This window comes from Ranitomeya variabilis, chromosome 8, assembly GCF_051348905.1.
Source record: "Ranitomeya variabilis isolate aRanVar5 chromosome 8, aRanVar5.hap1, whole genome shotgun sequence".
Lineage (NCBI taxonomy): Eukaryota > Metazoa > Chordata > Amphibia > Anura > Dendrobatidae > Ranitomeya > Ranitomeya variabilis.
This window is the reverse complement of record NC_135239.1, coordinates 902,442-1,046,620: the sequence shown is the minus strand read 5'-3', so window position 1 is coordinate 1,046,620 and position 144,179 is coordinate 902,442. Positions and strand designations below refer to the sequence as shown.

General features: G+C 44.9%; 1 long non-coding RNA gene and 1 pseudogene across 1 annotated transcript; both read right to left on the bottom strand.

Moving 5' to 3' along the window:
* Nucleotides 1-38,694: 38,694 nt before the first annotated feature.
* LOC143787294 (uncharacterized) lies at nt 38,695-139,848 on the bottom strand. The gene is made up of 3 exons (XR_013218317.1): nt 139,523-139,848; nt 100,868-100,946; nt 38,695-41,832 (listed from the first exon to the last, which is right to left on the bottom strand). It is a non-coding gene; the product is annotated as an uncharacterized LOC143787294 (long non-coding RNA).
* LOC143787404 (uncharacterized) lies at nt 50,339-79,491 on the bottom strand (annotated as a pseudogene).
* Nucleotides 139,849-144,179: the final 4,331 nt, after the last annotated feature.

Here is a 144,179-nt window from a genome sequence, read left to right as displayed (position 1 = left end):
GCCGGTACACCGCGATCATGTTTGATCGCGGTGTGCCGGGGGTTAATGTGCCGGGGGCAGTCCGTGACCGCTCCTGGCACATAGTGCCGGATGTCAGCTGCGATATGCAGCCGACACCCGGCCGCGATCGGCCGCGCTCCCCCCGTGAGCGCGGCCGATCGCATATGACGTACTATCCCGTCGGCGGTCATGGGGGCCCACCCCACCTCGACGGGATAGTACGTCAAATGTCGGGAAGGGGTTAATGTCCTATTTACGCTACCAGCCTTACACTATGGCTGGTCCAAATAACTAAAGCAATTGTTACCATCCACCTCTCGTGTCTCCCCTTTTCCTCATAGTTTGTAAGCTTGCGAGCAGGGCCCTCATTCCTCCTGGTTGGTGGTGCAATGCTGCTGAGAATACATTGTGATTAATGTTCTATTTCACTTGGTTTGTTTGTTTACATTGTCATTGAAAGTATGATTTTATAACTGATATTGTGGAGGATTAGATGGATGACTAATTTTACACTGCAATGCCACATGCTTGTTAAATTATTTTGTGGAATCTTTCAATAAAAAGAGTTTTAAAAAAAAGTTGAAAAACTCATCAAAAACGCTGCATGTGAACATAACCCAAGTGGTGGAGGAACATTTTGGTCTGGGGTTAATTTTGCCTTATATACAAGTTATTACCCTGGAAAGGATGTGCCTTCACATATTTCCCAGCAAAATCCATTTTGGTTTCGTTTTTGTATGTTTTTGGTGCACCTGTAAAAATGGCGTGAAACTGACAACATGGCTTACAGCAGTGACCTAGGAGTCAGAAATGGGCAATCCAGGGGCGATCCCCATGATGTCCCTGTGTAATTTGAGCAGTGTTTACATAATTTTCAGACGTTGTTAGACCTTAAAAGGACCCCCAGGGGGGATCGCTGTAAAAATACGCCGGTCTCCCATAGACTTACATTGGGCTCGTTGCTCTGGTCGAGTACCCGAGTAATCCAATTTGCTCGACCCGAGCAGCGAGCACCCGAGCATTTTAGTGCTCGCCCATCACTAACAAACACCCTACATAACTCAGCCCGTGTACAGCAATCATCAGTAACATACAAACACCCTACATAACACTGCCTGGTTACAACAGTCATCAATAACATATGAGCCGCCCACCAGGGCAATGGGGATACTCGGTACCGGGTCCCGTTGCACTTAAAGGGGATGTCACGGTGGCTGCGACCCGGTCCGTGGCCCTGGGACTCAATTAAAGGGGAAAGGTCTTTTAAGGGAATTGTGAAAGTCTATTTTCATGATGCCACCTGTGGTTCTTGGGCTGCTTAAAGGGGTGCTCTGGGGTGATGTTGTGGCAGCAAGATGGTGACGCTTCCCACAGGTGAAGCTGGGTCCCCAGGCTCCCAAGGTGTATGGCAGGGATGATGTGTTGCCGGTAAATAACGGGAGACACAGGGTTGCAGTCTTTACCTGGTTTACTGGTGGTAGCAGGCCACAGTCGAGGGTACTGGCAACAGGTACAGAAGGAGTCCAGGCAGCCCAGAAACAAGCAGAAATTCCCTTGGCAGGTCAGGTTGGGAGCCTTCCACTATGCGCTGCTTTTCTGGTCCCTTGCTCCCTGTAGTTTGCTGGCAGGGTACCCCTTTTCTCTCTCGTCCTGGAACAGTACCTGCATGGTAGGCAGCTTGAGCCGTTTTCTTGTGGTCTCTGACAGGGTGACTCCAAGCTCTAACTGCTGCTGTACCTCAGGTGTTGTACAGGCAGTTTACGTACAGTCCTATGCCCTACAGTTCTGCTGTGGACCTTGCAGTTATCCACAACCTCGGGATCCCGGTTTCTGCGCTCTGGCTCCTAGGGGCTCAATCGCAGCTTCCTTGAGCCCTCAATCACTCCTCTCTCTGTCTCTCTTCACTCTCACTCTCTTAGACTGACTTGACTCCTCCTTCAGACCAGGATCTATATATCTCAGGAAAGCTCCCCTAAAACAGGGTTTTGAGCTCCCCTCCTGGCCTGGAGTTAGGATGTGTTGTGTGTGGGATAACCTGCCAAAGGGATCCCTCTTGTCTCCAGGCATAGCACTACCCTCCCCGAGAAGAAGGCAGCACTACTGTGGTACTCGAACTCCTGGGGTGCCACATCCCCCCCATTAAATCCAGTACTCCTGAACTGGGAAAAGGAAACATAAACAACAGGTTAGATAAGATGCAAAAACATTTTGAACAACATTAAACAGGGTACATAAACTTTTTCTTCCCTAAGGGAAGCACTTTTGGCTTGAACGTTGCAAATAAACATTTTATGAGTACATCTGGCCTTATACCAGAAAGTCCTTGTCTATATACAGCAGTACCGAAGCGAGGGACCCGTCATAAACAACCCCCAACGTAGGCTTGGGCATGCTACAAGGCGTATCCAGACCCAGGGTTCAGGTTTCTGCTTCAGGTCTGCTAAGAAACAAGGCCCTACCCACGCCGACAAAGTGGCTAGAACCCGGGTGCACCTTGAGGGTGCCAACTATGTACAAAGACAGTTTTCGGGCAATTCACGGTCAATTACCCTATTGTCCATTTTTAAACCTGTAATAAATATAAGCAGACATTTCAAACAGGTAACAGCAATCATTGACATTTCTAGTCCTTTCCTTAAAGCCACTGAGGGTACGGACTCCCCAGAATATTGTGGAAGCCAGGCCGCTCCAGGAATATAGGGCATGGACAGCGGCATTATGGGCGCTGTAGCTGTGGCGGGGTCTGGCCGGCTTGTAGGAGCTGCAGGCCCTGTGGGGCCTGGTGGCATTATAGGGCTTGCGGCTGCATCCGCTGCGGGGCCTGGGGGTACCATGGGGACTGAGGCTGCGTCTGCCGCCAATCCTCCAACCTGGGTCAGACATGGATTTTCCCCCTTGCTAACCTTGTAGACGCCGGTGTCTCTCCTCCGGTGCGCGGTCTGCAGCGTTTCCTCTGCATGCGGTCAGGCGCTTCTCCTGATCCTCCATCCAGGGCCCCTGCATGGTGTCTTCACTTTCGACTCTGCTGCATGGCGTCATCACTTGCGGCGTTCCTCTGGTAGCGCGGCACCTGCTTTCTTCTTCGCGCTCTTTTCAGACGGCTCCGCCCACGAAGGTACACCTTCTTCTTCCCCTCGCTCTCCACGTGACGCGGCAATGGCAGTTTGCAAACAAACTGTCACAGTCTCTGGCACACAGTACCTGGCGATGCCAGGGCACGAAATCCTGTTCGTGATACCAAGGTTGAGTCGCCCACCAGGGCAATGGGGATACTTGGTACTGGGTCCGGTTGCACTTAAAGGGGATGTCACAGTGGCTGCAACCCGGTCCGTGGCCCTGGGACTCAATTAAAAGGGAAAGGTCTTTTAAAGGAATTGTGAAAGTCCATTTTCGTGACGCCACCTGTGGTTCTCAGTCAATAAGGACCGACGCTGCTTAAAGGGGTCCTCTGGGGTGATGTTGTGGCAGCAAGATGGTGATGCTTCCCACAGGTGAAGCGGGGTCCCCAGGGCTCCCAAGGTGTATGGCAGGGATGATGTGTTGCCGGTAAATAACGGGAGACACAGGGTTGCAGTCTTTACCTACCACAACCTCGGGATCTCGGTGCCCGGTTTCTGCGCTCTGGCTCCTAGGGGCCCAATCGCAGCCTTCTTGAGCCCTCAATCACTCCTCTGCTCCTTTCCTATCTCTTTTCACTCTCAGACTCTCTTAGACTGACTTGACTCCTCCTCCAGACCAGGATCTATATATCTCAGGGAAGCTCCCCATAAACAGGGTTTTGAGCTCCCCTTCCTGGCCTGGAGTTAGGATGTGTTGTGTGTCTGTGGGATAACCTGCCAAAGGGATCCCTCTTGTCTGCAGGCACTACCCTCCCTGAGAGGAAGGCAGCACTACTGTGGTACCCGAACTCCTGGGGTGCCACATATACATACACCCTACATAACACTGCATGGGTACAACAGTCATCAGTAACATACAAACACCCTACATAACTCTGCCCGGCTACAGCAATCATCAGTAACATACATACACCATACATAACACTGCATGGGTACAGCAATCATCAGTAACATACATACACCCTACATAACACTGCCCGGGTACAACAGCCATCAGTAACATACATACACCCTACATAACACTGTCCTGTAAAACAGTCATCAGTAACATACAAACACCCTACATAACTCTGCCCGGGTACAGCAATCATCAGTAACATACATACACCCTACATAACACTGCCCTGTAAAACAGTCATCAGTAACATACAAACACCCTACATAACTCTGCCCGGGTACAACAGCCATCAGTAACCTACATACACCCTACATAACACTGCCCGTTACAACAGTCATCAGTAACATACATACACCCTACATAACACTGCCCGTTACAACAGTCATCAGTAACATACATACACCCTACATAACACTGCCCGGGTACAACAGTCATCAGTAACATACAAACACCCTACATAACACTGCCCAGGTACAGCAATCATCAGTAACATACATACACCCTACATAACACTGCCCGTTACAACAGTCATCAGTAACATACATACACCCTACATAACACTGCCCTGTACAACAGTCATCAGTAACATACAAACACCCTACACAACTCTGCCCGGGTACAGCAATCATCAGTAACATACATACACCCTACATAACACTGCCCGTTACAACAGTCATCAGTAACATACATACACCCTACATAACACTGCCCTGTACAACAGTCATCAGTAACATACATACACCCTACATAACACTGCCCTGTACAACAGTCATCAGTAACATACAAACACCCTACACAACTCTGCCCGGGTACAGCAATCATCAGTAACATACATACACCATACATAACACTGCATGGGTACAGCAATCATCAGTAACATACATACACCCTACATAACACTGCCCGGGTACAACAGCCATCAGTAACATACATACACCCTACATAACACTGTCCTGTAAAACAGTCATCAGTAACATACAAACACCCTACATAACTCTGCCCGGGTACAGCAATCATCAGTAACATACATACACCCTACATAACACTGCCCTGTAAAACAGTCATCAGTAACATACAAACACCCTACATAACTCTGCCCGGGTACAACAGCCATCAGTAACCTACATACACCCTACATAACACTGCCCGTTACAACAGTCATCAGTAACATACATACACCCTACATAACACTGCCCGTTACAACAGTCATCAGTAACATACATACACCCTACATAACACTGCCCGGGTACAACAGTCATCAGTAACATACAAACACCCTACATAACACTGCCCGGGTACAACAGTCATCAGTAACATACAAACACCCTACATAACACTGCCCGGGTACAGCAATCATCAGTAACATACATACACCCTACATAACACTGCCCGTTACAACAGTCATCAGTAACATACATACACCCTACATAACACTGCCCTGTACAACAGTCATCAGTAACATACAAACACCCTACACAACTCTGCCCGGGTACAGCAATCATCAGTAACATACATACACCATACATAACACTGCATGGGTACAGCAATCATCAGTAACATACATACACCCTACATAACACTGCCCGGGTACAACAGCCATCAGTAACATACATACACCCTACATAACACTGTCCTGTAAAACAGTCATCAGTAACATACAAACACCCTACATAACTCTGCCCGGGTACAGCAATCATCAGTAACATACATACACCCTACATAACACTGCCCTGTAAAACAGTCATCAGTAACATACAAACACCCTACATAACTCTGCCCGGGTACAACAGCCATCAGTAACCTACATACACCCTACATAACACTGCCCGTTACAACAGTCATCAGTAACATACATACACCCTACATAACACTGCCCGTTACAACAGTCATCAGTAACATACATACACCCTACATAACACTGCCCGGGTACAACAGTCATCAGTAACATACAAACACCCTACATAACACTGCCCGGGTACAACAGTCATCAGTAACATACAAACACCCTACATAACACTGCCCGGGTACAGCAATCATCAGTAACATACATACACCCTACATAACACTACTCAATACAACAGTCATCAGTAACATACATACACCCTACATAACACTGCCCTGTACAACAGTCATCAGTAACATACATACACCCTACATAACACTGCCCGTTACAACAGTCATCAGTAACATACATACACCCTACATAACACTGCCCGTTACAACAGTCATCAGTAACATACATACACCCTACATAACACTGCCCGGGTACAACAGTCATCAGTAACATACAAACACCCTACATAACACTGCCCGGGTACAGCAATCATCAGTAACATACATACACCCTACATAACACTGCCCGTTACAACAGTCATCAGTAACATACATACACCCTACATAACACTGCCCTGTACAACAGTCATCAGTAACATACAAACACCCTACACAACTCTGCCCGGGTACAGCAATCATCAGTAACACACAAACACCCTACATAACACTGCCCGTTACAACAGTCATCAGTAACACACAAACACCCTACATAGTGTATATACTCGAGTATACGCTGAGATTTTCAGCCCATTTTTTTAGGCTGAAAGTGAACCTCTCGGCTTATACTAGAGTCATTGTCCCAGGGGGTCGGCGGGGAAGGGGGAGCAGCAGGAGTGGCGGCTGTCACATCATACTTACCCCCTCCTGACGAGGTCTCTGCACGTCCCTGCTTCTCAGATGGGCGCCGGCAGCTCTACCTGTGTTCAGCGGTCACATGGTACCATTCATTAAAGTAATGAATATGAACGAGACTCCACTCCCATAGGCACATATCCCATAAAGCGCATATTCATAATGAGCTGTACCATGTGACCGCTGAACACAGGAAGAGCTGCAGATGCCAAAGACCATCTAAGAAGCAGAGACAACGCCAGAATGGGGTGAGTATGACGGGGGAGGGTGAGCCATGCAATAGTCACCTGTCCCGTTCCACCGCCGAGCTCTGTCTTCCGCGTCCTCTGGCTGTGACATTCAGGCAGAGGGTGCGATGATGTGGAACAGTCACTCCAGAGACCCGGAAGACACAGCGGCGCCCAGCGGTGGAATAGGGACAAGTGAATATAGCAAGTGCCGGGGGCCTGAGCCAGCGGCAACACCGGCACCTGGCCCCTAGCGACAAGAGGTGAGTATGTCATTTTTATTTTTTTTTAATTGCAGCAGCAGCATATGGGGAATATTATTCTATGGAGCATCTTATGGGGCCATCAACCTTTATGGAGCACTATATGGGGAATATTATTCTATGGAGCATCTTATGGGGCCATCAACCTTTATGGAGCACTATATGGGGAATATTATTCTATGGAGCATCTTACAGGGCCATCATTAACCTTTTATGCAGCATTATATGGGGCATATTTTAATACAGAGCATCTTATGGGGCCATCATTAACCTTTGAGGCTGAGCAGCATTATATTATTATTATTATTATTTATTGTTATAGCGCCATTTATTCCATGGCGCTTTACAAGTGAGGAGGGGTATACATAATAAAAACAAGTACAATAATCTTGAACAATACAAGTCATAACTGGTACAGGAGGAGTGAGGACCCTGCCCGCGAGGGCTCACAATCTACAAGGGATGGGTGAGAATACAGTAGGTGAGGATAGAGCTGATCGTGCAGCGGTTGGTTGATCGGTGGTTACTGCAGGTTGTAGGCTTGTCGGAAGAGGTGGGTCTTCAGATTCTTTTTGAAGGTTTCGATGGTGGGCGAGAGTCTGATGTGTTGTGGTAGAGGGTTCCAGAGTAGGGGTGATACGCGAGAGAAATCTTGTATACGATTGTGGGAAGAGGAGATAAGAGGGGAGTAGAGAAGGAGATCTTGTGAGGATCGGAGGTTGCGTGTAGGAAAGTACCGGGAGATGAGGTCACAGATGTAAGGAGGAGACAGGTTGTGGATGGCTTTGTACGTCATGGTTAGGGTTTTGTACTGGAGTCTCTGGGCAATGGGGAGCCAGTGAAGGGATTGACAGAGGGGAGAGGCCGGAGAATAGCGGGGGGACAGGTGGATTAGTCGGGCAGCAGAGTTTAGAATAGATTGGAGGGGTGCGAGAGTGTTTGAGGGGAGGCCACAGAGCAGGAGGTTGCAGTAGTCAAGACGAGAGATGATGAGGGCATGGACTAGGGTTTTTGCAGATTCTTGGTTGAGGAATGAACGGATTCGTGCAATATTTTTGAGTTGAAGTCGGCAGGAAGTGGAAAGGGCTTGGATATGTGGTTTGAAGGAGAGATCAGCATCAAGGATAACCCCGAGGCAGCGAGCTTGTGGGACTGGGGAGAGTGGGCAGCCATTTACTGTAATGGATAGGTTCGTTGGGGGGGTCACGTGAGATGGGGGAAAGATGATGAATTCTGTTTTGTCCATGTTAAGTTTCAGAAATTTAGCGGAGAAGAAGGATGAAATAGTGGACAGACATTGAGGGATTCTGGTTAGTAGGGAGGTGATATCTGGTCCAGAGATGTAGATCTGTGTGTCATCAGCATAGAGGTGATACTGAAAGCCATGAGATTCTATGAGCTGTCCCAGGCCAAAGGTGTAAATGGAGAAGAGCAGGGGCCCAAGGACTGAACCTTGTGGGACTCCGACAGAGAGGGGGCGAGGTGAGGAGGTGGTGTGTGAGTGGGAGACGCTGAATGTCCGGTCTGTTAGGTATGATGAGATCCAGGATAGGGCCAGGTCTGTGATGCCAAGGGATGAGAGGGTCTGTAATAATAGGGAATGGTCCACTGTGTCAAAGGCAGCCGACAGGTCGAGGAGGAGGAGAACAGAGTAGTGTCGCTTGCTCTTGGCGGTTAAAAGGTCAGTGGTGACCTTAGTTAGGGCAGTTTCAGTGGAATGGTGTGGCCGGAAGCCAGATTGTAAGCGGTCAAAGAGGGAGCAAGAAGAGAGATGGGAGGACAGTTCAAGGTAGACGTGTTGTTCCAGTAGTTTTGAGGCATAGGGGAGAAGTGATATAGGGCGATAGCTAGATACAGAGGATGGGTCAAGAGAGGGCTTTTTGAGGATAGGTGTGATGGAGGCATGTTTAAAGCTTGAGGGGAAAACACCATTTGTTAGTGATAGGTTGAAGAGATGGGTTAGGGTTGGGATGAAGATTGTGGTGAGGTTTGGGATGAGGTGGGTTGGGAGCGGGTCAAGTGCACAGGTGGTGAGATGCGATCTTGAGAGTAGAGTGGCGAGTTGATCTTCTGTAATGGTGGAGTAGTTGGTTTTGGAGGTGGAGGGTAGGGAAGTTGGGAGGAAGGGCTCTGGGGCTTGTTGACCAAAACTGTCTCTGATGTTATCAATCTTCTGCTTGAAGAATGAGGCAAAGTCTTCAGCAGAGATAAGTGAGGAGGGAGGAGGTGCTGGGGGATGGAGGAGAGAATTGAAGGTGTTGAATAACTGTTTAGGGTTGTGAGACAGGGAGGATATGAGAGATGAGAAGTAGGTTTGTTTAGCTGTGGCGAGTGCGGTCTTGAAAGTATACGGGGGGAAATTATATGGGGGGTCTTTTGTATGGAGCATCTTATGGGGCCCATCATGAACTTAATGAAGCATTATATGGGGCTCCTGATTCAATATGGATATTCAAAAACACTTAACCTACTGATGTCTCAACTAATTTGACTTTTATTGGTATCTATTTTTATTTTTGAAATGTACCAGTAGCTGCTGCATTTTCCACCCTAGGCTTATACTCGTGTCAATAAGTTTTCCCAGTTTTTTGTGGCAAAATTAGGGGTCTCGGCTTATACTCGGGTCGGCTTATACTCGAGTATATACGGTAACTGTGAGGATGTGAGATTGTGGGTTAAAAAAAATCACCTAGGCAGGTTAATGATGCAACTATTTTTTATTCCATACAGCCATGGTTGTACAACAAATCCAGGTAGATGGCCAACATACAATGCCCTCAGTCCACAAGTTTCCAATCTGACATCGGTAGTTTCACTGGCCCCGTACCAGACGATACCCACTGTCTCCCAACTTTTGGTTGGCCCACAGCTTTTGGTATCTCCAGCTGGAATAGTGTGCAGTCACAGCCTATGTTCCTCCAGACGATGGATATCATGACGTAGCTCATGGATACCCTTACAGCTGGCAACTGATCTCCAAAACTCCATAGATCATCCATCCCAGCTTGGATTCTCTCACTTGGAATTCACTCCAACAACTGCCTGATTCAACCCTTGTGTCTTTCTCCCTCCCCATTAAACATTTTCCATTAGCTCACCGAACAAGGCATATTCCATCACCTGGGACTGTATGTGAGACCCCCTGTGGTGACAGCTCCCCTGGACCTACTATCCCCAACTACACAATGGGCCTAGAGTTGGGAGTACAAAGGAAGCGAGACCTTGATACAGATGAGATTGATAGAGTCTGGCCTTAGGTTTACATAAGATCTAGCCTGCTCATCTTCCTCTGTAGACTGCCACTGAAAAGAAACATTGATTCCTGAGGATGAACTGACAAAGCAAGCAAATCACTAATAAAACATAACAAGCAAATTAATTATTAAATTACAATAATATTGATTTAACCGGTGATCTGTGCTGGAAAAAGTCTGTATCTCTTAGAGCTGTGGACTCCACTCTATGTCCATTGGTTCTATGCTCTTTAGTACGTGGCCATCTCCTCAGAATAACAATGTCTGGTACAACAGTCATCAGTAACATACATACACCCTACATAACACTGCCCGGGTACAACAGTCATCAGTAACATACATACACCCTACATAACACTGCCCGGGTGCAACAGTCATCACTAACATACATACACCTTACATAACACTGACCGGGTACAACAGCCATCAGTAACATACATACACCCTACATAACACTGCCCGGGTACAACAGTCATCAGTAACATACATACACCCTACATAACACTGCCCGGGTACAACAGTCATCAGTTACATACATACACCCTACATAACACTGCTCAATACAACAGTCATCAGTAACATACATACACCCTACATAACACTGACCGGGTACAACAGTCATCAGTAACATACATACACCCTACATAACACTGCCCGGGTACAACAGTCATCAGTTACATACATACACCCTACATAACACTGCTCAATACAACAGTCATCAGTAACATACATACACCCTACATAACACTGCCCGGGTGCAACAGTCATCAGTAACATACATACACCCTACATAACACTGACCGGGTACAACAGTCATCAGTAACATACATACACCCTACATAACACTGCCCGGGTGCAACAGTCATCACTAACATACATACACCCTACATAACACTGCCCGGGTGCAACAGTCATCACTAACATACATACACCCTACATAACACTGCTCAATACAACAGTCATCAGTAACATACATACACCCTACATAACACTGACCGGGTACAACAGCCATCAGTAACATACATACACTCTACATAACACTGACCGGGTACAACAGTCATCAGTTACATACATACACCCTACATAACACTGCCCGGGTACAACAGTCATCAGTAACATACATACACCCTACATAACACTGCCCGGGTACAACAGTCATCAGTAACATACATACACCCTACATAACACTGCCCAGGTACAACAGTCATCAGTTACATACATACACCCTACATAACACTGCCCGGGTACAACAGTCATCAGTAACATACATACACCCTACATAACACTGCCCGGGTACAACAGTCATCAGTTACATACATACACCCTACATAACACTGCCCGGGTACAACAGTCATCAGTAACATACATACACCCTACATAACACTGCCCGGGTACAACAGTCATCAGTAACATACATACACCCTACATAACACTGCTCAATACAACAGTCATCAGTAACATACATACACCCTACATAACACTGACCGAGTACAACAGTCATCAGTAACATACATACACCCTACATAACACTGCCCGGGTACAACAGTCATCAGTAACATACATACACCCTACATAACACTGCCCTATACAACAGTCATCAGTAACATACATACACCCTACATAACACTGCCCGGGTACAACAGTCATCAGTAACATACATACACCCTACATAACACTGCTCAATACAACAGTCATCAGTAACATACATACACCCTACATAACACTGCTCAATACAACAGCCATCAGTAACATACATACACCCTACATAACACTGACCGAGTACAACAGCCATCAGTAACATACATACACCCTACATAACACTGACCGTGTACAACAGTCATCAGTAACATACATACACCCTACATAACACTGCCCGGGTACAACAGTCATCAGTAACATACATACACCCTACATAACACTGCCCTATACAACAGTCATCAGTAACATACATACACCCTACATAACACTGCTCAATACAACAGCCATCAGTAACATACATACACCCTACATAACACTGACCGGGTACAACAATAATCACTAACATACATACACCCTACATAACACTGCTCAATACAACAGCCATCAGTAACATACATACACCCTACATAACACTGACCGGGTACAACAGTCATCACTAACATACATACACCCTACATAACACTGCTCAATACAACAGTCATCAGTAACATACATACACCCTACATAACACTGACCGGGTACAACAGTCATCAGTTACATACATACACCCTACATAACACTGCCCGGGTACAACAGTCATCAGTAACATACATACACCCTACATAACACTGCTCAATACAACAGTCATCAATAACATATATACACCCTACATAACACTGCTCAATACAACAGTCATCACTAACATACATACACCCTACATAACACTGCTCAATACAACAGTCATCAGTAACATACATACACCCTACATAACACTGACCGGGTACAACAGCCATCAGTAACATACATACACCCTACATAACACTGCCCTATACAACAGTCATCAGTAACATACATACACCCTACATAACACTGCTCAATACAACAGCCATCAGTATCATACATACACCCTACATAACACTGCCCGGTACAACAGTCATCACTAACATACATACACCCTACATAACACTGCCCAGTTACAACAGCCATCAGTTACATACATACACCCTACAAAACACTACCAGGGTACAACAGTCATCAGTAACATACATACACCCTACAAAACACTGCCCGGGTACAACAGTCATCACTAACATACATACACCCTACATCAGAGGTGTCAAACTGCATTCCTCGAGGGCCGAAAACAGGTCATGTTTTCAGGATTTCCTTAGCATTCCACAAGGTGCTGGAAGCATTCTGTGCAGGTGATTACTCACCAGTAACATACATACACCATACATAACACTATGTTATTGATGACTGTTGTACAGGGCAGTGTTATGTAGGGTGTATGTATGTTACTGGTGAGTGTTGTACCCGGCAGTGTTATGTAGGGTGTATGTATGTAATTGATGACTGTTGTACAGGGCATACACCCTACATAACACTGCCCGGGTACAACAGCCATCAGTAACATACATACACCCTACATAACACTGCCCGGGTACAACAGTCATCAATAACATACATATACCCTACATAACACTGCCCGGGTACAACAGTCATCAGTAACATACATACACCCTACATAACACTGCCCGGGTACAACAGTCATCAGTAACATACATACACCCTACATAACACTACCAGGGTACAACAGTCATCAATAACATACATACACCCTACAAAACACTGCCCGGGTACAACAGTCATCAGTAACATACATACACCCTACATAAGACAGCTCAATACAACAGTCATCACTAACATACATACAGCCTACATAACACTGCCCTGTACAACAGTCATCAGTAACATACATACACCCTACATAACACAGCTCAATACAACAGTCATCACTAACATACATACACCCTACATAACACTACCAGGGTACAACAGTCATCAATAACATACATACACCCTACAAAACACTGCCCGGGTACAACAGTCATCAGTAACATACATACACCCTACATAAGACAGCTCAATACAACAGTCATCACTAACATACATACAGCCTACATAACACTGCCCGGGTACAACAGTCATCAGTAACATACATACACCCTACATAACACTGCCCTGTACAACAGTTATCAGTAACATACATATACCCTACATAACACTGCCCGGGTACAACAGCCATCAGTAACATACATACACCCTACATAAAACTGCCCGGGTACAACAGTCATCAATAACATACATACACCCTACATAACACTGCCCTGTACAACAGTCATCACTAACATACATACACCCTACAAAACACTGCCCGGGTACAACAGTTATCAGTAACATACATACACCCTACATAAAACTGCCCGGGTACAACAGTCATCAATAACATACATATACCCTACATAACACTGCCCGGGTACAACAGTCATCAGTAACATACATACACCCTACATAACACTGCCCGGGTACAACAGTCATCAAAAACATACATACACCCTACATAACACTGCCCGGGTACAACAGTCATCAGTAACATACATACACCCTACATAACACAGCTCAATACAACAGTCATCACTAACATACATACACCCTACATAACACTGCCCTGTACAACAGTCATCAGTAACATACATACACCCTACATAACACAGCTCAATACAACAGTCATCACTAACATACATACACCCTACATAACACTGCCCTGTACAACAGTTATCAGTAACATACATACACTCTACATAACACTGCCCGGGTACAACAGTCATCAGTAACATACATACACCCTACATAACACTGCCCTGTACAACAGTTATCAGTAACATACATATACCCTACATAACACTGCCCGGGTACAACAGTCATCAGTAACATACATACACCCTACATAACACTGCTCAATACAACAGTCATCAGTAACATACATACACCCTACAAAACACTGCCCTGTACAACAGTCATCAGTAACATACATACACCCTACATAACACAGCTCAATACAACAGTCATCACTAACATACATACACCCTACATAACACTGACCGGGTACAACAGTCATCACTAACATACATACACCCTACATAACGCTGCTCAATACACCAGTCATCACTAACATACATACACCCTACATAACACTGCCCTGTACAACAGTCATCACTAACAAACATACACCCTACATAACACTGCTCAATACAACAGTCATCAGTAACATACATACACCCTACATAACACTGCCCTGTACAACAGTCATCAGTAACATACATACACCCTACATAACGCTGCTCAATACACCAGTCAACACTAACATACATACACCCTACATAACACTGCTCAATACAACAGTCATCAGTAACATACATACACCCTACATAACACTGTCCGGGTACAACAGTCATCACTAACATACATACACTCTACATAACACTGCTCAATACAACAGTCATCAGTAACATACATACACCCTACATAACACTGCTCAATACACCAGTCATCACTAACATACATACACCCTACATAACACTGCTCAATACAACAGTCATCAGTAACATACATACACCCTACATAACACAGCTCAATACAACAGTCATCACTAACATACATACACCCTACATAACGCTGCTCAATACACCAGTCATCACTAACATACATACACCCTACATAGCACTGCTCAATACAACAGTCATCAGTAACATACATACACCCTACATAACACAGCTCAATACAACAGTCATCACTAACATACATACACCCTACATAACGCTGCTCAATACACCAGTCAACACTAACATACATACACCCTACATAACACTGCTCAATACACCAGTCATCACTAACATACATACACCCTACATAACACTGCTCAATACAACAGTCATCAGTAACATACATACACCCTACATAACACTGCTCAATACAACAGTCATCAGTAACATACATACACCCTACATAACACAGCTCAATACAACAGTCATCACTAAGGCTACTTTCACACTAGCGTTAACTGCAATACGTCGCAAATGCGTCGTTTTTGCGAAACGCCGCATCCAGCAAAAGTTTTTGCTGGATACGTTGTTTCGTCATAGAGTAACATTAGCGACGCATTTGCGACGCATTTGCGACGCATTTCCAAACGGTGAATGCGTTTGGCGGCGTTTGGGCGTATGGTAGCGGTCCGTCGGGAAAACAAAACGCTACATGTAACGTTTTTTGCTCCCGACGGTCCGCTTTTTCCGACTGCGCATGCGCAGTCGGAACTCCGCCCCCACCTCCCCGCACATCCCCGCACCTCACAATGGGGCAGCGGATGCGTGGAAAATATGCATCCGCTGCCCCCGTTGTGCGGCGGAGACCACACTAGCGTCGGGAACGTCGGCCCGACGCGCAGCGACGGGTTGTTCCCGACGCTAGTGTGAAAGTAGCCTAACATACATACACCCTACATAACACTGCTCAATACAACAGTCATCAGTAACATACATACACCCTACATAACACTGCCCTGTACAACAGTCATCAGTAACATACATACACCCTACATAACGCTGCTCAATACACCAGTCAACACTAACATACATACACCCTACATAACACTGCTCAATACAACAGTCATCAGTAACATACATACACCCTACATAACACTGTCCGGGTACAACAGTCATCACTAACATACATACACTCTACATAACACTGCTCAATACAACAGTCATCAGTAACATACATACACCCTACATAACACTGCTCAATACACCAGTCATCACTAACATACATACATACACCCTACATAACACTGCCCTGTACAACAGTCATCAGTAACATACATACACCCTACATAACACTGCTCAATACAACAGTCATCACTAACATACATACACCCTTCATAACACAGCTCAATACAACAGTCATCACTAACATACATACACCCTACATAACACTGCTCAATACAACAGTCATCACTAACATACATACACCCTACATAACACTGCCCGGGTACAACAGTCATCAGTAACATACATACACCCTACATAACACTGCCCGGGTACAACAGTCATCAGTAACATACATACACCCTACATAAAACTGCCGAGGTACAACAGTCATCACTAACATACATACACCCTACATAACACTGCCCGGGTACAACAGTCATCAGTAACATACATACACCCTACATAAAACTGCCCAGGTACAACAGTCATCACTAACATACATACACCCTACATAACACTGCCCGGGTACAACACTCATCAGTAACATACATACACCCTACATAACACTGCTCAATACAACAGTCATCAGTAACATACATACACCTTACATAACACTGCCCGGGTACAACAGCCATCAGTAACATACATACACCCTACATAACACTGCCCGGGTACAACAGTCATCAGTAACATACATACACCCTACATAACACTGCTCAATACAACAGTCATCAGTAACATACATACACCCTACATAACACTGCCCTGTACAACAGTCATCAGTAACATACATACACCCTACATAACACTGCTCAATACAACAGTCATCAGTAACATACATACACCCTACATAACACAGCTCAATACAACAGTCATCAGTAACATACATACACCCTACATAACACTGCCCTGTACAACAGTCATCAGTAACATACATACACCCTACATAACACCGCCCGGCTACAACAGTCATCAGTAACATACATACACGCTACATAACACTGCCCGGGTACAACAGCCATCAGTAACATGCATACACCCTACATAACACTGCCCGGGTACAACAGTCATCAGTAACATACATACACCCTACATAACACTGCCCTGTACAACAGTCATCAGTAACATACATACACCCTACATAACACTGCCAGGTACAACAGTCATCAGTAACATACATACACCCTACATAACACTGCCCGGGTACAACAGTCATCAGTAACATACATACACCCTACATAACACTGCCAGGTACAACAGTCATCAGTAACATACATACACCCTACATAACACTGCCCGGGTACAACAGTCATCAGTAACATACATACACCCTACATAACACTACTCAATACAACAGTCATCAGTAACATACATACACCCTACATAACACCGCCCGGCTACAACAGTCATCAGTAACATACATACACGCTACATAACACTGCCCGGGTACAACAGCCATCAGTAACATGCATACACCCTACATAACACTGCCCGGGTACAACAGTCATCAGTAACATACATACACCCTACATAACACTGCCCTGTACAACAGTCATCAGTAACATACATACACCCTACATAACACTGCCCGGGTACAACAGCCATCAGTAACATGCATACACCCTACATAACACTGCCCGGGTACAACAGTCATCAGTAACATACATACACCCTACATAACACTGCCCTGTACAACAGTCATCAGTAACATACATACACCCTACATAACACTGCCCGGGTACAACAGTCATCAGTAACATACATACACCCTACATAACACTGCCAGGTACAACAGTCATCAGTAACATACATACACCCTACATAACACTGCCCGGGTACAACAGTCATCAGTAACATACATACACCCTACATAACACTACTCAATACAACAGTCATCAGTAACATACATACACCCATACATAACACTACACTGACCGCGTACAACAGTCATCGCTAACATACAGTTGTGCTCAAACGTTTATATATCCCGACAGAATTTTTGCTTTCTTGGAATTTTTTTCAGAGAATATGAATGATAACACCAAAACTTTTTCTCCACTCATGGTCAGTGTTGGTTGAAGCCATTTATTGTCAAACTACTGTGTTTTCTCTTATATCACAATGACAACCCAAAACATCTAAATGACCTTGATCAAAAGTTCACATACTCCATTTTTTAATACTGTGCATTGCCCCCTCTAACATCAATGACAGCTTGAAGTCTTTTGTGGTAGTTGTGGATGAAGTTCTTTATTTTCTCAGATGGTAAAGATGTCCACTCTTGTTGGCTTCCTGGCAAAATGCCTCCAGTTCCTGTAAATTCCTGGGCTGTCTAGCATGAACTGCACGCTTGAGATCTCCCCAGAGTTGTTCAATAATATTGAGGTGAGGAGACAGATGGCCACTCCAGAACTTTCACTTTGTTCTGCTGTAGCCAATGACAGGTCAACTTGGCCTTGTGTTTTGGATTGCTGTCATGTTGGAATGTCCAGGTACGTCCCATGCGCAGCTTCCGGGCTGATGAGTGCAAATTTGACTTCAGTATTTGCTGATAACGTGCTGCATTCATCTTTCCTTCAACTTTAACCAAGTTTTTTGTGCCTTTGTAGCTCACACATCCCCAAAACATCAGCGATCCACCTCCGTACTTTACAGTAGTAATGGTGTTCCTTTCATCATAGGCCTTGTTGACCTCTCTCCAAATGTAAGGTTTATGGTTGTGGCCAAAAAGTTAAATTTTGGTCTCATCACTCCAAGTTACCTTGTTCCAGAAGTTTTGAGGCTTGTCTCTGTGCTGTTTTGCGTATTGTAGGATACTTTGTGGCATTTGCACAGTTCAACCACCACAACCCCTTTGTATACCAGAGCAATGTTTAAACCCCATAACCTCCCTATCCAACATCACTGAAGGGGGGCTTAATTGTCTCCTCTCCAAATCGCACCTCACCACCTGTGCGCTCGACCCCATCCCATCCCACCTCCTTCCCAACCTCACCACCACTCTTATCCCATCCCTAACCCACCTCTTCAACCTATCACTAACTTCTGGCACGTTCCCTTCTGCTTTTAACCCCTTCCCGACCTTTGACGCCACGTAGGCATCATGAAAGTCGGTGCCAATCCGACCTGTGACGCCTATGTGGCGTCATGGAATGATCGCGTCCCTGCAGATCGGGTGAAAGGGTTAACTCCAATTTCACCCGATCTGCAGGGGCAGGGGGAGTGGTACTTCAGCCCAGGGGGGGTGGCTTCACCCACCCGTGGCTACGATCGCTCTGATTGGCTGTTGAAAGTGAAACAGCCAATCAGAGCGATTTGTAATATTTCACCTAAAAAACTGGTGAAATATTACAATCCAGCCATGGCCGATGCTGCAATATCATCGGCCATGGCTGGAAACACTTATGTGACCCCCCACCCCACCGATCGCCCCCCCAAGCCACCGATCTGTGCTCCGCTCCCCTCCGTCTTGTGCTCCGCTCCCACGTCCTCCTGTCCGCTCCCCCCGTGCACCTATGCCACCCCCCCGTGCTCCGACGCCCCCCCCGTGCCCCGATCTCCCCCCCTTATACTTACCGAGGCTCCCGGTGTGCATCCGTCTTCTCCATGGGCGCCGCCATCTTCCAAAATGGCGGGCGCATGCGCAGTGCGCCCGCCGAATCTGCCAGCCGGCAGATTCGTTACAAGTACATTTTGATCGCTGTGATAGAACCTATCACAGCGATCAAAATAAAAAAATAATAAATAACCCCCCCCTTTATCACCCCCATAGGTAGGGACAATAATAAAATAAAGAAAATTTTTTTTTTTCTTTTTCCACTAGGGTTAGGGTTAGAACTAGGGTTAGAACTAGGGGTAGGGTTAGGGTTAGGGTTATGGCATGTGCACACAGTGCGGATTTGGCTGCGGATCCGCCGCGGATTGGCCGCGGATCCGCAGCGGATTGGCCGCGGATCCGCAGTGGATTGGCCGCTGCGAATTCGTAGCAGTTTTCCATCAGGTTTACAGTACCATGTACACCTATGGAAAACCAAATCCGCTGTGCCCATGGTGCGGAAAATTCCGTGCAGAAACGCTGCGTTGTATTTTCCGCAGCATGTCAATTCTTTGTGCGGATTCCGCAGCGTTTTACACCTGTTCCTCAATAGGAATCCGCAGGTAAAATCCGCACAAAAAAACACTGGAAATCCGCTGTAAATCCGCAGGTAAAACGCAGTGCCTTTTACCTGCAGATTTTTCAAAAATCGCACGGAAAAATCTCACACGAATCCGCAACGTGGGCACATAGCCTTAGGGTTAGGGTTGGAATTAGAGTTAGGGTTGGAATTAGGGCTAGGGTTGGAAATAGTGTTAAGATTAGGCTTGTGGTTAGGGTTACGGATAGGGTTAGGGGTGTGTTGGGGTTACAGTTGTGGTTAGGGTTGGGATTAGGGTTAGGGTTGGGATTAGGGTTAGGATTAGGGTTGGAATTAGGGTTACGGGTGTGTTGGGGTTAGGGTTGTGGTTAGGGGTGTGTTGGGGTTAGGGTTGTGATTAGGGTTATGGCTACAGTTGGGATTAGGATTAGGGGTGTGTTGGGGTTAGTGTTGAAGTTAGAATTGAGGGGTTTCCACTGTTTAGGCACATCAGGGGTCTCCAAACGCAACATGGCGCCACCATTGATTCCAGCCAATCTTGGGTTCAAAAAGTCAAATGGTGCTCCCTCCCTTCCAAGCCCCGACGTGCGCCCAAACAGTGGTTTACCCCCACATATGGGGTACCAGCGTACTCAGGACAAACTGGGCAACAACTGTTGGGGTCCAATTTCTCCTGTTACCCTTGCAAAAATAAAAAATTACTTGCTAAAACATAATTTTTTGAGGAAAGAACAATTATTTTTTATTTTCACGGCTCTGCGTTATAAACTTCTGTGAAGCACTTGGGGGTTGAAAGTGCTCACCACACATCTAGATAAGTTGCTTGGGGGGTCTAGTTTCCAAAATGGGGTCACTTGTGGGGGGTTTCTACTGTTTAGGCATATCAGGGGCTCTGCAAACGTAACATGATGCCCGCAGACCATTCCATCAAAGTCTGCATTTCAAAACGTCACTACTTCCCTTCCGAGCCCCGGCATGTGCCCAAACAGGGGTTTACCCCCACATATGGGGTATCAGCGTACTCAGGAGAAACTGGACAACAACTTTTGAGGTCAAATTTCTCCTGTTACCCTTGCAAAAATAAAAAATTCTGGGCTAAAAAAAATATGTTTGAGGAAAGGAAACACATTTATTATTTTCACGGCTCTGCGTTATAAACTTCTGTGAAGCACTTGGGGGTTCAAAGTGCTCACCACACATCTAGATTAGTTCCTTGGGAGGTCTAGTTTCCAAAATGGGGTCACTTGTGCGGGAGCTCCAATGTTTAGGCACACAGGGGCTCTTCAAACGCGACATGGTGTCCGCTAATGATTGGAGCTAATTTTCCATTCAAAAAGCCAAATGGCATGCCTTCCCTTAAGAGCCCTGCCGTGCGCCCAAACAGTGGTTTACCCCCACATATGGGGTATCATCGTACTCAGGACAAACTGGACAATAACATTTGGGGTCCAATTTCTCCTATTACCCTTGGGAAAATAAAAAATTCTGGGCTAAAAATCATTTTTGAGGAAAGAAAAATTATTTTTTATTTTCACGGCTCTGCGTTATAAACTTCTGTGAAGCACCTGGGGGTTATAAGTGCTCACTATGCATCTAGATAAGTTCCTTGGGGGGTCTAGTTTCCAAAATGGGGTCACTTGTAGGGGAGCTCCAATGTTTAGGTGCACAGGGGCTCTCCAAACGCGACATGGTGTCCGCTAACGATTGGAGCTAATTTTCCATTCAAAAAGTCAAATGGCACGCCTCCCCTTCCGAGCCTTGCCGTGCACCCAAACAGTGGTTTACCCCCACATGTGAGGTATCGGTGTACTCAGGAGAAATTGTCCAACAAATTTTAGGATCTATTTTATCCTGTTGCCCATGTGAAAATGAAAAAATTGAGGCTAAAATAATTTTTTTGTGAAAAAAAAGTACTGTTTCATTTTTACGGATCAATTTGTGAAGCACCTGGGGGTTTAAAGTGCTCACTATGCTTCTAGATAAGTTCCTTGGGGGGTCTAGTTTCCAAAATGGGGTCACTTGTGGGGGAGCTCCAATGTTTAGGCACACGGGGGCTCTCCAAACGCGACATGGTGTCCGCTAAAGATTGGAGCCAATTTTTCATTCAAAAAGTAAAATGGCGCTCCTTCGCTTCCGAGCCCTGCCGTGCGCCCAAACAGTGGTTTACCCACACATGTGAGGTATCGGTGTACTCAGGAGAAATTGTCCAACAAATTTTAGGATCTATTTTATCCTGTTGCCCATGTGAAAATGAAAAAATTGAGGCTAAAATAATTTTTTTGTGAAAAAAAAGTACTGTTTCATTTTTACGGATCAATTTGTGAAGCACCTGGGGGTTTAAAGTGCTCACTATGCTTCTAGATAAGTTCCTTGGGGGGTCTAGTTTCCAAAATGGGGTCACTTGTGGGGGAGCTCCAATGTTTAAGCACACGGGGGCTCTCCAAACGCGACATGGTGTCCGCTAAAGATTGGAGCCAATTTTTCATTCAAAAAGTCAAATGGCGCTCCTTCGCTTCCGAGCCCTGCCGTGCGCCCAAACAGTAGTTTACCCCCACATATGAGGTATCAGCGTACTCAGGACAAATTGGACAACAACGTTCGTGGTCCAGTTTCTCCTTTTACCCTTGGGAAAATAAAAAAATTGTTGCTAAAAGATCATTTTTGTGACTAAAAAGTTAAATGTTCATTTTTTACTTCCATGTTGCTTCTGCTGCTGTGAAACACCTGAAAGGTTAATAAACTTCTTGAATGTGGTTTTGAGCACCTTGAGGGGTGCAGTTTTTAGAATGGTGTCACTTTTGGGTATTTTCAGCCATATAGAACCCTCAAACTGACTTCAAATGTGAGGTGGTCCCTAAAAAAAATGGTTTTGTAAATTTTGTTGTAAAAATGAGAAATCACTGGTCAAATTTTAACCCTTATAACTTCCTAGCAAAAAAAAAAATTTGTTTCCAAAATTGTGCTGATGTAAAGTAGACATGTGGGAAATGTTATTTATTAACTATTTTGTGTCACATAACTCTCTGGTTTAACAGAATAAAAATTCAAAATGTGAAAATTGCGAAATTTTCAAAATTTTCGCCAAATTTCCGTTTTTTTCACAAATAAACTCAGAAATTATCGACCTAAATTTACCACTAACATGAAGCCCAATATGTCACGAAAAAACAATCTCAGAATCGCTAGGATCCGTTGAAGCGTTCCTGAGTTATTACCTCATAAAGGGACACTGGTCAGAATTGCAAAAAACGGCAAGGTCATTAAGGCCAAAATAGGCTGGGTCATGAAGGGGTTAAACATGCCACTATCATGCCTATGCTTAAAAAGCCAACCCTCGATCCAACTGCTATGTCCAGCTATCGCCCAATATCGATGCTCCCATTCGCTTCCAAACTCCTGGAGCAGCACGTCCACGCTGAACTTTCCTCCCACCTCTCCTCTAACTTGCTCTTTGACAATCTACAATCTGGTTTCTGCCCCCATCACTCCACTGAGACAGCCCTGACCAAAATTACTCACGACCTACTTACAGCCAAAGCTAACGGACAGTACTCTGTACTCCTCCTTCTAGACCTGTCCTCTGCTTTCGACACAGTTGACCACTGCCTCCTACTACAGATCCTCTCCTCCTTTGGCATCAAAGACCTCTACCTATCCTGAATCTCCTCATACCTTTCCAACCGCACATTCAGCGTCTCCCACTTCCACACTACCTCCTCATCCCCCCTCTCTTTGTTTGAGTCCCCCAAGGCTAGGTTCTAGGACCCCTATTCTTCTCAATCTAAACTCTCGGCCTGGGACAACTCAAAGTCTCATGGATTCCAGTACCACCTTTATGCTGATGACACTCAGATCTACCTTACTGGCCCAGACATCACCTCTCTGCTGTCCAGAATCCCGGAGTGTCTATCAGCCATATCCTCCTTCTCCTCTCGCTTCCTCATACTCAATGTGGACAAATCTGAACTCATCATCTTTCCTCCATCTCATAGATCTTCCTTACCTGACCTATCTATCGCAATTAATGACATCACACTTTCCCCCGTACCAGAAGTCCGCACATCCAAGCTCTTTCCACCTCCTGTCGCCTCCAGCTCAAAAATATCTCCAGAATCCGTCCTTTCCTCAACCCTCAATCTACTAAAATGCTTGTGCATGCCCTCATCATCTCCCGCCTTGACTACTGCAACACCCTTTTCTATGGCCTTCCCTGCTAACACCCTTGCACCTCTCCAGTCCATCCTTAACTCTGCTGCCTGACTAATTCATCTCTCTCCTCGCTACTCCTCCTCTTCCCCCCCTCTGCAAATCTCTTCACTGGCTCCCATTCCCTCAGCTTATCCAGTTCAAATTACTAATACTAACCTACAAAGCCATCCATAACCTGTCTCCTCCATATATCTCTGAACTAATCTCCCAATATCTTCCCTCACGTAATCTCCGGTCCTTCCAAGACCTCCTTCTCTCCTCCACACTTATTCGCTCCTCACCCAACTGCCTCCAAGACTTCTCCCGAATATCCCCCATCCTCTGGAATTCTTTGACCCAACACGTCAGATTATCAACCACATTCGGATCCTTCAGACGGAACCTGAAAACCCATCTCTTCAGGAAAGCCTACAGCCTGCACTGACCCCGCTGTCTCCTCATCACCAATACCGAAGCTACCACCTCACCAACTCCAGAGCTCCTGCAACCCTCAGTCTACTGTCTGCTTCCCCACCATCCTGTAAAATGTAAGCCCGCAAGGGCAGGGTCCTCTTCCCTCTGTATAAGTCTGTAATTGTTAGTTTACTGTAAGTGATATCCATAATTTGTATGTAACCCCTTCTCATGTACAGCACCATGGAATCAATGGTGCTATATAAATAAATAATAGTAATGGCTATCTTCTGGCTACTCGACCATGCAGCCCATTTTACTTCAAGTGCCTCCTTATTGTGCATCTTGAAACAGCCACACCGCTAGTTTTCAGAGAGTCTAGTTTTTCAACTGATGACAAGCAAACAGGTCACAGGTGAGGATGTTACCTATAGTAGCCATTCAAACCCATTCGTGTCAACTACTGTGCATGTTATCAAGCTAAAATCACCAGGATATGTGAACTTTTGATCAGGGTCCTTTGAATGATTTGGGTTTTCATTACGATTTAAAATGAGAAAACACAGTAGTTTGATGATAAATGGCTTCACCCAATCACTAACCACGATGTTACGCCAAGGCAGGCGGAGCAAGGTTAGTGAACCCAGTAGACCACAGAAGACTCTGTGGAAGCTGAACCCTAGCAACCAGCCGGACAAGGATGTCAGATGAATCAGCAACGCTTTATTCAGGTTATAAAGCAGGTGAATCCACAAGGGAGAACCCCCTGGGCTGAAACACAGAATACCCACGAGGGAGCTCCAGCGAACGAACTCCTATACTGAAATAAGGAAGCTCACGTGCAACAGTTCCAGAGACCAGAGGGTCAAACCCAAACGGGACAGTGGTACTGGGTGAGGAAGAGCGAGAGGTCCAGGGAGCCGGAGAAAGAGAAACAGCAGTGCCCAAGGATACCGTCAAAGTCTACAGGTAGACGGAAGGTATTCGGGATGACAGCACTAGGGAAAAAACACTGGATATTAGTTTAGGCAAGACAAAGCAAGACGGAGAAAGCAAGCACTGATCTGTGACCTGAGAACAGCAACTAAGAACAAAACACAAAGTTGCCCAGGCACCTCCCAAAGGAAGTGAGGACCTTAAATACACCCAGATCTCTCAGCAATTGGCTGAGAGGACATTCAGAAAAAAAGGTACGCTGGCCCTTTAAATGATTTGACAGCGGCGAACAAGCGCTCTATGCTCGCTCCGCTGTAACCAGGAAGTGAGGGAGCGGAGGAGACACGTCAGATAGACGCTGCAGCCAGAGGGAGTGTTGAGGGAGCGTGGACTGGGTGAGAAGGATTGCGGGGACCAGGAAAATGTCTGAGGGTAGATGGGACCTGATCTCCCTGTACCTTGGAGATGGGACCCGCTGGCCGGAGCGCTACACACGAGTGGAGAAAAAGTTTTGGTGTTATCATTCACATTCTCTGAAAAAAGGCCAAGAAAGCCAAAATTCTGCCAGGGTATGTAAACTTTTGAGCACAAATGTACATACACCTTACATAACAATGCCCTGTACAACAGTCATCAGTAACATACATACACCCTACATAACACTGCCAGGTACAACAGCCATCACTAACATACATACACCCTACATAACACTACTCAATACAACAGTCATCACTAACATACATACACCCTACATAACACTGCCCTGTACAACAGTCATTAGTAACATACATACACCCTACATAACACTGCCCGGGTACAACAGCCATTAGTAACATACATACACCCTACATAACACTGCCCTGTACAACAGTCATCACTAACATACATACACCCTACATAACACTGCCCGGGTACAACAGTCATCAGTAACATACATACACCCTACATAACACTACTCAATAAAACAGTCATCACTAACATACATACACCTAACATAACACTGCCCTGTACAACAGTCATCACTAACATACATACACCCTACATAACACTACTCAATACAACAGTCATCAGTAACATACATACACCCTACATAACACTGCCCTGTACAACAGTCATCACTAACATACATACACCCTACATAACACTGCCAGGTACAACAGCCATCACTAACATACATACACCCTACATAACACTACTCAATACAACAGTCATCACTAACATACATACACCCTACATAACACTGCCCCGTACAACAGTCATCACTAACATACATACACCCTACATAACACTGCCCTGTACAACAGTCATTAGTAACATACATACACCCTACATAACACTGCCCGGGTACAACAGCCATTAGTAACATACATACACCCTACATAACACTGCCCTGTACAACAGTCCTCACTAACATACATACACCCTACATAACACTACTCAATACAACAGTCATCAGTAACATACATACACCCTACATAACACTGCCCTGTACAACAGTCATCACTAACATACATACACCCTACATAACACTGCCAGGTACAACAGCCATCACTAACATACATACACCCTACATAACACTACTCAATACAACAGTCATCACTAACATACATACACCCTACATAACACTGCCCTGTACAACAGTCATCACTAACATACATACACCCTACATAACACTGCCCGGGTACAACAGTCATCAGTAACATACATACACCCTACATAACACTGCCCGGGTACAACAGTCATCACTAACATACATACACCCTACATAACACTGCCCTGTACAACAGTCATCAGTAACATGCATACACCCTACATAACACTGCCCGGGTACAACAGTCATCAGTAACATACATACACCCTACATAACACTGCCCTGTACAACAGTCATCAGTAACATACATACACCCTACATAACACTGCCCGGGTACAACAGTCATCACTAACATACATACACCCTACATAACACTGCCCTGTACAACAGTCATCAGTAACATGCATACACCCTACATAACACTGCCCGGGTACAACAGTCATCAGTAACATACATACACCCTACATAACACTGCCCTGTACAACAGTCATCAGTAACATACATACACCCTACATAACACTGCCCTGTACAACAGTCATCAGTAACATACATACACCCTACATAACACTGCCCTGTACAACAGCCATCAGTAACATACATACACCCTACATAACACTGCCCTGTACAACAGTCATTAGTAACATACATACACCCTACATAACACTGCCCGGGTACAACAGCCATTAGTAACATACATACACCCTACATAACACTGCCCTGTACAACAGCCATCACTAACATACATACACCTTACATAACACTGTCCGGGTACAACAGTAATCACTAACATACATACACCCTACATAACAATGCCCTGTACAACAGTCATCAGTAACATACTGTAGCGTTTCACCCGCTACGGGTCTAGGGGACACTCGCTTAGGTGCAGCGGATGACACTCAGGAGACACGTTTCCTTAAACGTTCACAGGGTTTATTGCTCCATAAACCACATTGCAACCGGAACAACAGGTAAACAGTCTTACATCAGACAGATGATTCCTCAATGTCCATAGTAGAGCTCCGCTCTCTCTCAGACCTGTAGGCACACAGGTCGTGCTATGTCCAGCACGTAGGCTCTCCAGCCTAAATGGTCTCTGTGTGTTGTTCAGAACGTCTGTCCCCACGTGTAACTGTCCAACACACAGGCCACTCTGCAGTGTCCAGCCAGGACACCTGGAAGTGTGTGCGCCCTGACACACACCCACACACTCACCATGTGCAACACACACCTCCTTTACATAGGTGTAACCACACCAAGGTACCTGTCACATGGCTAGTCAGGTGAGCGTGACATCACCACAGGTCCTTACACACAAAACCATCTTACGTGTTCAGACACGCCTCTTTGGATGGGTTTGTAGGTGACTGAACCCACCCTTCTCTCCAATCACCTGGAAGCCTTCCCAACGTAAACAAATCCCTCAGCAGTAGATCTGCTTGAGCAAAACATACCCAGGCTTCCATCACAGGGTCACCCACCTCTGCGATACATACCGTCCATCAATCATATGACCAGTCGCTATGCCACATATTCCCCCCCTCTGCCTAAAGCCGTGGGGCATGGCACTTTCTATTACCCGACCAGAGATCCTTCTCTGTCATCCCTGACAGTCAAACCGTCTGTCAAAGTCAGGGCCTGTTACTGAACCCTTTTGTTGGCATTCGTCAACCAATTCTGTCACACCCTTTGATAAAGACGACCCCTTGTCATCTCGTCTCAGTCGGATTTGGGCAACATGGTCAATCTGGCGTCGCAATCCCCTTGCACCCAAACAACCTGTTTGGACTGACTGTCAACACATCCGCTACCGGGTCTCCGACGCAAGTCACTCAGGGTAGCTACCCTCTTAGCTGTGACATCAGCTGTGGACAGCATCACCGACTGATTAGTCTCTGGGGACCAATTCACCCCACATGCCCCCACAGCCTTCCTGAACTCTTCATGCATAGACTCCCTGGCACAAGCCTCTCTCAGGTCCTCAAGTACGTCTATCATACATCTGAACAAGGAACTCTCCTTCTCTTCAGCTGTCACCAGACACCCATTTTGTTCAGCTTTCAGAGCCAACTTCCTCTGAACATCACCAGCTTCCAGACTTTCTTCTATTAGGCTCTCACACGGCACTCAGCAGCCTATCTCCAAAGCTCCTCTTGCTTTAACCGGGTTTCTACTTCAGGCCCCACTCCATTGGTGGCCTCTTCTTTACTGTACTCCCTTTTCCTTAGAGTCACAGTCACCCGCATAATCTGTGTCACACCTCATAGAATGGCGAACCCCAAAGTCACACACTTTCCGGGAGTCAGCTCCACACATTCTATCCATCACACCACTAACAGTCATATTGTGGCACACATCAGGTGACGTCATGTCCGTAAGTTGGGACCCTCCACCATTTTCCTTGGTCACGCCTGACTTAGGACTGTCAACTATAGGGGGTGCATTCTCTGCATTAACTTTCACACACAATAATTCATTTGCCCGGGACAACAGTCCGACTGAATCACGCTTTTGGGATGCTCCACCCCCTTTTGGGAAACCACCATCCCACGGGACTCCACCCCCTTTTGGGCAACTACTACTTTTTGGGTTACCGCCCCCCTTTTGGGTCTCTGCCCCTTTTTTGGAAACCACCATTCGGCGGAACTCCACCCCTTTTTGGGCAACTACTACCTTTTGGGTTACCGCCTCCCTTTTGGGACTCCACCCCTTTTTTTTGGAAACCACCATTCGGCGGAACTCCACCCCTTTTAGACACTGGCGTTCCCCGGGTTACCGCCCCCTTTAGGGTTACCACCCCTTTTTGGGCAATTTTATCCTTTAGGGCCACCACCCCCTTTAGGGACACCACCCCACTCTGGGGTACACCCCGTGGACTTCCCCACAGTACTCTCAAGCCCCAACAGTTCCACTATATATCTCTTTAGGTCGGCACTGGCCCTTAAAGAGTCTGCACGACCTAGTCCAGCAATGTCTCTTTTTTTTTTTTTCCTTTTCCTCTTTGCTGCAACCACGCTGCACAACTCAACCGCAGACTTCGTGGACCCGCCGATCCACAGCAAGCTGCTTGTCACCTTCGTGGACCCGCCGATCCACAGCAAACTTCGTAACCCCGCCGAGTTACCGGCACACGCCCTCAGTCTTCGTGGCCCCGCCGAGCCACAGCAAGTTGATCAAAGACGAAAAAAAAACAAAACACATGGACTCGCCGGTCCACAGCAAGCAGCCGCACACGTGCTTTATAGAAAAACACAGTCTCTCACTGACCCCGGTCAGTATAATACACGGTTTTCAGACCGTTACACACCCGGCTTTACAGCCCAAACACAATTTCTCACTGATCCCGACCAGCATAATACACGGTTTTCAGACCGTTACACACCCGGCTTTACAGCCCAAACACAATTTCTCACTGATCCCGACCAGCATAATACACGGTTTTCAGACCGTTACCAGTTGGCAACTCTTACGGGTTCCTGGACACCACTCGGCCTCAGAGGTGCCCAGACGCAATGTCTCTCTTTTCCTTCCAATCTGACCCCGGTCAGTACACCACGGATCTCCATACGTCACCTGTCTTTGCCACACAGGTTCCCGGATCCCTCTTCTCCTCAGAGGTATCCCATAAACAGCAGTTCTCACAGACCCCGGTCAGTATTTACTCACGGTTGTCAAGACCGTCCACTCTTCTGGCTCAGACCAGCCAGCGCTGCAACATGTGCTCCTTGGATCTTTGCCCGCATTCGAAACACCAATTGTAGCGTTTCACCCGCTACGGGTCTAGGGGACACTCGATTAGGTGCAGCGGATGACACTCAGGAGACACATTTCCTTAAAAGTTCACAGGGTTTATTGCTCCATAAACCACATTGCAACAGGAACAACAGGTAAACAGTCTTACGTCAGACAGATGATTCCTCAATGTCCATAATAGAGCTCCGCTCTCTCTCAGACCTATAGGCACACAGGTCGTGCTATGTCCAGCACGTAGGCTCTCCAGCCTAAATGGTCTCTGTGTGTTGTTCAGAACGTCTGTCCCCACGTGGAACCATCCAACACACAGGCCACTCTGCAGTGTCCAGCCAGGACACCTGGAAGTGTTTGCGCCCTGACACACACCCACACACTCACCATGTGCTACACACACCTCCTTACATAGGTGTAACCACACCCAGGTACGTGTCACATGGCTAGTCATTTCACAAAATGAGAATGCTTGGTCTGGGGGAAAATGTGTGTAAATGGGTTAGTAACTGGCTTAGTGATAGAAAGCAGAGGGTGGTTATAAATGGTATAGTCTCTAACTGGGTCGCTGTGACCAGTGGGGTACCGCAGGGGTTGGTATTGGGACCTGTTCTCTTCAACATATTCATTAATGATCTGGTAGAAGGTTTACACAGTAAAATATTGATATTTGCAGATGATACAAAACTATGTAAAGCAGTTAATACAAGAGAAGATAGTATTCTGCTACAGATGGATCTGGATAAGTTGGAAACTTGGGCTGAAAGGTGGCCGATGAGGTTTAACAATGATAAATGTAAGGTTATACACATGGGAAGAAGGAATCAATATCACCATTACACACTGAATGGGAAACCACTGGGTAAATCTGACAGGGAGAAGGACTTGGGGATCCTAGTTAATGATAAACTTACCTGGAGCAGCCAGTGCCAGGCAGCAGCTGCCAAGGCAAACAGGATCATGGGGTGCATTAAAAGAGGTCTGGATACACATGATGAGAGCATTATACTGCCTCTGTACAAATCCCTAGTTAGACCGCACATGGAGTACTGTGTCCAGTTTTGGGCACCGGTGCTCAGGAAGGATATAATGGAACTAGAGAGAGTACAAAGGAGGGCAACAAAATTAATAAAGGGGATGGGAGAACTACAATACCCAGATAGATTAGCGAAATTAGGATTATTTAGTCTAGAAAAAAGACTACTGAGGGGCGATCTAATAACCATGTATAAGTATATAAGGGGACAATACAAATATCTCGCTGAGGATCTGTTTATACCAAGGAAGGTGACGGGCACAAGGGGGCATTCTTTGCGTCTGGAGGAGAGAAGGTTTTTCCACCAACATAGAAGAGGATTCTTTACTGTTAGGGCAGTGAGAATCTGGAATTGCTTGCCTGAGGAGGTGGTGATGGCGAACTCAGTCGAGGGGTTCAAGAGAGGCCTGGATGTCTTCCTGGAGCAGAACAATATTGTATCATACAATTATTAGGTTCTGTAGAAGGACGTAGATCTGGGGATTTATTATGATGGAATATAGGCTGAACTGGATGGACAAATGTCTTTTTTCGGCCTTACTAACTATGTTACTATGTTACTAGTCAGGTGAGCGTGACATCACCACAGGTCCTTACACACAAAACCATCTTACGTGTTCAGACACGCCTCTTTGGATGGGTTTGTAGGTGACTGAACCCATCCATCTCTCCAATCACCTGGAAGCCTTCCCAACGTAAACAAATCCCTCAGCAGTAGATCTGCTTGAGCAAAACATACCCAGGCTTCCATCACAGGGCCACCCACCTCTGCGATACATACCGTCCATAAATCATATGACCAGTCGCTATGCCACAATACATACACCCTACATAACACTGCCCTGTACAACACTCATCAGTAACATACATACACCCTACATAACACTGCCAGGGTACAACAGTCATCAATAACATACATACACCCTACATAACACTGCCCTGTACAACAGTCATCAGTAACATACATACACCCTACATAACACTGCCAGGTACAACAGTCATCAGTAACATACATACACCCTACATAACACTGCCCGGGTGCAACAGTCATCAGTAACATACATACACCCTACATAACACTGCCCGGGTGCAACAGTCATCACTAACATACATACACCCTACATAACACTTCCCTGTACCACAGTCATCACTAACATACATACACCCTACATAACACTGCCCGGGTACAACAGCCATCAGTAACATACATACACCCTACATAACACTGCCCGGGTACAACAGTCATCAGTAACATACATACACCCTACATAACACTGCTCAATACAACAGTCAAAAGTAACATACATACACCCTACATAACACTGCCCGGGTACAACAGTCATCAGTAACATACATACACCCTACATAACGATGCTCAATACAACAGTCATCAGCAACATACATACACCCTACATAACACTGCCCTGTACAACAGTCATCAGTAACATACATACACCCTACATAACACTGCCCGGGTACAACAGTCATCACTAACATACATACACCCTACATAACACTGCCCGGGTACAACAGTTATCAGAAACATACATACACCCTACATAACACTGCTCAATACAACAATCATCAGTAACATACATACACCCTACATAACACTGCCCTGTACAACAGTCATCACTAACATACATACACCCTACATAACACTGCCCGGGTACAACAGTCATCAGTAACATTCATACACCCTACATAACTGCTCAATACAACAGCCATCAGTAACATACATACACCCTACATAACACTGCCCGGGTACAACACTCATCAGTAACATACATACACACTACATAACACTGCCCGGGTACAACAGTCATCAGTAACATACATACACCGTACATAACACTGCCCAGGTACAACAGTCATCAGTAACATACATACAGTACACCCTACATAACACTGCTCAATACAACAGCCATCAGTAACATACATACACCCTACATAACACTGCCCGGGTACAACAGTCATCAGTAACATACATACACACTACATAACACTGCCCGGGTACAACAGTCATCAGTAACATACATACATACAGTGCCTAAAAGTAGTATTCAACCCCCTGCAGATTTAGCAGGTTTAATAAGATGCAAATAAGTTAGAGCCTTCAAACTTCAAACAAGAGCAGGATTTATTAACAGATGCATAAATCTTACAAACCAAAAAGTTTTGTTGCTCAGTTAAATTTTTATAAATTTTAAACATAAAAGTGTGGGTCAATTATTATTCAACCCCTAGGTTTAATATTTTGTGGAATAACCTTTGTTTGCAATTACAGCTAATAATCGTCTTTTATAAGACCTGATCAGGCCGGCACAGGTCTCTGGAGTTATCTTGGCCCACTCCTCCATGCAGATCTTCTCCAAGTTATCTAGGTTCTTTGGGTGTCTCATGTGGACTTTAATCTTGAGCTCCTTCCACAAGTTTTCAATTGGGTTAAGGTCAGGAGACTGACTAGGCCACTGCAACCCCGTGATTTTTTGCCTCTTGAACCAGGCCTTGGTTTTCTTGGCTGTGTGCTTTGGGTCATTGTCTTGTTGGAAGATGAAATGACGACCCATCTTAAGATCCTTGATGGAGGAGCGGAGGTTCTTGGCCAAAATCTCCAGGTAGGCCGTGCTATCCATCTTCCCATGGATGCGGACCAGATGGCCAGGCCCCTTGGCTGAGAAACAGCCCCACAGCATGATGCTGCCACCACCATGCTTGACTGTAGGGATGGTATTCTTGGGGTCGTATGCAGTGCCATCCAGTCTCCAAACGTCACGTGTGTGGTTGGCACCAAAGATCTCGATCTTGGTCTCATCAGACCAGAGAACCTTGAACCAGTCAGTCTCAGAGTCCTCCAAGTGATCATGAGCAAACTGTAGACGAGCCTTGACATGACGCTTTGAAAGTAAAGGTACCTTACAGGCTCGTCTGGAACGGAGACCATTGCGGTGGAGTACGTTACTTATGGTATTGACTGAAACCAATGTCCCCACTGCCATGAGATCTTCCCGGAGCTCCTTCCTTGTTGTCCTTGGGTTAGCCTTGACTCTTCGGACAAGCCTGGCCTCGGCACGGGAGGAAACTTTCAAAGGCTGTCCAGGCCGTGGAAGGCTAACAGTAGTTCCATAAGCCTTCCACTTCCGGATGATGCTCCCAACAGTGGAGACAGGTAGGCCCAACTCCTTGGAAAGGGTTTTGTACCCCTTGCCAGCCTTGTGACCCTCCACGATCTTGTCTCTGATGGCCTTGGAATGCTCCTTTGTCTTTCCCATGTTGACCATGTTTGAGTGCTGTTCACAAGTTTGTGGAGGGTCTTAAATAGTCAGAAAAGGCTGGAAAAAGAGATAATTAATCCCAAAATGTGAAGCTCATTGTTCTTTGTGCCTGAACTACTTCTTAATACTTTAGGGGAACCAAACAGAATTCTGGTGGGTTGAGGGGTTGAATAATAAATGACCCTCTGAAAAGACTTTTCACAATTTAAAAAAAAAAAATAAACAAAGAAATAACATTCTTTTTTGCTGCAGTGCATTTCACACTTCCAGGCTGATCTACAGTCCAAATGTCACAATGCCAAGTTAATTCCAAATGTGTAAACCTGCTAAATCTGCAGGGGGTTGAATACTACTTGTAGGCACTGTACACCGTACATAACACTGCCCAGGTACAACAGTCATCACTAACATACATACACCCTACATAACACTGCTCAATTCAACAGTCATCAGTAACATACATACACCCTACATAACACTGCCCGGGTACAACAGTCATCAGTAACATACATACACCTTAGGCTTCTTTCACACTTCAGTTTTTTGGCGTCAGTCACTTCCGACATAATGACGGATCGACGGATCCGTCACAATAGTTGAAAAAACGGATGTAACGGATCCGTGTTTTTGACGGATCCGTTACTCGGGGGTTGTATATACTTTTTGGAGCATGCGCAATTGAAAAAAATTGAAAAAACGGATTGGGGCGACGGATCCGCCGAAATGACGGTCGCGATGGATCCGTCGCCCATAGGTGGCCATTCTATGAAATGACGGACGCGACGGATCCGTCGCGATCCGCCATTTCAACGCAGACAAAAAACGTTGCAATGACCGTCAATGTCTAGATGACGTCCGTCAAATTTTGACGGATCCGTCGCATGACGGATAGAACGGACGACCATCCGTCACAATCCGTCGCTAATGCAAGTCTATGGGGAAAAAAACTGATCCGTCGAAAAAAAAAACGGATCCGTTTGAGGAAAATGGCGGATTTAGACTGACGCCAAACAACTGAAGTGTGAAAGAGGCCTTACATAACACTGCCCGGTACAACACTCATCACTAACATACATACACCCTACATAACACTGCTCAATACAACAGCCATCAGTAACATACATACACCCTACTGTTGTGAATTCCGTTCTTGGGCTCCCTCCGGTGGTTGTAAATGGCACTTTTGTGAATTCTGCCCTTGGGCTCCTTCCGGTGTTTTGAGTGGAACTGCTGCTCCTTGGGTTTAGCATTAGCAGCTGCTTCCACTGATCGTCTCTCCTGGCTCTGCTATTTAGCCTGGCTCTAGTCTTCAGCCAGTGCCAGCTGTCAATGTTTCTTGGTTGGATTCAGATCTCTCCTTGGATTTCTCTGATAGCCTGCTTCAGCAAAGATAAGTCATTGCTTGTTCTTTTGGTTGTCCACTTGCTGTGGACTTAATCGTTCAGCTCATGTTATGTTTTTTCTTGTCCAGCTTGTCAGTATGATATATTCAGCTTAGCTGGAAGCTCTGGGGAAAGCAGATTTGCCCCTCCACACCGTGAGTCGGTGTGGAGATTATTTTTGTAAACTCTGTGTGGATTTTTAGCTTTTAATACTGACCGCACAGTATCCTTTTCTATCCTGTCTATTTAGTTAGAATTGGCCTCCTTTGCTAAATCCTGTTTTCATTCTGTGTATGTCATTTCCCTCTCCACTCACAGTCAATATTTGTGGGGGGCTATCTTTCCTTTGGGGATATTCTCTGAGGCAAGATAGCTTTCTGTTTCCATCTTTAGGGGTAGTTAGTTCTCAGGCTGTGACAAGGTGTCTAGGGAGTGACAGGAACATCCCACGGCTACTTCTAGTGTTTGTGTTAGGATTAGGAACTGCGGTCAGTACAGATACCACCTCCTCAGAGCTTGTCCCATGTTGCTCCTTAACCACCAGGTCATAACACCCTACATAACACTGCCCTGTACAACAGTCATCAGTAACATACATACACCCTACATAACACTGCCCGGGTACAACAGTCATCACTAACATACATACACCCTACATAACACTGCCCTGTACAACAGTCATCAGTAACATACATACACCCTACATAACAATGCTCAATACAACAGTCATCAGTAACATACGTACACCCTACATAACACTGCCCTGTACAACAGTCATCAGTAACATACATACACCCTACATAACACTGCCCTGTACAACAGTCATCAGTAACATACATACACCCTACATAACACTGCCCGGGTACAACATCCATCAGTAACATACATACACCCTACATAACACTGCCCGGGTACAACAGTCATCAGTAACATACACTCACCGGCCACTTTATTAGGTACACCATGCTAGTAACGGGTTGGACCCCTTTTGCCTTCAGAACTGCCTCAATTCTTCGTGGCATAGATTCAACAAGGTGCTGGAAGCATTCCTCAGAGATTTTGGTCCATATTGACATGATGGCATCACACAGTTGCCGCAGATTTGTCGGCTGCACATCCCAAAGATGCTCCATACAAGGCAGGATGGATCCATGCTTTCATGTTGTTTACGCCAAATTCTGACCCTACCATCCGAATGTCGCAGCAGAAATCGAGACTCATCAGACCAAGCAACGTTTTTCCAATCTTCTACTGTCCAATTTCGATGAGCTTGTACAAATTGTAGCCTCAGTTTCCTGTTCTTAGCTGAAAGGAGTGGTACCCGGTGTGGTCTTCTGCTGCTGTAGGCCATCTGCCTCAAAGTTCGACGCACTGTGCGTTCAGAGATGCTCTTAGGCCTACCTTGGTTGTAACGGGTGGCGATTTGAGTCACTGTTGCCTTTCTATCAGCTCGAACCAGTCTGCCCATTCTCCTCTGACCTCTGGCATCAACAAGGCATTTCCGCCCACAGAACTGCCGCTCACTGGATTTTTTTTCTTTTTCGGACCATTCTCTGTAAACCCTAGAGATGGTTGTGCGTGAAAATACCAGTAGATCAGCAGTTTCTGAAATACTCAGACCAGCCCTTCTGGCACCAACAACCATGCCACGTTCAAAGGCACTCAAATCACCTTTCTTCCCCATACTGATGCTCGGTTTGAACTGCAGGAGATTGTCTTGACCATGTCTACATGCCTAAATGCACTGAGTTGCCGCCATGTGATTGGCTGATTAGAAATTAAGTGTTAACAAGAAGTTGGACAGGTGTACCTAATAAAGTGGCCAGTGAGTGTACATACACCCTACATAACACTGCCCGGTTACAACAGTCATCAGTAACATACATACACCCTACATAACACTGCCCGGGTACAACAGCCATCAGTAACATACATACACCCTACATAACACTGCCCGGGTACAACAGTCATCAGTAACATACATACACCCTACATAACACTGCCCGGGTACAACAGTCATCAGTAACATACATACACCCTACATAACACTGCTCAATACAACAGTCATCAGTAACATACATACACCCTACATAACACTGCCCAGGTACAACAGTCATCAGTAACATACATACACCCTACATAACACTGCCCTGTACAACAGTTATCAGTAACATACATATACCCTACATAACACTGCCCTGTACAACAGTCATCAGTAACATACATACACCCTACATAACACTGCCCAGGTACAACAGTCATCAGTAACATACATACACCCTACATAACTGTCATGGTTCCCAATGGCAAGGGAACGTAAGAAACATATAAATAACGAACGAGCTCTCGGGTGATGGAAACTCGAGTTGACCGTGAGCTAAATCTACCACACAACTAATAGTAGCCAGGGAGCATACCTACGGCTTCCTAAATGCCACGCGCCAGCCGGAGGACTAACTAAGCCTGGTAGAGGAAGAAACAGACCTGGCTTACCTCTAGGGAAATACCCCAAAAGATGATAGCAGCCCCCCACATGTAATAACGGTGAAATAAGAGGAAAAGACATACACAGTATGAAAGTAGATTTAGCAAAGAGAGGTCCACTTACTAGATAGCAGAAGGATACAAAAGAGGACTTCACGGTCAACTGAAAACCCTTTCAAAAAACCATCCTGAAAGTACTTTAAGACTCCTGTGTCAACTCATGACACAGGAGTGGCAATTTCAGCCCGCAAGAGCTTCCAGCTACAGAGAATTACAAAAACTGCAAACTGGACTAAAGATACAAAACAAAAGGACAAAGTCCACTTAGCTGATCAGCAGACTAGTAGCAGGAACATGCAACCGAAGGCTCTGGTTACAATGATGACCGGCAAGGAAATGACTGGAGAGCAAGGCTAAATAGGAAACTCCCAAACGCTGATGGAAGCAGGTGAACAGAAGCAGCAAAGTGCAAACAAGTCACCAGTACCACCAGCAACCACCAGGGGAGCCCAAAAAGAGGATACACAACACATAACACTGCCCGGGTACAACAGTCATCAGTAACATACATACACCCTACATAACACTGCCCAGGTACAACAGTCATCAGTAACATACATACACCCTACATAACACTGCCCGGGTACAACACTCATCAGTAACATACATACACCCTACATAACACTGCCCGGGTACAACAGCCATCAGTAACATACATACACCCTACATAACACTGCCCGGGTACAACAGCCATCAGTAACATACATACACCCTACATAACACTGCCCAGGTACAACAGTCATCAGTAACATACATACTGTACACTCTTCAGATCACCACTGGAAACAACTGTCATCAATAATTCTTATGACTGACCTCCGCATTTGGAAAAACATATTTGTCAATTATAACAGAACTTCTACGGTGACTTTTCTTATTACAAATGGGATAACCTTCCAGGATTTGCATGGTCCCTGCAAGGTGTAGATGAGAGGTCGGCTGTATTTTCAGGAAAGCACAGTTAAAAGATCTGAGGAAAGTTGGTGAATCTTCATGATTCAGGTACAAGTTATCACAGCTTCACCTGAATGTTATCTCAGACAAAAATGACATAATCCACACATTGAAACCAGCAGGAACCAAAGGGCACCAGGCGATGTGTAACCCTCCAGGCCACTTGCAGCTTTTCCATGGCTCCTGTGAGTGCATTCCTGCATTTCGCCTTCTTCTGCAGCCATACTCTGGAAGCCGGACACTAGCGGCAGCATCTGCAGCCATAAAGAGAGTAAATGGGAAGTGACCAGGCCATCCTAGGTGACGGGGTCTCTGGGTAGATTCAGCTGTATAGATTCTCCACCAGAATTAAACTTAGCAGTCGGCCCACTGCCTTCCATGGTGAAGAGTTTGCACATTTTAGAATTTTCGTGCCCCGGAGAAGATTTTCGAGAAGACACTGGGGAATTAGTGGGACTGAGCTGGACTGCCGTGGTATCCTGAACTGTGTGATCACTTGTCTCGATCTCAAATGCTGCATTGCCTGGTTTAATAAAACCTATATTAGATCCTGGCTTACATTTCCTGTTGCCATGGGGTGGGGGTCTCCGGCTACAGATACAGCAAGCCCCAAAAAAGGCAAATGCAACTACTAATAAAATGGGTCCAATAATTATTGGTGGGTTGTTTACTGGTAGAAAAGTCCCAAAAGCAAAGGCACCAACCAAAGTAATGTTGATTCCAGCCAACATAATGCAGAGGCCGCAGGCACAACAAAGAGCAGGGGACGGCAGCCCGTGTGGACGGGTCTTCTTTTGCACTGGTTTCTGCGTCAGAGAGGAGTTACTTTTGTCTGTGAACATTATGATTTGGATTTCGCTTGTTACACAATGGATTTTCCTGCTGTCTCTTCATGTGACCTGTGGAAATCATGAGGACAATCAGTAAAGCTTAATGTGGAAAGGCCCAGGAGGCTGGAGGGTCGACACATACAATGACACTATTCAAGAAGACATTACCCACGCTCACGGTACCCTGCCGCCAGTCATGCACACATCTGCTCTACAATGGCTAGCCATAAGTTAGAACCATTTACCTTCAAATCTAATAAGACTTTCAGAGGAAATGAAGAGGAAGAGAAGCAAAAAACGTTCAGATTGTAAATCTAGTAAAAAAAAAACCAAATACCCAACAATCCGATCAATAAACCAGAGTAAAAACACAATAATGACATGGACAAATTCTATACTAAACGAGAACAGTCTTCTGTGACTCTGGATAACTTGGTTCTCGACTTCAGCAGGATTCCCTTCTCTATTAGGAACATGCAGATTGTGTTAGTATTACTGGGATAAATATCAGTCGAAGAAAAAAGGCTGAAAAGGAGCGAGGAGGGGAAAAAAAACAACAACTGTTCTGTTTGATGAATTCTGTCATGAATCACACTCTTTGAGTATCTCCAGGCTCTTTATTCACATCATGCCTCAACCTCCATTACATGAATCAAGTGAACAACAACATCCAACAAGTTGCAAAACAAAGAATATAGAACACACATAAAAGTAGTGAGACCCCTAGAGGCCACATGAACATATAACATATTGCTACATCCTTTCTCTTTTAACTGGAGGAACAATAAAAGATACTAAACTAAAGTATACTATGACAAAGTTAGAAATTAACCTAGTACGTCCAGTTAGATATAATCTTTGAGGTGCGCCGGCTTTTTGCTAATTCTGCCAGCTCTGGTAATATAAGATGTGTCCCTTTCTACATCTGGTACATCTGGTAGTTCTTCTGATATTGTCTGTCTCTGGCCAGAGTCCTCACCCTGATGATCAGCTGTCACTGTTGGTGCCTGACTTGTACTTTCTGCCTCGTTGTCTTGGGTGTCTGGATACTGTTCAAAAGGCCATGAATCATCTCTTTCTCGCGTTTTCCTCAAATGTCTCCGATTCCTCATTAGTCTTCTTCCGTCGTCTGTTAGAATTTCGTAGGACCGAGGTCCCAGTTTCTGGACAACCTTTGCCTTTTGCCAGTGTTTGTCAAATGTGCTGCTTGGCTGCAGCCGAATGTTGTCATTTCTCTGGAGCTCAGGCAGATCCTTTGCCAATTTATTGTAATAGAAAGCTTGCCTCGCTTGATTCTTCTGTAATTTAGCTTCGATGTTTCCCATCAGCTTTGGCTCTAACAGATGACACGCAGTTGGTACAAGTGTCCTTGTACGCCTACTCATGAGCCTCTGTGCCGGACTGCTGTCTAGGCCTTGGGTGGGTGTGTTTCTATGATCCAGTATAGACAGATATACATCAGCACCCGCCTGGTTAGCTTTCTGCATGAGTCTTTTGGCCGTTTTTACTGCTGACTCTGCTTTCCCATTACTCTGAGGATATCTCGGAGAAGACGTCTGGTGTTCAAATTCCCACTTCTTACTGAAAGTTTTGAATTCTTCCGACGTAAACTGTGCCGCATTGTCAGAGAAAACGATATCTGGAATGCCATACCTGGCAAAATGGGCCTTGAGTTTTTTAATCACTGTTCTCGCCCTTGTGTCCTGCACCAAATCAACCTCCCAGAAGTTAGAGAAATAGTCCACTGTAATCAGGTATTCTTTGTCATTCCATGTGAACAAGTCTGTTCCTATTTTTGACCAAGGCCTATGTGGAATTTCATGAGGTTGCAATGTCTCCTTTGGTTGCTTATCATTGTAGGATGCACATATTTCACATTGTGCTATGTAATTTTTTATGTGGTCATTCATTCCTGGCCAATAAACTGATTCTCGTGCACGACGTAGGCATCCTTCCATGCCTAAGTGAGAAGAGTGCAATGTTTTCAATATGTCTCTTCTGAGAACTTCAGGTATAACAGCCCTGTCTCCTTTAAAGATGATTCCTTGCTGCACTGACAATTCATCTCTTATGTGGAAGAATGGTGAGACTTCCCTCGGAGCATGCTGCTTGTATTTTGGCCAGCCCTGCAAGATGACAGTTTTTAAACTCTGGAGACTTTTATCCTTCTCTGTAAAAATCTGGATTTGCTTGACCTTTTCTTTTGACACTGCAAGGTAGTTACACATGTTGATGGTTTCAATGTCTTCCTCCTCCTCCTTTGTGCTAGGAAGGTAAGCTCTGCTTAGCGTATCTGCAATCAGTAAGTCTCTTCCTGGACAGTACCCGATGTCAACATCATATTTCTGAAGTCGCAACAGCATGCGCTGTAGTCTCTTTGGGGCATTTAGTAATGGTTTCTTTGTAATGCTCTCCAATGGTTTGTGATCCGACTGCACTGTTACCCGTCGACCATAGGTGTACTGGTGAAACTTCTCCATCCCAAATACCACAGCCAGTAGTTCCTTCTCAATCTGCGCATATCCCTGCTCTGTTGTTGTAAGGGCTCTGCTTGCAAATGTAATTGGCTGTTTGTTCTGCATTAATGTGGCTCCAAGGCCTTTTTCCGAAGCATCACATTGTACCACCACTTCTCGATCTGGATCGAAATACTTTAGGGTTGCTGTATCTGCAATGGCATTCTTTACTGCTCGGAAAGCAGTCTCCTGGCTTTCTGTCCATTCCCAGCGCACATCTTTGTGGGTTAGCTGTCTCAGTGGCTCACACATGTCTGACAGATGTCTGCAAAATTTTGAGAGATAATTCACCATGCCCAAAAATCGTTGTACTCCAGAAACATCAGTAGGGGTAGGCAAATCTTGTATTGCTCTCACCTTTTCAGGATCCACTCTGACCCCAGTTGAAGTCAGTCGATGACCAATATAGGCCACTTCTGTCATTTTCAATTTGAATTTGTCCAAATTCAGCTTTATGTTTTTTTCTCTGCATCTGACCAAAAATTGTATCATCTTCTGATCGTGATCCTTGACTGCAGATTCCATATTTTCACCTTCTCCCACTATCAGGATATCATCCGCTATTGTCTTCACTCCAGTAAGTCCTTCCAAAGCCTGCATCAATTTCTGCTGGAATATCTCTGGAGCAGGTTTTAGTCCCATGGGCATTTTCAGCCATTTAAAGCGTCCAAATGGTGAAGAAAATGTTGTCAATAAACTTGAATCTTCAGTCAGGGCCACATGCCAGAATCCATTTTTTACATCACATACAGAAAATATTTTAGCCTTTGATAAATCTGGTAGGACATCATCTAATGTTGGCATTGGGTAATGGTTTCGTTTCAGCGCCTTGTTGAGTGGCTTAGGATCAATACATATTCTTAACTTGCCCGATGGTTTCTGCACTATGACCAAACTGCTGATCCAATCTGTGCTCTTATGGACTGGTGCTATCATGCCTCTTCTCTGTAGATCTTGCAGTTCTACTTTCAGCGGTTGCATTAAAGCTACAGGCACTCTTCTTGTGGGTAATCTGGTGGGCTGCACTGTGTTGTCAATTTCTAGCCTATATTTACCTTCAAAGCACCCATCACCTTCAAATACATCAGCATACTCTGCTTTTATTTTCTGCATGTCCAAGTTGTGCTCTGCATTTAGTTTTGGATTTTGTATATCCTGGGCAACTTCAACAGACATAATGTTCTGAGACTGTACTTTTATTAAGTCCGTTGCCTGAACTGCTTTTACTCCCAGTAATGGTACATGGTTACCACCCTGTAACACGGTAAATTCAACTCTATAACTCTTTCTGTTACATGGGTTTCGTATTTTTAGGTTACATGTCCCCATTGGTTTCAGAACACTTTTGTTGTACATCACCAGTACCTTGTCCGTTGGCTCAATAGAAACCTGTTTGTTTAGCAGATCACATGAAATTACATTGCAGCTTGCTCCACAATCCAGCTGAAATCTAATGGGCTTCTCCTCCAACAAGAATGTTGCATAAAGCTGCTTGGCATCCTTCACTACTGACTGCCCGACTACATTGACTTTCTCTGTTGTAGACTGCATTTGTAGCCATGTAATGTCCTCTGCACTGTCAGTGTCTGGTGTCACAGCGTGGAGCTGTCTGTACTGTTTGCCTCTTCCCTGCCTGCAGACAGCAGAGGAATGATTCTTCTTGCTACATGACCTGCAGGTTTCCCCATATGCTGGACACTTGGTTTTGTCTCTCTCATGTCTTTTCCCACAATACTTGCAGTGGACAGTGTTTATAGGGTAGTCTGGTCCTGTCTTTCCTTTCATAGATACTGCATGTACCTTGTCATCATCATTCTCACTGGTGCCTGCCATCATCTTCAGGCTCTGTTTTGTCAGCTCAGAAGCCCTGCAGATTTGCATACATTTCTCTAAAGTCATGCCTTCCTCTCTCAGTAATCTTTCTTTGAGATGACTGTCCGTTATGCCACACACCATTCTGTCCTTGATTAGACTGTCCCTGATCTCTCCAAAGCCACATGTTTCTGCAAGTCTCCTTAGCTCTGTCAGATATCTGTCCACATTTTCACCATCCTCCTGATGTCTTGTGAAAAACTTATATCTTTCCACTGTCTCATTCTTCTTTGGGTCACAGTGTTTATCAAATGCCTGCACAATGTCTGCTAGGAGGAGGTTGTCTGTGTCTGGGAGCAAGGTGTGGGCTAATTCTCTGCCATTTTCCCCAATTAGGTAATAAAACAGCTTTACTTTCCGTTTGTCATCAGTGGGGCCCACAGTCAGATCCACATACAGTGTAAACTCTTCCTTCCAATGTCTCCAAGTCTGGGACAGATTACATGAAGTGACATCCAGTCTCTGAGGGGGCTTCAGACCAGTCTCCATTTTGCTGTACTGTCAGGGAATCTGTACTTACAGTTGCAGTTATCTGTGCAGTTCCAGCCTCATATAAGCTCTGAGAATTTGTAGGTTCTGTGCCCGGCTGCCACCATGTTCTGTTTGATGAATTCTGTCATGAATCACACTCTTTGAGTATCTCCAGGCTCTTTATTCACATCATGCCTCAACCTCCATTACATGAATCAAGTGAACAACAACATCCAACAAGTTGCAAAACAAAGAATATAGAACACACATAAAAGTAGTGAGACCCCTAGAGGCCACATGAACATATAACATATTGCTACAACAACAAAACACTTACACTAAATAGACATCTTGGATGTGTAGAACTCTGTTACAGCTCAATCAGCTGCTGCTACCAGGTCCAGACATCCTAATCAGGCGCCATATTGTAAGTCAGCTGAAAAAACAAACAAAAAAGGGAGCGCCAGCCAAGAGCCCAGCCAGTCAACACAGGGAGAGAGAAGTAGAAGGGTGGAAGCTCCACGTAATTCATAGGGGGAGAACGATTACAATCGCCCCTTCTTCCAGGGCAGCCTCTCCTCCCTGCATAGACCAATGCAGTGCAAGTGAACCAGCAAGAGACAGAAATCATTTGTTTTAAACATCTTTTTATTGAATTTAGCACATATAACAAATAGTAACAATGAAGATATCAATCATAGTTATTGAAGTAGTCGATTCATCTTGCTAGTACAATATCAGGAGCGAACCGGTCGATTGTATAGTAAGTTACAACAGGGTACAACATTTAGAAAGGCTCGGTCCTCGGCGGAGTGTAGCTTACTGAATACTACATTAGTAATTCACCGATATAACATCTACGCAACAGACAATTTAGTAAAATAGAAAGAGAGAAAGGAGAGGATGGGGGAAAGCGGGGTTTGGGGGTTAACTCCTCAAAAAGGAGAACATCCGGCTTATCGTGAGGTAAAAATGGGTAAATTAGTAAGGCACATCGGAGTGTATGTGTTTAAGTTAGAGAGGAATCCAAAGATCTAGAGAGTTTCTTAATTGTTAATGATAGCCAAGTATTCATCACTAGTTCTAAAAGATTTCCATGTTATGTAGAATCTATCTTGTGAGAAATAGGTGCATGCGGAGATTTCCTCTATAGAGTATAACTGGTCCACTTTATTAGCCCAATCTGAGAGGCTCGGGCAGCTCTTAGCCATCCAATGAGCTGGGATAAGGAGCTTGGCTGCCGACAGAAGGAATGCCCGTAGAGATTTATTTTTATATTTTGATTTGTCTCCTTTCCAATTCAGGAAAATGAGTGTCAGGGACGGAGGGTGTAGTAATTTACATATTTTAGTTGTGTATTTCAATACTTCCTTCCAAAAGGTTTGTATTTTTTCACATGACCACCACATGTGCAGAAAAGTCCCAGTATCTTTAGAGCACCTCCAACAGGTTGATGTAGATTTAGGGTACCATAGGTGGGATAGGGTTGGGGTGGTGTACCATCTAGTGATGATTTTATATGAATTTTCTTGTACCCTAATGCAACTCGATGGGCCATGTGAGTTTTTATATATCTGGTCCACCTCCCAGTCCTGTAATTTAATACCTAGGTCTTTTTCCCAATTATAGATAAAAGCTCGTTGGTTGGGGTTGTATTAACTATGATTACTTGATATACTTTGGTCAGAACTCCCCTTGGTGGATTCTTATGGATTAGAAGTCTCTCAAAAATTGTCAGTTCCCTATGAAGGTGGCCGACTCTAAGGTAGGGTTTTATTGCATTTTTAAGCCTGTTATAGTGAAGGAAGTTTAGATGAAGTTGGGGGAATTTTGTTTGCAACTCCGGCAATGGGAGTAAGGTGCCGTCAACCATTATACATTCCAAATTGTCTCTGATCTTGTATAGGGGGTCTGAAATTGTGATTGTAAAATCTATCGGGTAAAGCTCCGGTAGATCCGCTACCCTGACGGTAGACGGTAAGGGCATTAGCAACTGTGAGTGTCTTGACCATGTTCTAATATTATTTTTGGATATTGCATTTGGGATTTTTAGCTTGTGAATGAATTCCTTAGAAGCGTGAATTATAGTATGTAGAGGTACTGGGATTGTGGTGTCCGCGATTTGTCTCCTCTTCACCAATCAACTATCAAAGATAACGTCGCCACAGTGTGGTATTTTTGAGGGTCTGGGGCTCCCATGCCTCCCCTAGATTTGGGGAGCGAGAGTGTCGCATAGTTGAGTCTGGGTCTAGAATCTCTCCAAAAATACCTCCCAAACATCGAGTTGATTTTTGCGTAAAATGCGCTAGGGACGGTTATTGGTAGCATTCTTGAGATATAACTGAATTTAGGAAGTATAAAGCCCTTCAACAGATTTTTCCTTCCTATCCAAGAGACATAAGGGGCTCTCCACGACTTCATTAATTCTATGGTATTATTAAGTAGTGGGGTGTAGTTAAGTGAGAATAGTAAATGCCAATGTGGACTTAAGTTAATTCCTAGATATTTGATAAATTTCGAATTCCATTTTATTGGTAGTCTAGTTTTGATGTCTCGGATGGTTTTTTGATCTACATTTATGCTCATTGCTTCAGAATTATCTAAATTGATTTTAAAATTTTAGAGAGTCCCAAACTTCTCGAATAAACTTAATACTGCCGGGATTTCCTTATCAGGATTAGTTAAAGTTAACAATAGGTCATCGGCGAAGGCTGCTACTGTGTGGGATGACCCCTCAACACGAACTCCCACAATGTCTGGGTGTTGTCTAATATTTTGAATTAGAGTTTCAATCGACAGGACAAACAACGTAGGAGACAAGGGACAACCCTGTCGCGTGCCGTTCTTAATTTCAAAGGGGGCGGAAAGGTCCCCGTTTACTCTCACTTTGGCAGTGGGGGAATTATACATTTAAAAGATAGCTTTTATTAGAATCGGTGGGAAGCCAAAGTGGCCTAGCGTTTCCTGCATGAAAGTTCAGTCCACCCTATTGAACGCCTTCTCGGCATCTGTACCCATCAAGACCAATGGCCTGTTGTGGGTGAGAGCACATTGCATTAAGTAAAGTATTTTCAAAGAATTGTTTCTTCCCTCTCTGCCCCTCACAAAACCTGTCTGTTCTGGCAGGACCAATGAGTCTAGTATCAAGTTGATCCAGTTAGCAATCATCTTTGCAAACAATTTGAGGTCGTTGTTTAGAAGAGAAATCGGACTGTAGTTGCTACACACTTCGGGGTCTTTGCCCTCTTTGTGTATGAGAGAGATGTGGGCCTCCAATGTTTGTTTTGAAAAGGACGATCCTCCCAATGTCCCGTTAAACAACTTCAGGAGAAGGGGGCTGAGGGTCTCTTGGAAGGTTTTATAGTAAGAATTTGGGAGGCCATCAGGCCCTGGACTTTTACCCATTGGGGGCCGCTAATTCAGTCTGCTGAGCCTCACCAAGGGACGGAAGTTTTAGTGATTTTAGGAATGTATTGATCTCGATCTTTCGTTTAGTTAATTGATCGTCGGTTTCCCCCGGGCGTATATTATACAAAGAGGCATAATAATCTCTGAAAGCAGAAGCAATTTCCTCTGGATTTTTAGTTACAGTTCCCCTCGGGGTTTTTAATGAATATATTAATGCCTTTGCTTTCCTTTTTTTAATCATTGTTACCATAAACCTAGACATTTTATCTCTGTGCGCAAACATTTTGTTTTTCCATCTAGTGTAAATTTTAAGTGAGTCTTGGTTTAGAAGGTCTTTCAAAGCTTGTCTTCTTTTTTATAGTGATGGTGGCACTTGGGGGATTTAGCGATAATTTGTGGTCTTGTTCTAATGTCTGGATCTCTTTATAAAGGGATTTAACTTCTGTCTGTCTTGTTTTATTTTTATACGAGGACAAGGAGATCATCTCTCCTCTTATGACCGCCTTATGGGCCTCCCATACCGTCGCAAAGGGTATAGTATCACGATCATTAATTTCAAAGAATTCCCTAAGTTTTGTCAGTATCTTGTCCCTGGCTGGTTTATCAGTCAATAAAGTCTCATTTAATCTCCACACGTTATTTTTAGGCCTATGACCAATCTGTACTTTGCTAATAAGTATCGAGTGGTCTGAGTGGACATTAGGGGTTATTTGTATATCCCTCAGAAGTGGGAACATCTGTAGTGGGATGAAGAGATAGTCAATGCGACTGTAGGACAATTGTGTCTTAGAAAAGTGCGTATAATCCATGGTGGTAGGATGAAAGTACCTCCAGGCATCTATTAATTGATGAATGTTTAGAATCGAACGGATACGTCTGAACGCTTTTTTGGGAATATTGGATTTCCCCGTCGAAGAGTCCATTACTGGTTCCAGGGGAGTGTTGAGATCTCCTCCCATTATTAATGAGCCTTCGACAAAACTGTGTACTTCTCTCATTGTTTTGGCCAGCCAAATATCTTGTTTTGTGTTGGGTGTGTAGACATTGCCTATTGTTACTAGTTTGTGTGTGATTTTACCCATCATAAAGATGAACCTGCCCTCTTTATCTCTAAGAGTGTCTAAAAGTTGGAAAGGGGTAAATGGGTACTTTTAGATATAGCTATTGCTACTCCTCTAGATTTCCTGGATGTCGAAAAGGAATGGAACCATGTATTGTAGTAGTGTTTTTCAATGTTAGGGGATTTATCTTGGACAAAGTGAGTTTCTTGTAGTAACAGAATATCTACACCAAGTTTCTTAATGTGTGCTAGTACCTGGGCTCTCTTGATCGGCGCTGTGAAGAACACCGTTCCTCCGACATCACCAATCCGTGTCGTCACTACACAGGTACAACTCTCCGGCGCCCCCTTTGTCTCTCAGGTCAGTAAGGGAACTGCACCTAGAGCAAATGGCCGCCGTGGAGACTGCCCGGTTACCCACGCTGGGTATTCTAAGATTCGCAATCAGAGTAAAAGGATCAGCCCAAAATTAATTTATGGTTTAATTGCCTTAAGGGCGCACTAGGTAATTACAAGAAATATACAATCACAATATATCAAGAGTTACAGTCAGAGTACAATATAACAATAATACAAGGCTTAAAGGTATAAAGCTGGAGGTCAATTTACCAGGTTGAAGGTCGCTTGTGGAAGCCAGGGGGCTCTGCGCTCCACAGGTAGACAGCTTAGTTGCTGGGCAGCCCCCAGAAAGCGTGTGCTTGCCCCCCTCTGACTGGCCTGCTCTCTTTCGTAGTTCCTCAGTTAGTCATCTTCTTTGTGTGTGTGTGTGTCACTCTCCAAGTGTCCCAGCTCTTAACCCTGCTGTGACCCTCCCTCTGTAGCTGGGTGGGCTTAGCAATCTCCACCCCTCTGCAACCCTGCAAGATTTATTCCAATATCTAATAAATGGGATAACTTCTCTCAGGGTGATCGGATCAGTACACGGGCAGTACCAGCGCCTGTGGTTTGTTCTGCTGGTCGTACAGGGATCAAACCTGGACCCATTCGGTCCCTGTGGGAGGCTGATCTCTATATCTCAGGTTTCAGACCTCCCACGGACACGGGAGTCGCACTGTTAGATGCGCAATTTATTTAGGGCGAGGGGAATATTTTTTATGAGCCGGTACCTCGGACGATGCGTCCATAATTCACGATTCCATGTTGGAGACGGTTCGACTGGACGGCCATAATAAATGTGTATCCTGTGGCCACTTGACATACGAGCTATAATTAAGCCCCCAAGCACCTCTAGGCCCCTGCTGGTGTGGCTTCCTCACTCAGGCTTTGAAATGCTATCTGCCTGCCACATTGTGCTCATTCCATTACCATACTAATAGGAACTTTAGTCATTAGAAAAGGTGGGGGCCAGGAGCACTCCTCTCTGCAGACCTGTGACCAGGAGACAAAATGGAGTCATGCCAATCTCTGTTAGTATGCCCGTCCAAGATGGTGGATGTTCCCTCATCACACCTCCCTGCTTTAGAGGGCGCTAGGGGGCATCACATTCCTGTGTTCCCCCATGCGCCCTTCCGCACCTTTTTCTTGCCGGGACAACCCATCAGCGTTACCATGGTCGCTTCCTCTCTCTGAGCCTGTCTCTGCCTCCTCCTCTCTCTCTCTGAGGCTGTCTCTGCCCCCTCCTCTCTCTCTGAGGCTGTCTCTGCCCCCTCCTCTCTCTCTGAGGGAGTCTCTGCCCCCTCCTCTCTCTCTGAGGCAGTCTCTGCCCCCTCCTCTCTCTCTGGGGCTGTCTCTGCCCCCTCCTCTCCCTCTCTGAGGCTGTCTCTGCCCCCTCCTCCTTCTCTCTCTGAGGCCGTCTCTGCCTCCTCCCCTCTCTTTCTGAGGCTGTCTCTGCCCCCTCCTCCTTCGCTCTCTGAGGCTGTCTCTGCTGTTATGTTGGGCTGGTGGTTAGGAACACTAGAAATGACCAGATGAGCAAACTAGCGATACAGGACGAGCTCTGGGAAGTGGGAGCTCTGCTGACCGCAACCTCTAATCCTATCACAACAACTAGAAATAGCCGTGGAGCGTTCCTGACTCTGCCTAGACGCCTCTTCACAGCCTAAGAGCTAACTACCCCTAAAGATAAAAAATACAGCCTACCTTGCCTCATAGAAATTCCCCAAAGAAATAGGCAGCCCCCACATATATTGACTGTGAGTTAAGATGGAAGTCACAAACACAGGAATGAAATAGATTTCAGCATAGGAGGCCAGACTAACTAAACAGACAGAGGATAGAAAAGGTGTCATGTTCTCAATGGCAAGAGAACATAGCATCAGCATATATAGGAACTAGCTCTTGGAAGATGGGAACTGAGCTGACCATGAACTAAACCTAACACACAACTAGCAGTGGCCGGGTAGCATGCCTACGTTGATTCTAGATGCCCAGCACCAGCCGGAGGACTAAATAATGCTAGCAGAGGAAAATATTAGTCCTAGCTCACCTCTAGAGAAATACCCCGAAAGGAGACAGAGGCCCCCCACATGTATTGGCGGTGAATTAAGATGAAATAACAAAACGTAGTATGAAAATAGGTTTAGCAAATTTGAGGTCCACTTACTACATAGCAGAAGACAGAAAGAACACTTTCATGGTCAGCTGAAAACCCTATCAAAACACCATCCAGAAATTACTTTAAAACTCTGGCATTAACTCATAACACCAGAGTGGCAATTCCTGTTCACAAGAGCTTTCCAGACACAGTAACGAAACTACAGCTGTGAACTGGAACAAAAATGCAAAAACAAACATGGACAAGAGTCCAACTTATCTAGTAGTTGTCTAGGAGCAGGAACAAGCACAGAGAGGCTTCTGATAACATTGTTGACCGGCAAGCAACTAACAGAGCAGCAAGGTTATATAGCGACTCCCACATCTTGATGGGAACAGGTGAACAGAGAAGATGAAGACACCAGTTCAATTCCACCAGTAGCCACCGGGGGAGCCCAGAATCCAAATTCACAACAGTACCCCCCCCTCAAGGAGGGGGCACCGAACCCTCACCAGAACCACCAGGGCGATCAGGATGGGCCCTATGAAAGGCACGAACCAGATCAGAGGCATGAACATCAGATGCATTCACCCAAGAATTATCCTCCTGGCCGTATCCCTTCCACTTGACCAGATACTGGAGTCTCCGTCTGGAAACACGAGAGTCTAAGATTTTCTCCACAACGTACTCCAACTCACCCTCAACCAACACCGGAGCAGGAGGCTCAACGGAAGGCACAACCGGTACCTCATACCTGCGCAATAATGACCGATGAAAAACGTTATGAATAGAAAAGGATGCAGGGAGGTCCAAACGGAAGGAAACAGGGTTAAGAATCTCCAATATCTTATACGGGCCGATGAACCGAGGCTTAAACTTAGGAGAAGAGACCCTCATAGGGACAAAACGAGAAGACAACCACACCAAATCCCCAACACAAAGCCGAGGACCAACACGACGGTGGCGGTTGGCAAAAAGCTGAGTCTTCTCCTGGGACAACCTCAAATTGTCCACCACCTGCCCCCAGATCTGATGCAATCTCTCCACCACAGCATCCACTCCAGGACAATCCGAAGATTCCACCTGACCAGAGGAAAATCGAGGATGAAACCCCGAATTACAGAAAAACGGGGACACCAAAGTGGCAGAGCTGGCCCGATTATTGAGAGCGAACTCCGCCAATGGCAAAAAAGCAACCCAATCATCCTGGTCAGCAGACACAAAACACCTCAGATATGTCTCCAGGGTCTGATTAATCCGCTCGGTCTGGCCATTCGTCTGAGGATGGAAAGCGGACGAAAAAGATAAATCTATGCCCATCCTAGCACAGAATGCCCGCCAAAATCTAGACACGAATTGAGTCCCTCTGTCAGAAACGATATTCTCAGGAATACCATGCAAACGAACAACATTTTGAAAAAACAGAGGAACCAACTCGGAAGAAGAAGGCAACTTGGGCAGAGGAACCAAATGGACCATCTTAGAGAAACGGTCACACACCACCCAGATGACAGACATCTTCTGAGAAACAGGCAGATCTGAAATAAAATCCATCGAGATGTGCGTCCAAGGCCTCTTAGGAATAGGCAAGGGCAACAATAATCCACTAGCCCGAGAACAACAAGGCTTGGCCCGAGCACAAACGTCACAAGACTGCACAAAGCCTCGCACATCTCGTGACAGGGAAGGCCACCAGAAGGACCTTGCCACCAAATCCCTGGTACCAAAAATGCCAGGATGACCTGCCAACGCAGAAGAATGAACCTCAGAGATTACTCTACTGGTCCAATCATCAGGAACAAACAGTTTATCAGGTGGGCAACGATCAGGTCTATCCGCCTGAAACTCCTGCAAGGCCCGCCGCAGGTCTGGAGAAACGGCTGACAATACCACTCCATCCTTAAGGATACCTGTGGACTCAGAGTTACCAGGCGAGTCAGGCTCAAAACTCCTAGAAAGGGCATCCGCCTTAACATTCTTAGAACCCGGTAGGTATGACACCACAAAATTAAACCGAGAGAAAAATAATGACCAGCGCGCCTGTCTAGGATTCAGGCGCCTGGCGGTCTCAAGATAAATCAAATTTTTGTGGTCAGTCAATACCACCACCTGATGTCTGGCCCCCTCAAGCCAATGGCGCCACTCCTCAAAAGCCCACTTCATGGCCAAAAGCTCCCGATTCCCAACATCATAATTCCGCTCAGCGGGCGAAAATTTACGGGAAAAGAAGGCACAAGGCCTCATCACGGAGCAGTCAGAACTTTTCTGCGACAACACTGCCCCAGCTCCGATCTCAGAAGCGTCGACCTCAACCTGAAAAGGTAGAGCAACATCAGGCTGACGCAACACAGGGGCAGAGGAAAAACGGCGCTTAAGCTCCCGAAAGGCCTCCACAGCATCAGGGGACCAATCAGCAACATCAGCACCCTTCTTAGTCAAATCGGTCAATGGCTTAGCAATATCCGAAAAACCAGCAATAAATCGACGATAAAAGTTAGCAAAGCCCAAAAATTTCTGAAGACTCTTAAGAGAAGAGGGCTGCGTCCAATCACAAATAGCTTGAACCTTGACAGGATCCATTTCAATGGAAGAGGGGGAAAAAATATATCCCAAAAAGGAAATCCTCTGTACCCCAAAAACACACTTAGAACCCTTCACACACAAAGAATTAGACCGCAAAACCTGAAAAACCCTCCTGACTTGCTGGACATGAGAGTCCCAGTCATCCGAAAAAATCAGAATATCATCCAGATACACAATCATAAATTTATCCAAATAATCGCGAAAAATATCATGCATAAAGGACTGGAAAACTGACGGAGCATTTGAAAGACCAAAAGGCATCACTAAATACTCAAAGTGGCCCTCGGGCGTATTAAATGCGGTTTTCCACTCATCCCCCTGCCTGATTCGCACCAAATTATACGCCCCACGAAGGTCAATCTTAGAGAACCACTTGGCCCCCTTTATGCGAGCAAACAAATCAGTCAGCAACGGCAATGGGTATTGATATTTAACAGTGATTTTATTCAAAAGCCGATAATCAATACATGGTCTCAAAGAGCCGTCTTTTTTTGACACAAAGAAAAAACCGGCTCCTAAGGGAGATGACGATGGACGAATATGTCCCTTTTCCAAGGACTCCTTTATATATTCTCGCATAGCAGCATGTTCAGGCACAGACAGATTAAATAAACGACCCTTTGGGTATTTACTACCCGGGATTAAATCTATGGCACAATCGCACTCTCGGTGCGGAGGTAACGAACCAAGCTTGGATTCTTCAAAGACGTCACGATAGTCAGACAGGAACTCAGGAATTTCAGAGGGAATAGATGATGAAATGGAAACCACAGGTACATCCCCATGAGCCCCCTTACATCCCCAGCTCAACACAGACATAGCTCTCCAGTCGAGGACTGGGTTGTGAGATTGCAGCCAAGGCAATCCTAGCACCAAATCATCATGTAGATTATACAGCACCAGAAAGCGAATAATCTCCTGGTGATCCGGATTAATACGCATAGTTACTTGTGTCCAGTATTGTGGTTTATTATTAGCCAATGGGGTGGAGTCAATCCCCTTCAGAGGAATAGGAGTCTCCAAAGGCTCTAAATCATACCCACAGCGTTTGGCAAAGGACCAATCCATAAGACTCAAAGCGGCGCCAGAGTCGACATAGGCGTCCGTGGTAATAGATGACAAAGAGCAAATCAGGGTCACAGATAGAATAAACTTAGACGGTGAGGTGCAAATGGAAACAGATTTACCAAGCTTTTTAGTGCGTTTAGAGCATGCTGATATAACATGAGTAGAATCACCACAATAGAAACACAACCCATTTTTCCGTCTAAAATTCTGCCGCTCGCTTCGGGACAGAATTCTATCACACTGCATACTCTCTGGCGACTTCTCAGTGGACACCGCCAGATGGTGCACTGGTTTGCGCTCCCGCAAACGCCTATCGATCTGAATAGCCATTGTCATGGACTCATTCAGACCCGCAGGCACAGGGAACCCCACCATAACATCCTTAATGGCATCAGAGAGACCCTCTCTGAAAGTCGCCGCCAGGGCGCACTCATTCCACTGAGTAAGCACAGACCATTTACGGAATCTTTGGCAGTAAATTTCCGCTTCATCTTGCCCCTGAGATAGGGACATCAAAGTTTTTTCTGCCTGAAGCTCCAAATGAGGTTCGTCATAAAGCAACCCCAAGGCCAGAAAAAACGCATCCACATTGAGCAACGCAGGATCCCCTGGTGTCAATGAAAAAGCCCAGTCTTGAGGGTCGCCCCGGAGCAAGGAAATCACAATCCTGACCTGCTGTGCAGGGTCTCCGGCAGAGCGAGATTTCAGGGACAAAAATAATTTGCAATTATTTCGAAAATTCTGAAACCCAGATCTATTCCCCGAGAAAAATTCCGGCAAAGGAATTCTCGGCTCAGATACAGGTGCATGACAAACAAAATCTTGCAAATTTTGTACCTTCGTGGCGAGATTATTCAAACCTGCAGTTACACTCTGAAGATCCATTACAAACAGGTGGACACAGAGCCATTCAAAGAGAGAAAAAAAAAAAAAAAAAAAAAATTTCAGCAGACTACTTATTTCTCTCCTTTCTCAGCCAAGGATTTTAACCCTTTAGTGGGCCGGTCAAACTGTCATGTTCTCAATGGCAAGAGAACATAGCATCAGCATATATAGGAACTAGCTCTTGGAAGATGGAAACTGAGCTGACCATGAACTAAACCTAACACACAACTAGCAGTGGCCGGGTAGCATGCCTACGTTGATTCTAGATGCCCAGCACCAGCCGGAGGACTAAATAATGCTAGCAGAGGAAAATATTAGTCCTAGCTCACCTCTAGAGAAATACCCCGAAAGGAGACAGAGGCCCCCCACATGTATTGGCGGTGAATTAAGATGAAATAACAAAACGTAGTATGAAAATAGGTTTAGCAAATTTGAGGTCCACTTACTACATAGCAGAAGACAGAAAGAACACTTTCATGGTCAGCTGAAAACCCTATCAAAACACCATCCAGAAATTACTTTAAAACTCTGGCATTAACTCATAACACCAGAGTGGCAATTCCTGTTCACAAGAGCTTTCCAGACACAGTAACGAAACTACAGCTGTGAACTGGAACAAAAATGCAAAAACAAACATGGACAAGAGTCCAACTTATCTAGTAGTTGTCTAGGAGCAGGAACAAGCACAGAGAGGCTTCTGATAACATTGTTGACCGGCAAGCAACTAACAGAGCAGCAAGGTTATATAGCGACTCCCACATCTTGATGGGAACAGGTGAACAGAGAAGATGAAGACACCAGTTCAATTCCACCAGTAGCCACCGGGGGAGCCCAGAATCCAAATTCACAACAAAAAGGTATCTTTGCGGTCAGCATAAAAAACTAACAAAAAACCACGCAGAGTGTGCAAAAGAAATCACCGCACCGACTCACGGCGCGGTGGTGCCACTCTGCATCCCAGAGCTTCCAGCTAACAAGATAAATTCATTATAGCGAGCTGGACAAAAACACAGTGGTAACAAATAAGCTAGCAGGGACTTAGCTTTTGCTGAAGTAAACAGGTCATCTGAAAGATCCAAGAGAAATGAACCAGTACTAGGACATTGACAGCTGGCATCAAGTAACGATCTGAGTGGAGTTAAATAGAGCAGCCAGCCAAGACCTGAATGAGATCAGCTGGAGAAGTAATCTCAGAACCAGCAGCTCCACTCACAGCCACCAGAGGGAGTCCATGAACAGAACTCACCGAAGTACCATTCATAACCACAGGAGGGAGCTCGAGAACAGAATTCACAACAGTACCTGTTGTCAACTCTATTTTTAGGCTCCCTCTAGTGGTCACTAGGGTTGAGCGAAACGGGTCGATCATTTTCAAAAGTCGCCGACTTTTGGCTAAGTCGGCGTCTCATGAAACCCGATCCGACCCCTGTGCTTGTCGGCCATGCGGTACGCGACTTTCGCGCCAAAGTCGCGTTTCAATGACGCGAAAAGCGCCATTTCTCAGCCAATGAAGGTGAACGCAGAGTGTGGGCAGCGTGATGACATAGATCCTGGTCCCCACCATCTTAGAGAAGGGCATTGCAGTGATTGGCTTGCTGTCTGCGGCGTCACAGGGGCTATAAAGGGGCGTTCCCGCCGACCGCCATCTTACTGCTGCTGATCTGAGCTTAGGGACAGGTTGCTGCCGCTTCATCAGAAGCAGGGAGAGCGTTAGGCAGGGTCCACTAACCACCAAACCGCTTGTGCTGCAGCGATTTCCACTGTCCAACACCACCTTCGGTGTGCAGGAACAGTGGAAGCTATTTTTTTTTTTTTTTCCCCTCAGCGCTGTAGCTCATTGGGCTGCCCTAGAAGGCTCCGTGATAGCTGTATTGCTGTGTGTACGCCACTGTGGAAACCAACTGCTTTTTTCAAAGCACATATCCTCTTGTTCCTTCCTTTCTGCACAGCTATCTTTTTTGTTTGTCCACACTTTTTATTTAATTTGTGCATCAGTCCACTCCTATTGCTGCCTGCCATACCTGGCTTACATTACTGCAGGGAGATAGTAATTGTAGGACAGTTTTTTTTTTTTTTTTGTTTTTTTTTTGTGGGAGATTAAGATTGGCATTTCTGCTACAGTGCCATCCCTGTGTGTGCCATCTCTCACTGAGTGGGCCATAGAAAGCCTATTTATTTTTTCCGTGATTTGTGTTCTAAAATCTACCTCAACACAGAAACACTACATCAATCAGTGGGAGAAAAATATTGGCCTCAGTCAGGGCTTGTGTGCCACTGCTGTGTGTGCGCTATCTCTCATTCAGTGGGCTATAGCAAGCCTATATTTTTTTTTTTTTTTTTTTTTTAATATTATTTGGTTTCAAAAGTCTCCCTGAAAAAAAAAAAAAACCTAAAAAAACAGTGGGAGAGTAATATTGCCCTTTCAGCTTGTGTGCCAGTCTTGACTCCTGGGTGTGCCACCTCTCTCCCTCTCATTCAGTGGGCCATAGAAAGCCTATTTATTTTTTTTTTTAAATATTATTGGGTTTCTAAAGTCTCCCTGAAAAAACAAAAAATACATAAAAAAACAGTGGGAGAGTAATATTGCCCTTTCAGCTTGTGTGCCAGTCTTGACTCCTGGGTGTGCCACCTCTCTCCCTTTCATTCAGTGGGCCATAGAAAGCCTATTTTTTTTTTTTTAATATTATTTGGTTTCTAATTCTCCCTGAAAAAAAAAAAAAAACCTAAAAAAACAGTGGGAGAGTAATATTGCCCTTTCAGCTTGTGTGCCAGTCTTGACTCCTGGGTGTGCCACCTCTCTCCCTCTCATTCAGTGGGCCATAGAAAGCCTATTTATTTTTTTTTTTAAATATTATTGGGTTTCTAAAGTCTCCCTGAAAAAACAAAAAATACATAAAAAAACAGTGGGAGAGTAATATTGCCCTTTCAGCTTGTGTGCCAGTCTTGACTCCTGGGTGTGCCACCTCTCTCCCTTTCATTCAGTGGGCCATAGAAAGCCTATTTTTTTTTTTTTTTAATATTATTTGGTTTCTAATTCTCCCTGAAAAAAAAAAAAAAACCTAAAAAAACAGTGGGAGAGTAATATTGCCCTTTCAGCTTGTGTGCCAGTCTTGACTCCTGGGTGTGCCACCTCTCTCCCTCTCATTCAGTGGGCCATAGAAAGCCTTTTTTTTTTTTGGTTTTTTTAATATTATTTGGTTTCTAAAGTCTCCCTGAAAAAAACAAAAAAAACATAAAAAACAGTGGGAGAGTAATATTGCCCTTTCAGCTTGTGCGCCAGTCTTGACTCCTGGTTGTGCCACCTCTCTCTCTCTAATTGTGGGCCATAGAAAGCCTTTTTTTTTTTTTTTTTTAATATTATTTGGTTTCTAAAGTCTCCCTGAGAAAAAAAAATAAATAAATTAGGTGGGAGATTAATATTGACATTAGTGCTTGAGTGACAGTCCTGCGTGTGTGTCATCTCTGTGATTTTGTGCCACAGAAAACAGAGTGTGTAACATTGTGCCTGATTTTCCTTGTGGTCTCACCAACCTGTTAAGGGATATTGAAATCATACTGAAGTTATAGCTCACCGTGTAAGTTGTTTGATAGCAACAAATAAAGTTACTTTGGTTAAGATTTTAAAACAATGAGGAAGTCTGGTGCAAGAGGTCGTCGTGGGCGTTCATTGTCAGCTGGTAATGATGGTAGTGGTAGTGGAGCATCAGGTGGTCGTGGGGATAAAAATATTCCACCTAAGTCTGGAGCTGTGGAGCCAGTTTCGTCGTCAGGCTACACAAGGCCTCGAACGCTCTCTTTTCTGGGAGTAGGAAAACCGCTTTTAAAGGCGGAGCAGCAACAGCAAGTTTTGGCTTACATTGCAGACTCAGCCTCTAGCTCTTTTGCCTCCTCTTCCGAAACTGGTAAATGTAAAAGCAGCGCGTCGCTTGTGGATGTTCACGGTCAGGGACAAGTCGCTTCCTTGTCCTCCTCAGCAAAAACTACAACAAGAGAGAAGGATGCAGCAGGCGACACAACGGGTCACTCCATGGAGCTCTTTACACATACCGTCCCTGGCTTAGAAAGTGAAACATTTAACAGGCCATGCCCATTACAAGTATATTCTGACATGGAGTGCACTGATGCACAGCCACAGCCAGAGTACTATGCTGCTCCTTTGACTCAGACCACCACATTGCCCTCTCAGGGTACAGATCCACAATCAGACCCTGATGAGACTATGTTGCCCCGCCACGAACGCTATACCACCGACCGACACAGTGACACAGACGAAGTTGCACACGAGCTCGAAGAGGAGGTAATAGATGACCCAGTTATTGACCCCGATTGGCAGCCATTGGGGGAACAGGGTGCAGGCGGCAGTAGTTCAGAAGCGGAGGTGGAGGAGGGGCCGCAGCAGGCATCAACATCGCAACAGGTTCCATCTGCCGGGCCCGTATCTGGCCCAAAACGCGTGTCAAAGCCAAAACCTGTTGGAGCACAGCGTTGCCATCCGGTTAAAGCTCAGTCTGCAATCCCTGAAAAGGGATCCGAGTCTAGGAAGAGTGCAGTCTGGCATTTTTTTAAACAACATCCAACTGATCAGCGCAAAGTCATCTGTCAAAAATGTTCAACTAGCTTAAGCAGAGGTCAGAATCTGAAAAGTCTAAATACTAGTTGCATGCATAGACACTTAACCACCATGCATTCTCAAGCCTGGACTAACTACCAAACGTCCCTCAAGGTTGTAGCACCCTCGGCCAATGAAGCTAGTCAGCAACGCAACATCCCTTCCGTCACTGTAAGGCCACCATTTTCCGCACCACCGGCAGTATCTGTGCAGGTTTCTTTGCCAGCCAAAAGCAGTCAGGGTCAGGGAATCACCAGTTTTGTAGGAGGAAATATTGCATGTAGGGCACCGGCGGAAACAATACCGTCTCCAACCGTCTCTCAGTCTGCCATGTCCACCGGCACACCCGAAAGTTCCACGATCTACAGCTCTCCAGTCCAGCTCACCCTACATGAGACTCTGGTTAGAAAAAGGAAGTACTTATCCTCGCATCCGCGTACACAGGGTTTTAACGCCCACATAGCTAGACTAATCTCGTTAGAGATGATGCCCTACCGGTTAGTTGAAAGCGAAGCTTTCAAAGCCCTGATGGAGTACGCTGAACCACGATACGAGCTACCTAGTCGACACTTTTTTTCCAGAAAAGCCATCCCAGCCCTGCACCAGCATGTTAAACAGCGCATCGTCCATGCACTCAGGCAATCTGTGAGTACAAAGGTGCACCTGACTACAGATGCATGGACCAGTAGGCATGGCCAGGGACGTTATGTGTCCATCACGGCACACTGGGTGAATGTGGTGGATGCAGGGTCCACAGGCGACATCAATTTAGGGACAGTTGTGCCTAGCCCACGGTCTAGGAAACAGTTGGCTGTAGGCGTTCGCACCCCCTCCTCCTCCTCCTCGTCCTCCTGCAGAAGCTACAGCTCTTCCACAGAACGCAGTCGGCCAACCACTCCATCGGCAGATGACACTGTTGCACACCAGTTGTCCCATTATGGGCCAGCTACTGCCAAGCGTCAGCAGGCTGTATTGGCTATGAAGTGTTTGGGCGACAACAGACACACCGCGGAAGTTCTGTCCGAGTTCTTGCAACAAGAAACGCAGTCGTGGCTGGGCACAGTAGATCTTGAGGCAGGCAAGGTAGTGAGTGATAACGGAAGGAATTTCATGGCTGCCATCTCCCTTTCCCAACTGAAACACATTCCTTGCCTGGCTCACACCTTAAACCTGGTGGTGCAGTGCTTATTGAAAACTTATCCTGGGTTCTCCGACCTGCTCCTCAAAGTGCGTGCACTTTGCTCACATATCCGACGTTCGCCTGTACACGCCAGCCGTATGCAAACCTATCAGCGGTCTTTGAACCTTCCCCAGCATCGCCTAATCATAGACGTTGCAACAAGGTGGAACTCAACACTGCACATGCTTCAGAGACTGTGCGAACAGAGGCGTGCTGTTATTTATTTGTGGGAGGATACACGGGCAGGCAGTAGGATGGCAGACATGGAGTTGTCAGGTGTGCAGTGGTCGAAGATACAAGACATGTGTCAAGTCCTTCAGTGTTTTGAGGAATGCACACGGCTGGTTAGTGCAGACAACGCCGTAATAAGCATGAGCATCCCCCTAATGCGTCTGCTGATGCAAAGTTTGACGCACATAAAGGAGCAGGCGTCTGCACCAGAGGAAGAGGGAAGCCTTGATGACAGTCAGCCATTGTCTGGTCAGGGCAGTGTACAGGACGAGGTAGCGGGCGAAGAGGAGGTGGAGGACGAGGAGGATGATGGGGATGAGTATATTTTTAATGCGGAAACTTTCACGGGGGCACAGGAAATTGGTTGCGTGTCACGGCCGGGTTCTGGTTTTTTGAGGGACACAAGTGACGTAGATTTGCCTGCAACTGCCCCTCAACCAATCACAACCGGAGATTTGACAACTGGAACTTTGGCCCACATGGCGGATTATGCCTTACGTATCCTAAAAAGGGACACACGCATTACGAAAATGATGAACGATGACGATTACTGGTTGGCCTGCCTCCTTGATCCACGCTATAAAGGCAAATTGCAAAATATTATGCCACATGAGAACTTGGAACTAATATTAGCAACCAAACAATCAACTCTTGTTGACCGTTTGCTTCAGGCATTCCCAGCACACAGCGCACGTGATCGTTCTCACACGAGCTCCAGGGGGCAGCAGACTAGGAGTGTTAGGGGTGCACACATCAGAAGTGGCGTTGGACAGAGGGGTTTTCTGACCAGGTTGTGGAGTGATTTTGCTATGACCGCAGACAGGACAGGTACTGCTGCATCAATTGAAAGTGACAGGAGACAACATTTGTCCAGTATGGTTACTAACTATTTTTCATCCCTTATCGATGTTCTCCCTCAACCGTCATTCCCATTTGATTACTGGGCCTCCAAATTAGACACCTGGCCAGAATTGGCAGAATATGCATTGCAGGAGCTTGCTTGCCCGGCAGCAAGTGTCCTATCAGAAAGAGTATTCAGTGCTGCAGGGTCAATATTAACCGAAAAAAGGACTCGTCTGGCTACCCAAAATGTTGACGATCTAACATTCATTAAAATGAACCACAACTGGATTTCAAAATCTTTTGCCCCACCTTGCCCGGCCGACACCTAGCTTTCCTATGAAAAGCTCTTGCCTGTGAATTACTTTTCTAATGTCTAATTTGCTGCTGCAGATTGTACAGCATACGACATGTTTACACCTCCCTAAATGGCCAAACTCCCCACACGGGGCCGTGGTATCGCGACTTGGCGCAAGCACCCGTGAGACTGCTGTTTGTCTGAAGAGGTGGGTGTGCTCGCTTTTGGTTGACGGCATTGCTACTGGGTCCCTCATAGTACAATGTAGTGTCTCTGGCGGTGGTGGTGCGCACCCAACGTCAGACACACCGTTGTAACATGAGTGGCCCTGGGGCGGTCCCGCCGGCCTCAAGAGAGTTCCCCCCTACCCCAGCTCAAACTGGGCTCTACTACGTGCAAAATTATGTCGCACAGCTCCACCAATCTTTAGTCTATTCGCTGACATCATTCAATGTCTGGCACTGACAATACAAATTTGTAGACATCTATGATGCAACTTAAAGTAGTCTGTGTCTGTGTCCTATATTGGCACCATTAAATAGTTACTGCCAAATTACTATGTCAGAAACACAGCAGATGAGCCCACCCCTGTACCTAAGTATGCCATCTTTTTTTTTGTTTTGGTTGTTTTGCGAGACATTAACATCTATTTATATTTTGGGAGTACTGGGACAGACACTCCTTGCACTACTCCTCCACTCAGCACCAAGCTGCCTGCCCGTGTATCCATGTAACCGCTGTAAAACTGCCATGAGCCTATTGTTTGTTATTTTAGGCCTTTGATAGCCTGTCTGCGGTCCCTACTCCTCCACTGACCACCAAGCTGCCTGCCCGTGTATCCATGTAACCGCTGTAAAACTGCCATGAGCCTATTGTTTGTTATTTTAGGCCTTTGAAGCCTTTCTGCGCTCCCTCCTTCCACTAGTCCTCCACTGACCAGACCACTGCTGCCCGTGTACCCCTGGAACCAATTTTAAAGTGCCTACAGCCAGCCCATTTTATTGTGTTAGGCCTTCGAAGCCTGTCTGCGGTCCATACTTCCACTAGTCCTCCACTGACCAGACCACTGCTGCCCGTGTACCCCTGGAACCAATTTTAAAGTGCCTACAGCCAGCCCATTTTATTGTGTTAGGCCTTCGAAGCCTGTCTGCGGTCCATACTTTAAATACTCCTCCACTCACCACCAAGCTGCCTGCCCGTGTATCCATGTAACCGCTGTAAAACTGCCATGAGCCTATTGTTTGTTATGTTAGGCCTTTGATAGCCTGTCTGCGGTCCCTACTTTAAATACTCCTCCACTCACCACCACCAAGCTGCCTGCCCGTGTATCCATGTAACCGCTGTGAAACTGCCATGAGCCTATTGTTTTTTTATGTTAGGCCTTTGATAGCCTGTCTGCGGTCCCTACTTTAAATACTCCTCCACTCACCACCACCAAGCTGCCTGCCCGTGTATCCATGTAACCGCTGTAAAACTGCCATGAGCCTATTGTTTGTTATTTTAGGCCTTTGAAGCCTTTCTGCGCTCCCTCCTTCCACTAGTCCTCCACTGACCAGACCACTGCTGCCCGTGTACCCCTGGAACCAATTTTAAAGTGCCTACAGCCAGCCCATTTTATTGTGTTAGGCCTTCGAAGCCTGTCTGCGGTCCATACTTCCACTAGGCCTCCACTGACCAGACCACTGCTGCCCGTGTACCCCTGGAACCAATTTTAAAGTGCCTACAGCCAGCCCATTTTATTGTGTTAGGCCTTCGAAGCCTGTCTGCGGTCCATACTTCCACTAGGCCTCCACTGACCAGACCACTGCTGCCCGTGTACCCCTGGAACCAATTTTAAAGTGCCTACAGCCAGCCCATTTTATTGTGTTAGGCCTTCGAAGCCTGTCTGCGGTCCATACTTTAAATACTCCTCCACTCACCACCAAGCTGCCTGCCCGTGTATCCATGTAACCGCTGTAAAACTGCCATGAGCCTATTGTTTGTTATGTTAGGCCTTTGATAGCCTGTCTGCGGTCCCTACTTTAAATACTCCTCCACTCACCACCACCAAGCTGCCTGCCCGTGTATCCATGTAACCGCTGTAAAACTGCCATGAGCCTATTGTTTGTTATGTTAGGCCTTTGATAGCCTGTCTGCGGTCCTTACTTTAAATACTCCTCCACTCACCACCTAGCTGCCTGTGTATCCATGTAACCGATGTAAAACTGCCATGACTGCCTACTGTTTGTTATTTTAGGCCTTTGATAGCCTGTCTGCGGCCCCTACTTGCAATACTCCTCCACTGACCACAATGCTGCCTGGAGTGCCTGCCTGTGTATCCATGTAACCGATGTAAAACTGCCATGACTGCCTACTGTTTGTTATTTTAGGCCTTTGATAGCCTGTCTGCGGCCCCTACTTGCAATACTCCTCCACTGAGCACAATGCTGCCTGGAGTGCCTGCCTGTGTATCCATGTAACCGATGTAAAACTGCCATGACTGCCTACTGTTTGTTATTTTAGGCCTTTGATAGCCTGTCTGCAGCCCCTACTTGCAATACTCCTCCACTGACCACACCAATGCTGCCCGTGTACCCCTGGAACCTATTTAAAAGTTCATAGAGCCTAGTTATATATTTTATTTACTATTAATAAGGCCATGATGGACTACGCTGTACCACGCTACAAGCTAACCAGTCGACACTTCTTTTGCGAGAAAAGCCATCCCAACCCTCCACCAGCATGTAGAAGACCGCATTGTCCATGCACTCTGGCAATCTGTGAGTACAAAGGTGCACCTGACAACAGACGCATGGACCTGTAGGCATGGCCACGGAAGATTACGTGTCCATTACGGCGCAATGGGTTAATGTGGTGGATGCATGGTCCACAGGGGACAGCCTACTAAGTCTGTCTGCAGTCCCTAATTCAAATTGTCCTCCACTGTCTAAATCGGAACTTCCACCTTCTGGCTTTCGGCCTATAGTATCAGAAATTAAACTGCATTTGGCCTTCAACTTTGGTTAGGGCCTACTAACGGCTTCTGCCCCTCCCTGGTGTTGTCCTCAACTAAATAAAGCTGAGCTTCAACCTTCCGGCTCTCATTATGTGGTTTTAAAAAAAAAAATGGTGGTTAGGGCCTACTAACGGCTTCTGCCCCTCCCTGGTGTTGTCCTCAACTAAATAAAGCTGAGCTTCAACCTTCCGGCTCTCATTAAGTGGTTTTTAAAAAAAAATGGTGGTTAGGGCCTACTAACGGCTTCTGCCCCTCCCTGGTGTTGTCCTCAACTAAATAAAGCTGAGCTTCAACCTTCCGGCTCTCATTAAGTGGTTTTAAAAAAAAAAAAAATGGTGGTTAGGGCCTACTAACGGCTTCTGCCCCTCCCTGGTGTTGTCCTCAACTAAATAAAGCTGAGCTTCAACCTTCCGGCTCTCATTATGTGGTTTAAAAAAAAAAAATGGTGGTTAGGGCCTACTAACGGCTTCTGCCCCTCCCTGGTGTTGTCCTCAACTAAATAAAGCTGAGCTTCAACCTTCCGGCTCTCATTAAGTGGTTTTAAAAAAAAAATGGTGGTTAGGGCCTACTAACGGCTTCTGCCCCTCCCTGGTGTTGTCCTCAACTAAATAAAGCTGAGCTTCAACCTTCCGGCTCTCATTAAGTGGTTTTAAAAAAAAAAAAAATGGTGGTTAGGGCCTACTAACGGCTTCTGCCCCTCCCTGGTGTTGTCCTCAACTAAATAAAGCTGAGCTTCAACCTTCCGGCTCTCATTAAGTGGTTTTAAAAAAAAAAAAAATGGTGGTTAGGGCCTACTAACGGCTTCTGCCCCTCCCTGGTGTTGTCCTCAACTAAATAAAGCTGAGCTTCAACCTTCCGGCTCTCATTATGTGGTTTAAAAAAAAAAAATGGTGGTTAGGGCCTACTAACGGCTTCTGCCCCTCCCTGGTGTTGTCCTCAACTAAATAAAGCTGAGCTTCAACCTTCCGGCTCTCATTAAGTGGTTTTAAAAAAAAAAAAAATGGTGGTTAGGGCCTACTAACGGCTTCTGCCCCTCCCTGGTGTTGTCCTCAACTAAATAAAGCTGAGCTTCAACCTTCCGGCTCTCATTAAGTGGTTTTAAAAAAAAAAAAAATGGTGGTTAGGGCCTACTAACGGCTTCTGCCCCTCCCTGGTGTTGTCCTCAACTAAATAAAGCTGAGCTTCAACCTTCCGGCTCTCATTAAGTGGTTTTAAAAAAAAAAAAAATGGTGGTTAGGGCCTACTAACGGCTTCTGCCCCTCCCTGGTGTTGTCCTCAACTAAATAAAGCTGAGCTTCAACCTTCCGGCTCTCATTAAGTGGTTTTAAAAAAAAAATGGTGGTTAGGGCCTACTAACGGCTTCTGCCCCTCCCTGGTGTTGTCCTCAACTAAATAAAGCTGAGCTTCAACCTTCCGGCTCTCATTAAGTGGTTTTAAAAAAAAAAAAAATGGTGGTTAGGGCCTACTAACGGCTTCTGCCCCTCCCTGGTGTTGTCCTCAACTAAATAAAGCTGAGCTTCAACCTTCCGGCTCTCATTAAGTGGTTTTAAAAAAAAAATGGTGGTTAGGGCCTACTAACGGCTTCTGCCCCTCCCTGGTGTTGTCCTCAACTAAATAAAGCTGAGCTTCAACCTTCCGGCTCTCATTAAGTGGTTTTAAAAAAAAAAAAAATGGTGGTTAGGGCCTACTAACGGCTTCTGCCCCTCCCTGGTGTTGCCCTCAACTAAATAAAGCTGAGCTTCAACCTTCTGCTCCAAATTACCATTTTAAAAAATGCAATAGGCTTTTCCGGCCTACTAAAGGTGTCTGCCCCTCCCTGGTGTTGTCCTCAACTGAACAAAGCTGAGCTTCCACATTCTGGCTTTCGCCCTATACTATCAGATATTAAACTGCATTTGGCCTACTAGTGTGGTTAGGCCCTTGAAACAGTGTCTGCTGCTCTTGGGTTTGCTACTCCACTGAACAAAGCAATGCCGCCTGTTTAGTCCTGTTACCAATTTTGAACTGCATGTAGCCTACTTTATTCTTTGGCCCTATATCTGTTTCCTCCTCATCCTGCCCATTGCCCAGCCACTGCTAAATGAGTCTGCTGGTACATTGACCTAGACCACTACATTCCCCTTGTACTCTACACAGCCAGAATCTGTCCCTGCTGAAAGTAAGGTTCCCCTTCCCGCATGTTATACCACCTTACACAGGGACAAAGAGGAAGGTGCAGATGAAAGTGCAGGTTCCTTCATCAGGTGGGGGGGCATACTCGTTGGCGACGTCACTGGCACAGGGCCCCTCAGAGTACGCAAAAGTGTCGCTGCTGGTGGGAGGCGCCCCCGCCATGCAAACACACCGCCGTACTTTGAGGGGCCCTGTGCCAGTGGCAATGCGAACGAGTGGGCCCCCCCCCTGCTTGCTCAGGATCACAGCACTTGCAACTTTTAAATACTTACCTTTCCCTGCAACACCGCCGTGACGTAGTCCGCATTTCCTGGGCCCACGAAAAACTTGAGCCAGCCCTACTCCCCCCACAACTTTCCCCCAATTCCCTATGCCCAACTATTATTATACAGTTAATTAAGATTGGCAAGCTTCAGAAACAAGAATGGATGTTTTTGGCATTAAAATGGGCACTGTAGGTGTTTTCCTGGCCTCCACTCACTGCCGACTATGCTTCCCCATTGACTTGCATTGGGTTTCGTGTTTCGGTCGATCCCCGATTTTTAGCGATAATCGGCCGACTGCACTCGACTCGACTCTGGACAAAATCGGGTTTCCCAAAACCCTACTCGATCTTAAAAAAATGAAAGTCGCTCAACCCTAGTGGTCACAAGCGGTACTGTGTAGTGTTGTCTTTCTGCAGGTTGGCTGCATCAGCTGGTTCGTTATTCTTGGTTGGTTTCCTATTTAGCTCACCTGGATACTCAGTTCCTTGCCTGCTATCAATGTATTCAGTGCTCTTCAGATTCCTTGTGATTACCTTTCTCCCAGCCTCTCCAAGACAAGCTAAGTTTTTGTCCGTTCATTTTTTGATTATCAGCATTCATCAAGTTTCTTGTCCAGCTTGCTAAGATGTGATCTCCTCGCTTGCTGGTTGCTCTAGGGGACTGAGTTTCTCCCCCCACACCGTTAGTTGGTGCGGGGGTTCTTGAAATCTCAGTGTGGATATTTTGTAAGGGTTTTTTACTGACCGCACAGACCCCTTTACTATTTTCTGCTATCTAGTATTAGTGGGCCTCATTTGCTGAATCTGTTTTCACCCCTGTGTATGTGCCTTCCTCTTACCTCACAGTTATTATTTGTTGGGGGATTCTATATCTTTGGGGATTATTTCTCTGGAGGCAAGAGAGGTCTTTCTTTCTCTCTAGGGGTAGTTAGTTCCTCAGGCTGGCTCGAGACGTCTAGGATTTTTAGGCACGTTCACCGGCTACTTCTAGTGTGTTTGGATAGGTTCAGATTTGCGGTCAGTCCAGTTTGCCACCTCCCTAGAGCTTGTCCTATGTTTGTTACTTAGCTGGAGTAATTCGTGATCCTCTACCACTAAGGATCATAACAGTATAGCAGGCCAAAAAAGTGTTTAATGCATCGCAGAAGTGGGATAAAAAGAAGACCTGAGTACATTTTTTTTTTTTTTTTCCTCCCGCTTTTCCTTTGCTGCAGTCTGTTTAGCTTCTTTCATCCCCTTGAACTCTGGGTGGTTTTGAGCTCAGCTGCAGACATGAATGTTCAGACTCTGACTTCTAGTGTGGATCATCTTACTGCACGGGTGCAAAGTATTCAGGATTTTGTTATTCATAGCCCTATGTCAGAACCAAAGATACCCATTCCTGAGTTGTTTTCTGGAGATAGATCTAGGTTTCAGAATTTTAAGAATAATTGTAAGTTATTTCTGTCTCTGAGACCTCGTTCCTCTGGTGATTCCGCTCAGCAAGTTAAAATTGTTATCTCCTTGTTGCGTGGCGACCCTCAAGATTGGGCTCTCTCTCTGGCGCCAGGAGATCCTGCATTGCTTAATGTAGATGCATTTTTTCTGGCTCTTGGACTGCTTTATGAGGAGCCTAATCTTGAGAAACAGGTAGAAAAAGCGTTGCTGGCTATCTCTCAAGGTCAGGATGAAGCAGAGGTGTATTGTCAAAAATTTCGGAAATGGTCGGTGCTTACTCAATGGAATGAGTGTGCCCTGGCTGCAAATTTCAGAGAAGGTCTTTCTGAGGCCGTTAAGAATATTATTATTATTATTATAATATAATATTATGGTTTCCCACCCCTACAAGTCTGAGTGATTCTATGGCTTTAGCCATTCAGGTTGATCGGCGTTTGCGGGAGCGCAAATCTGCTCATCCTTTGGCGGTGTTTTCTGAACAGAGACCTGAGTCTATGCAATGTGACCGAACTCTGACCAGAATTGAGCGACAAAGTCATAGACGTCAAAATGGGTTGTGCTTTTACTGTGGTGATTCTACTCATGTTATCTCAGCATGCTCTAAACGTTAAAAAATAATCGCTAAACCTGTCACCATTGGTACGATACAGCCTAAATTTATTTTGTCTGTTACTTTGATTTGTTCTTTGTCGTCCTACTCGGTTATGGCTTTTGTGGATTCGGGTGCTGCCCTGAATCTGATGGATTTGTTGTTTGCCAGGCGCTGTGGTTTTGTCCTGGAGCCTTTGGAATTTCCTATTCCTCTGAGGGGAATTGATGCTACGCCATTGGCTGAGAATAAGCCTCAGTATTGGACGCAAATGACCATGTGCATGACTCCCGTACATCAGGAGGTGATTTGCTTTCTCGTTCTGCATAATTTGCATGATGTTGTCGTTTTGGGTCTGCCATGGCTGCAGGCTCATAATCCAGTTTTAGATTGGAAAGCTATGTCTGTGACAAGTTGGGGTTGTCAGGGAATTCATGGCGATGCTCCGTTGGTGTCTATTGCTTCTTCCACTCCTTCTGAGGTCCCTGAGTTTTTGTCTGACTACCAGGATGTATTTGATGAGCCCAGGTCCAGTGCCCTGCCCCCTCATAGGGATTGTGACTGTGCTATAAATTTAATTCCTGGTAGTAAATTCCCTAAGGGACGACTTTTTAATTTGTCTATACCAGAGCGTGCCGCGATGCCGAGTTATATAAAGGAGTCTTTGGAGAAGGGACATATTCGCCCATCCTCTTCCCCTCTTGGTGCAGGATTTTTTTTTGTGGCCAAGGACGGTTCTTTGAGACCTTGTATAGATTATCGTCTTCTGAATAAAATCACAGTCAAATTTCAGTATCCTTTGCCACTATTGTCTGATTTGTTTGCTCGGATTAAGGGGGCCAGTTGGTTCACTAAGATAGATCTCCGTGGTGCGTATAACCTTGTGCGCATTAAGCAGGGAGATGAATGGAAAACAGCATTTAATACGCCCGAAGGCCATTTTGAGTACTTAGTGATGCCTTTTGGACTCTCTAATGCTCCTGCTGTGTTTCAGTCCTTCATGCATGACATCTTCCGAGAATATCTGGATAAATTTATGATTGTTTATTTGGATGACATTTTGGTCTTTTCTGATGATTGGGAGTCCCATGTGAAGCAGGTCAGGATGGTGTTTCAGGTCCTGCGTGCTAATGCTTTATTTGTGAAGGGCTCAAAATGCCTCTTCGGAGTACAGAAGGTCTCCTTTTTGGGTTTTATTTTTTCTCCTTCTACTGTGGAGATGGACCCAGTCAAGGTCCAGGCTATTCATGACTGGACTCAGCCTACGTCTGTTAAGAGTCTTCAGAAGTTCTTGGGTTTCGCTAATTTTTACCGTCGTTTCATCGCTAATTTTTCTAGCGTGGTTAAACCTTTGACGGATTTGACCAAGAAGGGTTCTGATGTGACTAATTGGTCTCCTGCGGCCGTGGAGGCCTTTCGGGAACTGAAGCACCGGTTTTCTTCAGCTCCAGTCTTATGTCAACCAGATGTCTCTCTCCCCTTCCAGGTCGAGGTTGATGCTTCTGAGATTGGAGCAGGGGCTGTTTTGTCACAGAGAAGCTGATGGCTCTGTGATGAAGCCATGTGCTTTCTTTTCAAGAAAGTTTTCGCCTGCCGAGCGGAATTATGATGTTGGTAATCGGGAGTTGTTGGCTATGAAGTGGGCATTTGAGGAGTGGCGACATTGGCTCGAAGGAGCTAAACATCATGTGGTGGTCTTGACTGATCACAAAAACCTGATTTACCTCGAATCTGCCAAGCGCCTGAATCCTAGACAGGCTCGTTGGTCGCTGTTTTTCTCCCGTTTCAACTTCGTGGTCTCATACCTGCCTGGTTCGAAGGACGTGAAGGCTGATGCACTTTCTAGGAGTTTTGTGCCTGACTCTCCGGGAGTTTCTGAGCCGGCTGGTATTCTCAGAGAGGGAGTGATTTTGTCTGCCATTTCCCCAGATTTGCGACGAGTGCTGAAGAAATTTCAGGCGGATAGACCTGACCGTTGTCCACCAGAGAGACTGTTTGTCCCGGATAGATGGACCAGCAGAGTTATTTCCGAGGTTCATTCTTCGGTGTTGGCGGGTCATCCTGGGATTTTTGGTACCAGAGATTTGGTGGCTAGGTCCTTCTGGTGGCCTTCCTTGTCGCGGGATGTGCGTTCCTTTGTGCAGTCTTGTGGGATTTGTGCTCGGGCTAAGCCTTGCTGTTCTCATGCCAGCGGTTTGCTTTTGACTTTGCCTGTCCCGAAAAGGCCTTGGACGCACATTTCCATGGATTTTATTTCGGATCTTCCAGTATCTCAGAAAATGTCTGTCATCTGGGTGGTGTGTGATCGTTTTTCCAAGATGGTCCATTTGGTGCCCTTGCCTAAGTTGCCTTCCTCCTCCGATTTGGTTCCTCTATTTTTTCAGAATGTGGTTCGCTTGCACGGCATTCCTGAAAATATTGTGTCTGATAGAGGATCCCAGTTTGTGTCCAGGTTTTGGCGGACTTTTTGTGCTAAGATGGGCATTGATTTATCTTTTTCGGCGGCCTTCCATCCTCAGACGACTAATGGCCAAACCGAGCGAACTAATCAGACGTTGGAAACTTATTTGAGATGTTTTGTTTCTGCTGATCAGGATGATTGGGTGACTTTTTTGCCATTGGCCGAGTTTGCCCTTAATAATCGGGCTAGTTCTGCTACTTTGGTTTCGCCTTTTTTCTGCAATTCTGGTTTCCATCCTCGTTTTTCCTCGGGTCAGGTTGAGTCTTCTGACTGTCCTGGGGTGGATTCTGTGGTGGATAGGTTGCAGAAGATTTGGAACCATGTGGTGGACAATTTGAGGTTGTCACAGGAGAAGGCTCAGCGCTTTGCCAACCGCCGCCGCGGTGTGGGTCCCCGACTTCGTGTTGGGGATTTGGTGTGGCTGTCTTCTCGGTATGTTCCTATGAAGGTCTCCTCTCCTAAATTCAAGCCTCGCTTCATCGGTCCTTATAAGATCTTGGAAATCCTTAACCCGGTGTCTTTTCGTTTGGATCTCCCAGCATCGTTTGCCATTCATAATGTGTTCCATAGGTCTTTGTTGCGGAGGTGTGTGGTACCTGTGGTTCCTTCTGTTGAGCCTCCTGCTCCGGTGCTGGTCGAGGGAGAATTGGAGTACGTGGTGGAGAAGATTTTGGATTCTCGTATCTCTAGACGGTCTTCAGTATTTGGTGAAGTGGAAGGGCTATGGTCAGGAGGATAATTCCTGGGTTGTCGCCTCTGATGTTCATGCGGCCGATTTGGTTCGTGCCTTCCACGCGGCTCATCCTGATCTCCCTGGGGGTCTTGATGAGGGTTCGGTGACCCCTCCTCAAGGGGGGGGGGTACTGTTGTGAACTCTATTTTTAGGCTCCCTCTAGTGGTCACAAGCGGTACTGTGTAGTGTTGTCTTTCTGCAGGTTGGCTGCATCAGCTGGTTTGTTATCCTTGGTTGGTTTCCTATTTAGCTCACCTGGATACTCAGTTCCTTGCCTGCTATCAATGTATTCAGTGCTCTTCAGATTCCTTGTGATTACCTTGCTCCCAGCCTCTCCAAGACAAGCTAAGTTTTTGTCCGTTCATTTTTTGATTATCAGCATTCATCATATTTCTTGTCCAGCTTGCTAAGATGTGATCTCCTCACTTGCTGGTTGCTCTAGGGGACTGAGTTTCTCCCCCCACACCATTAGTTGGTGTGGGCGTTCTGGAAATCTCAGTGTGGATATTTTGTAAGGGTTTTTTACTGACCGCACAGACCCCTTTACTATTTTCTGCTATCTAGTATTAGTGGGCCTCATTTGCTGAATCTGTTTTCACCCCTGTGTATGTGCCTTCCTCTTACCTCACCGTTATTATTTGTTGAGGGCTTCTATATCTTTGGGGATTATTTCTCTGGAGGCAAGAGAGGTCTTTCTTTCTCTCTAGGGGTAGTTAGTTCCTCAGGCTGGCTTGAGACGTCTAGGATTTTTAGGCACGTTCACCGGCTACTTCTAGTGTGTTTGGATAGGTTCAGATTTGCGGTCAGTCCAGTTTGCCACCTCCCTAGAGCTTGTCCTATGTTTGTTACTTAGCTGGAGTAATTTGTGATCCTCAACCACTAAGGATCATAACAAGTACCCCCCCCTTGAGGAGGGGTCAACGAAGCCTCACCAGAGCCTCCAGGCCGCTCCGGGTGAGCCAAATGAAAGGCACGAACAAGATCGGCAGCATGAACATCAGAGGCAACCACCCAGGAATTATCCTCCTGACCATAACCTTTCCACTTGACTAGATACTGAAGTTTCCGTCTCGAAATACGAGAATCCAAAATCTTCTCCACCACATACTCCAACTCCCCCTCAACCAACACCGGGGCAGGAGGATCAACGGAGGGAACCATAGGAGCCACATATCTCCGCAACAACGACCTATGGAACACATTATGGATGGAGAAAGAAGCTGGAAGGTCCAAACGAAATGACACAGGATTAATAATTTCAGAAATCTTTTAAGGACCAATGAAACGAGGCTTAAACTTAGGAGATGAAACCTTCATAGGAACAAAACGATGCGACAACCAAACCAAATCCCCAACACGAAGTCGGGGACCAACACAGCGACGGCGGTTAGCGAAACGTTGAGCCTTCTCCTGGGACAATGTCAAATTGTCCACTACATGAGTCCAAATTTGCTGCAACCTGTCCACCACAGAATCCACACCAGGACAGTCCGAAGGCTCAACCTGTCCTGAAGAAAAATGAGGGTGGAAACCAGAATTACAGAAAAAAGGTGAAACCAAAGTAGCCGAGCTGGCCCGATTATTAAGGGCGAACTCAGCCAAAGGCAAGAAGGACACCCAATCATCCTCATCAGCAGAAACAAAGCATCTCAGATATGTTTCCAAAGTCTGATTGGTTCTTTCGGTTTGGCCATTTGTCTGAGGATGGAAAGCTGAAGAAAAAGACAAATCAATGCCCATCTTAGCACAAAAGGACCGCCAAAATCTTGAAACAAACTGGGAACCTCTGTCCGACACGATGTTCTCCGGAATGCCATGTAATCGAACCACATGCTGGAAAAACAATGGAACCAAATCAGAGGAGGAAGGCAATTTAGGCAAAGGTACCAAATGGACCATCTTAGAGAAGCGATCACAAACCACCCAGATAACTGACATCCTCTGAGAGACAGGGAGATCTGAAATAAAATCCATGGAAATATGCGTCCAGGGCCTTTTTGGGACCGGCAAGGGCAAAAGCAACCCACTGGCACGAGAACAGCAGGGCTTAGCCCAAGCACAAGTCCCACAGGACTGCACAAAAGAACGCACATCTCATGACAAGGAAGGCCACCAAAAGGATCTAGCCACCAAATCTCTGGTACCAAAGATTCCAGGATGACCAGCCAACACCGAACAATGAACCTCAGAGATAACTCTACTAGTCCATCTATCAGGGACAAACAGCTTCTCCGATGGGCAACGGTCAGGTCTATCAGCCTGAAACTCCTGCAGCACCCGCCGCAAATCAGGGGAGATGGCAGACAAAATTACCCCCTCTTTGAGAATACCAGCCGGCTCAGGAACTCCCGGAGAATCAGGCACAAAACTCCTAGAAAGGGCATCAGCCTTCACATTCTTAGAACCCGGAAGGTACGAAACCACAAAATTGAAGCGGGAGAAAAACAGCGACCATCGAGCCTGTCTAGGATTCAAACGCTTGGCAGACTCGAGATAAGTCAGATTCTTGTGATCCGTCAAGACCACCACGCGATGTTTGGCTCCTTCCAGCCAATGTCGCCACTCCTCAAACGCCCACATCATAGCCAACAACTCTCGATTACCCACATCATAATTGCGCTCAGCAGGCGAAAACTTTCTAGAAAAGAAAGCACATGGTTTCATTACAGAGCCATCAGAACCTCTTTGAGACAAAACAGCCCCTGCTCCAATCTCAGAAGCATCCACCTCGACCTGAAACGGGAGCGAAACATCTGGCTGACACAACACAGGGGCAGAAGAAAAACGACGCTTCAGCTCCTAAAAAGCCTCAACGGCCGCAGAGGACCAATTGACCACATCAGCACCTTTCTTGGTTAAATCAGTCAATGGTTTAACAACACTAGAAAAATTAGCGATGAAGCGACGGTAAAAATTAGCAAAGCCCAGAAATTTCTGAAGGCTCTTCACAGAAGTAGGCTGAGTCCAATCATAAATGGCCTGAACTTTAACAGGGTCCATCTAGATAGTAGAAGGGGAAAAAATGAAGCCCAAAAATGAAACCTTCTGAACTCCAAAGAGACATTTAGACCCTTTCACAAACAAGGAATGAGCACGAAGGACCTGGAACACCATTCTGACCTGCTTCACATGAGACTCCCAATCGTCCGAAAAGACCAAAATATCATCCAAATATACAATCATGAATCTATCCAGGTACTTTCGGAAGATGTCATGCATAAAGGACTGAAACACAGATGGAGCATTAGAAAGCCCGTATGGCATCACCAAGTACTCAAAATGGCCCTCGGGCGTATTAAATGCTGTTTTCCATTCGTCGCCCCGTTTAATACGCACAAGATTATACGCCCCTCGAAGATCTATCTTGGTGAACCAGCTAGCTCCCTTAATCCGAGCAAACAAATCAGACAGTAGCGGCAAAGGGTACTGAAATTTGACGGTGATTTTATTAAGAAGGCGGTAATCTATACAAGGTCTCAGAGAACCATCCTTCTTGGCCACAAAAGAGAACCCTGCTCCCAACGGTGACGACGACGGGCGAATATGCCCTTTCTCCAAGGACTCCTTTATATAACTCCGCATTGCAGAGTGTTCTGGCACAGATAAATTGAACAGTCGGCCCTTCGGAAACTTACTACCAGTAATCAAATTAATAGCACAATCGCAATCCCTATGATGAGGTAGGGCACTGGATTTGGGCTCAAATACATCCCGGTAATCTGACAAGAACTCAGGGACTTCAGAAGGATGGGAGGACGAAATAGACAACAATGGGACATCCCCATGTACCCCTTGACAACCCCAACTGGATACAGACATTGATTTCCAATCCAATACAGGATTATGGACCTGTAGCCATGGCAAACCCAAAACGACCACATCATGCAGATTATACAACACCAAAAAGCGAATATCCTCCTGATGTGTAGGAGCCATGCACATGGTCAATTGAGTCCAGTACTGAGGCTTATTCTTGGCCAAAGGCGTAGCATCAATTCCTCTCAATGGAATAGGATACTGTAAGGGCTCCAAGAAAAAACCACAGCGCCTGGCAAACTCCAAGTCCATCAAATTCAGGGCAGCGCCTGAATCCACAAATGCCATAACAGAATAGGACAACAGAGAACAAATCAGAGTAACGGACAAAATAAATTTTGGCTGTACCGTACCAATGGTGAACCATACGTTTTAAAGCAACAACCACACATTTTATAGAGTTAATAACACGATAATGTGGAAAAAGTGTCTGGACTATTCCAACCCATCATCAAAACTAGATACATACCACACAAAGATGATACCAAGGTCGTTCATTAATTGTAGAAAAATACCAAAACTTTATTGTTTAAAATATAGTGTATGGGGGTACAGGATATGCATATGTAAAGTTGGTCACATCATAAAATGCAATACAAAAAATGGCCACGCCAAGATACGGTACCATCTATAAGAATTAACAAAAGTCAAATACAAATAAATCAAGTATAAGACACCACCCCTATAAAAGCATCCCCTTATGAGGTCAGCCAATGCTGTAATTAAGTATACTGGTATAACCACAATATTTTAAACGCTAGATGCTGGATGTTAGATTATACGGGTACATAGGTGAGCAGTCAAAATACCTAGGTATGCAGACTATTTAATGTATGAGCAACGGAATAAAGTAATGTCTACAGCTCACCCTTAGTAACCCTAATAGTTCAGCATAGTACTTTGCTATAACGATAAGTCGGAATATTTACCAGTAAGCAGGGGGGTAGGAGAGATGGACCAGTACCCAGCGCGTCCGCCCCGACGCGCGTTTCGGACCTTCCTTCTTCGGGGGGCCTGTGTGTAACCATACTAGAGCCTCTTTTATATGTCCACTGCAGCTGCGATAATCACAGCGAGAAGACCGGAAGTGATGCGCCGCACCTTCTGATGACGCGCACCTCCCCATGACAACCGAGACGCTGGAAGGCGTCGGCGTCACATGACCGCAGGTCCGAGGACACCGCTGATCACAGAAAGACGCCAAAGGCCTCCCAGGGTAACGGAAGCAGGAGGAGGCGCGCGTCAAAGTGCGGGACACCTACGGTATCATAGTCAGACCAAATTAAGAGTGAGGTATCATTTTATCAGAATCAGATCACGGAGACATAGATATAGGAACACATATAAGGTATAGTCACCCAGAATTGATACAAAGAGAAATATATATGGACCTAAATAAAGAATGTATAACCACAATTAACATAAACCGGCAAGATTATAAGTCATAGTTCACAACACCAATTCTTATATGGTTTCTCCGACTGGTCCCATATTCATACGTCTCCAGCTTCATCATAGATGTCAAATAATCACATTGTGGTTGAGAGAGCAATTAGCTCATATTATTCGAGGCTGCAAAGCGTGGTATACATAAAATTCCATGTAACACTATAATTAAAAAGTGAATAAAAACAAAAATTAAAAATATTGCATAAAGAGGCTGATTACAAATATGCAAATGCCAAGGCAAAAGATAAAGTGGTATTAATAACAGGCTACCGATCATAGAAATGGGGTAAAACTTATATTTTCATTGAGTCCAGATGGATGGACCGTATCAAGGGTCCAAATCCATCTGGACTCCATTTGTGCCAACCTCTTAGACGCATCACCACCCCGGATCCCAACCTCCAACATATCGATGGCTCGAACCCTCAAGAGACTCCCATCGCAATCATGATATTCCCTAAAATGGCGCGGGAGCGTTTTTAACATGGATATGTCCTCCTGGGTCGCTGCAGCTTCAATACCCCTGACGTGCTCCCTAATGCGTATTTTAAACTGTCTTGTAGTCAGGCCAACATAGATTTTCTTGCAGGGGCATACTGCATAATAGATAACATATCTATCAAAACAAGAAATCTTCTTCCTGATTTCAAATTGTCGGGAGCCACTTGCATTTGTAAATGTACAGCAAGAATCAACATTGGGGCAGGCTATGCAGCGACCACAGGGGGCACATCCATTTCTCTTTATACTGGCATTCAAAAAGGTGGTTTTAGGTTCCCCCACATAATGGCTATGTACCAGGTAATCGTGGAGATTTTTAGCTCGTCTTGCTGTAATAGATGCCCTTTCAGGCAAAAACCTGGCCACAATGGGGTCAGCTCTTAAGATATGCCAGGATCTTTCCAGTGCCCTTCTCATATGTGGGAAATGCGAGTGGAAGTTGGTCACAAAGCGGACCACCTCTTGTTCCTTATGGTCTCTCCTTCCATATAGGAGGGAACTTCTAGGCGTATGTTTAGCCCTGTTAAAGGCTTTTTTGATTTGTCGATTGCTATAATTACGTTCCCTCAATCTCTGTTTGAGATCTTCGGCTTGTACCATAAAATCGCTATCTGTGGAACACAATCTACGGAGCCGCAAAAATTGTCCGGTGGGGACCGACTGGATCATGTGACCAGGGTGGGAGGAGGCAGCATGGAGAAGTAGATTGGTAGCGGTGGGTTTTCGAAAGATGTTTGTTTGTATCTCTCCCTGCACGTCCCGTTTAAGTGTAACATCTAGGAATTCAATTTTCTCTTCATCCCATTTATAAGTAACAAAAATGTTACGGTCGTTAGTATTCAAGGATGACATAAAGACTTCAAGCTGTTCACGTGACCCCTGCCAGATTAATAAAATGTCGTCGATGTACCGCGTCCATGAAAGGACGCGGCCCACCGACGACAGTTGATCCGGCAGGGAGAGGTCCCTCTTTAGCCCCAGTTTTACCCCATTTCTATGATCGGTAGCCTGTTATTAATACCACTTTATCTTTTGCCTTGGCATTTGCATATTTGTAATCAGCCTCTTTATGCAATATTTTTAATTTTTGTTTTTATTCACTTTTTAATTATAGTGTTACATGGAATTTTATGTATACCACGCTTTGCAGCCTCGAATAATATGAGCTAATTGCTCTCTCAACCACAATGTGATTATTTGACATCTATGATGAAGCTGGAGACGTATGAATATGGGACCAGTCGGAGAAACCATATAAGAATTGGTGTTGTGAACTATGACTTATAATCTTGCCGGTTTATGTTAATTGTGGTTATACATTCTTTATTTAGGTCCATATATATTTCTCTTTGTATCAATTCTGGGTGACTATACCTTATATGTGTTCCTATATCTATGTCTCCGTGATCTGATTCTGATAAAATGATACCTCACTCTTAATTTGGTCTGACTATGATACCGTAGGTGTCCCGCACTTTGACGCGCGCCTCCTCCTGCTTCCGTTACCCTGGGAGGCCTTTGGCGTCTTTCTGTGATCAGCGGTGTCCTCGGACCTGCGGTCATGTGACGCCGACGCCTTCCAGCGTCTCGGTTGTCATGGGGAGGTGCGCGTCATCAGAAGGTGCGGCGCATCACTTCCGGTCTTCTCGCTGTGATTATCGCAGCTGCAGTGGACATATAAAAGAGGCTCTAGTATGGTTACACACAGGCCCCCCGAAGAAGGAAGGTCCGAAACGCGCGTCGGGGCGGACGCGCTGGGTACTGGTCCATCTCTCCTACCCCCCTGCTTACTGGTAAATATTCCGACTTATCGTTATAGCAAAGTACTATGCTGAACTATTAGGGTTACTAAGGGTGAGCTGTAGACATTACTTTATTCCGTTGCTCATACATTAAATAGTCTGCATACCTAGGTATTTTGACTGCTCACCTATGTACCCGTATAATCTAACATCCAGCATCTAGCGTTTAAAATATTGTGGTTATACCAGTATACTTAATTACAGCATTGGCTGACCTCATAAGGGGATGCTTTTATAGGGGTGGTGTCTTATACTTGATTTATTTGTATTTGACTTTTGTTAATTCTTATAGATGGTACCGTATCTTGGCGTGGCCATTTTTTGTATTGCATTTTATGATGTGACCAACTTTACATATGCATATCCTGTACCCCCATACACTATATTTTAAACAATAAAGTTTTGGTATTTTTCTACAATTAATGAACGACCTTGGTATCATCTTTGTGTGGTATGTACGTACCAATGGTGGCAGACCTAGCGAACCGTTTAGTGCGCTTAGGACAATCAGAGAAAGCATGAGTGGAGTCACCACAGTAAAAACACAGCCCATTCTGACGTCTGTATTCTTGCCGTTCAGCTCTGGTCCAGGTCCTATCACATTGCATAGGCTCAGGCTTCTGCTCAGGAAACACCGCCAAATGGTGCACATTTTTGCGCTCACGTAAGCGTCGATCGATCTGAATGGCCAAGGACATAGACTCATTCAGACCAGCAGGCGTGGGGAATCCCACCATAACATCCTTAAGGGCTTCAGAAAGACCCTTTCTGAAAATTGCCGCCAGGGCACACTCATTCCACTGAGTAAGCACAGACCACTTTCTGAACTTCTGACAATATAACTCCGCTTCATCCTGACCCTGACACAAAGCCAGCAAAATTTTCTCTGCCTGATCCACTGAATCTGGTTCATCATAAAGCAATCCAAGCGCCAGAAAAAACGCATCTACATTACGCAATGCAGGATCTTCTGGCGCAAGGGAAAATGCCCAGTCTTGAGGGTCGCCACGTAGCAGAGAAAAAAATGATTTTTACTTGCTGAATGGGGTCACCAGAGGAGCGGGGTTTCAAAGCAAAAAACAGTCTACAATTATTTTTGAAATTCAGAAACTTAGAACCCAGAATTCCAATTCCTGATTTGTTTTCTGGGGATAGATCTAACATTGGGTTCTGAACTACATAATCTTGAATGCTTTGTACCCTTGCAGTGAGTTGATCCACACAAGAGGACAGACCTTGAATGTCCATATCTACACCTGTGTCCTGAACCACCCAGTGGTTAAGGGGAAAAGAAATACAAAACACACTGCAGAGAGAAAAAAAATGGTCTCAGAACTTCTCTTATCCCTCTATTGAGATGCATTAACACTTTGCGGGCCAGCTGTACTGTTATGTTGGGCTGGTGGTTAGGAACACTAGAAATGACCAGATGAGCAAACTAGCGATACAGGACGAGCTCTGGGAAGTGGGAGCTCTGCTGACCGCAACCTCTAATCCTATCACAACAACTAGAAATAGCCGTGGAGCGTTCCTGACTCTGCCTAGACGCCTCTTCACAGCCTAAGAGCTAACTACCCCTAAAGATAGAAAATACAGCCTACCTTGCCTCAGAGAAATTCCCCAAAGAAATAGGCAGCCCCCACATATATTGACTGTAAGTTAAGATGGAAGTCACAAACACAGGAATGAAATAGATTTCAGCATAGGAGGCCAGACTAACTAAACAGACAGAGGATAGAAAAGGTATCTTTGCGGTCAGCATAAAAAACTAACAAAAAACCACGCAGAGTGTGCAAAAGAAATCACTGCACCGACTCACGGCGCGGTGGTGCCACTCTGCATCCCAGAGCTTCCAGCTAACAAGATAAATTCATTATAGCGAGCTGGACAAAAACACAGTGGTAACAAATAAGCTAGCAGGGACTTAGCTTTTGCTGAAGTAAACAGGTCATCTGAAAGATCCAAGAGAAATGAACCAGTACTAGGACATTGACAGCTGGCATCAAGTAACGATCTGAGTGGAGTTAAATAGAGCAGCCAGCCAAGACCTGAATGAGATCAGCTGGAGAAGGAATCTCAGAACCAGCAGCTCCACTCACAGCCACCAGAGGGAGTCCATGAACAGAACTCACCGAAGTACCATTCATAACCACAGGAGAGAGCTCGAGAACAGAATTCACAACACTCTGCCTCCTCCTCTCTCTTTGAGGCTGTCTCTGCCTCCTCCTCTGTCTCTGCCTCCTCTGTCTCTCTCTGAGGCTGTCTCTGCCCCCTCCTCTCTCTCTGAGGCTGTCTCTGCCCCCTCCTCTCTCTCTCTGAGGCTGTCTCTGCCCCCTCCTCCTTCTCTCTCTGAGGCTGTCTCTGCCTCCTCCCCTCTCTTTCTGAGGCTGTATCTGCCTCCTCCCGTCTCTCTCTGAGGCTGTCTCTGCCTTTTCCTCTCTCTGAGGCAGTCTCTGCCTCCTCTGTCTCTCTCTGAGGCTGTCTCTGCCCCCTCCTCTCTCTCTCTCTGAGGCTGTCTTTGCCCCCTCCTCCTTCTCTCTCTGAGGCTGTTTCTGCCTCCTCCCCTCTCTTTCTGAGTTTGTCTCTGCCTCCTCCTCTCTCTCTGAGGCTGTCTCTGCCCCCTCCTCTCTCTGAGGCTGTCTCTGCCCCCTCCCCTCTCTTTCTGAGGCTGTCTCTGCCTCCTCCTCTCTCTCTGAGGCTGTCTCTGCCTCCTCCTCTCTCTCTCTGAGGCTGTCTCTGCCCCCTCCTCTCTCTCTGAGGCTGTCTCTGCCCCCTCCTCCCTCTCTGAGGCTGTCTCTGCCTCCTCCTCTCTCTCGGAGGCTGTCTCTGCCCCCTCCTCTCTCTCTCTGAGCGGATAGGGTACCCCTAACTGTCGGTCCCTGGGCCACGCCTCCGGAGAACCCTGCTGGACCGTTACCCGGTACAGCTGTCCCTGGTCCCAGACCACCCGCTCGCGGTCTGACTCCCCGGGAGGCTGTGCCGCCTGCTCCTTGAGAGCTTTCAGGCTAGCGTCAGCTTCCAACGCTGCCTGAAATCCCTGACTCGATGTGGCGAGAATGGACGACACTGCCATATCCGCTGTCAGCTCCCCGGGATACAATCACAATATATCAAGAGTTACAGTCAGAGTACAATATAACAATAATAATACAAGGCTTAAAGGTATAAAGCAGGAGGTCAATTTACCAGGTTGAAGGTCACTTGTGGAAGCCAGGGGGCTCTGCGCTCCACAGGTAGACAGCTTAGTTGCTGGGCAGTCCCCAGAAAGCGTGTGCTTGCCCCCCTCTGACTGGCCTGCCCTCTTTCGTAGTTCCTCAGTTAGGCCGGGGACACACTTAACGTATAAAAAAACGGTCCGTTTTTCATGGCCGAGAATCGCACAAATGTTTCAAAAACAGTGATCCGTGTGCAGTGCGAGGATGCGATTTCCTCGCATCAAATGATCCGTGTGACATCCGTGTGTCATCCGTATGCCGAGATTTTCTCGCAAGCTTGCAAAACCGACATCTAATGGATTTATGTGCTCAAATGTTCGGGAAAACACTATATATATATATATATATATATATATATATATATATATACACAGTGGGGCAAAAAAGTATTTAGTCAGTCAGCAATAGTGCAAGTTCCACCACTTAAAAAGATGAGAGGCGTCTGTAATTTACATCATAGGTAGACCTCAACTATGGGAGACAAACTGAGAAAAAAAAATCCAGAAAATCACATTGTCTGTTTTTTTATCATTTTATTTGCATATTATGGTGGAAAATAAGTATTTGGTCAGAAACAAAATTTCATCTCAATACTTGTAATATATCCTTTGTTGGCAATGACAGAGGTCAAACGTTTTCTGTAAGTCTTCACAAGGTTGCCACACACTGTTGTTGGTATGTTGGTCCATTCCTCCATGCAGATCTCCTCTAGAGCAGTGATGTTTTTGGCTTTTCGCTTGGCAACACGGACTTTCAACTCCCTCCAAAGGTTTTCTATAGGGTTGAGATCTGGAGACTGGCTAGGCCACTCCAGGACCTTGAAATTCTTCTTACGAAGCCACTCCTTCGTTGCCCTGGCGGTGTGCTTTGGATCATTGTAATGTTGAAAGACCCAGCCACGTTTCATCTTCAATGCCCTTGCTGATGGAAGGAGGTTTGCACTCAAAATCTCACGATACATGGCCCCATTCATTCTTTCATGTACCCGGATCAGTCGTCCTGGCCCCTTTGCAGAGAAACAGCCCCAAAGCATGATGTTTCCACCACCATGCTTTACAGTAGGTATGGTGTTTGATGGATGCAACTCAGTATTCTTTTTCCTCCAAACACGACAAGTTGTGTTTCTACCAAACAGTTCCAGTTTGGTTTCATCAGACCATAGGACATTCTCCCAAAACTCCTCTGGATCATCCAAATGCTCTCTAGCAAACTTCAGACGGGCCCGGACATGTACTGGCTTAAGCAGTGGGACACGTCTGGCACTGCAGGATCTGAGTCCATGGTGGCGTAGTGTGTTACTTATGGTAGGCCTTGTTACATTGGTCCCAGCTCTCTGCAGTTCATTCACTAGGTCCCCCCGCGTGGTTCTGGGATTTTTGTTCACAGTTCTTGTGATCATTCTGACCCCACGGGGTGGGATTTTGCGTGGAGCCCCAGATCGAGGGAGATTATCAGTGGTCTTGAATGTCTTCCATTTTCTAATTATTGCTCCCACTGTTGATTTCTTCACTCCAAGCTGGTTGGCTATTGCAGATTCAGTCTTCCCAGCCTGGTGCAGGGCTACAATTTTGTTTCTGGTGTCCTTTGACAGCTCTTTGGTCTTCACCATAGTGGAGTTTGGAGTCAGACTGTTTGAGGGTGTGCACAGGTGTCTTTTTATACTGATAACAAGTTTAAACAGGAGCCATTACTACAGGTAATGAGTGGAGGAAAGAGGAGACTCTTAAAGAAGAAGTTACAGGTCTGTGAGAGCCAGAAATCTTGATTGTTTGTTTCTGACCAAATACTTATTTTCCACCATAATATGCAAATAAAATGATAAAAAAAACAGACAATGTGATTTTGTGGATTTTTTTTTTCTCAGTTTGTCTCCCATAGTTGAGGTCTACCTATGATGTAAATTACAGACGCCTCTCATCTTTTTAAGTGGTGGAACTTGCACTATTGCTGACTGACTAAATACTTTTTTGCCCCACTGTATATATATATATATATCATTGAGACACATATATATATATATATATATATATATATATATTTTCTGTATTTATATTTCATTCAGCGCGATATCTGTGAAAAGTCGGTAATTCAATTGCCGGCTTTTCACTTCTCCTGCACAAACCCGACAGGATATGAGACATGATTACATACAGTAAACCATCTCATATCCCCCTTTTTTTTGCATATTCCACACTACTAATGTTAGTAGTGTGTATGTGCAAAATTTGGCCGCTGTAGCTGCTAAAATAAAGGGTTAAATGGCGGAAAAAAATTGGCGTGGGCTCCCGCGCAATTTTCTCCGCCAGAATGGTAAAGCCAGTGACTGAGGGCAGATATTAATAGCCAGGAGAGGGTCCATGGTTATTGGCCCCCCTGGCTACAAACATCTGCCCCCAGCCACCCCAGAAAAGGCACATCTGGAAGATGCGCCTATTCTGGCACTTGGCCACTCTCTTCCCACTCCCTGTAGCGGTGGGATATGGGGTAATGAAGGGTTAATGCCACCTTGCTATTGGAAGGTGACATTAAGCCAGATTAATAATGGAGAGGCGTCAATTATGTCACCTATCCATTATTAATCCAATTGTTTGAAAGGGTTAAAAAAAACACACACACACACACACATGATTTAAAAGTATTTTAATGCAATAAACACAGCGGTTGTTTTAATAATTTATTGATCTCTCAATCCATTTTCAGACCCTCGCTTGGCAAAACAATAAACACACAATATACATACCTTCTGATGTCAGATCACGTCCAACGAGGTAACCCATCTGGAGGGGTTAACTAATATTACAGGCACGAGCTGCGATAAACCACTCGCTCGTGCCTGTAATCCCCGGGTGCTGAAAGGAAAGCAGTGATCTATACTTACATTCAGTTGCGGTGATGCGCCCCTGCTGGATGTTCTCATGAACTGCAGCCTGGGAACTATTTCCCACGCTCCAGGTCATATGAGGACATCCACCAGGGGGCGCATCACCGCGACTGAAGGAAATGTAGGTCAATGACCTATAGTTACCTTCAGTCGCGGTGATGCGCCCCTGGTGGATGTCCTCATATGACCTGGAGCGTGGGAAAAAGTTCCCAGGCTGCAGTTCATGAGAACATCCAGCAGGGGCGCATCACCGCAACTGAATGTAAGTATAGATCACTGCTTTCCTTTCAGCACCCGGGGATTACAGGCACGAGCGAGTGGTTTATCGCAGCTCGTGCCTGTAATAGGCTACGTTCACATTTGCGGTCAGCGCCGCAGCGTCGGGCGCCGCAGCGTCGCCGCATGCGTCATGCGCCCCTATATTTATCATGGGGGCGCATGGACATGCGTTGTGCTGCGTTTTGCGCCGCATGGCCGCAAGCGTTGGACGCAAGAAACGCATCAAGTTGCATTTTTTTTGCGTCCAACTTTCGGCCAAAAAGGACGCATGCGGCGCAAAACGCAGCGTTTTAGCGTGCGTTTTGCCGCGTTTTTGTTTGCGTTGTGCGCTGCGGCGCCGACGCTGCGGCGCACAACGCAAATGTGAACGTAGCCATATTAGTTAACCCCTCCAGATGGGTTACCTTGTTGGACGTGATCTGACATCAGAAGGTATGTATATTGTGTGTTTATTGTTTTCCCAAGCGAGGGTCTGAAAATGGATTGAGAGATCAATAAATTATTAAAACAACCGCTGTGTTTATTGCATTAAAATACTTTTAAATCATGTGTGTGTGTGTGTGTGTGTGTGTTTTAACCCTTTCAAACAATTGGATTAATAATGGATAGGTGTCATAATTGACGCCTCTCCATTATTAATCTGGCTTAATGTCACCTTACAATAGCAAGGTGGCATTAACCCTTCATTACCCCATATCCCACCGCTACAGGGAGTGGGAAGAGAGTGGCCAAGTGCCAGAATAGGCGCATCTTCCAGATGTGCCTTTTCTGGGGTGGCTGGGGGCAGATGTTTTTAGCCACGGGGGGGCCAATAACCATGGACCCTCTCCTGGCTATTAATATCTGCCCTCAGTCACTGGCTTTACCATTCTGGCGGAGAAAATTGCGCGGGAGCCCACGCCAATTTTTTCCGCCATTTAACCCTTTATTTTAGCAGCTACAGCGGCCAAATTTTGCACATACACACTACTAACATTAGTAGTGTGGAATATGCAAAAAAAAAAGGGGGATATGAGATGGTTTACTGTATGTAATCATGTCTCATATCCTGTCGGGTTTGTGAAGGAGAAATGCAAAGCCGGCAATTGAATTGCCGGCTTTTCTATAGAACACCGCTGCATATTTCTCGCAATGCACACGCATGGTCCGTGTGTAATCCGATTTTTTCTCGCACCCATAGACTTGCATTGGCGAGTCTCGGCCGAGATACGCTGACAATCGCAGCCTGCTGCGAGTTCCCTCGGATCCGAAATACGGTGGAGAAAATATCGGATGATGGGAGCTGCACCATAGATTAACATTGGGCCGAGTGCTATGCGATTTTTTATCGCATAGCACTCGTCCGTATTACGGTCTAGTGTGACCCCGGCCTTAGTCATCTTCTTCTGTGTGTGTCACTCTCCAAGTGTCCCAGCTCTTGACCCTGCTGTGTCCCTCCCCCTGTAGCTGGGTGGGTTTAGCAATCTCCACCCCTCTGCAACCCTGCAAGATTTATTCCAATATCTAATAAATGGGATAACTTCTCTCAGGATGATCGGATCAGTACACGGGCAGTACCAGCGCCTGTGGTTTGTTCTGCCGGTCGTACACGGATCAATCCTGGACCCATTCGGTCCCTGTGGGAGGCTGATCTCTATATCTCGGGTTTCAGACCTCCCACGGACACGGGAGTCGCACTGTTAGATGCGCAATTTCTTTAGGGCGAGGGGGATATTTTTTATGAGCCGGTACCTCGGACGATGCGTCCATAATTCACGATTCCATGTTGGAGATGGTTCGACTGGACGGCCATAATAAATGTGTATCCTGTGGCCACTTGACATGCGTGCTATAATTAAGCCCCCAAGCACCTCTAGGCCCCTGCTGGTGTGGCTTCCTCACTCAGGCTTTGAAATGCTATCTGCCTGCCACATTGTGCTCAGCCCATTAACATACTGAAAGGAACTTTATTCATTAGAAAAGGTGGGGGCCAGGAGCACTCCTCTCTGCAGACCTGTGACCAGGAGACAAAATGGAGTCACGACAATCTCTGTTAGTAGGCCCGTCCAAGATGGCGGCTGTTCCCTCATCACAGGCGCGTTTAGGCCTCTTACGTTGTATGAAGCGATGGTTGTCTCTTGAGTATGGTCAGTTATTTCGAGTCTGGATAAGGTTGGGTCTCCAATGTCTATATAGGTTTGTTAGCTGGCAGGGGTGGGATGGGTAGGTAGGAGAGTGAAAGATTGAAAAAGAAAGTTGAGAAAACAGTAACATTACGACAAAAACAGGGGCTTGTCGCCCAATAACATATGTTAGAACCATTTGGTCTTTTGGGTTACACCTAGCTGGTAGTTTAAGAAATAATAACAAACATGACATTCGGGCAATCTATCTATACCCGAGAAGCTCTAAAACTAGTAATTACTAAAACCAACCTGTAGGAGCAGTCTAAAGATATATCAATACAACAACTCTAAAGTAGTCCAGGAACTTGTTTTTTTTTTTAATATACGGTGTATATATATATATATATATATATATATATATATATATATATATATATATATATATATATAGTTCAAAATCGGAACAGCATCTTATATTACCAAATTGTAGTACAGCGTCTTCCCAACCACTGTTGAAATGGTCTTTGGTAATAGATGAAAAAAAGAAAGACAGCACAAAAAAATAGAAAAAAAGAGGGCTTTAATGCCTGAACGGCGTGGCGACGTTTCGGATATCTTTATCCTTTTTCAAGCAGTGTTAATACAGACAAGGTGGGTATATATAGAAAACATTCATTGTATACAATTAAACATATTAAGTTATTTTAGACATCAGATCAGCAATAGTCATCATGTGAAATTAATATTTTTTTGCAATTTATGATGTTGATTAATGGAGCTTGATACACTGTGTGAAGAGATGCATTAAATAATATTTGAGATTACACTCATTGTTCGTTATTTATTATTTAAAAAAAAACCGTGGCTGTATACAATTGGTTATTTGGTGTGTATGCAGGATGTGATTGACATATGGGGGGATTTCCGCCTCCCATGTGTCTCTCTTTCCCTGTTTTGGTTTCTGACCCCTCATTTACCTATGGGGAGTTTTTGGGACTTTAACACACCATACATAGAGCTTATGCCTGAACCAATTATGTCCACTATAAATACTATGAAATAAATGAGTATAACCCTTCATTCATGGCTTTATAGCGATATTTGTCCGTTAATAAGTGACAAAAAAACTCAATCATTCTTTTAGTTTATTATATTATGCACTCTCTCCTACATATTGCTATTGCTTATATTATAATGCTGCGCAGATATAAGGTGTCAGATTTTTTTTCTGCTTGTCTGAAGTTTGTATGGGCATATACCTTTTCCAAGATGGCGCTTATGACTTCAAAGCACTATTGCACAGGTGCGGACCATAATGCTCTAGGTCCGGACTGCAGCTGCCATAGACATGTGCAGTTACAACAGGAGGACGCCGGAATCTCCAGCACCTGCTGTATTATCTTTGTAAGTGCGCGTTTTTTCTATTTTCACAAACATGGGACACCTGAGGATATTAAATTGCTTATTAATATATTTTTAAAGTTTACCACTGTGCACTATATGGCACTTTTTTTATATATAATGTATATGATACAGATTTATCACAGTGGCACTGTTGCACTTTTTTGGTCAGATGACTATTGCTGATCTGATGTCCAAAATAACTTAATATGTTTAATTGTATACAATGAATGTTTTCTATATATACCCACCTTGTCTGTACTAACACTGCTTGAAAAAGGATAAAGATATCCGAAACGTCGCCACGCCGTTCAGGCATTAAAGCCCTTTTTTTTCAATTTTTTTTTTTGTGCTGTCTTTCTTTTTTTCATCTATTACCAAAGACCATTTCAACAGTGGTTGGGAAGACGCTGCACTACAGTTTGGTAATGTGAGATGCTGTTCCGATTTTGAACGATATATATATATATATATATATATATATATATATATAACGTGATTAACAATATTTAGTTACTGAACCACTTTCGGAACCTAGGCAACTAAAGTAAATTATCCTCATTCCATATCTTCGTTCCCAGAGGTCAGGAAGGAGGGAGTTCTCCAAACGTTATAAAAGTTAATCGCTGAGACTTTGTTTGGCGCTTTTTAGGTCTTTGTCCCCTTGGATTATCTGTAGTGTTCCAGGGCTCGTGGTCTGGGAGGCCCGGGAGTTGAAGGTCAGTATGAGTTGTTCTCAGATCTGGAAGGTGGTCCAAGTGAATGTCTAAGTCCTCGCATACTCGGCTAATGTCCGAAGATGATTTAATTGTGAATCTCTTACCATTAGCGGTTATAAGTAGACCGAATGGGAAAAGCCAGCGAAAAAGGAAGCGCCTTTCCTTGAGAACGTCTGTCAGGGGTCTCAGTAGGTATCTTTTGGTAAGGGTTGATGGTGCGAGGTCTTGAAAGATCTGGATTTTTGAGGATTTGTATGTCAGGGTTTCTAGAGATCTGGCTTTCCTGATGATTTTCTCTTTCACCTGGAAGTCCAGAATCTTACAAATAATATCTCTTGGTCGTTCTGAGATTTTGGGTTTGGGTTTCAATGCTCTATGTGCTCTCTCCAGGATCAGGACCTCACCACTACTTAGTTCCGCCAACGGGAGGAAGAGCTCCTGGAGAATAGCAGGAACGTCCTCTTGGTCAGGGGCTTCCGGAATGCCCCGTACTCTCAAGTTGTCTCTCCTATTTCTATTCTCCATGTCCTCCATGGCGGTGCATAGGGTGTTAAGATGGTCTTCATGTTGTTGTATTCCCGTGGAGAGAGCGCTAGCATAAGTTGTGAGTTTCGCCTGGGTTTCCTCCAATTCCTCCACTCTGTTACCAATGTGTTGTATGTCTTTCTTAATTTCAGAGAGATCTTTAGATAGGGGTGCCAGAGCAGTAGTTAAGATATTTTTGATTTTGAGTCCTCTAGATCAGACGGCTTTCCCCCCCAATCTCCGGATCCCGAGTCATACGGAGTTTCTTTATTACGTGGTGAACTTTGTTTTGGGCCCCCAGGTTTTGTGATAAATTTTTCCATGTTATTGTTTGGAGGTTGTCCGCCGTGCTCCGTGGAACGACCAATTTTAACCATAGTCTCTTTAAAAGTATCTCTCTCTTTTTTTTTTAAAGATGTGTAGTTTCCCTGCGAGTAATAGACCTCAGGACCAGCCTCCTTAAGAGTTTTCAGAGCTACTGAACAGTAAATGGTTATCAGAAAATTATTCTTCCTGCTTGGATCTTTGTCGCCACTAGATGGGGCGCTTGCTCCAGTTTTGCTGCTCTTATGGTAAGCCAAAAAATAGGAAAATATAGTTTTTAAAGGAGGTTGTGAGTCTCATATCTATACATTTTGGGGTATTAGATTTCCTATGGCGAGCCGTCATGTAAAATTCCAGGATGATGCATGTTGGTGGTTAGTGATGTGCTCCAGCTAGGTATAGTCACAAACCCCTCAAAGCATTCTGTGATTCCTTAGTGAAAGGTTTCACGGTTGTATTTAGCTGTGCTTTAGGGTTAAGTACATTTATTTAGCCGAGTTAGGTTATATCTATAAAAGTCAGAGCTTGAGTACTTCAGAATGGGGGGGTTGTGATTTTATAATTAGAACCCAGCTTCTCCGGTGTTATCTCCCCTCTTTTTAGATGTGAGGGCTGTTGGAAGAGAGCTCAAGATGGCGCTGAGGCCTCTTACCTTGCAGCTATGAGGTATAGCTGCCGACACTCCCTGGGTCGCCGGCCAATTTGAGCAGGGCCCTCAGTCTAGAGCTCCTGTGCAGCTCCTCCCGGTCTCACTTGCTCTCCTACAGTGCTTTCTCCTCTAGCACCGAGGGCTCCAGGAGATCCCCGTCCAGGGATCTTCCTGCCGCAGCCAGCGCGCGCGGTCCTCAATGGCGGGTGGGGGATGGTAGGTACCTGCTCTCCTGATGCCTCGCAGGACCCAGGTCGACACGGCCTCCAGAGCCAGAGTCTTCGCGGCCGGGAGGGGGGATTCCTCACCGCTCCTTGAAGACGGTCGGTCACCTGCTGTGTCTTCTGTTTAGAGGGAGGAGGGGGAGATGGAGCCGGCGCCCGGTCTCGTGCGTCTTTCCGGGTCTCGCCTCCTGTAAGGCCGCAGAGATAGGAGCTTCTCTGGGGTGGTAGATCCCGTCTGGGGGAAGATGTTTCTTGCCTCTATCAAGGCGTGATGGTCTTAGGGGCCTCCGGTGACCTTTTAGCTGGCGTCCGGGGCCGTGTGGTGTGAAGGGCTTCAGATGAGGCAGGAGCTCTGTGTCACACGTCCTGCTTCATCGGCGGCCATCTTGGATCTCTCGCAGAAATAATTTAATGGATAAAAAGACCTTTACAACTCAAAAACAAATTTGGCTGTATTTGTTTATAATTGAGTTGCAAAAGTCTTTTTATCCGTTAAATTAACTCAGCGAGTCTTTTGTAGCTCATCAGTCACTCCTATATATGATTTAACTTGCACTACACTGGTCTATGTGAAAGGAGGAGAGGCTGACCTGGAAGAAGGGAGGTTAGGAATCCCCCCTCACGAAGTAAGTGGAGCTTCAATCCTTGCACTCCCCGTATCCCCGTGTGGACTCGCTGTGCTCTTGGGCTGGTCCTCCTTTTTTGCTTCTTTCAAATGGCATCCATCGGTCACTGCTCATCTCCTGTCATGTGACGTATCCATAACCTGGCATAGTAGTTACCGAATGTATAATGTAGATAGGAACTCCGACGTACTTGTGTGACATTCATCCCCATACCTCCCATCTTTTACTGTAAAGAAAGAAGGAAACACTATGTGGTTTGCTTTGCGGCAAATTTTGACAGCACTGCGAGCAGGAGAACATTCTCACGCTCGCAGAGCCATCAGACAGGGAACAGGAGATCACAGGGAGACACTGGGCACAGGCATCATGCAACCATGCTGTCTGCCATCTAGATGTAGCAGATGTAGTATCTGTCACGATCCCTTAGCCGCTTCCAATATGTCAGGGATCCACACCGTGACCGTCACCCCTACGTCACGGATCGGGGTGACTTTAGGCCAACAGACGGCTATCACATGTGCAGGGGGCTTATCTTAGCTATCCCTCCACTCCACAATGTGATAAAAAGACACAAGGCTATTGACCTCTTAGTTTACAGCAGGGGCTTATTCTAGGTATCCCACTGCTCTTCAATATACCATGAACTGCAGGGACTTATGTATCCCGCTTACAGTTCCACTTAAACCTTGCAGCTCTCTGGCACCCCCCTTACTCTCAGGTCAGATTAGGTACTGCACCTAGGGTAATTAGTCACCAGAAAGGCTGCCTGCTATGTACTGGCTATTGGGCACGCTGCAGCGACGCGATAAACTACTCCCGCTCAGGCAGGAACAATAATTATAAACGCCGCAGTCTCTACACATCACCCAAAAGTCTGCACACTGTCGCTGCCACCAGCTCCGATTAAACGGGTCCGAAGCTAACCCAACACAGTAGCGTAATTCCCTTCAGGAGACGGTACGTTTAGAGCATGGAGAATGAACTAGTATGAAATATTATACTCAAAGTTTATGCAGTGTTTATATCAAAATATTTTACAAAGATGTTACAAATGAGACAATTGCAAATATGTACAAGGTAATTATAACATAAAGAGGATTAAAGGAGAAAATATAACACTCACATGTTCTTAGTTCATATCAGTTCAGGCAAAAACCATGCTGGTGGGCGGAGCTCCCAAAAATCCCAATGCATGAGGTACAGCTCTTCAGATCAGACTCACATGTTCTTCCAGCAACAGACTGACTGCTGGGGTCTGTCCAAAACAGTTATAGCTCAGCTTGGTGACATCACCAAAAAGGGCTCGCTATCCCAGACCCTCCTACCTTTTCCATCTGACTAAGTGTAAGCTAAATTTTCTAAGACTTGTAATTCCGCTACCGAACATGTCATAGTCCTAACAAAACCAGCATTCATCTCGGATTAACGTGGGCTTTCTAATGAGATCAAATATGTCCTATTATTTACAGAGCAATCCCTACTTCTTCACCAGATGGAGTTAGAAGCCCGTGCTTAGAGTGATGGAGAGATCCTCCGATGGACTTTGCGAATATATATTTTCGTGTTCTTAACTTAAATGGTTGGCCTAATATCTTACAAAAACCAAACAAAGAACTTTCATGGATTCTAGAAGTTTCTAGTCTAGTTATAGCTGGACAAGAGCTTACACGGCAGGAAATGCCGTTCGTAAATACCTTGGCTCTCATAAAACTCCCACACTCTCTGAGAAGGAAAGCTAAATCCTGAAGTAATGGGAAGGGGGGGGTTTGAGCCCAGTGTCTGCCATTTGTTCTTGGGGACCATGGTCAGAAGTGCAAAAATCCCTCAGCTGGTGCTAACAGGCAGAGAAACTACTACTTATATTATACATTTTCCTCACAGTATCCATGGCCCCTTCCTTGGCTATTAAGATCGGCCTGCAGCTGCCTGCATAGCCTTTGCTGGTTATTAATCATAGGTGGACCCTACGTCATATTTTTTTCAGGGTCCTCCATTTCAATATCCAGTAAAGGCTAAGTATACAGCTGTGAGCTGATATTAATAGCCTGGGAAGCTCCATTGGCATTACCCCCTTCCCATGCTATAAACATCAGTCTCCAGGTGTCAGCTTTACCTCTGCTGGTTAAGAAAATTACACGGGGGCCCATGCCATTTTTTTAAGAAAAATAATCTTTTATTAATTAAATATATGTACAGTAAGCTGCACACACACTGTACTAATTGTATTTGTCACTGACATCTGTATATGTTCCTATTCTATATGTATTTACTGTATGTAACCCATCTCTTCTATCCTGCCGACAGTGATTTTACAGTAAACGACTGCCCAATTGCCGGCTGATCTTCTGTCTATCTATGTAATATATATGCATACAGTATATACAGTTATGCTCAAAAGTTTACATACCCTGGCAGAATTTTTGCTTTCTTGGCCTTATTTCAGAGAATATGCATAACACCCAACTTTTTTTTCCACTCATGGTTAGTGGTTGGATGAAGCCATTTATTGTCAAACTACTGTGTTTTCTCTTTTTAAATCATACTGACAACCCAAAACATCCTCACCTGTGAACTGTTTGCTTGCAATCAGTGTGTGTGCATAAAAGCTGAGTGAGTTTCTGGGATCCAGACTCTTGCATCTGTCATCCAGCCACTGACGTTTCTGGATTGTGAGTCATGGGGAAAGCAAAAGAATTGTCAACAGTTCTACGGGAAAAAGTAGTTGAACTGTATAAAACAGGAAAGGGAAACAAAAATCTGGATACAAAAATATATCCAAGGAATTGATAATGCCAGTCAGCAGCGTTCAAACTATGATTAACAAATGGAAAATCAGGGGCTCTGTAAAAACAAAACCACTGTCAGGTAGCCCAACAAAAATATCGTCCACAACTGCCAGGAAAATTGTTCGGGATGCAAAGAAAAACCCACAAATAACATCAGCTGAAATACAGGAGTCTCGGAAAACTGGCGGTGTGGCTGTTTCAAGACTCACAATAAGGAGGCACTTGAAAAAAATGGGCTGCATGGTTGAGTCTCCAGAATAAAGGCATTACTGCGCAAATGCCATAAAGTATCTCGCCTACAATATGCAAAACAGCACAGTGACAAGCCTCAAAACTTCTGGAACAAGGTATTTTGGAGTGATGAGACCAACATTTTACTTTTTTGGCCACAACCATAAACGTTACAATTAGAGAGGTCAACAAGGCCTATGATGAAAGGAACACCATTCCTACTGTAAAGTACAGAGGTGGATCGCTGATGTTTTGGGGATGTGTGAGCTACAAAGGCACAGGAAACTTGGTCAAAGTTGAAGGAAAGATGAATGCAGCACGTTATCAGCAAATACTGGAGGCAAATTTGCACTCATCAGCCCTGAAGCTGTGCATGGGACGTACTTGGACATTCCAACATGACAACGATCCAAAACACAAGGCCAAGTCGACCTGTCATTGGCTATAGCAGAACAAAGTGAAGGTTCTGGAGTGGCCATCTCAGCCTCCTGACCTCAATATCATTGAGCCACTCTGGGGAGATCTCAAGCGCGCAGTTCATGCTAGACAGCCCAGGAATTTACAGGAACTGGAGGCTTTTTGCCAAGAAGAGTGGGCAGCTTTACCATCTGAGAAAATAAAGACCCTCATCCACAACGACCACAAAAGACTTCAAGCTGTCATTGATGTTAGAGGGGGCAACACACGGCATTAAGAAATGGGGTATGTGAACTTTTGGTCAGGGTAATTTTAATGTTTTGGGTTGTCATTATGATTTAAAAAGAGAAAACACAGTAGTTTGACAATAAATGGATTCATCCAACCACTAAACACGAGTGGAGGAAAAGTTTTGGTGTTATTCATATTCTCTGAAAAAAGGCTAAGAAAGCAAAAAATTCTGCCGGGGTATGTAAACTTTTGAGCACAACTGTATATGTGGATGTCACTGACATCTATATATCTATGTATTCTATGTGTATATATCTATTCTATTCTAACCTGTCACTCTGATTTTACTTTAAAAAAAAAAAAAAAAAAAATGTTCATAAAACTTACAGTAATAGATGAAATGAACTAAGTTTTCTGAAAAAAATTTTTTTTAAAAAAAAATTTGTGAAAAAATATTTTTGCGAAGTATAATCCATATTGAATATTTGTCTGTTTCCACATGGCCTAGATTCATGCACATGTGCTGCTTTTTTATTTGTATATGATGCAGTTTTGCAGCGTGCACGTGTTCACATTAGGAGTGCTGGTTGGTATTTTTCCCTATCTATTATATATATGTCTTCTGAAGAAATTTTTCTTTCAAAATGATGTGTAAATTACTTAGAGAATTGCACTATGTAAAAGCTCATGTTAAAAATTGCACTGCAATCAGATAGAAATCACCCTGCATTCGGGTGTAAATCGGATGCTAGGTGTGAAAAATTGGATTGTACTCACATGACACTTGCATACCACTAGTGCGACTCTCGGCAGGTGGACTCGGACCGATTTTTCATACAGTTGGTGTGACTACAGCCTATAAAAACGAATTCCACATATTCACCAAAAACGCACCAAATAAGGCAAAAGGTCTAAGATAATGCAGCAAAAATGAAATCAGAGAAGATTATTGTGATGTCTGGTGCAGACACCTACATGAAATGTGCAGAAAAAAATGCAGCATTTACGACACGTGATGGTTCTGATATCATCTAGCAGTGCAGTGTGTGCTCATCTGAGATAAATGGTGTGCTTATATCACTGATGGATCTGATATCATCTACCAGTGCACTGTGCTCATCTGAGATAAATGGTGTGCTTACATCACTGATGGTTCTGATATATACCAGTGCAGTGTTCTCATCTGAGATTAATGGTGTGCTTACATCACTGATGGTTCTGGTATCATCTACCAGTGCAGTGTTCTCATCTGAGATAAATGGTGTGCTTACATCACTGATGGTTCTGGTATCATCTAGCAGTGCAGTGTGTGCTCATCTGAGATAAATGGTGTGCTTATATCACTGATGGATCTGATATCATCTACCAGTGCACTGTGCTCATCTGAGATAAATGGTGTGCTTACATCACTGATGGTTCTGATATATACCAGTGCAGTGTTCTCATCTGAGATTAATGGTGTGCTTACATCACTGATGGTTCTGGTATCATCTACCAGTGCAGTGTTCTCATCTGAGATAAATGGCGTGCTTACATCACTGATGGTTCTGGTATCATCTAGCAGTGCAGTGTGTGCTCATCTGAGATAAATGGTGTGCTTATATCACTGATGGTTCTGATATCATCTACCAGTGCAGTGTGTGCTCATCTGAGATAAATGGTGTGCTTACATCACTGATGGTTCTGATATATACCAGTGCAGTGTTCTCATCTGAGATAAATGGTGTGCTTATATCACTGATGGTTCTGATATCATCTACCAGTGCAGTGTGCTCATCTGAGATAAATGGTGTGCTTACATCACTGATGGTTCTGATATATACCAGTGCAGTGTTCTCATCTGAGATAAATGGCGTGCTTACATCACTGATGGTTCTGATATCATATACCAGTGCAGTGTGCTCATCTGAGATAAATGGCGTGCTTACATCACTGATGGTTCTGATATCATCTACCAGTGCACTGTGCTCATCTGAGATAAATGGTGTGCTTACATCACTGATGGTTCTGATATCTACCAGTGCACTGTGCTCATCTGAGATAAATGGCGTGCTTACATCACTGATGGTTCTGATATCTACCAGTGCAGTGTTCTCATCTGAGATAAATGGCGTGCTTACATCACTGATGGTTCTGATATCATCTACCAGTGCAGTGTGTTCTCATCTGAGATAAATGGCGTGCTTACATCACTGATGGTTCTGGTATCATCTACCAGTGCAGTGTGCTCATCTGAGATAAATGGTGTGCTTACATCACTGATGGTTCTGATATCATCTACCAGTGCAGTGTGTTCTCATCTGAGATAAATGGCGTGCTTACATCACTGATGGTTCTGGTATCATCTACCAGTGTAGTGTGTGCTCATCTGAGATAAATGGTGTGCTTACATCACTGATGGTTCTGGTATCATCTACCAGTGCAGTGTGTGCTCATCTGAGATAAATGGTGTGCTTACATCACTGATGGTTCTGATATATACCAGTGCAGTGTTCTCATCTGAGATAAATGGTGTGCTTATATCACTGATGGTTCTGATATCATCTACCAGTGCAGTGTGTGCTCATCTGAGATAAATGGCGTGCTTACATCACTGATGGTTCTGATATCCTCTACCAGTGCAGTGTGCTCATCTGAGATAAATGGCGTGCTTACATCACTGATGGTTCTGATATCATCTACCAGTGCAGTGTGTTCATCTGAGATAAATGGCGTGCTTACATCACTGATGGTTCTGGTATCATCTACCAGTGCAGTGTTCTCATCTGAGATAAATGGTGTGCTTACATCACTGATGGTTCTGATATCATCTACCAGTGCAGTGTGTTCTCATCTGAGATAAATGGCGTGCTTACATCACTGATGGTTCTGATATCATCTACCAGTGCACTGTGCTCATCTGAGATAAATGGCGTGCTTACATCACTGATGGTTCTGGTATCATCTACCAGTGCAGTGTGTGCTCATCTGAGATAAATGGCGTGCTTACATCACTGATGGTTCTGATATTATCTACCAGTGCAGTGTGTGCTCATCTGAGATAAATTGCGTGCTTACATCACTGATGGTTCTGATATCATCTACCAGTGCAGTGTGTTCATCTGAGATAAATGGTGTGCTTACATCACTGATGGTTCTGATATCATCTACCAGTGCAGTGTGTGCTCATCTGAGATAAATGGTGTGCTTACATCACTGATGGTTCTGGTATCATCTACCAGTGCAATGTGTGCTCATCTGAGATAAATGGTGTGCTTACATCACTGATGGTTCTGATATCATCTACCAGTGCAGTGTGTGCTCATCTGAGATAAATGGTGTGCTTACATCACTGATGGATCTGATATCATCTACCAGTGCAGTGTGCTCATCTGAGATAAATGGCGTGCTTACATCACTGATGGTTCTGATATCATCTACCAGTGCAGTGTGTGCTCATCTGAGATAAATGGTGTGCTTACATCACTGATGGATCTGATATCATCTACCAGTGCAGTGTGCTCATCTGAGATAAATGGCGTGCTTACATCACTGATGGTTCTGATATCATCTACCAGTGCAGTGTATGCTCATCTGAGATAAATGGCGTGCTTACATCACTGATGGTTCTGATATCATCTACCAGTGCAGTGTGCTCATCTGAGATAAATGGCGTGCTTACATCACTGATGGTTCTGATATCATCTACCAGTGCAGTGTGCTCATCTGAGATAAATGGTGTGCTTACATCACTGATGGTTCTGGTATCATCTACCAGTGCAGTGTGCTCATCTGAGATAAATGGTGTGCTTACATCACTGATGGTTCTGGTATCATCTACCAGTGTAGTGTGTGCTCATCTGAGATAAATGGTGTGCTTACATCACTGATGGATCTGATATCATCTACCAGTGCAGTGTGTGCTCATCTGAGATAAATGGCGTGCTTACATCACTGATGGTTCTGATATCATCTACCAGTGCAGTGTGTTCTCATCTGAGATAAATGGCGTGCTTACATCACTGATGGTTCTGGTATCATCTACCAGTGCAGTGTGTGCTCATCTGAGATAAATGGTGTGCTTACATCACTGATGGTTCTGGTATCATCTACCAGTGCAATGTGTGCTCATCTGAGATAAATGGTGTGCTTACATCACTGATGGTTCTGATATCATCTACCAGTGCAGTGTGTGCTCATCTGAGATAAATGGTGTGCTTACATCACTGATGGATCTGATATCATCTACCAGTGCAGTGTGCTCATCTGAGATAAATGGCGTGCTTACATCACTGATGGTTCTGGTATCATCTACCAGTGTAGTGTGTGCTCATCTGAGATAAATGGTGTGCTTACATCACTGATGGATCTGATATCATCTACCAGTGCAGTGTGTGCTCATCTGAGATAAATGGCGTGCTTACATCACTGATGGTTCTGATATCATCTACCAGTGCAGTGTGTTCTCATCTGAGATAAATGGCGTGCTTACATCACTGATGGTTCTGGTATCATCTACCAGTGCAGTGTGTGCTCATCTGAGATAAATAGTGTGCTTACATCACTGATGGTTCTGGTATCATCTACCAGTGCAGTGTGCTCATCTGAGATAAATGGCGTGCTTACATCACTGATGGTTCTGATATCATCTACCAGTGCAGTGTATGCTCATCTGAGATAAATGGTGTGCTTACATCACTGATGGTTCTGGTATCATCTACCAGTGCAGTGTGCTCATCTGAGATAAATGGCGTGCTTACATCACTGATGGTTCTGATATCATCTACCAGTGCAGTGTGTGCTCATCTGAGATAAATGGTGTGCTTACATCACTGATGGTTCTGATATCATCTACCAGTGCAGTGTATGCTCATCTGAGATAAATGGTGTGCTTACATCACTGATGGTTCTGGTATCATCTACCAGTGCAGTGTGCTCATCTGAGATAAATGGCGTGCTTACATCACTGATGGTTCTGATATCATCTACCAGTGCAGTGTATGCTCATCTGAGATAAATGGTGTGCTTACATCACTGATGGTTCTGGTATCATCTACCAGTGCAGTGTGCTCATCTGAGATAAATGGCGTGCTTACATCACTGATGGTTCTGATATCATCTACCAGTGCAGTGTGTGCTCATCTGAGATAAATGGTGTGCTTACATCACTGATGGTTCTGATATCATCTACCAGTGCAGTGTATGCTCATCTGAGATAAATGGTGTGCTTACATCACTGATGGTTCTGGTATCATCTACCAGTGCAGTGTGCTCATCTGAGATAAATGGCGTGCTTACATCACTGATGGTTCTGGTATCATCTACCAGTGTAGTGTGTGCTCATCTGAGATAAATGGTGTGCTTACATCACTGATGGATCTGATATCATCTACCAGTGCAGTGTGTGCTCATCTGAGATAAATGGCGTGCTTACATCACTGATGGTTCTGATATCATCTACCAGTGCAGTGTGTTCTCATCTGAGATAAATGGCGTGCTTACATCACTGATGGTTCTGGTATCATCTACCAGTGCAGTGTGTGCTCATCTGAGATAAATAGTGTGCTTACATCACTGATGGTTCTGGTATCATCTACCAGTGCAGTGTGCTCATCTGAGATAAATGGCGTGCTTACATCACTGATGGTTCTGATATCATCTACCAGTGCAGTGTATGCTCATCTGAGATAAATGGTGTGCTTACATCACTGATGGTTCTGGTATCATCTACCAGTGCAGTGTGCTCATCTGAGATAAATGGCGTGCTTACATCACTGATGGTTCTGATATCATCTACCAGTGCAGTGTGCTCATCTGAGATAAATGGCGTGCTTACATCACTGATGGTTCTGGTATCATCTACCAGTGCAGTGTGCTCATCTGAGATAAATGGCGTGCTTACATCACTGATGGTTCTGATATCATCTACCAGTGCAGTGTATGCTCATCTGAGATAAATGGTGTGCTTACATCACTGATGGTTCTGGTATCATCTACCAGTGCAGTGTGCTCATCTGAGATAAATGGCGTGCTTACATCACTGATGGTTCTGATATCATCTACCAGTGCAGTGTGCTCATCTGAGATAAATGGTGTGCTTACATCACTGATGGTTCTGGTATCATCTACCAGTGCAGTGTGTGCTCATCTGAGATAAATGGTGTGCTTACATCACTGATGGTTCTGATATCATCTACCAGTGCAGTGTATGCTCATCTGAGATAAATGGTGTGCTTACATCACTGATGGTTCTGGTATCATCTACCAGTGCAGTGTGCTCATCTGAGATAAATGACGTGCTTACATCACTGATGGTTCTGATATCATCTACCAGTGCAGTGTGCTCATCTGAGATAAATGGCGTGCTTACATCACTGATGGTTCTGATATCATCTACCAGTGCAGTGTATGCTCATCTGAGATAAATGGTGTGCTTACATCACTGATGGTTCTGGTATCATCTACCAGTGCAGTGTGCTCATCTGAGATAAATGGCGTGCTTACATCACTGATGGTTCTGATATCATCTACCAGTGCAGTGTGCTCATCTGAGATAAATAGTGTGCTTACATCACTGATGGTTCTGGTATCATCTACCAGTGCAGTGTGCTCATCTGAGATAAATGGCGTGCTTACATCACTGATGGTTCTGATATCATCTACCAGTGCAGTGTATGCTCATCTGAGATAAATGGTGTGCTTACATCACTGATGGTTCTGGTATCATCTACCAGTGCAGTGTGCTCATCTGAGATAAATGGCGTGCTTACATCACTGATGGTTCTGATATCATCTACCAGTGCAGTGTGCTCATCTGAGATAAATGGTGTGCTTACATCACTGATGGTTCTGGTATCATCTACCAGTGCAGTGTGTGCTCATCTGAGATAAATGGTGTGCTTACATCACTGATGGTTCTGATATCATCTACCAGTGCAGTGTATGCTCATCTGAGATAAATGGTGTGCTTACATCACTGATGGTTCTGGTATCATCTACCAGTGCAGTGTGCTCATCTGAGATAAATGGCGTGCTTACATCACTGATGGTTCTGATATCATCTACCAGTGCAGTGTGCTCATCTGAGATAAATGGCGTGCTTACATCACTGATGGTTCTGATATCATCTACCAGTGCAGTGTATGCTCATCTGAGATAAATGGTGTGCTTACATCACTGATGGTTCTGGTATCATCTACCAGTGCAGTGTGCTCATCTGAGATAAATGGCGTGCTTACATCACTGATGGTTCTGATATCATCTACCAGTGCAGTGTGCTCATCTGAGATAAATGGCGTGCTTACATCACTGATGGTTCTGATATCATCTACCAGTGCAGTGTGTGCTCATCTGAGATAAATGGTGTGCTTACATCACTGATGGTTCTGATATCATCTACCAGTGCAGTGTGTGCTCATCTGAGATAAATGGTGTGCTTACATCACTGATGGTTCTGGTATCATCTACCAGTGTAGTGTGTGCTCATCTGAGATAAATGGCGTGCTTACATCACTGATGGTTCTGATATCTACCAGTGCAGTGTGCTCATCTGAGATAAATGGTGTGCTTACATCACTGATGGTTCTGATATCATCTACCAGTGCAGTGTGTTCTCATCTGAGATAAATGGTGTGCTTACATCACTGATGGTTCTGATATCATCTACCAGTGCAGTGTGTTCTCATCTGAGATAAATGGTGTGCTTACATCACTGATGGTTCTGGTATCATCTACCAGTGCAGTGTGTTCTCATCTGAGATAAATGGTGTGCTTACATCACTGATGGTTCTGGTATAATCTACCAGTGCAGTGTGTTCTCATCTGAGATAAATGGCGTGCTTACATCACTGATGGATCTGATATCATCTACCAGTGCAGTGTGCTCATCTGAGATAAATGGTGTGCTTATATCACTGATGGATCTGATATCATCTACCAGTGCAGTGTGTGCTCATCTGAGATAAATGGTGTGCTTACATCACTGATGGCTCTGATATCATCTACCAGTGCAGTGTGTGCTCATCTGAGATAAATGGCGTGCTTACATCACTGATGGTTCTGATATCATCTACCAGTGCAGTGTGTGCTCATCTGAGATAAATGGCGTGCTTACATCACTGATGGTTCTGGTATCATCTACCAGTGCAGTGTGTGCTCATCTGAGATAAATGTTGTGCTTACATCACTGATGGTTCTGATATCATCTACCAGTGTAGTGTGTGCTCATCTGAGATAAATGGCGTGCTTACATCACTGATGGTTCTGATATCTACCAGTGCAGTGTGCTCATCTGAGATAAATGGTGTGCTTACATCACTGATGGTTCTGATATCATCTACCAGTGCAGTGTGTTCTCATCTGAGATAAATGGTGTGCTTACATCACTGATGGTTCTGGTATCATCTACCAGTGCAGTGTGTGCTCATCTGAGATAAATGGTGTGCTTACATCACTGATGGCTCTGATATCATCTACCAGTGCAGTGTGTGCTCATCTGAGATAAATGGTGTGCTTACATCACTGATGGTTCTGGTGTCATCTACCAGTGCAGTGTGTTCTCATCTGAGATAAATGGTGTGCTTACATCACTGATGGTTCTGATATCATCTACCAGTGCAGTGTGTGCTCATCTGAGATAAATGGTGTGCTTACATCACTGATGGTTCTGATATCATCTACCAGTGCAGTGTGTGCTCATCTGAGATAAATGGCGTGCTTACATCACTGATGGTTCTGATATCATCTACCAGTGCAGTGTGTGCTCATCTGAGATAAATGGTGTGCTTACATCACTGATGGTTCTGATATCATCTACCAGTGCATTGTGTGCTCATCTGAGATAAATGGCGTGCTTACATCACTGATGGTTCTGATATCATCTACCAGTGCAGTGTGTTCTCATCTGAGATTAATGGCGTGCTTACATCACTGATGGCTCTGATATCATCTACCAGTGCAGTGTGTGCTCATCTGAGATAAATGGTGTGCTTACATCACTGATGGCTCTGATATCATCTACCAGTGCAGTGTGTCCTCATCTGAGATAAATGGCGTGCTTACATCACAGATGGATCTGATATCATCTACCAGTGCAGTGTGCTCATCTGAGATAAATGTTGTGCTTACATCACTGATGGTTCTGATATCATCTACCAGTGCAGTGTGTTCTCATCTGAGATATATGGTGTGCTTACATCACTGATGGTTCTGGTATCATCTACCAGTGCAGTGTGCTCATCTGAGATAAATGGCGTGCTTACATCACTGATGGTTCTGAAATCATCTACCAGTGCAGTGTGCTCATCTGAGATAAATGTTGTGCTTACATCACTGATGGTTCTGATATCCTCTACCAATGCAGTGTGTGCTCATCTGAGATAAATGGTGTGCTTACATCACTGATGGTTCTGATATCATCTACCAGTGCAGTGTGCTCATCTGAGATAAATGGTGTGCTTACATCACTGAAGGATCTGATATCATCTACCAGTGCAGTGTGCTCATCTGAGATAAATGTTGTGCTTACATCACTGATGGTTCTGATATCCTCTACCAGTGCAGTGTGTGCTCATCTGAGATAAATGGTGTGCTTACATCACTGATGGTTCTGATATCATCTACCAGTGCAGTGTGCTCATCTGAGATAAATGGCGTGCTTACATCACTGATGGATCTGATATCATCTACCAGTGCAGTGTGCTCATCTGAGATAAATGGCGTGCTTACATCACTGATGGTTCTGGTATCATCTACCAGTGTAGTGTGTGCTCATCTGAGATAAATGGTGTGCTTACATCACTGATGGTTCTGATATCATCTACCAGTGCAGTGTGCTCATCTGAGATAAATGGTGTGCTTACATCACTGATGGCTCTGATATCATCTACCAGTGCAGTGTGTGCTCATCTGAGATAAATGGTGTGCTTACATCACTGATGGTTCTGGTGTCATCTACCAGTGCAGTGTGTTCTCATCTGAGATAAATGGTGTGCTTACATCACTGATGGTTCTGGTATAATCTACCAGTGCAGTGCGTACTAATCTGAGATAAATGGCGTGCTTACATCACTGATGGTTCTGATATCATCTACCAGTGCAGTGTGCTCATCTGAGATAAATGGTGTGCTTACATCACTGATGGATCTGATATCATCTACCAGTGCAGTGTGCTCATCTGAGATAAATGTTGTGCTTACATCACTGATGGTTCTGATATCATCTACCAGTGCAGTGTTCTCATCTGAGATAAATGGTGTGCTTACATCACTGATGGTTCTGATATCATCTACCAGTGCAGTGTGTGCTCATCTGAGATAAATGGCGTGCTTACATCACTGATGGATCTGATATCATCTACCAGTGCAGTGCGTACTCATCTGAGATAAATGGCGTGCTTACATCACTGATGGTTCTGATATCATCTACCAGTGCAGTGTGCTCATCTGAGATAAATGGCGTGCTTACATCACTGATGGTTCTGATATCATCTACCAGTGCAGTGCGTACTCATCTGAGATAAATGGCGTGCTTACATCACTGATGGTTCTGATATCATCTACCAGTGCAGTGCGTACTAATCTGAGATAAATGGCGTGCTTACATCACTGATGGTTCTGATATCATCTACCAGTGCAGTGTGTGCTCATCTGAGATAAATGGCGTGCTTACATCACAGATGGATCTGATATCATCTACCAGTGCAGTGTGTTCTCATCTGAGATAAATGGTGTGCTTACATCACTGATGGTTCTGGTATCATCTACCAGTGCACTGTGTGCTCATCTGAGATAAATGGTGTGCTTACATCACTGATGGTTCTGATATCATCTACCAGTGCAGTGTGTTCTCATCTGAGATAAATGGTGTGCTTACATCACTGATGGTTCTGGTATCATCTACCAGTGCAGTGTGTTCTCATCTGAGATAAATGGCGTGCTTACATCACTGATGGTTCTGATATTATCTACCAGTGCAGTGTGCTCATCTGAGATAAATGGTGTGCTTACATCACTGATGGTTCTGGTATCATCTACCAGTGCAGTGTGTTCTCATCTGAGATAAATGGCGTGCTTACATCACTGATGGTTCTGATATCATCTACCAGTGCAGTGTGTTCCCATCTGAGATAAATGGTGTGCTTACATCACTGATGGTTCTGATATCATCTACCAGTGCAGTGTGTTCTCATCTGAGATAAATGGCGTGCTTACATCACTGATGGTTCTGATATCATCTACCAGTGCAGTGTGTGCTCATCTGAGATAAATGGCGTGCTTACATCACAGATGGATCTGATATCATCTACCAGTGCAGTGTGTTCTCATCTGAGATAAATGGCGTGCTTACATCACTGATGGTTCTGATATCATCTACCAGTGCAGTGTGTTCTCATCTGAGATAAATGGTGTGCTTACATCACTGATGGTTCTGATATCATCTACCAGTGCAGTGTGTTCTCATCTGAGATAAATGGCGTGCTTACATCACTGATGGTTCTGATATCATCTACCAGTGCAGTGTGTGCTCATCTGAGATAAATGGTGTGCTTACATCACTGATGGATCTGATATCATCTACCAGTGCAGTGTGTGCTCATCTGAGATAAATGGCGTGCTTATATCACTGATGGTTCTGGTATCATCTACCAGTGTAGTGTGCTCATCTGAGATAAATGGCGTGCTTACATCACTGATGGTTCTGGTATCATCTACCAGTGTAGTGTGCTCATCTGAGATAAATGGCGTGCTTACATCACTGATGGTTCTGGTATCATCTACCAGTGTAGTGTGCTCATCTGAAATAAATGGCGTGCTTACATCACTGATGGTTCTGATATAATCTACCAGTGCAGTGTGTGCTCATCTGAGATAAATGGCGTGCTTACATCACTGATGGTTCTGATATCATCTACCAGTGCAGTGTGCTCATCTGAGATAAATGGCGTGCTTACATCACTGATGGTTCTGATATCATCTACCAGTGCAGTGTGCTCATCTGAGATAAATGGCGTGCTTACATCACTGATGGTTCTGATATCATCTACCAGTGCAGTGTGCTCATCTGAGATAAATGGTGTGCTTACATCACTGATGGTTCTGATATCATCTACCAGTGCAGTGTGCTCATCTGAGATAAATGGTGTGCTTACATCACTGATGGTTCTGATATCATCTACCAGTGCAGTGTGTTCTCATCTGAGATAAATGGCGTGCTTACATCACAGATGGATCTGATATCATCTACCAGTGCAGTGTGTGCTCATCTGAGATAAATGGTGTGCTTACATCACAGATGGATCTGATATCATCTACCAGTGCAGTGTGCTCATCTGAGATAAATGGCGTGCTTACATCACTGATGGTTCTGGTATCATCTACCAGTGTAGTGTGCTCATCTGAGATAAATGGCGTGCTTATATCACTGATGGTTCTGATATCATCTACCAGTGTAGTGTGCTCATCTGAGATAAATGGCGTGCTTACAACACTGATGGTTCTGGTATCATCTACCAGTGTAGTGTGCTCATCTGAGATAAATGGCGTGCTTACATCACTGATGGTTCTGATATAATCTACCAGTGCAGTGTGCTCATCTGAGATAAATGGCGTGCTTACATCACTGATGGTTCTGATATCATCTACCAGTGCAGTGTGTTCTCATCTGAGATAAATGGCGTGCTTACATCACTGATGGTTCTGATATAATCTACCAGTGCAGTGTGTGCTCATCTGAGATAAATGGCGTGCTTACAACACTGATGGTTCTGGTATCATCTACCAGTGTAGTGTGCTCATCTGAGATAAATGGCGTGCTTACATCACTGAAGGTTCTGATATCATCTACCAGTGCAGTGTGTGCTCATCTGAGATAAATGGTGTGCTTACAACACTGATGGTTCTGGTATCATCTACCAGTGTAGTGTGCTCATCTGAGATAAATGGTGTGCTTACAACACTGATGGTTCTGGTATCATCTACCAGTGTAGTGTGCTCATCTGAGATAAATGGCGTGCTTACATCACTGATGGTTCTGGTATCATCTACCAGTGCAGTGTGCTCATCTGAGATAAATGGCGTGCTTACATCACTGATGGTTCTGATATCATCTACCAGTGCAGTGTGTGCTCATCTGAGATAAATGGTGTGCTTACATCACTGATGGTTCTGGTATCATCTACCAGTGCAGTGTGTGCTCATCTGAGATAAATGGCGTGCTTACATCACTGATGGTTCTGGTGTCATCTACCAGTGCAGTGTGCTCATCTGAGATAAATGGCGTGCTTACATCACTGATGGTTCTGGTATCATCTACCAGTGTAGTGTGTGCTCATCTGAGATAAATGGTGTGCTTACATCACTGATGGCTCTGATATCATCTACCAGTGCAGTGTGCTCATCTGAGATAAATGGTGTGCTTACATCACTGATGGTTCTGGTATCATCTACCAGTGTAGTGTGTGCTCATCTGAGATAAATGGTGTGCTTACATCACTGATGGTTCTGGTATAATCTACCAGTGCAGTGTGTGCTCATCTGAGATAAATGGTGTGCTTACATCACTGATGGTTCTGGTGTCATCTACCAGTGCAGTGTGTGCTCATCTGAGATAAATGGCGTGCTTACATCACTGATGGTTCTGATATCATCTACCAGTGCAGTGTGCTCATCTGAGATAAATGGTGTGCTTACATCACTGATGGTTCTGGTGTCATCTACCAGTGCAGTGTGCTCATCTGAGATAAATGGCGTGCTTACATCACTGATGGTTCTGGTATCATCTACCAGTGTAGTGTGTGCTCATCTGAGATAAATGGTGTGCTTACATCACTGATGGCTCTGATATCATCTACCAGTGCAGTGTGCTCATCTGAGATAAATGGTGTGCTTACATCACTGATGGTTCTGGTATCATCTACCAGTGTAGTGTGTGCTCATCTGAGATAAATGGTGTGCTTACATCACTGATGGTTCTGGTATAATCTACCAGTGCAGTGTGTGCTCATCTGAGATAAATGGTGTGCTTACATCACTGATGGTTCTGGTGTCATCTACCAGTGCAGTGTGTGCTCATCTGAGATAAATGGCGTGCTTACATCACTGATGGTTCTGATATCATCTACCAGTGCAGTGTGTGCTCATCTGAGATAAATGGTGTGCTTACATCACTGATGGTTCTGATATCATCTACCAGTGCAGTGTGCTCATCTGAGATAAATGGTGTGCTTACATCACTGATGGTTCTGATATCATCTACCAGTGCAGTGTGTTCTCATCTGAGATAAATGGCGTGCTTACATCACTGATGGTTCTGATATCATCTAGCAGTGCAGTGTGTTCTCATCTGAGATAAATGGTGTGCTTACATCACTGATGGTTCTGGTGTCATCTACCAGTGCAGTGTGTGCTCATCTGAGATAAATGGCGTGCTTACATCACTGATGGTTCTGATATCATCTACCAGTGCAGTGTGCTCATCTGAGATAAATGGTGTGCTTACATCACAGATGGATCTGATATCATCTACCAGTGCAGTGTGCTCATCTGAGATAAATGGTGTGCTTACATCACAGATGGATCTGATATCATCTACCAGTGCAGTGTGTTCTCATCTGAGATAAATGGTGTGCTTACATCACTGATGGTTCTGATATCATCTACCAGTGCAGTGTGTGCTCATCTGAGATAAATGGCGTGCTTACATCACTGATGGTTCTGATATCATCTACCAGTGCAGTGTGCTCATCTGAGATAAATGGCGTGCTTACATCACTGATGGTTCTGATATCATCTACCAGTGCAGTGTGTTCTCATCTGAGATAAATGGTGTGCTTACATCACTGATGGTTCTGATATCATCTACCAGTGCAGTGTGTTCTCATCTGAGATAAATGGCGTGCTTACATCACTGATGGTTCTGATATCATCTACCAGTGCAGTGTGTTCTCATCTGAGATAAATGGCGTGCTTACATCACTGAAGGATCTGATATCATCTACCAGTGCAGTGTGTGCTCATCTGAGATAAATGGTGTGCTTACATCACTGATAGATCTGATATCATCTACCAGTGCAGTGTGCTCATCTGAGATAAATGGCGTGCTTACATCACTGATGGTTCTGGTATCATCTACCAGTGCAGTGTGTGCTCATCTGAGATAAATGTTGTGCTTACATCACAGATGGATCTGATATCATCTACCAGTGCAGTGTGTGCTCATCTGAGATAAATGGCGTGCTTACATCACTGATGGTTCTGATATCATCTACCAGTGCAGTGCGTACTCATCTGAGATAAATGGCGTGCTTACATCACTGATGGTTCTGATATCATCTACCAGTGCAGTGTGTGCTCATCTGAGATAAATGGCGTGCTTACATCACTGATGGATCTGATATCATCTACCAGTGCAGTGCGTACTCATCTGAGATAAATGGCGTGCTTACATCACTGATGGTTCTGATATCATCTACCAGTGCAGTGTGCTCATCTGAGATAAATGGCGTGCTTACATCACTGATGGTTCTGATATCATCTACCAGTGCAGTGTGTTCTCATCTGAGATAAATGGTGTGCTTACATCACTGATGGTTCTGATATCATCTACCAGTGCAGTGTGTTCTCATCTGAGATAAATGGCGTGCTTACATCACTGATGGTTCTGATATCATCTACCAGTGCAGTGTGTTCTCATCTGAGATAAATGGCGTGCTTACATCACTGAAGGATCTGATATCATCTACCAGTGCAGTGTGTGCTCATCTGAGATAAATGGTGTGCTTACATCACTGATAGATCTGATATCATCTACCAGTGCAGTGTGCTCATCTGAGATAAATGGCGTGCTTACATCACTGATGGTTCTGGTATCATCTACCAGTGCAGTGTGTGCTCATCTGAGATAAATGTTGTGCTTACATCACAGATGGATCTGATATCATCTACCAGTGCAGTGTGTGCTCATCTGAGATAAATGGCGTGCTTACATCACTGATGGTTCTGATATCATCTACCAGTGCAGTGCGTACTCATCTGAGATAAATGGCGTGCTTACATCACTGATGGTTCTGATATCATCTACCAGTGCAGTGTGTGCTCATCTGAGATAAATGGCGTGCTTACATCACTGATGGATCTGATATCATCTACCAGTGCAGTGCGTACTCATCTGAGATAAATGGCGTGCTTACATCACTGATGGTTCTGATATCATCTACCAGTGCACTGTGTGCTCATCTGAGATAAATGGCGTGCTTACATCACTGATGGTTCTGATATCATCTACCAGTGCAGTGTGTGCTCATCTGAGATAAATGGCGTGCTTACATCACTGATGGTTCTGATATCATCTACCAGTGCAGTGCGTACTCATCTGAGATAAATGGCGTGCTTACATCACTGATGGTTCTGATATCATCTACCAGTGCAGTGCGTACTCATCTGAGATAAATGGCGTGCTTACATCACTGATGGTTCTGATATCATCTACCAGTGCAGTGTGTGCTCATCTGAGATAAATGGCGTGCTTACATCACAGATGGATCTGATATCATCTACCAGTGCAGTGTGTTCTCATCTGAGATAAATGGTGTGCTTACATCACTGATGGTTCTGATATCATCTACCAGTGCAGTGTGTTCTCATCTGAGATAAATGGCGTGCTTACATCACTGATGGATCTGATATCATCTACCAGTGCAGTGTGTGCTCATCTGAGATAAATGGCGTGCTTATATCACTGATGGTTCTGGTATCATCTACCAGTGTAGTGTGCTCATCTGAGATAAATGGCGTGCTTATATCACTGATGGTTCTGGTATCATCTACCAGTGTAGTGTGCTCATCTGAGATAAATGGCGTGCTTACATCACTGATGGTTCTGGTATCATCTACCAGTGCAGTGTGTGCTCATCTGAGATAAATGGCGTGCTTATATCACTGATGGTTCTGGTATCATCTACCAGTGCAGTGTTCTCATCTGAGATAAATGGCGTGCTTACATCACTGATGGTTCTGATATCATCTACCAGTGCAGTGTGTTCTCATCTGAGATAAATGGTGTGCTTACATCACTGATGGTTCTGATATCATCTACCAGTGCAGTGTGTGCTCATCTGAGATAAATGGCGTGCTTACATCACTGATGGTTCTGATATCTTCTACCAGTGCAGTGTGCTCATCTGAGATAAATGGCGTGCTTACATCACTGATGGTTCTGATATCATCTACCAGTGTAGTGTGCTCATCTGAGATAAATGGTGTGCTTACATCACTGATGGATCTGATATCATCTACCAGTGCAGTGTGTTCTCATCTGAGATAAATGGCGTGCTTACATCACTGATGGATCTGATATCATCTACCAGTGCAGTGTGTGCTCATCTGAGATAAATGGCGTGCTTATATCACTGATGGTTCTGATATCTTCTACCAGTGCAGTGTGCTCATCTGAGATAAATGGCGTGCTTACATCACTGATGGTTCTGATATCATCTACCAGTGTAGTGTGCTCATCTGAGATAAATGGTGTGCTTACATCACTGATGGTTCTGATATCATCTACCAGTGCAGTGTGTTCTCATCTGAGATAAATGGCGTGCTTACATCACTGATGGATCTGATATCATCTACCAGTGCAGTGTGTGCTCATCTGAGATAAATGGCGTGCTTATATCACTGATGGTTCTGGTATCATCTACCAGTGTAGTGTGCTCATCTGAGATAAATGGCGTGCTTACATCACTGATGGTTCTGGTATCATCTACCAGTGTAGTGTGCTCATCTGAGATAAATGGTGTGCTTACATCACTGATGGTTCTGGTATTATCTACCAGTGTAGTGTGCTCATCTGAGATAAATGGCGTGCTTACAACACTGATGGTTCTGGTATCATCTACCAGTGTAGTGTGCTCATCTGAGATAAATGGCGTGCTTATATCACTGATGGTTCTGATATCATCTACCAGTGCAGTGTGCTCATCTGAGATAAATGGTGTGCTTACATCACTGATGGTTCTGATATCATCTACCAGTGCAGTGTGTTCTCATCTGAGATAAATGGCGTGCTTACATCACTGATGGTTCTGGTATCATCTACCAGTGTAGTGTGCTCATCTGAGATAAATGGCGTGCTTATATCACTGATGGTTCTGATATCATCTACCAGTGCAGTGTGCTCATCTGAGATAAATGGTGTGCTTACATCACTGATGGTTCTGATATCATCTACCAGTGCAGTGTGTGCTCATCTGAGATAAATGGCGTGCTTACATCACTGATGGTTCTGATATAATCTACCAGTGCAGTGTGTGCTCATCTGAGATAAATGGCGTGCTTACATCACTGATGGTTCTGATATCATCTACCAGTGTAGTGTGCTCATCTGAGATAAATGGTGTGCTTACATCACTGATGGTTCTGATATCATCTACCAGTGCAGTGTGTTCTCATCTGAGATAAATGGCGTGCTTACATCACTGATGGATCTGATATCATCTACCAGTGCAGTGTGTGCTCATCTGAGATAAATGGCGTGCTTATATCACTGATGGTTCTGGTATCATCTACCAGTGTAGTGTGCTCATCTGAGATAAATGGCGTGCTTACATCACTGATGGTTCTGGTATCATCTACCAGTGTAGTGTGCTCATCTGAGATAAATGGTGTGCTTACATCACTGATGGTTCTGGTATTATCTACCAGTGTAGTGTGCTCATCTGAGATAAATGGCGTGCTTACAACACTGATGGTTCTGGTATCATCTACCAGTGTAGTGTGCTCATCTGAGATAAATGGCGTGCTTATATCACTGATGGTTCTGATATCATCTACCAGTGCAGTGTGCTCATCTGAGATAAATGGTGTGCTTACATCACTGATGGTTCTGATATCATCTACCAGTGCAGTGTGTTCTCATCTGAGATAAATGGCGTGCTTACATCACTGATGGTTCTGGTATCATCTACCAGTGTAGTGTGCTCATCTGAGATAAATGGCGTGCTTATATCACTGATGGTTCTGATATCATCTACCAGTGCAGTGTGCTCATCTGAGATAAATGGCGTGCTTACATCACTGATGGTTCTGATATCATCTACCAGTGCAGTGTGTTCTCATCTGAGATAAATGGCGTGCTTACATCACTGATGGTTCTGGTATCATCTACCAGTGTAGTGTGCTCATCTGAGATAAATGGCGTGCTTATATCACTGATGGTTCTGATATCATCTACCAGTGCAGTGTGCTCATCTGAGATAAATGGTGTGCTTACATCACTGATGGTTCTGATATCATCTACCAGTGCAGTGTTCTCATCTGAGATAAATGGCGTGCTTACATCACTGATGGTTCTGATATAATCTACCAGTGCAGTGTGTGCTCATCTGAGATAAATGGCGTGCTTACATCACTGATGGTTCTGATATAATCTACCAGTGCAGTGTGTGCTCATCTGAGATAAATGGCGTGCTTACATCACTGATGGTTCTGATATAATCTACCAGTGCAGTGTGTGCTCATCTGAGATAAATGGCGTGCTTACATCACTGAAGGTTCTGATATCATCTACCAGTGCAGTGTATGCTCATCTGAGATAAATGGTGTGCTTACATCACTGATGGTTCTGGTATCATCTACCAGTGCAGTGTGCTCATCTGAGATAAATGGTGTGCTTACATCACTGATGGTTCTGGTGTCATCTACCAGTGCAGTGTGTGCTCATCTGAGATAAATGGCGTGCTTACATCACTGATGGTTCTGATATCATCTACCAGTGCACTGTGCTCATCTGAGATAAATGGCGTGCTTACATCACTGATGGATCTAATATCATCTACCAGTGCAGTGTGTGCTCATCTGAGATAAATGGCGTGCTTACATCACTGATGGATCTGGTATCATCTACCAGTGCAGTGTGCTCATCTGAGATAAATGTTGTGCTTACATCACTGATGGTTCTGATATCATCTACCAGTGCAGTGTGCTCATCTGAGATAAATGGTGTGCTTACATCACAGATGGATCTGATGTCATCTACCAGTGCAGTGTGTGCTCATCTGAGATAAATGGTGTGCTTACATCACTGATGGTTCTGATATCATCTACCAGTGCACTGTGCTCATCTGAGATAAATGGCGTGCTTACATCACTGATGGATCTAATATCATCTACCAGTGCAGTGTGTGCTCATCTGAGATAAATGGCGTGCTTACATCACTGATGGATCTGGTATCATCTACCAGTGCAGTGTGCTCATCTGAGATAAATGTTGTGCTTACATCACTGATGGTTCTGATATCATCTACCAGTGCAGTGTGCTCATCTGAGATAAATGGTGTGCTTACATCACAGATGGATCTGATGTCATCTACCAGTGCAGTGTGTGCTCATCTGAGATAAATGGTGTGCTTACATCACTGATGGTTCTGATATAATCTACCAGTGCAGTGTGTGCTCATCTGAGATAAATGGCGTGCTTACATCACTGATGGTTCTGGTATCATCTACCAGTGCAGTGTGCTCATCTGAGATAAATGGCGTGCTTACATCACTGAAGGTTCTGATATCATCTACCAGTGCAGTGTGCTCATCTGAGATAAATGGTGTGCTTACATCACTGATGGTTCTGATATCATCTACCAGTGCAGTGTGTGCTCATCTGAGATAAATGGCGTGCTTACATCACTGATGGTTCTGGTATCATCTACCAGTGCAGTGTGCTCATCTGAGATAAATGGTGTGCTTACATCACTGATGGTTCTGGTATCATCTACCAGTGCAGTGTGTGCTCATCTGAGATAAATGGTGTGCTTACATCACTGATGGATCTAATATCATCTACCAGTGCAGTGTGTGCTCATCTGAGATAAATGGCGTGCTTACATCACTGATGGATCTGATATCATCTACCAGTGCAGTGTGCTCATCTGAGATAAATGTTGTGCTTACATCACTGATGGATCTAATATCATCTACCAGTGCAGTGTGTGCTCATCTGAGATAAATGGCGTGCTTACATCACTGATGGATCTAATATCATCTACCAGTGCAGTGTGTGCTCATCTGAGATAAATGGCGTGCTTACATCACTGATGGTTCTGGTATCATCTACCAGTGCAGTGTGCTCATCTGAGATAAATGGTGTGCTTACATCACAGATGGATCTGATATCATCTACCAGTGCAGTGTGCTCATCTGAGATAAATGTTGTGCTTACATCACTGATGGTTCTGATATCATCTACCAGTGCAGTGTGCTCATCTGAGATAAATGGTGTGCTTACATCACTGATGGTTCTGGTATCATCTACCAGTGCAGTGTGTGCTCATCTGAGATAAATGGCGTGCTTACATCACAGATGGATCTGATATCATCTACCAGTGCAGTGTGCTCATCTGAGATAAATGGCGTGCTTACATCACAGATGGATCTGATATCATCTACCAGTGCAGTGTGCTCATCTGAGATAAATGGCGTGCTTACAACACTGATGGTTCTGGTATCATCTACCAGTGTAGTGTGCTCATCTGAGATAAATGGCGTGCTTACATCACTGATGGTTCTGATATAATCTACCAGTGCAGTGTGCTCATCTGAGATAAATGGTGTGCTTACATCACTGATGGTTCTGATATCATCTACCAGTGTAGTGTGCTCATCTGAGATAAATGGCGTGCTTACATCACTGATGGATCTGATATCATCTACCAGTGCAGTGTGCTCATCTGAGATAAATGTTGTGCTTACATCACTGATGGATCTAATATCATCTACCAGTGCAGTGTGTGCTCATCTGAGATAAATGGCGTGCTTACATCACTGATGGATCTAATATCATCTACCAGTGCAGTGTGTGCTCATCTGAGATAAATGGCGTGCTTACATCACTGATGGTTCTGGTATCATCTACCAGTGCAGTGTGCTCATCTGAGATAAATGGTGTGCTTACATCACAGATGGATCTGATATCATCTACCAGTGCAGTGTGCTCATCTGAGATAAATGTTGTGCTTACATCACTGATGGTTCTGATATCATCTACCAGTGCAGTGTGCTCATCTGAGATAAATGGTGTGCTTACATCACTGATGGTTCTGGTATCATCTACCAGTGCAGTGTGTGCTCATCTGAGATAAATGGCGTGCTTACATCACAGATGGATCTGATATCATCTACCAGTGCAGTGTGCTCATCTGAGATAAATGGCGTGCTTACATCACAGATGGATCTGATATCATCTACCAGTGCAGTGTGCTCATCTGAGATAAATGGCGTGCTTACAACACTGATGGTTCTGGTATCATCTACCAGTGTAGTGTGCTCATCTGAGATAAATGGCGTGCTTACATCACTGATGGTTCTGATATAATCTACCAGTGCAGTGTGCTCATCTGAGATAAATGGCGTGCTTACATCACTGATGGTTCTGATATCATCTACCAGTGCAGTGTGTGCTCATCTGAGATAAATGGCGTGCTTACATCACAGATGGATCTGATATCATCTACCAGTGCAGTGTGCTCATCTGAGATAAATGGCGTGCTTACATCACAGATGGATCTGATATCATCTACCAGTGCAGTGTGCTCATCTGAGATAAATGGCGTGCTTACATCACTGATGGTTCTGATATCATCTACCAGTGTAGTGTGCTCATCTGAGATAAATGGCGTGCTTACAACACTGATGGTTCTGGTATCATCTACCAGTGTAGTGTGCTCATCTGAGATAAATGGCGTGCTTACATCACTGATGGTTCTGATATAATCTACCAGTGCAGTGTGTTCTCATCTGAGATAAATGGCGTGCTTACATCACTGATGGTTCTGATATAATCTACCAGTGCAGTGTGTGCTCATCTGAGATAAATGGCGTGCTTACATCACTGAAGGTTCTGATATCATCTACCAGTGCAGTGTGTGCTCATCTGAGATAAATGGTGTGCTTACAACACTGATGGTTCTGGTATCATCTACCAGTGTAGTGTGCTCATCTGAGATAAATGGTGTGCTTACATCACTGATGGTTCTGATATAATCTACCAGTGCAGTGTGCTCATCTGAGATAAATGGCGTGCTTACAACACTGATGGTTCTGGTATCATCTACCAGTGTAGTGTGCTCATCTGAGATAAATGGTGTGCTTACATCACAGATGGATCTGATATCATCTACCAGTGCAGTGTGCTCATCTGAGATAAATGGCGTGCTTACAACACTGATGGTTCTGGTATCATCTACCAGTGTAGTGTGCTCATCTGAGATAAATGGCGTGCTTACATCACTGATGGTTCTGATATAATCTACCAGTGCAGTGTGTTCTCATCTGAGATAAATGGCGTGCTTACATCACTGATGGTTCTGATATCATCTACCAGTGCAGTGTGTGCTCATCTGAGATAAATGGCGTGCTTACATCACTGATGGTTCTGATATCATCTACCAGTGCAGTGTGTGCTCATCTGAGATAAATGGTGTGCTTACAACACTGATGGTTCTGGTATCATCTACCAGTGTAGTGTGCTCATCTGAGATAAATGGTGTGCTTACATCACTGATGGTTCTGATATAATCTACCAGTGCAGTGTGCTCATCTGAGATAAATGGCGTGCTTACATCACTGATGGTTCTGATATCATCTACCAGTGCAGTGTGTGCTCATCTGAGATAAATGGCGTGCTTACATCACTGATGGTTCTGATATCATCTACCAGTGCAGTGTGCTCATCTGAGATAAATGGCGTGCTTACAACACTGATGGTTCTGATATCATCTACCAGTGCAGTGTGCTCATCTGAGATAAATGGTGTGCTTACATCACTGATGGTTCTGATATCATCTACCAGTGCAGTGTGCTCATCTGAGATAAATGGTGTGCTTACATCACTGATGGTTCTGGTGTCATCTACCAGTGCAGTGTGTGCTCATCTGAGATAAATGTTGTGCTTACATCACTGATGGTTCTGATATCATCTACCAGTGCAGTGTGCTCATCTGAGATAAATGGCGTGCTTACATCACTGATGGTTCTGATATCATCTACCAGTGCAGTGTGTGCTCATCTGAGATAAATGGTGTGCTTACATCACTGATGGTTCTGGTGTCATCTACCAGTGCAGTGTGTGCTCATCTGAGATAAATGTTGTGCTTACATCACTGATGGTTCTGATATCATCTACCAGTGCAGTGTGCTCATCTGAGATAAATGGCGTGCTTACATCACTGATGGTTCTGATATCATCTACCAGTGCAGTGTGTGCTCATCTGAGATAAATGGCGTGCTTACATCACAGATGGATCTGATATCATCTACCAGTGCAGTGTGCTCATCTGAGATAAATGGCGTGCTTACATCACTGATGGTTCTGATATCATCTACCAGCGCAGTGTGTGCTCATCTGAGATAAATGGTGTGCTTACATCACTGATGGTTCTGATATCATCTACCAGTGCAGTGTGTGCTCATCTGAGATAAATGGTGTGCTTACATCACTGATGGTTCTGATATCATCTACCAGTGCAGTGTGTGCTCATCTGAGATAAATGTTGTGCTTACATCACTGATGGTTCTGATATCATCTACCAGTGCACTGTGCTCATCTGAGATAAATGGCGTGCTTACATCACTGATGGTTCTGATATAATCTACCAGTGCAGTGTGCTCATCTGAGATAAATGGTGTGCTTACATCACTGATGGTTCTGGTATCATCTACCAGTGCAGTGTGTGCTCATCTGAGATAAATGGCGTGCTTACATCACAGATGGATCTGATATCATCTACCAGTGCAGTGTGCTCATCTGAGATAAATGGCGTGCTTACATCACTGATGGTTCTGATATCATCTACCAGTGCAGTGTGTGCTCATCTGAGATAAATGGTGTGCTTACATCACTGATGGTTCTGGTATCATATACCAGTGCACTGTGCTCATCTGAGATAAATGGCGTGCTTACATCACTGATGGTTCTGATATCATCTACCAGTGCAGTGTGTGCTCATCTACATACAGTGGGGCAAAAAAGTATTTAGTCAGTCAGCAATAGTGCAAGTTCCACCACTTAAAAAGATGAGAGGCGTCTGTAATTTACATCATAGGTAGACCTCAACTATGGGAGACAAACTGAGAAAAAAAAATCCAGAAAATCACATTGTCTGTTTTTTTATCATTTTATTTGCATATTATGGTGGAAAATAAGTATTTGGTCAGAAACAAAATTTCATATCAATACTTTGTAATAAATCCTTTGTTGGCAGTGACAGAGGTCAAACGTTTTCTGTAAGTCTTCACAAGGTTGCCACACACTGTTGTTGGTATGTTGGTCCATTCCTCCATGCAGATCTCCTCTAGAGCAGTGATGTTTTGGGCTTTTCACTTGGCAACACGGACTTTCAACTCCCTCCAAAGGTTTTCTATAGGGTTGAGATCTGGAGACTGGCTAGGCCACTCCAGGACCTTGAAATGCTTCTTACGAAGCCACTCCTTCATTGCCCTGGCGGTGTGCTTTGGATCATTGTCATGTTGAAAGACCCAGCCACGTTTCATCTTCAATGCCCTTGCTGATGGAAGGAGGTTTGCACTCAAAATCTCACGATACATGGCCCCATTCATTCTTTCATGTACCCGGATCAGTCGTCCTGGCCCCTTTGCAGAGAAACAGCCCCAAAGCATGATGTTTCCACCACCATGCTTTACAGTAGGTATGGTGTTTGATGGATGCAACTCAGTATTCTTTTTCCTCCAAACACGACAAGTTGTGTTTCTACCAAACAGTTCCAGTTTGGTTTCATCAGACCATAGGACATTCTCCCAAAACTCCTCTGGATCATCCAAATGCTCTCTAGCAAACTTCAGACGGGCCCGGACATGTACTGGCTTAAGCAGTGGGACACGTCTGGCACTGCAGGATCTGAGTCCATGGTGGCGTAGTGTGTTACTTATGGTAGACCTTGTTACATTGGTCCCAGCTCTCTGCAGTTCATTCACTAGGTCCCCCCACGTGGTTCTGGGATTTTTGCTCACCGTTCTTGTGATCATTCTGACCCCACGGGGTGGGATTTTGCGTGGAGCCCCAGATCGAGGGAGATTATCAGTGGTCTTGTATGTCTTCCATTTTCTAATTATTGCTCCCACTGTTGATTTCTTCACTCCAAGCTGGTTGGCTATTGCAGATTCAGTCTTCCCAGCCTGGTGCAGGGCTACAATTTTGTTTCTGGTGTCCTGTGACAGCTCTTTGGTCTTCACCATAGTGGAGTTTGGAGTCAGACTGTCTGAGGGTGTGCACAGGTGTCTTTTTATGCTGATAACAAGTTTAAACAGGCGCCATTACTACAGGTAATGAGTGGAGGAAAGAGGAGACTCTTGAAGAAGAAGTTACAGGTCTGTGAGAGCCAGAAATCTGGATTGTTTGTTTCTGACCAAATACTTATTTTCCACCATAATATGCAAATAAAATGATAAAAAAAAACAGACAATGTGATTTTCTGGATTTTTTTTTCTCAGTTTGTCTCCCATAGTTGAGGTCTACCTATGATGTAAATTACAGACGCCTCTCATCTTTTTAAGTGGTGGAACTTGCACTATTGCTGACTGACTAAATACTTTTTTGCCCCACTGTATATATAATTGTCTAATTGGAGACTTCTAAGGTGGCCAGCAATGAGTCCAGACCTGAATCCCATAGAACACCTGTGGAGAGATCTAAAAATGGCATGTTGGAGAAGGCACCCTTCAAATATCAGGGACCTGGAGCAGTTTGCCAAAGAAGAATGGTCTAAAATTCCAGCAGAGCATTGCAAGAAACTCATTGATGGTTACCGGAAGCGGTTGGTCGCAGTTATTTTGGCTAAAGGATGTGCAACCAAGTATTAGGCTGAGGGTGCCAATACTTTTGTCTGGCCCATTTTTGGAGTTTTGTGTGAACTGATCAATGTTTTGCTTCATTCTCTTTTGTGTTTTTTTTATTTAAGACAAATTAAATGAAGATAATAATACCAAAGAATTTGTGTTTGCAATCATTTTCAGGAAGAAACTGAGTATTATCTGACAGAATTGCAGGGGTGTCTATACTTTTGGCCACAACTGTAGAAGGTTATGTGGGGCTCATTATATATTACTAGACTGTGGCCCGATTCTAAAGCATCGGGTATTCTAGAATATGCATGTCCCCGTAGTATATGGACAATGATGATTCCAGAATTCGCAGCAGACTGTGCCTATTAACCCTGTGTGAGGGCTGACTGGAGGGGAGTACGGAGCAGGCACTGACTGCAGGGAGGAAGGAGCGGCCAATTTTCCGCCGGACTGTGGCCGTCGCTGATTGGTCGTGGCTGTTTTGCCACGACCAATCAGCGACTTGAATTCCATGACAGACAGGGGCCGCGACCAATGAATAACGCATCGGGTATTCTAGAATATGCATGTCCCCGTAGTATATGGACAATGATGATTCCAGAATTCGCGGCAGACTGTGCCCGTCGCTGATTGGTCGAGGCAACCTTTATGACATCATCATCGCCATGGCAACCATTATGACATCTACGTCGATACTGTGCCCGTCACTGATTGGTCGAGGCCGCCCATATTCTAGAATACCCGATGCATTAGAATCGGGCCACAATAAAGTCTATATATATAATTGTCTAAGGGTTTTTCTGTCTGTCCTGGAAATCCCGCGTCTCTGATTGGTCGAGGCCGCCTGGGCCTCGACCAATCAGCGAAGGGCACAGTATCGACGTAGATGTCATAACGGTTGCCATGGCGACGATGTCATAAAGGTTGCCTCGACCAATCAGCGACGGGCACAGGCTGCGGCGAATTCGCCTCGACCAATCAGCGACGGGCACAGTATCGACGTAGATGTCATAATGGTTGCCATGGCGACGATGATGTCATAAAGGTTGCCTCGACCAATCAGCGACGGGCACAGTCTGCCGCGAATTCTGGAATCATCATTGTCCTCCACTGCTGTCAAGTGCCGCCATTGTGTAGGGTGCGTGCCTGCGTCTCCCTGTATGGGCGGCATCTCGCTGTGTTTCTATCTTAGAATGGGTTGTAAACAAAAATACGCCAATGAGGATGACCGAAAAGGAGCAGCAGCAGCAAGAAAACGACAACATCGGGAACAGGAGACACCACAACAAACTGCCGCCAGACAAGCCCAGGATGTGGAATCTCACAGACGTCGTCGCCAACAGGAGACACCACAACAAACTGCCGCCAGACAAGCCCAGGATGCGGAATCTCACAGACACCGTCGCCAACCGGAGACACCACAACAAATGGTCGAGGCCGCCTGGGCCTCGACCAATCAGCGACGGGCACGGTATCGACGTAGAAATCCCGCGTCTCTGATTGGTCGCTGATTGGTCGAGGCCTGGAGGCCTCGACCAATCAGCGACCAATCAGCGACGGGCACAGTCTGCCGCGAATTCTGGAATCATTGTCCTCCACTGCTGTCAAGTGCCACCATTGTGTTGTCTAAGGGTCTAATTGTCTGTCTGCCTCGGAAATCCCGCCTTGCTAATTGGTCGAGGCCAGCCGGCCTCGACCAGTCAGCGACGGGCACAGTCTGCCGCGAATTCTGGAATCATCATTCTCCTCCACTGCTGTCAAGTGCCGCCATTGTGTAGGGTGCCACCTTTCCGATGCTCCGGTGACCGGTCCATGCAAGCGGCAGGTTCCGGTGCTAAGGTTGGTGTGCGACAAAGACCTGCCATGAAGTCACGGTCATGTGACCGCGACGTCATCACACCCTGGAACCGGAAGCTGCCGCCTGACTACGTGGCTGTGTTATATACTACGTGAGGTGCGTGATATACTGCAGGGCTGTGCTATATACTACATGGGCAGTGTTATATACTATGTGCCCTGTGTTATATACTGCGTGGCCTGTGTTATATACTGCGTGGCTGCTATATACTGCGTGGGCTGTGTTATATAGTAAGTGGGCTGTGTTATATATAGTGCGTGGCCTGTATTAACGCATCTGGTATTCTAGAATATGTATGTATGTATGTATGTATGTATATTGCAGCCACATAGTATATAGCACAGGCCACGTACTATTTGTCTGCTATACTATACTACGTCTCTGTGCTATATACTACGTGGCTGTGGTATATATTACGTGGCTGGGCAATACACTACATTGCTGTGCTCTATACTACGTGGCCTGTGTTATATACTGCATGGGCTGTGTTATATACTGCGTGGGCTGTGGTATATACACTATGTCTCTGCTATATACTACGTGGCTGTGGTATGTATTACATGGCTGGGCAATATACTACATCACTGTGCTCTATACTACGTGGCCTGTGTTATATACTACGTCTCTTTGCTATATACTACGCGGCTGTGCAATACATTACATGTCTGTGCTTTAAACTACGGGGGCTGGGCAATATACTACGTGGCTGGGCAATATACTACGTGAGCTGTGCTATATACTACGTGGGCTGTGCTATATGCTACTTGGCTGCGCTATATTTCTCTGCTGTATCTGTGCATCATGAATCGTGGTATGTGTTAAAGAGGGGGGCCCACTGAGACTCTTTTGCCCGGGGCCCTCAAAAATCTGGAGCAGGCCCTGGTTTCATTGATTGGTCACGCCCGGCCGCAAACAATCAGCGACAGTAGCAGTCCGCCCGCGAATTGGCACAGAATTTGAACCACGCTTCGCTAATTGGTCGCAGCCGGACGAATCCTTTGTATAAATTGCATTATTCTGAAAACTTCATAAATAAACTACATACATATTCTAGAATACCTGATGCGTTAGAATCGGGCCAACATCTAGTCTGAGATAAATGGCGTGCTTATATCACTGATGGTTCTGATATCATCTTCCAGTGTAGTGTGCTCATCTGAGATAAATGGCGTGCTTACATCCTCACCCCCACATTATACCCCAGTCTCTATATATACACATCCTCACCCCCACATTATACCCAGTCTCTATATATACATCCTCACCCCCACATTATACCCAGTCTCTATATATACATCCTCACCCCCACATTATACCCCAGTCTCTATATATACATCCTCACCCCCACATTATACCCAGTCTCTATATACACATCCTCACCCCCACATTATACCCCAGTCTCTATATATACATCCTCACCCTCACATTATACCCAGTCTCTATATATACATCCTCACATTATACCCAGTCTCTATATATACATCCTCACCCCCACATTATACCCCAGTCTCTATATATACACATCCTCACCCCCACATTATACCCAGTCTCTATATATACATCCTCACCCTCACATTATACCCCAGTCTCTATATATACATCCTCACCCTCACATTATACCCCAGTCTCTATATATATACATCCTCACCCTCACATTATACCCCAGTCTCTATATATACATCCTCACCCCCACATTATACTCCAGTCTCTATATATACATCCTCATCCCCACATTATACTCCAGTCTCTATATATACATCCTCATCCCCACATTATACCTCAGTCTCTATATATACATCCTCACCCTCACATTATACCCAGTCTCTATATATACATCCCCCCCCACATTATACCCAGTCTCTATATACACATCCTCACCCTCACATTATACCCCAGTCTCTATATATACATCCTCACCCTCACATTATACCCAGTCTCTATATATACATCCTCACCCCCACATTATACCCAGTCTCTATATATACATCCTCACCCTCACATTATACCCCAGTCTCTATATATACATCCTCACCCCCACATTATACCCAGTCTCTATATATACATCCTCACCCCCACATTATACCTCAGTCTCTATATATACATCCTCACCCCCACATTATACCTCAGTCTCTATATATACATCCTCACATTATACCTCAGTCTCTATATATACATCCTCATCCCCATATTATACCCCAGTCTCTATATATACATCCTCACCCCCACATTATACCCAGTCTCTATATATACATCCTCATCCCCACATTATACCCAGTCTCTATATATATATCCTCACTCCCACATTATACCCAGTCTCTATATATACATCCTCACCCTCACATTATACCCAGTCTCTATATATACATCCTCACCTCCACATTATACCTCAGTCTCTATATATACATCCTCACCCTCACATTATACCCCAGTCTCTATATAAACATCCTCACCCCCACATTATACCCAGTCTCTATATATACATCCTCACCCCCACATTATACCCCAGTCTCTATATATACATCCTCACCCTCACATTATACCCCAGTCTCTATATAAACATCCTCACCCCCACATTATACCCAGTCTCTATATATACATCCTCATCCCCACATTATACCCGTCTCTATATATACATCCTCACCCCCACATTATACCCCAGTCTCTATATATACATCCTCACCCCCACATTATACCCAGTCTCTATATATACATCCTCACCCTCACATTATACCCAGTCTCTATATATACATCCTCACCCCCACATTATACCCCAGTCTCTATATATACATCCTCACCCCCACTTTATACCCAGTCTCTATATATACATCCTCACCCTCACATTATACCCAGTCTCTATATATACATCCTCATCCCCACATTATACCCAGTCTCTATATATACATCCTCACCCCCACATTATACCCCAGTCTCTATATATACATCCTCACCCCCACATTATACCCCAGTCTCTATATATACATCCTCACCCCCACATTATACCCCAGTCTCTATATATACATCCTCACCCCCACATTATACCCAGTCTCTATATATACATCCTCACCCTCACATTATACCCAGTCTCTATATATACATCCTCACCCCCACATTATACCCAGTCTCTATATATACATCCTCACCCCCACATTATACCCCAGTCTCTATATATACATCCTCACCCCCACATTATACCCCAGTCTCTATATATACATCCTCACCCCCACATTATACCCAGTCTCTATATATACATCCTCACCCTCACATTATACCCCAGTCTCTATATATACATCCTCACCCCCACATTATACCCAGTCTCTATATATACATCCTCACCCTCACATTATACCCCAGTCTCTATATATACATCCTCACCCCCACATTATACCCAGTCTCTATATATACATCCTCACCCTCACATTATACCCAGTCTCTATATATACATCCTCACCCTCACATTATACCCAGTCTCTATATATACATCCTCACCCCCACATTATACCCCAGTCTCTATATATACATCCTCACCCCCACATTATACCCCAGTCTCTATATATACATCCTCACCCCCACATTATACCCAGTCTCTATATATACATCCTCACCCTCACATTATACCTCAGTCTCTATATATACATCCTCACCCCCACATTATACCCAGTCTCTATATATACACATCCTCACCCTCACATTATACCCAGTCTCTATATATACATCCTCACCCCCACATTATACCCAGTCTCTATATATACATCCTCACCCTCACATTATACCCCAGTCTCTATATATACATCCTCACCCTCACATTATACCTCAGTCTCTATATATACATCCTCACCCCCACATTATACCCAGTCTCTATATATACACATCCTCACCCTCACATTATACCCAGTCTCTATATATACATCCTCACCCCCACATTATACCCAGTCTCTATATATACATCCTCACCCTCACATTATACCCCAGTCTCTATATATACATCCTCACCCTCACATTATACCCAGTCTCTATATATACATCCTCACCCTCACATTATACCCCAGTCTCTATATATACATCCTCATCCCCACATTATACCCAGTCTCTATATATACATCCTCACCCCCACATTATACCCCAGTCTCTATATACACATCCTCACCCTCACATTATACCCAGTCTCTATATATACATCCTCACCCCCACATTATACCCAGTCTCTATATATACATCCTCACCCTCACATTATACCCCAGTCTCTATATATACATCCTCACCCTCACATTATACCCCAGTCTCTATATATACATCCTCACCCTCACATTATACCTCAGTCTCTATATATACATCCTCACCCTCACATTATACCCCAGTCTCTATATATACATCCTCACCCTCACATTATACCTCAGTCTCTATATATACATCCTCACCCTCACATTATACCCCAGTCTCTATATATACATCCTCACCCCCACATTATACCCAGTCTCTATATATACATCCTCACCCTCACATTATACCCCAGTCTCTATATATACATCCTCACCCTCACATTATACCCCAGTCTCTATATATACACATCCTCACCCCCACATTATACCCAGTCTCTATATACACATCCTCACCCCCACATTATACCCCAGTCTCTATATATACACATCCTCACCCCCACATTATACCCCAGTCTCTATATATACATCCTCACCCTCACATTATACCCAGTCTCTATATATACATCCTCACATTATACCCAGTCTCTATATATACATCCTCACCCCCACATTATACCCCAGTCTCTATATATACACATCCTCACCCCCACATTATACCCAGTCTCTATATATACATCCTCACATTATACCCCAGTCTCTATATATACATCCTCACCCTCACATTATACCCCAGTCTCTATATATACATCCTCACCCTCACATTATACCTCAGTCTCTATATATACATCCTCACCCTCACATTATACCCCAGTCTCTATATATACATCCTCACCCTCACATTATACCCAGTCTCTATATATACATCCTCACCCCTACATTATACCCCAGTCTCTATATATATACATCCTCACCCTCACATTATACCCCAGTCTCTATATATACATCCTCACCCCCACATTATACTCCAGTCTCTATATATACATCCTCATCCCCACATTATACCTCAGTCTCTATATATACATCCTCACCCTCACATTATACCCAGTCTCTATATATACATCCCCCCCCCCACATTATACCCAGTCTCTATATACACATCCTCACCCTCACATTATACCCCAGTCTCTATATATACATCCTCACCCTCACATTATACCCAGTCTCTATATATACATCCTCACCCCCACATTATACCCAGTCTCTATATATACATCCTCACCCTCACATTATACCCCAGTCTCTATATATACATCCTCACCCCCACATTATACCCAGTCTCTATATATACATCCTCACCCCCACATTATACCTCAGTCTCTATATATACATCCTCACCCCCACATTATACCTCAGTCTCTATATATACATCCTCACATTATACCTCAGTCTCTATATATACATCCTCATCCCCATATTATACCCCAGTCTCTATATATACATCCTCACCCCCACATTATACCCAGTCTCTATATATACATCCTCATCCCCACATTATACCCAGTCTCTATATATATATCCTCACTCCCACATTATACCCAGTCTCTATATATACATCCTCACCCTCACATTATACCCAGTCTCTATATATACATCCTCACCTCCACATTATACCTCAGTCTCTATATATACATCCTCACCCTCACATTATACCCCAGTCTCTATATAAACATCCTCACCCCCACATTATACCCAGTCTCTATATATACATCCTCACCCCCACATTATACCCCAGTCTCTATATATACATCCTCACCCTCACATTATACCCCAGTCTCTATATAAACATCCTCACCCCCACATTATACCCAGTCTCTATATATACATCCTCACCCTCACATTATACCCCAGTCTCTATATATACATCCTCACCCTCACATTATACCCCAGTCTCTATATATACATCCTCACCCTCACATTATACCCCAGTCTCTATATAAACATCCTCATCCCCACATTATACCCGTCTCTATATATACATCCTCACCACCACATTATACCCCAGTCTCTATATATACATCCTCACCCCCACATTATACCCAGTCTCTATATATACATCCTCACCCTCACATTATACCCAGTCTCTATATATACATCCTCACCCCCACATTATACCCCAGTCTCTATATATACATCCTCACCCCCACTTTATACCCAGTCTCTATATATACATCCTCACCCTCACATTATACCCAGTCTCTATATATACATCCTCATCCCCACATTATACCCAGTCTCTATATATACATCCTCACCCCCACATTATACCCCAGTCTCTATATATACATCCTCACCCCCACATTATACCCCAGTCTCTATATATACATCCTCACCCCCACATTATACCCCAGTCTCTATATATACATCCTCACCCCCACATTATACCCAGTCTCTATATATACATCCTCACCCTCACATTATACCCAGTCTCTATATATACATCCTCACCCCCACATTATACCCAGTCTCTATATATACATCCTCACCCCCACATTATACCCCAGTCTCTATATATACATCCTCACCCCCACATTATACCCCAGTCTCTATATATACATCCTCACCCCCACATTATACCCAGTCTCTATATATACATCCTCACCCTCACATTATACCCCAGTCTCTATATATACATCCTCACCCCCACATTATACCCAGTCTCTATATATACATCCTCACCCTCACATTATACCCCAGTCTCTATATATACATCCTCACCCCCACATTATACCCAGTCTCTATATATACATCCTCACCCTCACATTATACCCAGTCTCTATATATACATCCTCACCCTCACATTATACCCAGTCTCTATATATACATCCTCACCCCCACATTATACCCCAGTCTCTATATATACATCCTCACCCCCACATTATACCCCAGTCTCTATATATACATCCTCACCCCCACATTATACCCAGTCTCTATATATACATCCTCACCCTCACATTATACCTCAGTCTCTATATATACATCCTCACCCCCACATTATACCCAGTCTCTATATATACACATCCTCACCCTCACATTATACCCAGTCTCTATATATACATCCTCACCCCCACATTATACCCAGTCTCTATATATACATCCTCACCCTCACATTATACCCCAGTCTCTATATATACATCCTCACCCTCACATTATACCTCAGTCTCTATATATACATCCTCACCCCCACATTATACCCAGTCTCTATATATACACATCCTCACCCTCACATTATACCCAGTCTCTATATATACATCCTCACCCCCACATTATACCCCAGTCTCTATATATACACATCCTCACCCTCACATTATACCCAGTCTCTATATATACATCCTCACCCCCACATTATACCCCAGTCTCTATATATACATCCTCACCCCCACATTATACCCAGTCTCTATATATACATCCTCACCCCCACATTATACCCCAGTCTCTATATATACATCCTCACCCTCACATTATACCCAGTCCCTATATATACATCCTCACCCCCACATTATACCTCAGTCTCTATATATACATCCTCACCCTCACATTATACCCCAGTCTCTATATATACATCCTCACCCCCACATTATACCCAGTCTCTATATATACACATCCTCACCCTCACATTATACCCAGTCTCTATATATACATCCTCACCCCCACATTATACCTCAGTCTCTATATATACATCCTCACCCCCACATTATACCTCAGTCTCTATATATACATCCTCACCCCCACATTATACCCAGTCTCTATATATACATCCTCACCCCCACATTATACCCCAGTCTCTATATATACATCCTCACCCCCACATTATACCCCAGTCTCTATATATACATCCTCACCCCCACATTATACCCAGTCTCTATATATATACATCCTCACCCCCACATTATACCCAGTCTCTATATATACATCCTCACCCTCACATTATACCCCAGTCTCTATATATACATCCTCACCCCCACATTATACCCAGTCTCTATATATACATCCTCACCCCCACATTATACCCAGTCTCTATATATACATCCTCACCCCCACATTATACCCAGTCTCTATATATACATCCTCACCCCCACATTATACCCAGTCTCTATATATACATCCTCACCCCCACATTATACCCAGTCTCTATATATACATCCTCACCCCCACATTATACCCAGTCTCTATATATACATCCTCACCCTCACATTATACCCCAGTCTCTATATATACATCCTCACCCTCACATTATACCCAGTCCCTATATATACATCCTCACCCCCACATTATACCCAGTCTCTATATATACATCCTCACCCTCACATTATACCCAGTCTCTATATATACATCCTCACCCTCACATTATACCCAGTCTCTATATATACATCCTCACCCCCACATTATACCTCAGTCTCTATATATACATCCTCACCCCCACATTATACCCAGTCTCTATATATACATCCTCACCCCCACATTATACCCAGTCTCTATATATACATCCTCACCCCCACATTATACCCAGTCTCTATATATACATCCTCACCCCCACATTATACCCCAGTCTCTATATATACATCCTCACCCCCACATTATACCCAGTCTCTATATATACATCCTCACCCCCACATTATACCCAGTCTCTATATATACATCCTCACCCCCACATTATACCCAGTCTCTATATATACATCCTCACCCTCACATTATACCCAGTCTCTATATATACATCCTCACCCCCACATTATACCTCAGTCTCTATATATACATCCTCACCCCCACATTATACCCAGTCTCTATATATACATCCTCACCCCCACATTATACCCAGTCTCTATATATACATCCTCACCCCCACATTATACCCAGTCTCTATATATACATCCTCACCCCCACATTATACCCAGTCTCTATATATACATCCTCACCCTCACATTATACCCAGTCTCTATATATACATCCTCACCCCCACATTATACCCAGTCTCTATATATACATCCTCACCCCCACATTATACCCAGTCTCTATATATACATCCTCACCCTCACATTATACCCAGTCTCTATATATACATCCTCACCCCCACATTATACCCAGTCTCTATATATACATCCTCACCCCCACATTATACCCAGTCTCTATATATACATCCTCACCCTCACATTATACCCAGTCTCTATATATACATCCTCACCCTCACATTATACCCAGTCTCTATATATACATCCTCACCCCCACATTATACCCAGTCTCTATATATACATCCTCACCCCCACATTATACCCAGTCTCTATATATACATCCTCACCCTCACATTATACCCAGTCTCTATATATACATCCTCACCCCCACATTATACCCAGTCTCTATATATACATCCTCACCCTCACATTATACCCAGTCTCTATATATACATCCTCACCCCCACATTATACCCCAGTCTCTATATATACATCCTCACCCTCACATTATACCCAGTCTCTATATATACATCCTCACCCTCACATTATACCTCAGTCTCTATATATACATCCTCACCCCCACATTATACCTCAGTCTCTATATATACATCCTCACCCCCACATTATACCCAGTCTCTATATATACATCCTCACCCCCACATTATACCCAGTCTCTATATATACATCCTCACCCCCACATTATACCTCAGTCTCTATATATACATCCTCACCCTCACATTATACCCAGTCTCTATATATACATCCTCACCCCCACATTATACCCCAGTCTCTATATATACATCCTCACCCCCACATTATACCCAGTCTCTATATATACATCCTCACCCCCACATTATACCCAGTCTCTATATATACATCCTCACCCCCACATTATACCCAGTCTCTATATATACATCCTCACCCCCACATTATACCCCAGTCTCTATATATACATCCTCACCCCCACATTATACCCAGTCTCTATATATATATCCTCACTCCCACATTATACCCAGTCTCTATATATACATCCTCACCCCCACATTATACCCAGTCTCTATATATACATCCTCACCCCCACATTATACCCCAGTCTCTATATATACATCCTCACCCCCACATTATACCCCAGTCTCTATATATACATCCTCACCCTCACATTATACCCAGTCTCTATATATACATCCTCACCCTCACATTATACCCAGTCTCTATATATACATCCTCACCCCCACATTATACCCAGTCTCTATATATACATCCTCACCCCCACATTATACCCAGTCTCTATATATACATCCTCACCCTCACATTATACCCAGTCTCTATATATACATCCTCACATTATACCCAGTCTCTATATATACATCCTCACCCCCACATTATACCCAGTCTCTATATATACATCCTCACCCCCACATTATACCCAGTCTCTATATATACATCCTCACCCTCACATTATACCCAGTCTCTATATATACATCCTCACCCCCACATTATACCCAGTCTCTATATATACATCCTCACCCCCACATTATACCCAGTCTCTATATATACATCCTCACCCTCACATTATACCCAGTCTCTATATATACATCCTCACCTCCACATCATCCTCCAGTCTATTGCTCATATTCACATGCTCGGACCGTGTGTCACCGCTGTTGCCCCGGGCCAGGTCGGGCGGGCTCCGCTTGTCTCCGCCGTGTTTCCTCCTCCGTTAGGCGCTGAATTGATGTGTAATGAATGATGCTCATACAGGAGCCTCTGTCTCCTGCCAGCTTCCTCGCACACAGCAGGTGGCGCTGTTCTCCGCTGACTAGCTCAGACCCCGACATGTCGCCTTATGACGTCACCGCAATAGACGGACGCCGGAGGAGACTGGCTCATAGCCGACAAGGCGCCTGTCCGCCGGTGTAGTGAGCAGAGAGCTGCGCACCTTGGTCGGAAAGTCGCAGCTTTTAATGAGGAGAAGATGAAGATAATCAATAGGGTGATAATGATGAGGAGATGGAGGTAATCACAGGGATCATAGTGATGAGGAGGAGATGGAAGCAGTCACCGGGGTGATGATAATGAGGATTAGATGGAGGTAATGACTGGGGTAATGAGCGGATGAAGGTTATCACCAGGGTGATAATGGTGATGAGGGGGAGATGGAGTTATTCACCGAGGTGATAATGAGGAGATGAAGATATTCACTGGGGTGATGATGAGGAGGAGGAGATGGAGGTAATAATTGGGGTAATGATGAGTAGATGGAGGTAATCACCAGGGTGATAATAATGATGATGACGACGAGATGGAGGTAATGACTGGGGTGATGATGATGAGGAGATGGAGGTAATCACAGGAATCATAGTGATGATGAGGAGATGGAGGTAATCACAGGAATCATAGTGATGATGAGGAGATGGAGGTAATCACTGGGGTGATGATGATGGGGAGATTTAGGTCATCTTCAGGAATGATGATGATAATGAGGAGAAGATGAAGATAATCAATAGGGTGATAATGATGAGGAGATGGAGGTAATCACAGGGATCATAGTGATGATGAGGAGATGGAGGTAATCACTGGGGTGATGATGAGGAGGAGGAGATGGAGGTAATAATTGGGGTAATGATGAGTAGATGGAGGTAATCACCAGGGTGATAATAACGATGACGACGAGATGGAGGTAATGACTGGGGTGATGATGATGATGAGATGAAGGTAATCACTGGGGTGATGATGATGGGGAGATTTAGGTCATCTTCAGGAATGATGATGATAATGAGGAGAAGATGAAGATAATCAATAGGGTGATAATGATGAGGAGATGGAGGTAATCACAGGGATCATAGTGATGATGAGGTGTTGCAGGTAGTCACCTGGATGCTTATGATGGTGAGAGGTGATAATGGGGAGGGTGTTTGGAAAACACACACGAGAGAGCCGGAGGATATGGATATCCCCCCACCGTCACCAATATCTGACAGCGCTTACACACCTTACCCTCAGATCAGTCAGGGAACTGCACCTAGGATAAGTAGTCACCGTAGAGGCTGCCCTGTCACATACTCGTTATCCGGGTACTCTGCAGTTAGGGCGGTATATACTGTATATCACAAGACCGGGAAAATATATTTATATTCTATATCTCTCCTACTCGTCACTGCCAGGATCCCCCAATAACACCAGTACGGTATGCTGCCACCAGTTCCTCATTAAATATAAGCTTGTTAACAGACCAGGCTTATATCAGGTCAGAAACCAACCCCAGGTAGCATATACGTACTAACTGGATTCACAGACGTGGGAAATCGGGTTTCGAGATAAAACAGTCCAAATGAATTGATATTTTAATTGCCAAAATTCGCACTAGATTGTACAAATATATAGAGGATTGTACAGATATTACAGCCGGAAGTACAGTTAAAGTAGGGTACAGGGTAGTGATAGCATTTGTATGTCACGTTACCGATTCTTATCAATTGTAGATGAAGGGAAGCTCTCGTATCCAGAGGCACTTTCCTAGTTTCTGGTCCTTCTCCACACGTGACGTGACGTGTCTTCCATGGCAGAACAAGACAAAGGCTAAAGATGTGTAGCTAGCATATAACCCATAGCTCGCCCCCTCCCATATTTGCTGCCGCCCCCCTGGTTGGACTGAATTCTCCTCCCTTGACCTCCTAGCTGAAATAATTCTCAATATCTAGGATGGGCCATAACTTCCTAGCGGGAGGTCCAAACAGGACAACTGGTGTCTTGAAAATTTTGTTGGGGTTGGACCGATACGGAGAGTCCAAACTTGGGTCGGCTAAGTGGTTCTGGAGAGCCAGTCTTGATAGCTCGGTATCCGGGACAGCTAGAGAAATATGAGACACGGGTGTGTGTGCGGAGGGATCCCAGGGTTCTGGTGGTATGTTGGACTTAACTCTGAGATACACTGTACTCTCATAATTCATCTCTAGGTGTCTGTGCCTAAGTGTCTACATTTTCCCTTTATAGTTGAGTGATGTTGGCTGCCTTGCACAAAAGACAGCAAGGGGTCCCAGCTCTGCTCCTCCTTGCCTTCATTAACACGTGGCCTCTAATCCTCTGGCCATTTGGCACAAGTTCTGCTATTTTGGTGATTTGTCTACTTATGCCAAGGGTGGAGGGCCACTTCAGGAATGGAGGAAGATCTCTGGATAATCTATGGTGCCTGAAATACCGTAATAAATCCAAAATGGAGTCTCCCTCGTCCCTCACACCTCCCTGCTTTAAAGGGCACTAAGGGTATCACATTCCTGTGTTCCTCCGCTTGCCCTTCCGCCATCTCCCCTTGCCGGGATAACCCATCAGCATTAATGTTGTCATGCCTCCTTTTGTGGTGAATGGTGTAGTGGTATTGCTGGAGCGTGAAGCTCCAGCGTAGCAACCTCCCATTCGTCCCGGAGACCGTGTGTAACCAGCTGAGGGGGTTATGGTCCGTCTCCACCGTGAAGTGGCGCCCGTATAAGTAGGGCTGCAGACGCTGTAGGGCCCATACAATTGCCAGGCATTCTTTTTCCATAGTGGAGTAGGCCACGTCCTTCTGCACTAGCCTCCTGCTCAGGTACAAGACAGGATGTTCCTGGCCCGTCGAGTTAAGCTGACTGAGCACAGCACTGAAGCCAAAGTCACTGGCGTTGGTCTGTACTACAAACGGTGATTCAAAGTCAGCAGCTTATAGTACTGGGAAGCTAGAGAGTGGTCTTGAGCACCTGGAAAGCTGTCTCTCAGGGGACTGCCCAGTCAACTGCGACAGGCACTTTTTCTTGGTGAGGTCTGTTAGGGGCTTTGCCAGGGTCCTCTAGTGTGCGATTAATCTCCTATAGTACCCGGCTGTCCCCTAGAAGGACATCACCTGGCCTGCTTCTTGGTCTTGGGGGGTGGGCCAGGGTGCAATGGCATCCACTTTTCCAGGCTCTGGCTTCAGAATTCCCCCACCTACCCGGTGACCCAGGTAGAGGACGTCGCTCATGCCTAGCTGGCATTTTTCTGGCTTGATGGTCAAACCTGCCCGTTCGATCCACCCAAGCACCTGCACCAGATGCTCTAGGTCAGTGTTTCCCAAACTCCAGTCCTCATGGACCCCACAGGTCATGTTTTCAGGATTTCCATAGTGTTGCACAGGTGAGAGAATTCCTGAGGGCTTGATAAAACTTCCACCACCTGTGCAATACTAAGGAAATCCTGAGAACATGACCTGTGAGGACTGGAGTTTGGGGAAACACTGCTCTAGGTGATCATCCCAGGTGGGACTGAAGATGGAAGTATCATCCAGGTATGTGGCCGCGCACCCTTCAAGTCCCTTGAGCAGTGCCTTGAACATCCGCTGAAAAGTGGCAGAGGTATTCTTCATGCCAAATGTCATCACTGTGGACTTGTACAGCCCAATAGGGGTAATAAAGACAGAGCGTTCCCGTGCCTCACAGGTCAGGGGAATCTACCAATATCCCCAGCTCAGATCTATGATGGTCAGGTACTTAGCCCCAGCCAACTGGTCGAGCAGGTCTTTGATATGTGGTATGGGGAACGCTTTGGTGACCGTCACAGTGTTGAGCCCCCTGTAGTACACGCAGAACCAGGTTGTGCGGGTCCTTCTTGGGAACGAGGACTGCGGGCGAAGCCTACACGCTGCTGGACGCTTAGATCACCCCCAGCTTCAGCAATCTCTTGGCGCATGTGCTGCTGCACCTCGAGAGAGACCCGATATGCTTAACGCCAGATTGGGGTGTGATTATGGGTGTTCACGTCATGGACTGCTGTCTCTATCCTTCCAGGCAGGCTGCTGAACAGCTCCCGGAAGGGGTGCAGAGTGACCCCCAGCTGGGACCGTTGTTCCTCCTAGAGCTGGTTGCCAACCTTCACATCCTCAATGGATCCACCCACCTTGGCCTGGGTGAGCAGATCCAGGAGGGTTTCTGCCTCTCCTTCCTCTGCAAGGTTGCACACGGGGAGGGCGCAGGCCTCCTGCTCATGATGGGCCTTCATCATGTTCACGTGGAAGGCCTTCCTCCTTCCACGGGCGTGGTCCAGGGTGACCAGGTACGTGACAGCGTTGAGCTGCTGGAGCACAAGGTATGGGTTCTCCCAGGCCGCCTGAAGCTTGTTCTGTAGTATGGGGACCTGTACCGACACCTTTTGACCCACCTGGTAGGTCCACTCACAAGCATTCTGGTCGTACCAACGCTTCTGGGCAGTCTGGGCTTGGGCCATATTGTCATGCACCAGCTGCGTAAAGGCCATCATCTTGTCCTGGAAGCGCAAGACATACTCGATGACCAACACTCCAGG